The sequence below is a fragment of the Notamacropus eugenii genome, chromosome 2 (assembly GCF_028372415.1).
Source record: "Notamacropus eugenii isolate mMacEug1 chromosome 2, mMacEug1.pri_v2, whole genome shotgun sequence".
Classification (NCBI taxonomy): domain Eukaryota; kingdom Metazoa; phylum Chordata; class Mammalia; order Diprotodontia; family Macropodidae; genus Notamacropus; species Notamacropus eugenii.
In genome coordinates this window covers 518,778,925-518,923,103 of record NC_092873.1, presented here as the reverse complement: position 1 = coordinate 518,923,103, position 144,179 = coordinate 518,778,925, and the positions used below count along the sequence as shown (strand labels likewise).

The window sequence follows — 144,179 nt, the reverse complement described above, 5'->3', positions numbered from 1 at the left end:
TTTCTCCCAAACTATCTCTTTCTCACCTCTACATTCCTTTTTGGGAGATCGTGCCAACATAATCAATTCACCTTCATGGCCTCTGTTTATGCAGACTCCTTCTAACTGTCCTAATAATGATAAAATCTTTAGGAATTACATGTATCATCCTCCCACACAGGAATGTAAACAGTTTAACTTTATTGAGTCTCTTATGGCTACATTTTTTTACCTTTTTATGCTTCTCTTGAGTCTTCTGTATGAATGTCATCTTTTCCAATCAGCTCTGATCTTTTCATCAGGAATGTTCTGTCCTCTATTTCACTGAAAAAATCCATTTTTCCTCTGAAGGATTATACTGAGTAGGTTATTCTTGTTTGTCATCCTAGCTCTTTTGCCTTCCAGAATATCATATTCCAAGCCCTTTTCTTCTTTACAGTGGATGCTGATATTTGAATTGTTTCTTTCTAGCAGTTTGCAATATTTTTTCCTTGACCTGGGACATCTGTAATTTGGCTATAATATTCCTGGGAGCTTTCATTTGGGAATGAGGTGATCAGTGGTTTCTTTCAGTTTTTTATTTTACCCTCTGGATTGAAGATATCAGAGCAATTTTTCTTTATAATTTCTTGGGAAATGATGTCTAGGCTTTTTTGATCATGGTTTTTCAGATAGTCCAATATTTTTTAAATTCTCTCTCCTAGTCCTATTATCCAGGTCAATTATTTTTCTAATGAGATGTTTCACATTTTCATCTTTTTATTCATTCTTCTGACTTTATTTTATTGTTTCTTGAAGTCTCATGGAGTCATTAGATTCTACTTTCCCAATTCTAATTTTTAAGGACTTATTTTCTTCAATGAGCTTTTGTGTCTCTTTTTCCATTTGGGCAATTCTACTTTTAAAGGAGTCATTTTCTTCAGTGAATTTTTGTGCTTCTTTTGCTATTAGATCATTTTTATTTTTAAGGTGTTATTTTCTTCATTATTTTTGTACCTCTTTTACTAAGCTTTTAATTCTCCTTTCATAATTATTTTTGCATCCTTCTTATTTCTTCGCCTAATTTTTCCTCCACCACTCATTTCTTTCTTTAACTTTTCCAGCCTTGGGTACAATTAGCATATTTTTTTTTTTTGTCTTTCACACAGTCTTCTTCTAAGTTTATGTCTTGGTCTTCCCTGTAGTCTACTCTTGCTCAGATCCAAATCCAGGTCAATAAATTGAAGAGTTCAGATGAGAGTGGAGAGCAGTCAGAATTTGCCCTGGAGGAGACCACTTTGGGAGCACTGGAAGTTTGTAGGTCCCCACATTGTCCCTGAGATCCTATAATAACACAGCTCTCAATGTCATAAGAATGCAGCAACAGGACTAGCTCAGAGTCCAGTCCTAACAGCAAGTCTGAGGTCAAAGAAGTAGGCTAGAATAAAAGGGCAAACAAAGAATCCCACCATAATGGCAGGGATACCCAAGACACAGCCAAAAAAAGAAAATTACTCCAAAGTATCTATGAGCAGTGCTTCATAGAAAAACAGAGCATGGTCACACACTCAACTAAAATTCCTGGAAAAGATGAAGCAAGAGATGATTTTTAAATGTTTTGTAAATGAAATGAAAACACTTGAGAAAAAAATGGAAAAGAAATTAGAGCTATGAAAGAAAGAATTGGAACAAGAACAACTTGGCACAAGAAGTACAAATCCCAAACTCTCAGAAAATTAGAATGAGCCAAATAGAGGCCAATGACTCCATGAGACAACAAGAATTGTTAAAAACAAAAGGAAGAGATGATGAGAAAAAAATAGAAGAAAATGGGAGGTATCTTATAGCAAAAGCAATTGACCTGAAAACAGATCAAAGAGAAATAACTTGAGTCATAGGACTATCTGAATGCCATGACCAAAAAGAAAAGAGTCTGCACATCATACATCAAGAAATCTTAAAAGAAAACTGCTCATATATCTTAGAACCAGAGAGCAAAGTCAAAATAAATTCACTGGTCATCCCCTGAAACTCCAAAATGAAAACTCCCAGGAACATAAACAAAATCCAAAGCTTCCAGGTCAAAGAAAAATTACTGTAGGCAGTCAGAAAGAAAGAATTCAAGTACTGAGGACTCACAATCAGGATCACTTAGGGTCTACTAGCTAAAAAGGAATGGAGAGCTCATTATACTATATTCCAGACAGCAAAAGATAAGGGCTTACAGATTAATATCTTACCCAGCAAAACTGAGTATGAAGCTATAAGGGAATAAATGAAATTTTAATGCAGTAGAGGACTTCTAAACATTCTTGATGAAAAACCAGAGTTGTGTAGAAATTTTGAAGTGCAAACACAGGAGTGAAAAGAAATATAAAAATGTAAACATGAATGAATATAAATACTTTATAAGCATGTAAATATTGAATTAAGTAATGTGAATATAAAATATATGAAACTTGAGAATTATGAAAACTCTTCTCAGTACAATGAATGACCCATCACCGTTCCTGAGGACTCATAATGAGACATATTGCTGACTCCTTGACAGAGAGCTAATTGAGACATTTTTTTCTAGATGAGGTTGATGAGAAATTTTGTTTTACTTGACTATATATGCTTGTAACAGAGTTTTGCATTTCTTGCTTTCTAGTGGGTCAGAGGAAGGGTTGTGAGACAGAGAGAAGGCTGATCTTTGTTTGGAAAAAAAGATCAATTTTTTAAAAATGCTAGTTCAGTTACCCCACTATATTTTAGTATTAATATTTAATATTTTAATTGTCAGTCTTCCAGGAGAGTAATAATGTTACTACTTCATGCTAAAGTATTTGCCAGTGAGTTACTTGGATAAGGCATAGGTGATATGCTTGTCAATCATTCAGATAACACAGAGCTGGGACAGAATTATTAAGAGTGGATGATAGGCTAGAAACATGGACTGAGTCTAATAAGATGAAATCCACTGGGGATAGATGGGAAGTCTTACTATGAGTTTTAAAAAGCATCAGCTTCACAAGGTGAGAGAGGCATGGTAGGCAGCAGTGTTTCTCAAAAAGATCAGAGGTGTTAGTGGACAGCAAACTCGTTGAATTCATAGTGAGATGTGGCAGCCAAAAGCAAGCTCACATTTCATTAAGAGGGGTAAGAAATAAGGTGATGACGATTCTTCTGTCCACATCCCTGGTCAGAGCTCAGAAGCACTTGTATTTAGTTCTGGGTCCTACAACTTGAGAAGGACATTGTTGACTGGGAAAGTGTCTAGGGGAGGATGATGAGGATGATGAAGGCTCTTGAATCCATGTCTTAAGAGAATCATTTGAAAGCACTTCATACATTTAGCCTGGAGGAGAGAAGGTTAAGGTATTAGGGAAAGGGCAATGACAGTTGTGTTCAAGTATTTAAAGAACTGTCTTAGGGAAGAGGGATTAGACCCATGCTATTTGGGCCCCAAAGTCAGAACCAGGAGTCATGATTGAGAGCTGCAAAAGAACCAACTGCCTGATATCCAGAAAACTGGTAACAATGAGAGCTGATCAGAAGTGGTTTGGGATGCCTTGGGAAGTTATTGTTTCCCAATAGGACTGGGAAGAGAAGAGAAGAGAACAGATGACCACTTGTGAAATGTACATTATAGGAGTTTCTCTTTCAGGCACATTAGATTTCAGTGGTGGGGAACCTGAAGCCTCAAGTCACATGTGGTCCCTTAGGTCCTCAAGTGCTGCCCTTTGACCAAATCCAAACATCCCAGAACAAATCCCTTTAATAAAAGGATTTGTTTTGTAAAACTTGGACTCGATCCAAAGGTCACACCAGAGGACCTAGCAGGCCATGTGTGGCCTTGAGGCTGCAGATTCCTCCTCCCTGGATTAGACAATGACTGAGGTCATATTCAACTCCAAAAGTTCTGTGCTTCAATTCTCTGTGACCCTATGCCTCAGTTTCCTCATCTATAAAGTGACCATAGTACCATATCTAGGATAAAATATAAATACCTCCATGTGGCTTGAAAAGCCCTTCCAAACCTGACTCTAACCTATCTTTTCAGTCTCATCAGACATGACTTCTCTTCCCACACTCTACATTGAGAATGAAACGACCTTTTTGCTGATTCTTAGTCATGTCTCTCTATTCCTGTCTTAGATGCCCATGCTGGAATACACTCCCCTCCCCCCACCTCATCCCCATCTCTTAGAATCCCTTGTTTCTTTCAAAACTTTGCTGAAACAATATGGTGCTCCATCTCTCATCTCTCTACCTTTATACTGGATGGTACACTTGCCTGGAATGGACTTCCTCACCTTTGCCTCAAAGAATTCTTCACTTTCCAGAAGGCACAGTTCAAGTAAACACCACCTTCTACATGAAGTCTTTCCTAATCCTTTCCATGTCTAGAGCCCTTCCTCTCAAACCACTTTGAATTGATTTTACATATATTCTGTAGATATGTAGATAAAGAAGGTCAGTTCATAGAATGTGATCAGAGTTACCTTTCTGGGTTTTAGGACCCACATGGAATCTTTGACAACTGCTTCTTGTGTGAGTCATTGCTAAAGGCTTGAGCTTCGAGATGAAGAAGCAATTCCCTCATTTTTTGCTGGGCCAGAAGAGCCAAGGATTCATTGGACCTTTTAAAAACAGAGGGTGTCCAGCTCACTCTCTTGTTTCACTTTTTCCATTAATCAATCAATAAACATGTATTAAACACCTACTATGTGCCAGGCACTGTGGTGAGCACTGGGGATACATAAAGAAACAAAAGATAGTCCCTGCCCTCAGGGAGTTTACAATATAATGGAATATAATGGTAATAAAGTGTTCACTTTCTCCGGATAGAGACTAAAGATTAGATATTCTCTTTCCTCTCCACCCTGATACCATACCAACTGCCTAGAATGAGGAGTAAACTAGATAAGATTGTCCTGCTTTGCGTTTCCTTTCCTGAGTAGATGACATAACAGCCTGAAAAAAGACATGTCCCAGGTTGGAGTTGAGCTTGTGAGCTCAAGAAATCCACAAGTCCTGGGTACAGAGAGGGGAGCCTGGCAGGTAGCAGAGGAAAGCTTCTGCATTGAAGTAGACAGATGCAGAAAAGAGGATAAATGCTATCCTGGTCATTTTACTAGTAGACGAGCTAGGAATTGTTCGGACAGTGCAGAGCCAAGGTAACATTAAAATGCCTAATCAGCAATACCACAAACTTCCTTATATACTCAGACGATGTTTAAGTGTCAATCTCCCAGAAGACTCTAACAGGAATTAGAAGTTACTGAATCCCTAAATTTAAATCTGTTTTTGCTAAACTTTGTGAGTGTTCTATGTTTAGCATTCCTTTTGCATGTAGGAAATAAATTTGTCCCTTACCTGATTCATAATATATGAGTACAGTTTCACTTTAACTTTTGAGGAAGTCCTAGGCAAAAGTCTAAACCTAATCTCTAAATAATTTGCCTCCAGTGTTCCAGGATGGGAGTTCAGTGAGCTGGAGAGTAGAAGAAAAGGAATCCTAGCCCTACTTATTAGAGACCTGGCTCCCCCAGAACTGAACCCAGTCCAAATCCGAAGTGTGGATCCGGAGAAGAGGGAAGGGAAGACAGAGTGGCCACAGAACCCTCACCCCAGCAAAAGCTCCTCAGAGTTATATTGAGATTCTATGCATGGTCTTTCCTGATTAAGTTCCTTGACAGAAGGAATGTTTTACCCCCTTTTAATTCCAACACCTAACACAGTGCCGGGCACAAGCTTAATAAATGTTAATTGGTGATTAACTGATACTGACCTCTTTGGACAATGTAAAACCACTCCATAAACTGCAGCTGTTATTCAGAACCTAGTGAATGAAGTGCTTTGTAAACCTTGAAGGACTATCAAACGCTAAATTTCATTCTAAAGATGAGTAAACTGAGGTTCAGAGATCAAAGGACTTCCCTATGGCCACACAGAAAGTAAGTATCGGAGGAAGACTGTGAACCCCTGCCTTCTCACACCCAGCTCACATCTGTCTTGGGCAGATGTTAAAATTATACTCATTTGTGGTAGAGGGCTCCCTTGCAAACTATGGGGTTCCTCAGAGGTGGGGATGGGGGCAGGAGTCAAGGAAGAAACAACGAAATAGGGTAGAAAGCACTTTCTTGGAAATGTTTTTGACATGGAGAGCCCAGATGGAGCAGGCTGGTTTCCTGTCCATAACGTCCCAAACTCCTTTCTCATGAGTCACACACATGACATTCCAGCCCGGGTCTGACATGGTGGCTGCAGAGCATAAGGTTTTTCTTTCAGACCTCCACACACTGCATATGACAAATCGCCACTCACGTGGCCACCCAGCCCCTCACCAAACGTGACTTCTGGGGCTCCCTGCTGGGGGTTCTGGCCAAGGCATCTGCCAGGTTCCTCACCCCAGGGCCTCCCTGGGCTAGAGGTGACTCACAGGAAGCCCTTCCCTCCTGTCTTTTGTTCAGGCCTGGTTGTCAGTGCCAGGAGAGAAGAGGGTTCATAAACCTGGCACGGGCCTACTGTGTAAGGGTGAGTCACGTCCACTGCGTGTAAAGGACTAGCAAGGGGGGAGGCATGGAATCAGCTAAAGCCAGTCTGAGAGGAAGCCACTCCACCACTGTTCTGCAGGTCAGAGGAACAGCTAACAGGACCAGAATTTGTCCAGAATGCAAATGTGCTGTCAGAACTGGGCTGAACTCAGTCACTGGGAACCACAAGTCAGGCTGAGCCCCCGGGGTCTCGAGCTTGAGGGTAACATCTGACCAGCTCAGCACTTAGATGGCTCTGGGCCTCATTAAAGGATTATCTCCTCCTGAAGCTTAAGGCTTCTTTTAACCCTTGGGAGACAGCAGGCAGAGTCCAAGGACAAAGACATGAGAATGCCAGGCAAGCTTTTGCTTTTATTTTTGCATCCGGGGATTTGGGCTTTATCAAGGACAGATCAGAGCATCAAACAATGGGGGCAGGGTGGAGCGTGGGGGGATGCATGGTTCAGAGTGGAAGGCAGAGACTTGGTTCCAATACTGTTTCTGACTCTTACTAGCAGTGTGACTGGCCAAGTCACTAACTCCCTGAGGCTCTGTTTCTTTGTAAAATGAAGATAAGGATGGCACCCACCTCCTGGTATTATTCTGAGGGTTACAAATAGAGGCATTTAATTTTAATTAACTTTTTTTAAATAGAGGCATATTATGAAAGGCAGTGTGGTATAGTGGGCAGAGAGGTGGCCTTGGAGTCACAAAACCTGAGCTCAAGGCATACCTTCGGCACACACTGGCTACAGGTAAAATAGGGTTAAAAACAGTGCCTCCCTGCCAGGTTGTCATGAGGATCAAATGAGAAGACATTTGTAAACTACTTAGCACAATGTCTGGCACATAGGAAGTACTGCGTAAATGCGAGCTATCATCATCATTATAAGACCCCAGGCAACACTAATAGCAATAATTAGCATTCGAGAACTCTCTAAGGCTTGTAGAACACTTTACTCAAGTTCTACTCGCTTCTCACGACCCGGTGAGGTACATGCCCTCATTATCTCTATTTCACAGATGAGAAAGCTTAAGGTTTTTCCGCTAGCAGGGAATAGGTACTAACATGCCTTGGTAGAAGGAGCTGTCCTCATGAGGAATTCCACACATCACTACATTATTACTACAATATACATTATTGTGTATTCCATAAATGACTATGCTATATTACTACATTACAAAATGTGGTGAATGAAGATACTCTCATCTGTACTATACATAACACTGCCATCTGCATCTAGCATTTCATCCTCCTTTCTAAAGTTAACCCTTTTGGCAGTACTTATCTCTTCTTGGGGCAGCTAGGTGATGTGGTAAATAGAATGCCAGGCCTGGAGTCAGGAGGACCTGAGTTCAAATGTGACCTTAGACACTAGCTATGTGACCTGACCCTGTTTGGCTCAGTTTCCTCCTCTTCTCAGCTGGAGAAGGAAGTGGCCAACCACTCCAGTATCTTTGCCAGGAAACCCAGATGAGGTCAGTGTCAGATACAACTAAAAACGACTAACTGACAAAAAGTACAGAAGCCAGCAAATTCAGTAGGTGCCGTACAAATGCTTATGCCCTTCTCCCCAGTAGCTGAGAACACCATGTCCTACAACCAAGGGAGCAAGTTGTCCATTAGCCATGCCACACCCAGAAATGAATTTCCTGGGAAGAATGTTTTGTAGTGACCATTTCGAGACTGAGCTAACTCTTCTCAAGGACCAATTTTTGTGGATTCTTTGAGATGTTTTTTGTTTTCTGTCCTTGCTATCCTTTCTCGGGAAATTTGTTGTTGTTCAGCTGTTTTGCAGTCATATGCAATTCTCCGTGAGCCCATTTGGGGTTTTCTTGGCAAAGACACTGGAATGGTTTGCCATTTCCTCCTCCAAGCTCAGGAAATATATCTTTGTAAAAGCCAATTTGGGTTAATTGGTTAAATGATATTGAAAAGATATTAACTGGCAGTTGAGATGGGATGAAACATACCTGCAAGGGTTTCATGGGTAACATACTTAAAAAGAAAGAAAAAAAAGGTTTTTCAGAGTTACCCTTGAAATCATGAAAGGAGGTGATGTAACTTAACCTGCCAACGGAGTGGGAGTTGGGAAAGCTAGTCTAGACTCTATGCTATATATGTGATATAATCTGACAAAGTGGAAAGAGCCTGGAATTTAGAGTCAAAAGACTCAGGGTCCAGTTCTGTCATAGTCGCTTGATAGCTTTGTGACCACAGGTAGTTATATCACTTAACCACACAGCCTCAGTTTCCTCATTTATAAGATAAAGAGCCTAATTATTGGGATCAGCTCAATTCAACATGTATCTACTATGTGCCTGGAGCTGGAGAGCAATCACTTTCGTATGGAAAAACTAGAGTTAGAGCCTGCGTATGTATAGATAAAGAAATATAAAGTATTCTAAGGGAAATAGTAGTAATTGAAGGAAAGAGAAGAAACAAGGAAAAGTTTCATGTAGGTGGTGGCACTTGACCTGTGTTTGGAGTTGGGGGGAACATAAACAACAAGGGATTCCAAAACATGGAGGAAAGAAGAGAAGTCTGTACAAAGGTGCAGAGACGGAAGAGGGAGGATTATGCTTCCTGAACAGAAAAGACAATTAACTGATTTAACAAATTTTTAGTATCTAAGGACAAGCCACTGTGCTTTTGCTCAGTGGAGATTCTGAGGACACATAAGATATGGGCCCTTCCTCCTAGGAAATGACCTAGGGTTGTTATGAGGAGCAGAGGTGACAATGAACATGGAAACATTCTGCACGATGGAAATCTAAGGAGCTGTCATCAGCACCACCAACTCTGCCATTTTTGTTATTGATGATGAGAACCTGCTTCATGTTCTCTTACCTTCAGTCTTTATTCAGAAGTCACTCCCTACCTGTACCCACACAGGCAACCTCTAGATCTACAATTTGGGCAAAAGGTAGGAATTTTCACTTGCTGAGTGCCTTGAATCACTGCAAACTCTGCATTACTCATGGAAGTGTTTTGATGAGGCATCCAAGTAAGCTTCTTCAGGAGTTTTGATGGTACAGCCTGTCAGTCTATTTTCAGTTTCAGTTCACAGAATGTCAGCTCACTGTAGGCTTTTTAAAGAAAGAGTTCAACTGAAGGTCTGATCTTTTTTTATCTTTTTTTGAATAGTATTTTATTTTTTTCCCCTAGTTATATGTCATTCACCTTCTGAAAATGGTAGGCATTTTGATATAGTTTATACATGTTCTATCAGGTAAAAAATATTTCCATGTTAGTCACAGTTGTGAAAGAAGAAACAGGTCAAAAGGAAGAAAAAAACACAAGAAAGAACAAAGTGGGAAAAACATGCTTCAGTCTGCATTGAGTCTATCAGTTCTTTGTCTGGATACGGAAAGCATTTTCCTTTGTGAGTCCTTTCTACTTGTCTTGGATCATTATGTTGCTGAGAAGAGCTGAGTCATTCAGAACTGATTGTCACACAAAATTGTTGATACTGTGTACAATGTTTTCCTGGTTCTGCTCATTTCACTTTGCATCAGTTTGTAACAGACCTTTCCTGGTTTTTCTGAAATCTGCCTGTTCATTGTTATTGCACAATAGTATTGCAATACATTCATGTATCACAGTTTGTTCAGTCATTCCCCAATTGATGGGCATTCCCTCAATTTCAAATGTTTTGCTACCATGGAAAGAGCTGCTGTAAATATTTTTATTCATATGGGTCCTTTTCCCTTTTTTATGATCTCTTTGGGATACAGACCTAAGAGTGGTATTTCTGGATCAAAGGGTATTCTAAATTACTCTCCAGAATGGTTGGGATCAGTTCAGAACTCCATCAATGGTGAATTAATGTCCCAATTTTCCAACATCCTCTACAACATTTATCATTTTCCTTTCCTTTCATATTAGCCAATCTGAGAGGTGTGAGGTGGTACCTCAGAGTTGTTTTAATTTGCATTTCTCTAATCGAAAGTGATTTAGAACACTTCTTCATATGCCTATAGACAGCTTTGATTTCTTCATCTGAAAACTGTCTATTTATATCCTTTGACCAATTATCAATTGGGTAATGGTTTGTATTCTTTTAAGTTTGACTCAGGTCTCTATATATTTGAGAGATACTTTTTGCAGAGACACTTTATCAGAGACACTTGCTGTAAAGATTGTTTCCCAGCTTTATGCTTTCTTTCTAATCTTTGTTGCATTGGTTTTGTTTGTACAAAAGCTTTTTAATTTAATATAATCAAATTACGTATTTTAAATTTTGTAATGCTATCTCTTGTTTGCTCATGAATTCTTCTCCTCATAAATGTGACAGGTAGACTATTCCTTGCTCTTCTAATTTGCTTATGGTGTCACCCTTTATATCTAAACCATGCACCTATTTTGACTTTATCTTGGTATACGATGTGAGATGCTGGTCTATACCTAGTTTGTCTCCTATTGTTTTTCAGTTTCCCCAGAAGCTTTTGTCAAATAGTGAGTTTTTATCCCCAAAGTTGGGATCTTTGGATTTATCCAACACTAGATTACTATGGTTGTTGACTACTGTGTCTTATATACGTAACCGATTCCATTGATACACCACTCTATTTCTTAGCCAGTCCCAGATAGTGTTGATGATTGCTGCTTTATAATATAGTTTGAGATCTGATATTGCTAGGTCACCTTCCTTTTTATTTTTTTTCATTAATTCCTTTGCTATTCTTGACCTTTTGTTCTTGCGGGTGAATTTTGCTGTTATTTTTTCCTAGCTCTGTAAAATAATTTTTTATTAGTTTGGTTGGGAAGGCACTGAATAGGTAGATTAGTTTAGGCAGAATTTTCATTTTCATTATATTGGCTCAGCCTACCCATTGAGCAACTAATATTTTTTCAATTGTTTATATCTAACATAATTTGTGTGAAAAAGTATTTTTAACAGTGTTCATATAGGGCCTGGGTTTATCTTGGCAGGTAGACTCCTCTGATCTTTAAAAATACATACATACACACATACACACACATATACATGTATAATCTTAATGATGAATGAGCTGGGATTTCAAAGGAACAGTTGTTACCTCCTCTGATACTGATGGCAATCTCCTAAGCCTGTAAAAGAACACTTTCATGAGTTCCAGGGGACAAAATAAATATCTCCCAGTGATCAACCCTAAAACTATGAGTTTCCCCTAATTTATTTTTGAAAGATTCAAACAGCTCCCTGTATTAAGAAGTCATAATTTTTCAGCAGATGCTTGAAATTTGACAATTGTACAAACCAATAGTCTTTTGAGTCATTTACAGAACTGTGGTGTCCAGAGATGGCCATCCTTCCCAGGGTGGTTCATTCACAACCAAGGGAATTGTTTCCCGTGTATTCTTCCGTCATGTAGATAGACATACACATTAGTCCATAGTACTTTGGTGAGGTGAGTTGGAGATAAGATCACTTGATTGGGTAAGGAAAAGTAGGTTTGGGTCTCCTCCTGGCTTGATCACTGTAGCTGAGATATCAGAATGCTAGACCCTAACAGGGTTGGGGAACCTGTGTCCTCAAAACCACATGTGACCCTCTAAGTATTCAAGTGCATTTAGGGTTAAGGTTAGACTAAATCCAAACTTCAGAGAACAGATCCCCTTAATAAAAGGATTTGTTCTGTGAAGTTTGGATTCATTCCAAGGGCTGCACTTGAAGACCTAGAAGGCCATATGTGGCCTCAAGGTTCCAGGTTCCCCACCCCTGACCCAAAACAAAGAATATCAGTTCTTAAAGGATACTTATATTACAGAATGTCATAACTGGGAGGGACCTCAGAACATGGAATGTCAGGGGTGAGAAGGTCTTTAGCACACTGCATACTAGAGTTGGTTCTTAGAATACAGAATGTCAGAAATTGAAGGGACCTTAATATATAGATCTTTAGTTACAAAGGACAGGGACCCTCATTTAACAGCTGAAGAAACTGAACCCTAGAAAAGGGAAGTGACTTGTATGGGGTCACATGATTCGGTGTCCAAGAAGGACTAACCCCTCTGGTGGGAGGGTTGCTTATCCATCTTTGGTGTCCACCTGGCACTCAGCTGTCACCTATGGCTCCAAGAAGCTGTAGCATGTACAGCACCCTGATAGAGTGGATTGGAAGACAGACCAAACCATCCATTGGTGAGGTTGGGGGATGTCTACCTGAAGTGTGTGAAGACTTCTCCAGTGGAATGGGAAGATGAGAACAGTTTGTTTCAGTGGCCACAAAGCAGCTGAAGCAGGTGCTTTGGAGAGCTTAGAGCTTGGTCAGATACCAAGGTCATCCACTGCATCCCTGGCCATCACCAGCCATCCTGACTTTTGTCCTGACACTGGACCTAGATGAATTTGAAGAGAGTAAGGTTGACAACTTTGTGCAATTCTGTCTCACTTAAGTCCAATTCACGAATGGTTTAAGATGTCACCCCATGATGTCACTGGTCCTCTTCCAAAAAAACAAAGGACAAATGACAATGACAAGTTAAGACCAGAGGACTTTTCCTCTCAGTGCAGTGTTTTTTCCACCCTATCACAGTAAGCTTCTCTGTGCCTCAGTTTCCCCAACAATAAAATGAAGGGCTTATACTGGATGATTCCTCAAGGTCTCTTTAGACTCTAACATTCTATAAAGTAACACTTTCCATTCTCCTCTCTTCCAGGTCTAACACTGTGTTATAACATTCCGTAGTCCAATGACCCTTCTTAGTCTGGCATTTAATGTTCTAACAATCTAGCATTTTATGTTCTCATCTTCTCTAGTCTAATGATCTATGAATTAATCTTCCGTGTTCTCACAATCTATGATCTAACCACCTGTGGTGTGATGATCTATGTTCTAATATCCTATGTTCCAAAGCCCCTTTTAGCTTTAACATTTTGTGATTTTGTGAATCATTTCCAAAACATGACGTTTGTTTTCCTTAGTTTTCAGTTTCATTTATTTCTCTCTCTTCATTTTTTGGGGGGATGAATCCCCCACCCCCTCTCTGTAGCTTAGCAACAGCATTTCAAGAGTAGAATGCTCTAAAACAGCTCTCAAGTTGTGTGACCTGGCAGCTGGTAATTATTTTGTGTACTCTAATATGATCATTTCAGCGTCCCTCCTACTCCACTCACTCCTCAGGCCTCCTGCTCAGCATGACATACTGAAATTCCACTCCTAACTCGCAGTTGAAAACACAGCCTAACACCTCCCACTATAACAAGACCAAGTTGACTTTGGGAGGTTGGCTTCGTGATTTTGAGGGGACAACAGCAGATTGAACACAGCAAAAGAAGGAACATGTTTTTATAGAAGCTCATGGCTCCAGGTGAGCTTTAAAGAATGAGTTTGGTCAAATCCTTCACTGTACTCCCACTCGGATGTTTAGAGAGTGGAGGTGATTTTGAACTCTATGAGGCTATACCAGTAGAACACAGTCAATGGAGAGAGCTTGCAAAATGGTGGCCTGAAGATTCTTGGCAATAGCTACTGTCCAAACACGGAATGGCAGCCACCTTGATAGGTAGTGAGCTCCCTGTCACTGGGAGTATGCAAGTGAAGAAGCATTCATTTGTCAGGGATGTTATGGAGATAATTCCTATTGAGTTTATATGGCATAACAAGTAGGTCTGAGATCAGCTCTCTCTGTCGATTATCATTGTACTTGGCGAGACAGGATAGGGATTTATTGATCTTTGGTCAGAGTCATGGGGGTCCCACTTAGCTCACCAGCCACCAGAAGCAGAGACAAAGCAGATTCCTATCTAATATCTCCTTTCCTGTGTTGCACATAGTTGCTCTTTTCAGTCATTTCAGTCATGTGGAATGATTCTTTGTGACCCCATTTTGGGTTTTCTTGGCAGAGATACTGGAGGGATTTGCCATTTCCTTCCTCAGCTCATTTTACAGATGAGGAAACTGAGCCAAAAGGGTGAGGTGACTTGCCCAGGGTCACACAGCTAGTAAGTGTCTGGGGCCAGATTTGGACTCAGGAAGATGAGGCTTCCTGCCTCAAGGCCAGGTTCTATCCAATGCACCTAAGTATCATCCCTTCTCTGATGTATCCCTTCAGTCCAATTTCTTCCCCTTATGCTAACCACAGTCTGGGTTCTGCCCCTTTTCCCCAACACAGACATGTAGTCCACTTTATGGTGATTTCTGTTCCCTCCGAATTCCAAATTCTCTCTCTGTCTCTGTTTCTGTCTCTGTCTCATACTCTGTCTCACTCTCTGTCTTTCTGTCCTTTCCCTGTCACTCTGTCTCTATGTCTCGGTTCCTCTCTTTGCCTTGCCCACACCCCACCCCTGTTTCTGTCTCTCTCTTTAAAGCTACAATTCGTCATCATTATTCCTTTCGGATGTCTTCTTTCCCTTCTGCTACCCCAAAGCCCCAATTAAACAGACATTATAGACCAGGTCTGACTCAGGCTCATGTGGTTGTTCAAGTCCAAGATTGGAAGAAAGTAAGACTCCCTAGACCATTTAGCAGCTAATAAAATGAAGTTTGTTTAGCCATCACAAGGGAAGGATATTTAGCAGAGATATGCATTGATTCAGCTGGGCCACAGTGTTGCCCATGCTGGTTTGCTGGTCAGTCATCTGATGTAAGAGCTGCTAACTCCTTATGTACTGACTTTTTGTAAGGATGGGGGTGGGGCAGCAAGTAAACACCAGAGCCCTGGCTTGGTAATTTCTGTGGTTGACCCCAGTACATCAGATCCCATTAGGGGTGTGTGTGTCTGTATGTGTCTACGTCTGTGTGTCTGTGTGTCTGTGTGTCTGTGTGTGTGTCTGTGTGTGTTGGCAAAAGGTATTTGAGGCTTTAATAAAAATGCTACAAAACTAAATCCCTCCCCCACAGAAAAACATTAAAATACCTACTTGTAGTTTTTAATGATGGTTGGATTCCAATCTTGTATAGGTATTAATTGTGTCTATTTGACTGGTGTTTTTAAGAGAAAAGCTTTATTCAGTGGCTTGGGTCAATAGTACTTCTCCTGAGGGACTATTAGATCCTAGGATTATCAAATCAGAGCATCTCAGACCTGAAAGGGACCTCAGACACCTTCTAGGCAGACCAGGGCCCCCCCATTCATCACCAGTCAATTAACAAGTATGTATGAAATGGTTACCAGGTGTCAGATACTGTGCTGGGCACTGGGGTTACAAAGTCAAAAATAAAACACGCCCTGCCTTCAAGGATCTTACATGCTGTCAACCCCAACAAGTGGTCAAGCAATATTTGCTTGAAGATCTCCAGACAGCCTCCAAATGAAAGTCATTTCGCTTCCAGAGAGCTATCATGGTCAGGAAGTTCAAACTGACATCCAGCTGAAATCTGCCCCTCTGCCCCTTGCCCACCCTCACCCTTTTGTTCCTAGTTCTGAGGCCAAACAGTTCAAGGGTCTTCCACAGAACAGTCCTTTTGAACCCCCCAAGCTGGCCATCTACCTGAGCCCTGTCCTCTCCACACTAAGCATTTTGTAACCATAAAGACTTGGGGCTGGAAGGGGAGGCCATCTCATCTACCCCTCTCATTGTGTAGGTGAGGGAGCCCAGACTGGGAGAAGTGACACTCTATACACACAAAATCCCCCAGGAGTTAGTAACTGACCCACCACAAGAGCTCTTGACTCCTGACTCCCCCACTAGCTTCTGAAATTTAGCCCTCCAGGATCAGAACAGGAAGCAAAAGGATGCAGTAGGGGTGGCAATGAACTTGAGATCAGAGGATCCCCATTCAAAATCCACCCCTGCCACCTACTAGCCTGTGGCCTTGGCCAAGTTATTCCACTTTTCTAAACCTCAGTTTCCTCCTCTGGAAAATGAAGGAGTTGTATGAGAGAGCCTGGAATGCTCTTCCAGTTAAATCTATGATGCTTCATGGCCCTCTAGCCAGGGAATTGATGGGGAGAGGGCAGGGGAGGGGGGAGGGGCATGATGGGGAACAGGAACCATCCTTCTCCTGATGCCCACCATCAGTAACTCTACATCAGATTTATGAAAATGATTTCAGCCCTCCTCTCCAAGACCAAAGAAAACTGTGCAGACTTTAGGCCACCTGCCTGCTGGTGCCTGAAATTCATTTGACAAGTGGGGAGGTCTTTTGTATTTGTAAAGCACTTATAACTGTGCCGAGAATATAATAGGCACTATCTAAGTGCTTGTTATCATCATCTGACATCATCATTACCCTTCAGTTCTTCAAAAATCCATTATTTCATCAGTGCAGGTATTTCCAGTCACCACAGACTGGAGACCGTGACATGCCCCAGTTGATAGCCTTCATGAATAGCTATGGCTGAGAAAAAAAAATATGGTATTTTTCTTAATCCCCTGGTGGAGGCCCCTCTCACCTTTCACCTGGACTGTATTGCAGCAGCTCCTCATTGCTGGCCTCTCTTCTTCTTTCTCTCTATTCCCGCACCCCAACAACCCCCAAGACCATTTCTGTAAAATGTAGGTCTGGGTCTGACCATCCTTTCTGTCCTGTAGACTCTTTAATTCCCTTCACATCTCAACTCAGGGGCCACCTGCTCTGTGCAGTATTTGTAGTTATTTCTCCCCCTGCAAATTATATATTAATTTGTCCATTTAATTGTGCATTCCTTGGGAGAATGAAGCATCTTGAGTTTTTTGTGGTTGCTGAATCGTTTCAGTAGTGTCTGATTCTTTGTGATCCTGTTTGGGGTTTACTTGGCAAAGATACTGGTATAGATTTTCATTTCCTTCTCCAGATCATTTTATAGATGAGGAAACTGAGGCAAACAGGTTAAGTGACTTTCCCAGGGTCACACAGCTAGTCAGTGTCTAAGGCTAGAATTGAACTCAAAAAAATGATTCTTTCCGACCACAGTCCCTGCACTCTATCCACTGGGACATCTAGAAGATTAGAGATTGGCTTTTTTCCGCTTAATTTTGTCTTTGTATCCCTAGCACTCATAATAGCACTTTCTGCTTAACAGGTGCTTTAAAAAAAAGTTTGACTGTACTATAAAGCAGCAATTATCAAAACCACTTGGTATTGGCTAAGAAACAGAGAGGTAGACAAGTGGAATAGACTTGGCACTCAAGATGCAGTAGGCAAGGAATACAGCAACCTTCTGTTTGATAAACCCAAGGACCCCAGCTTCTGGGACAAGAACTCATTGTTTGACAAAAATTGCTGGGAAAACTGGATAACAGTGTGGCGGAAATTAGGCATAGACCCATACCTGACACCGTACACAAGAATAAAGTCCAAATGGGTACATGATTTAGGTATAAAGATTGATACCATGAATAAACTGGAGAAGCAAGGAATAGTGTATTTATCAGATCTATGGAGAAGGGAAGAATTCTTTACTAAAGAAGAGATAGAAAGCATTATGAAATGCAAAATGGTTAACTTTGATTACATTAAACTGAGAAGTTTTTGCACAACCAAACCCAACGCAACCAAAATCTGGAGGGATGTAGTAAATTGGGAAAGAATTTTTACAGCTAAGCTCGGGGATAAAGGCCTCATTTCTAGAATATATAGAGAACTGACTCATATGTATAATCATACAAGTCATTCCCCAATTGATAAATGGTCAAAGGATATGAACAGGCAATTTTCGGAGGAAGAAATTAAAGATATCTATAATCATATGAAAAAATGCTCTAAATCACTATTGATTAGAGAGATGCAAATCAAAACAACTCCAAGGTACCACATCACACCTATAAGATTGGCAAACATGACAGAACAAGAAAATGATAAATGCTGGAGAAGATGTGGGAGAGTTGGAACGCTAATTCATTGTTGGTGGAGCTGCGAGCGCATCCAACCATTCTGGAGAGCAATTTGGAACTATGCCCAAAGGGCTACAAAAATGTGCATACCCTTTGACCCAGCAATATCACTACTAGGACTATATCCCCAAGAGATCATAAAAATGGGAAAGGGTCCCACATGTACAAAAATATTTATAGCAGCACTCTATGTAGTTGCCAAAAACTGGAAGTCAAGGGGATGTCCATCAATTGGGGAATGGCTGAATAAATTATGGTATATGAATGTAATGGAGTACTATTGTGCCATAAGAAATGATGAACAAGAAGACTTCAGAGAGGCCTGGAAGGACTTATATGACCTGATGCTGAGTGAAAGGAGCAGAACCAGGAGAACTTTGTGCACAGCAACGACCACAGTGTGCGAGAGTTTTTTCTGGTAGACTTGGAATTTTGTAATAACGCAAAAACTTCTTATAAAAAAAAAAAATCCCAAAGGTGGTTCTCAAGGCAAAATGCCTTCCACACTCAGAGAAAGAAATATGGAAGTCATTCACAAAATGTAGCAGATCATGTTTGTGTATGTGTATGTGTTTGTGTATCATGTTTTGATTTGTTATATGATTTCTTTCATTTATTTTAGTCTGACTACATAGCATGACTATAGTGAAAATATACTCAATAGGAAAGTATATGTAGAACCTATACAGAATTGTATGCAGTCGTGGGGAGGGAGGGGGGTAGTGGGGGGTAGGTGTGGGGGGGATAAAATCTCAATTGCATGGCAGTGATTGTTAAACATTAAAAAATAATAAAAAAAAGTTTGATACAATGGAAATGAAATGAACTGAAATAAATTTAAATGAAATTAGTTGAATTGAATTAAATTGAACAGAAAGGAACTCAGTGGAATGGAAAGGAGCCAACCTGATCAGAAATCCCATCACCTTCAGCTGGGCTGATCCTCAGATAGAAGATACCCTACCCTTATACTCATACTGGTCACCAAAACCTTTCCAGCTTGGAAGGAGTGGTCAAAGCTTGAGTTTCCCATTCCAGTCCTCAAGATCACAAGAGGCTGGATCTGTCAGGTCTGTCATAGAGGGAATGTTCGTTTGTTTATTTTCCAATTGTGGATTCCACAGGATGGCCTTTGGGGTCCCTTTCAAAACTGAGATTCTAGGAGTTCATTTGATTCTCACAGATAATTCTATATGTAGTTTAACCTTTTTTGACAGATGATGAAACAGGGTTGAAAGGTTAAATCATTTGCCTAAGATAATTCAGAATATATGAGGAAAGCCCTGAATTTGAACCAAAATCTTCCAAATGCAAGTTCAGAGTCTTTTCTTAAGCAAAAAGGATGAAGTCATCAGCTGGACCTCCACACTCTGGAATCCCTATAGCATCTATGTGCACAAGCTGGTGCCTCTTCCTGGCACTTTCAAAGGGTTGCAGTTAACAATATTACTTGAAAGGGACTGGGATATATTGGGTGCTGTACATGGAGTCAGGAAGACCTGAATTCAAATGTCACCTCAAATACTTTCCAGCTGGGAGCCCTAGGTAGATTCCTTCCCACTCTGTGGCTCCCTCCTCTTCTATTAAATGAAAGGTTAGACTAGGTAGCTCCTAAGGTTCCTTCTGGTTCTAATACAACCCTTTTCTCTAGAAAGACCAGGGCTTAGTGGGCCAGTTTTATCCTACTGCATTTGATTTTAAAACTCCTTATCAAGTTCTGCGCAAGACAATGTGAGCCAGGGAAGTATAGAAGCAAGAATGGCCACACCTCTGACAAATGCTGGCTGTCCGACGCTAAAGAGTGACAAACTCAGCTTTTCAAGCAACTCTCTATGACTGATAGAGGAGGTGTGCACCAGCGTTGCTGGATGGAGATCCTCCTCTGGGAGTTCCTCATTCCAATGAACTCATAGTTCTAGATTTTATCCCTTGTCCCTTTGTGCCAGATACTGTGCTACACCTGAGGATATAAAAACAAACCAAAAAAGGCAGCTCTTGCCCTCAGGACCATTACAGTCTACTGGAAAGAAACAACATGTACACATATAAGCACAGGGGTGCTGGAGACAGCTTGTACCAGATCACAAGAGTCACATTAAATTTTCAGTGTGAAAACTTCATACTTCAGAAACTGGACAAAGGTGACTAACAAGGGCTTGATTTATTGTTGTCTAGACATAAGAAAGTGAAGGAGAAAATGCTAATAATGCAGATTCAACTTAAAAGTCTGTCCTGGGTACGTTTTTTTCCCCGAGAACCGATTGTTAAACATGTACTAGCATAGCCTTGACTATTTTGTTGTGGATCGGTCGTTTCAGTCATATCCAATTCTTTCATGACCCCATTTGGGATTTTCTTAGTAAAGATACTGAAGTGGTTTGCCATTTCCTTCTCCAGATCATTTTACGGATGACAAAATTGAAGAAAACAGGTTTAAGTGACTTGCCTAGGGTCACACAGCTAGTCAGGATCTGAGGCTGGATTTGAACCCAGGATGATGAGTCTTACTGACTGCAACCCAAGTACTCTATCCATTGCACCACCCAGCTGCCCAAGACCATTGCCTATAAGTCAATTAAAAATATGTGTAAAATGAATTCAAAGTGATTTTTTAGTGGTTTTAGGGAAAGAGAAGAAAACTAATAGAAGCCTCAGTGAAGACCACATCTGGAAGCTGTTATTAAACTGAGCCTTGAAGGTACCTACCTAAGAGATTCCAAGAGTTAGATCTGACACAAGGGAAGATGGCAGGCAGAAAGGAAGCCTGGGCAAAGGCACTGAGGTGGAAGATGAGATCCCATGACTTCCTAGTCAGTTAGCTCAGGTGGTGAACACCCCCTTTTGGGTGCAATGGGGGAATCTTAGGGGTGATCTAGTCAGAGTCTCATCCTTAGCATCCCAGGGGGGTATTCTAGCCCTCCACAACAACCTCTCAAGAAGGGGAAGGTTTGGGCCATTAGCTCTCCTTGTAAGGGAGTTCTCTTTGAATTCTGTCTTGGGGTAACTACCAGTGGTGGGGAGAGAGCTGGTCTCCAAGTCAAAATGAGCAGGGCTCAAGGCCCACCTGTAGCCTGTTTGGACTCAGTGACCCTGGGCAAGTCAAGTCACTTTCTCAGAATTCCAGGAGGGAAGCACTGACCTTCATTCATCGAGGGGACTTCCTCAATGGAAGTTCTCTACCCTGATGAAATCACAGATCAAGATTAAAATAAAACATACGAGGAGGTCAGGTGGACTCTGGGAACAGAGAGACAAAAGTGAAAAATATTCCCTGTCCTCAAAGTGCTTATATCCTGCTGAGACTAGTTCTTCCTCTGGAGCCAAGCAGAGCTAAATCTAGAACCCACAATCTCTGATCTCTGAGCCTAAATCTAAAAGCTCTTCCACATGGCAGCTCAGCAAATATGACCTGCCTTCCAGGACTGCTAGGAGGAAAGGAATGTGCAAACCTTAGTCAATAGGTGGGAGCGCAGGAAAGCTGTAGGGCAGCTAGGGGGCACTATAGTGCATAGAGGGCCAGGCCTCCAGTTAGGAAGACTCTTCTTTCCAGAGTTCAAATCCAGCCTCAGATACATACTAGTTGTGTGACCCTGGGCAAGTCACCTAACCCTGTTTGCCTCCGTTTCCTCATCTGTCAAATGAGCTGGAAAAGGAAATGGCCAAGCACTCCAGTATCCTTGCCAAGAAAACCCCAAATGGGGTCACAGAGAGTCAGACGTGACTGAAATGACTCAGCACCAATGACATGAAATCTAGTCCTTGAAGGCAGCTGTCATGTGTCCCCCTGAGCCTTCTCTTTTCCACTCTAAACATCCCCAGTTCCAATAAGTAGCATTTATATAATGCTCACTATGTGCCAGACATTGTGCCGAGTGATTGAGTATCATCATCTCGCTGGATCCTCACAACCACCCTGGGAGGCAGGTGCTATGATAATCTCCATTTTACAGATGAGCAGACTGAGGCAAACAGAGGTGAAGTGATTTTCTCAGGGTCAAACAGCGAGTGAGTTTCTGAAGCTGGATTCCAACTCTAGTCTTCCTAACTCCCATCCCAGGGTTTTTCCCCACTCTGTCACCTGGCTTCCTCTCCCTGATCCTCACAGGACAAGAACTCAAGGCTTTTGACCATCCCAGTCATCTGGAGATGTTCTCCATTGTCAAGCTCCTTCCAAAAAAATATGGTGCCCAGAACTGAACACAATACCCAGATGTGCTTCCATCAGCACCCTCCATCGCACTCTATGAGACATGGAGAGAATGTCTCCAGGTAGAAAATGACTGCTTGCATTTAAGTACATGAAAGGAAAATAGGTGAAGTCATCAAAATAAGCCCCAAATAAGCCATGTTCTGGGGCTTATTTCTTTCATTTCAATATGGTACCATTAGATTGTAAACTCCTTACAGGTAAAGGCTTTCTTTTGTCCTATTTTTGGACCCCTACCTCTTAGCACAATGCCTAGCATACAGTAGGCGCTTAGTAAATGTTGATTGATTACCAGGGTATTTGAATGATACTTGGCCCTATCTACTCCGCATTTCCTAAAATGAATCCATACCTTAACCTATGAAAGTCCAACTCTGGACGCCACTGAGGCATTTGACCAAAAAACAGGCTCTTTGTAAGCACAGAGCAGCTCAAGTCTCCCTCCCTGGCTCTCTCCCCTCCCACCCCTTCAAATTTGACACTCTCCCCAGGAAACCAATTTACAGTAAATTGCAAGGGAGTTTTATTTATCCTGTTGGAAGAATGTGGGAGCAGCTGTTTTTCTTAGTGCCACAGCTGGTTCTTCAGTGTTGGAGAAAAACAATTATTGGTCTTCGCACAGCTGAGCAAAGAAAGTCATGGCCCCATTATTGATTCTGGGGAGAAATGGGGTTTTATAATGAGCCCAGAAAAAATGCAAAGAGCTTCCTTCATCAAGGGAGGCAATCGGAGAGTCCAGGAAGAACTTCACCATCACCCGCAGAGTGAGGCTTTGGTTACCTAATGGAGGGAGCCAGCATTCACAGGAGGAGCAAGACGTTCTTTCTCTTTCCAACTTAATCATCTTAATCAAGTCCAAGAAGCTTTGGGCACAGCCTGTCAGACTGGGGCATGAATGGCAAAGAAGAACCAGGATCAGGAATGCAGGGAGACTGGGGGAACTTGGCAGAAGCTTACTCCCTCCTCCCCTCCTCCCCATGGATCCCCAAGTTCCCTTCTGAATTCAGCTGTAATGCCACCTCCCAGTGCTTAGAACTTCCAACCTCCTTCCATGAAAAAAATTAGTTTGTATTTCATCTCAGTGTATTTTGATTTTTGTAAATTTGTATGTATTATATATTGGTGTATAGTTTTTATATATTTATACATTTTTGTGTATTTGTAGTGCATGTTTTGGGTTCATTCGCTATATATGTGCTATTTCTCCCTTAGGGAGAAGGGAAGAAGAGGGAGAAGGGAAGGTAACATCTATGTATTAATATCTATTATGCATCAGGCACTTTACAGAGATCTCATTTTATCTTCACAGCTTTTAGGGGTAGGAACAATTATCCCCATTTTTCACTTGAGGAAACTGAGGCAGACAGAAGAGAGGTAACTTTTCCAAGGTCACACAGCTAGGAATCACCCAAGGTTGGATTTGAACTCAGGTCTTCTTCACTCCACTCCCACTTAGCTGCCTTACAATGCAAGTGATCGTATGACACCCAATGGAAGCTGGGGGGCTTCAAGCGGAGGAGTGATGACTGCTTTGGGCCAAGGGGATTCTTGTTGAGATGTGGATTATACTAACTGGTCTTCAATGCCTTCTCCAAATGTCAGTTGCTGTGATCACGTCCATGTCTCTCCTCTTCGCTAAACCTCCGCAATGATTGGAGGAAGCTTGATACAGAAGAATGGAGGCTCAATTTGGATTCCAGCCACCTGGATTTCTGTGCTACCTGTATGACCTCATCGTCCCTCTGGCCTTAGTTCATCATTTGTAAAATGAGGGACTGGACCAGAGAGCCTCTGAGGACCCTTCAAATTCCAAATCTAGGGTCCTATAGTAAGGGTGGGGGTCAGTCTGGACGATTAACTCATCTCACCAAAAGTAAAGATGCTGTCATTACTATGACAGTCTGAGGCAAACAGATCTTTACTGTTCACAAGGTTTTAACAGGAGCAGTTTGGGGGTGCAGTGGATATAGAGTGCTAGGTCTGGAGTCAGGAAGACCTGAGTTCAAATTCAGCCTCAGAGACTTGCTACTTGTGTGACCCTAGGCAACTCATTTCACCCTGTTGGACTCAGTTTCCTCATCTATAAAATGAGCTGGAGAAGGAAATAACAAAGCACTCTAGTATTTCTGCCAAGAAAGTCTCAAATGGGGTCACAAAGAGTTGAACATGCCTGAAAATGACTGAACATCAACTTCCCCACAGAATTTAGAGCTGAAAAGGACCTTGGAGATCATGGAGACCAAACCTCATATTTTACAGATGAGGAAACTTGAGACCCAAAGAGTGGACTTGATTTGCCCAGAATCACATGGTGAATTAGTGGCCAAGCCTTAAGTGAAACCCATTGCTCTAGACTCTCTGTCTGGTGCTCTTTGCACTGCATCAAACAAAATATTGCTGATTAATAGTCTGCTGGTGAGAGAGTTAGAGGAGGATTGCAAAGGCTTGGATGTGGTCCCAGCATTTCCAGCCTCACTCTGTCACTGTCAACCCTGTTCACCTCTCTACGTCTGTAGTTCCCCACCTGGTGAAATGAAATTAATATGCTTTCTCTCTGTGTGACTAGTGGTCCAAAGATTAATGAATTTTAAATCCACTGGAGATCCTAGGATAAGTGATCATCCATCTGTCCCTCATAGTGGTGTCTTTTCTTAAAAAATTAATTTGATAATTGCCCCATATTGTTTAAATGGAAACAGATCCATCAAAATTGGCTGCTTAGAAATGATAAATGGAAGGTTTGAGAACGCTCTCATTAATTTAATTAGCCATGACAAAATACAACACTCCACCTTCCCAGTCCCAAACGGATTCAAAGAAGATTTGGGGGTGAGGAGAGGGCACTGTCATGGGGAAGAGGAATTAGCTTTGTTCTGCCTTGGCCCCAGAGGGCAGAGCCAAGAACAATGGGGAAAAGTTGCAAAGATGCAAATTTAGGCTTGAGATCAGGAAAAACAACCTCCTCCCAGTTAGTGGTGTCCCAAAGTGGAGTGGACTGCCTCCAAAGGTGGGGGATTACAAATATAGGAAAACCACTTGGCCAAGGGAACTCTTGTTTGGATTGGACTAGAGGGCCTCTTCAAGGCCTCCTGGCTCTGAATTCAAAATGTAAAATTAACCAATAAACAAGGAGAGTCTTTACCATCACTGGGGCTGATGGGATACCTATTATGTGCAAGTTCATCCTTTACCTGTTACCTGGCCACAATGACCAGTGTTGCTCGGGAGGCAACTCCCATGTCAGAACAGGGGAAAGAATAGGGATATTCAGAGGATAGGACAGGGATAGGACCAGATCTGTGCTTTCATGCTTAGGAACTCTCAGGTGGAGAAACTCCCTCTGCCAAAGCAGATTGGCACTGTTTTGCCTGGAGCACTGAAAAGTTGTGTCTTACCCAGGGTTTCACACCAGCATGAGTCAGAGGTAGGACCTGAACCCAGCTCTACTTGGCTTCAAGGGTTTCTTTCTAGTAATTATACCACAAGACTCTAAAGACCTGGGTTCAAATGTGATCTCTAGTGCTGAATACCTTCATGACTTTCCTTAAATAAATTGATCTCCCTAGGCCTCCCATTTCCTTATCTTTAAAATGGGAGTGTGGGCCTCGATTGCCTCAAATCTTCCTTCCAGTTCTAGGTCTATGAGTCTATGTTTCTTTGTGTTTCCATATATGCAGTCACGGAAACTTTCTGAAGCTGCCTAGCACACAGGTGCAGCTAGGTGCTGCAATGTTCTGATGGTCAATGTGTCTCACAGGCCCACAAAAACTAAAAGATATTGTCCTTGTAGCTCTGGTGACTGGTCCTCTCTCCCCTTGGTGTGTGTGTGAGTTGAATAGGACTCATCTAAAGTCTGGTCCTCTATTCACTATCTCAGAATGGGGCTAAATAACACTTAAAAAGAGAGCGTCATCTTGTGGGTCCCAGTAGATTCAAGAGGACCATTGGGGGATCATGAAATTTGGGGTTATGTCCATTCCCAACTGTCCTGGGCTGAAAATGAAGACAGCAAGAAGGAGAGTCCAAGCCTTTTAAGTCTTGTAAATATACCTAAACACTTAGAATAAGAGGCATTGGTCAAAAGGCTAAGACCAAAACTATTCACCCAATAAGCATGGATGCTAAAGGTAAAGACAGAATACAAAGTGTCTTAAAATAAGGTAGGAAACAATGTTTAAATGGATGTAACCAGTAGAACCCTGCATCCTCAAAGTGTGACTCAAAGTGGACTTTTGGTCCAAGTAAGAGGAAGTGATTTCTGACTGACTGAGAGAAGACCAAACCAAGATACTGCAGGAAGGAAGAAGGTTTAGTTGACTGAGAACTCTTTAAGAAGGAAGTTCTAGAGAGGCAAAACATAGGTTTTTGAGTGACAGACTGGAGCGTTGGCATCATAGGCTTTTAGGAGAAGCTGTCCCTCCATCATGTCTTGACTTCCAGTGCCTGTAGCTGCCCTCCACCCCCACCCCCCCAGCCTTCTCTTCTCCCCGTTAAAATGCCCAGGTCCATCCCCTGATCCTCACGTGACCCGGACTCCAGGTCCGTCACCTCTGGAAGCTCTCCAGCTGAAGGACATCCTTCCTAGAATATTCATAACTCAGGGTGTAGATTTTGTGAGTTCTGAAGAATTTTATGACTTTGGAAAATGGAACCAAATGAAATACATGAAAGCATTTGGGGTTGGAAGAGAAGGAAAAGGGGGGAAAAATGGAGGCAAGGGAGGAATGCGGTGTGGTGTGGCTGCTGAAAACCAGACAGCAAACAGGATAAGAAAGTAAACAAAATTTTGGATTCAGAGGCTGAATTTCCGAGTTTCTTGCTTCGCTAATAATAATAACATGGTATTGTAAAGTTTACAATACTTCAAGGATTCGTTATTTCACTTATAACTTCCTCAATCAAGAAGGGCAGTGATATCACAATAGAAAGAGCAGTGCATTTGGAATCCAAAATTGTTGTGGTTGAGTCACTCCAGGCAAATCTGACACTCTGTGACCCCATTTGGATTTTCTTGGCAAAGATACCTGAGTGGTTCGCCTTTTCCTTCTCCAACTCATTTTACAGATGAGGAAACTGAGGCAGAGTTAAGTGACTTGCTCAGATTTGAATTCAGATCATTCTGATAGGCCTAGTGCTCCATCCACTGTGCCACCTAGCAGCTCTTGGAGTCCAAAGATCCCAGTTCAAATTCCAAATCTGTAACATCTTACCTATATAACTTTTAAAGTCACTTTTCTCCTCTTTCCTGAGGTTAGATGAGAGTTCTCCAGTCTCTTTTTTACCACTAAATTCCATGTACCTAAGAGCCCTCTGTGCCTCAAGAAATGCTTCTCTGGGTCTCAGTTTCCCTATCTTTAAAAAGAAGGGATTAGACTGACTTCTGAGATTTATTTCAGTTCAATGATTCTGTGCTGCAACCAAAAAAAAGTTCTCCTAGTTGCCAACCCTCTGGCAGTCAGCCTCTTGACATTCATCAAGGCTGTAACCTACCTTCTCTTTTTAGAGAATTTTAGGCAAAATTGCTAAGAAGATCTTCACTCTGGGTTTGCTAGAAGATGGGAGATCTTTGACTTCACTTGGAGGTACTGTTCATTACCAGTATGGATCAGAGACCCTGGCCTATCACTGACAGAAAATCATTCCTGCCAAAGTAGTACGGTAGTAATTACTTAACACTAGTAGCTCACATTTCTTTAGTGCTTTAAGGTTTGTGGAGCGCTTTACATACATTATCTCAGGGTTCTAAACCTCAGGTCTGGGATTTCAGGGCATCCTGGGCAAAAAAAATTACATCTTCATTTTCAGTAACTTTTACCTGAAATTTAGCTCTTCCTTCAATTATTTCAAAAATGTCTAATTCCCCAGAGAAGGAGTCTGTAGGCTACACTAGACTGACAAAGTGGTCTGAGATACAGAAAAAAGCTGAAGAGCTTCAGTATTATCTCATTTGAGCCCCCCAAAGAAGTAGGTGCTATTACTGTCCCACTTTTTCGATGAGACAATTGAGTTAGAAGGATGAGGGGGCAGGCATGTGGCAATATAATCCATCAGTAAGTGTCAGAGGTAAAAAAAGAACCAGGTCCTTACTGTGTCCCAGTCCCAGGGCTCTTTCTCATCTGGGAAACTCTGGTGAGGGTGCTGCTGGTAAAGGGGAGAGTTGATTTTCAGTCGTTCAAAACCATATCCCTAAAGTTACTAAACTGGGTGTTCCTTTGACACAACAACACCACAGTTAGACTTACCCTCCCAAAGAAATCAAACAAAATGGGAAAGGGACCCATACATACAAAAAGTATTTATTTTATGGTGGCAAAGAACTGGAAACTAGTGAAGATGGGTTTCCATCCTGGGCAGATAGAGTAGGATACTATTCGGCTGAAAAAAGGAAGAAAGGAATGGTTTCAGAGAAACCTGAGAAGATTTGTATAAACTGATGAAGAGGGAAGTGAACAGAAACAGAGGAACAATTTATATAATAACAACAATATTGGAAAAACAATTTTGAAAAGATTTAATGACTCCAATCAATGCAGTGACCAAACATGATTTTAGAAGATCCTTGATGGAACATGCTGCCCACTTCCTGATAGAGAAATGACAGGTTCAGAGTGAAGAGGGAGACATATATTTTTTGGATATAGGAATTTGTTTTCCTTGACTATGCATTTATCTAGAAGATTTTTTATTGTGCTTTTTTTCCAGTGGGGGAAGAAAATAAAATAGATTTTTATTGCATGAAAAATGTTATTTAATTTTTTAAAATTATGCATTGCTCTTAACAATCCTGATCTGTCACGAACCCATGTTTTAAACAAATACATTCTCCCAGGATGCCACATGTTGATAAATTTTAGATTCTTCTCTGAAGAATCAAAACAGTGACTGACCCAGAATGCAAAGAAGAAATGTACGTAGTAAGCTCAAACAGTGTAAGTGAAGTTTCAGTAATGGCCTATGTTCAAGTTGTAACATATATCTTATGAATAAGAACCTGGATGCTGAGGAGGGGGACAGGATGAGACACAGAGGGCTTCACTGGAACCCACAAAATGAAAAAAAAAATGTAAAAATAGATGAAGACCTCCATCCCATTGACTGGATATTCTGAGGAGTATCTGTGGGAGAAGCAAGGCTTAAGTGGCTGAGACAGTGGGGCTGGGCTCCCTTTGATCCTGATGGAGAGAATGTCCATAGAGCATTCCTGTGCGGAAGTCTGCACAGAGCACTAGGAATCCAAAGGTTCTTGTAGCACAGACCCTGCTCTTAAGAGCTTACAATCTTATCTCACCTCTGTATTTGCTCCTGAGCTAGCCCAAGGGTCTGTGCACAGGGCCATTTTACACAAGTTAATTGATTTAGCTGAATGAGAATGAATGGAAAAGTTTAGTTCTGAAGCCTCCTTTGGGAGGCTGTGTAGAGAGACAGTGCCCTCTGCTGGAAATTCTACCTAAAAGAAGTTTTCGGGTGACAATCACAAATTTCAGAGTCAGCTCTATGCTTGAAGAGGAATCAGTACCACAACATCTTCCTACTACAAGTGATCATCCAGCCATTTCTGGAAGAGTGCCAGAGAGAAGGGGAGCTCTGCCAGCTCCCGCCAGGCAGCTCATTCCGCTTTGGGACAGCTCTCTTGCTGTGACATTTTCCTGGACATCCCACTGAAATTTACATCCCCCGCTCCCACTAATTCCTTCTGGTTCCTCCCTCTGAGAATTTGTAAGCTACTTTAGTATTTGCAGAATAAGACTTTGCTTTTCTTTGAAATAGAATTAGTGGAGAAAAATAAATACAATTTAAAGATAAGTGGAGATAGATTAGACAGCAAGACCGATGGATGGATGGATGGAGATACAGATAGATGGATGGATAGATAGAAAAATATATAGAGACAGACAGCCTGATATACACTAGATAGCAACTAGGCTTTCGTGGATCCATTTGGGAGATCCACTCATAATCCTTAAAAAGTATGGAGGATTCAAAAGCACATTTTATTTCTCTTTTTTCCATGACGGAAGCCTAGTGGGCTGCTACTAGCAGTCATGGGGAAAAGATTTATATTTTAAATCTTAAAACTGATTAGGTACTAACTAGTGACTTACTATAAGAGGTCTGTGAACTTGTGTTTGTAGAAAAAAATGTGTATTTCAATATATTTGGTTTCCTTTAAAAGCCAATATGTTTTGTTTTATGCATTTAAAAGTATTACTTTGATGAGGGGTCTGTGGGATTCACCAGATCAACTGTCCAAGAAGGTCCAGGATATAAAAAAGGTTAAGAAAAGATGCGAAAAAGTGGTTAATTTGGTGGCATAATACAAAGAGCCCTAATCAGGAAGTCAGTAAATCAATGTACACTTATTAAGAGTCTATTATGTGCCAGGCGCTGTGCCAAATACTGGATTCTAATCCAAGTTCTTCCACCAAAGCAATCAACTGTTAATAATCATTTATTAAGCACCTACTGTATGCCAGACACTACACTTGGTGCCAGAATACAAAAACACTAATTAAACTGCCCTCAAGGAACTATTTGAGGGAAAATATAGAAATCTACATAAATGCATATATAAGCGCATTATACTCAATTATTTTTGTGAGGAGGCACTAGAAGCTGGGGGAGGCAGGAAAGGCTTCATGTAAAAGGCGACACAAGCTGAACTTTGAAGGAAATCAGGGATTCCAAGAGGCAGATGTGAGGAGGGAGGGCATTTTAGGTGTGGGGCACAGCCTGAGCAAAGGTACAGCAAAGTTCTCTTTCTTATCTGGGCCTCAGTTTCCTCATCTGTAAAACAGAGAGACTGAGTTAGGTGATCTCTAAGGTTCCTGCTTCCAGCTCTGACAACCTATGACCAGTGTTCTAATAGCCTGTTTTCTAAGATCCTTTTCAATTCTGACATTTTATGTTCTATATTCTAAAATTCTTTTTCCTACATTTTACATTCTGTGTTCGATCACAAGACCGTAGTTAAAGAAGTGGGAACAGCACCAGGATACTTATGAAAATCTGAGGGAGAGACAAACAAACAGAGACAGAGTATATGATATTAGATGGGGCTTGAAACTCCTGCTTCAATCAATCAACATGATTAAGTATTTTAAGTGGCTAAAGAAGATACTTTGTCATCTTTTTTCATCAAACTCCAAATCTTCTACAATTGGGTCTAGAAGGAAACTGTGAATAGCTCATAGTTCATGAAACAACCTAACCACACACCTGATGACTTTAAATAATTGGGAGACATTCTGTGGAAGCTCAGTCAAGTGGTGGACAAGGCCAGCAGTGAAGGTCTCTAGGTTGAGACTGATGGGGGTCAAATGAGGAATTCTCTCTCTCTCCTTCTACCCTATCCATTGAAGATGTCACCTGAAAGAAGGAACCAGTGGGAGACAAGATATCCAGCCAATAGCAGAGAGGGACATCCTAAGGACAAACCGAGAAGGATGGAGATGGAAGGGTAGCCAGCCACCCAATGAGGAAACAGCTTCATGGAACAAAAATCTTTGTACTGAAGAGAAATGAACTTAAAGGCAACTGACTGACTGAGCCCAGAAGAGACTACACCTAGGAGGAATTCCATTAAGACTGTACGAAGGGAAGAAAAGTCAAGTAACAGGAGACAGGAGGTAACCCTTTGCCATATCTGCTCTGTATATGTTGGCCTTTGTGCTTTTATTATCAGCCCACTTTTCTCAGAGACCTTGTGTGTTCAAAACATTACTCCTCGATTTGGGGATAATGTGGTTTTTTTTTTTTATAATTACTGTTATTGTTGTATCATCTCAGTAAATGCATTTTTTAAAAGATCATTTTCTGTCCACTGGAAGCACATTGGTGGAGACCCATGAGCAATGGTACTAGAAACCTAGCCCCTCAGGGTTACCCTTAGAACCCTGAGGTTCAGCCACCTTCTAGGGACCTGGCTGTCAAAGCAAGTGGGAACCAAGGGAGTAGCCCTGGATAAGGCACTTGGGTATCATGAAAAGATCATTAACACGGGCACAACCCTAACTCAGGTGTTCATCTCCTTTAACCTGGGTTCTTGAAAGAGCCTCCTAATTAAGTTTTTGGCTTCCAATTTCTTCCCATTCCATTCCATTCCATTCTCCACATAGCTGCCAAAATTTCCTTCTTACAAAACAAAACTGGCCCTGTCATCCCCTTTACTTTCTAAGTCCTTTTGTTGTCTCTCAGGTAAAACATACTCCTGGGTTTGGGATGTAAAGTCTTTCCCAATCTGGCCCTAGTCTATGTACATTATTATTGGCTTTGCCCCAAACTCAGCCCCCCCTCTCCCACCTGTGGGCCTTTGCCAGGTCATGGCCACATCTCGAAGGCACTCCTCTTTATATTTATATTATGTCTTGGAACACCCAGCCTCCTTCAAGACTTGGTTCATGTGCCATCTCCTGTGGGAGAAGTTTAAAACATGGATTCACTCATCTACCCTCTGGGAAAAAACAGAATGATTCTGATCCCTGTGCCACACCACAGCCTTTCAAATCCTAACTGTCAGCTACTATTTAAATTATTATTTACTTGATTTTATCAATAATTATTTGTTTATGAATATTTCATGATTATTATTTTAATTATCCTAATAAGGACTGGAACTAGCTCTGTGATTTCATTGGCATGGGGAACTTCCAGGTAGGGAAAAAACTCCCTCTATTAATGAATATTAGAGGTGGTCGGTGGCATAATAGAGAGAGAAATGGACCTGGAATCTGGAAAAGCTGAGTAAATGTGACCTCAGACACTTACGAGCTGAGTGGCCCTGAGTAAGTCACTTAATCTTCCTTGGCCTGTTTCCTCATCTATAAAATGGAAATAATTATTGCATCTCCCTCCCAGGATCACTGTGGTGATCAAATGAGATAGTATTTATAAAGCACTATGCAAATTGGTGCCGTTGCTATTACTATTAGATCAGATCAGCACATCTGCAGCTTATAGTTTTACAGAATTTCACAGAGAGTTTAAGCAAATTGCTTCAGGTCATAAAGTCAGTAAGTCCAAAGCAGGATTTGAAATAGGTCTTTCTGCCTCTGAGGCCATCTCTGTCAACACTGCTTCTCATATTAATTATTACCTTATTAAAATGGCAACCCTGGACTCCCTCAAAGGGCTATCGTGAAGATCGAATGCACTGCAGTCACCTCTCCCATCAGTTCTGCTTGGCCTCTAGTTCTGCACTTGGACTTTTGGTCCAAGTCTTAATCCTTCTCAGGGGACTACAAAGAAGCAGGAAGTGGAGTGACACCCTGCACTGAATACCATGCATCTTGTTAATAAGTATTTCTTTTCATGCATATAGAGTATTTGGACAAATTAGAGTCCTTTTCCGTATTGGCTAGTTTTCAGAAATTTTCCTAACAAAGATTACTGTTCTTCCAAATCTAAAAGTTTAGAATATATATAACGTTTGGATTCCCTCCCACCCTTATTCCCTTCCCCATTCCATACCATCCCCTCCCACCAAAAAGCTAGCCCAGGTTCTAAATACTTTGTGGGTAAGAATCTTCTCTAAACCATAGCTTGTGAGACCCTGCGCAAGTGTTTACTTTTACTAGTCAGCCAGAGGACACACTTAGCTCAAAGCAAAGGCATTTAATGAATTAGCATAACAGAAAAAAAAAATCCCAACAGAACATTCCTCTCATAAACTTTGGGCTCACTCTTCCACACATACATACCTCCTCAACAGAAAGAATACATATGCACAGGTTATCTCGAGTCAGTCATCCATACTTGGTGTATACTCATTCATTGCCTGGGCACATATGCAGATGAGTGAATTATACCTCCAGTGTAGACGGCTGCTGATATCTTCTGATGGGAATGCTCCCCACCAGGCATCACATGTCTTCTGCTTTTAGCTGGTGTTCAGCAAGTAGCTGTCTTCAGTGTCATTTAACACACCATCCACCATCCACTGGGATGCTGTGGTTAACAAGCCTATCCCATGCTGGAGATGCAGCTACAGGTCTTTCAACCAATAGCTATGAAAATTTTCCTGTCAGCCGGACTCCTCACAGAAGGTAGCAGATGACCAGGTTCAGATCATTTCTGTTCTTTGAACTTCTCTCCTCAGTTCTCTCAGTCCAACTATCTTCTGATTCATGATCAGGAACCTACTTTATTTCTTAGTTCTTAACTTATACTCCCTGGCTGAGGCAAGTATTCCTAGGACTTTCAAAAGGAAAAAAAAAGTTGAGTGAAATTGCTGAGAAACTGATTTTAGCTCCCCTCCCCACTTAGCCTCTTCCCATCATGCTCCTCCGTTCCATACATCATAACAACTTGCAAAAGCCATCATAATGGTTGGGAAAGACTGAAAAGGCTGAGGGTATTTGTTCCACTTTCCTCCAGTAACAGATCCAGTTTTCCCTTCTACCAATGCAAAAACGTCAGAGCATATGTTAGGTTTTTTGTTCGTTGTCTAATTTTTAAATTATTTCAAGTGCTTTGTAACCATAAAACACCATATAAATGTGAGTTGTTCTTTCTCTAGCCCTGAAATCCTGCAGCTCTATGACAGAGAAGCATTCACTCAAAACCCATATTCCTTTCTTGCCAACGCTCAGGAACAAATGTTATTTTTCAGGGCTGGGCCCTTTGGGGGGCAGCTGGAGGTGATTGACACAGTTTCCCTCTATTTCATTCATGGCTAACAGGTGAAGTTTCAGCTCTTGATGAGAGACAGCTTTGCCATTTTAAATGCATTGTGGAGATCACATCATGCTCACCAGCAGACAGGGCAACAGATGTACCAATTAATTTCTCTTCTGGCCCCTCCTATCCTCTTTTGACAGGAGCTCAGAAAAGATGTTGACAAAGGGATGAAGGCTTTCACTTCCCCCAGATGTCGGGGGTGTGGGAGGAATGTAGGCTGGGCACTAGTCAGAGCCAGAGACTAGAAACAGAGAAGTTGCTAGGACTGATCCTGCTTCTGTGGAGGGGTGTAATCTGAATTACAAACGAAACAAAGCCTATGGCAGGGCTAGCTAGCCCTTGGTGTGTGGAGAGCCCTAAGGTCATCCTGGGGAGTGCAAGGCTATCCCAAGGGGACCTAGGATGACAACTTGGTAGGGAGAGATTCAGGATCCAAAGATACCTTTGGAAATGAGTGGAAATTGTAATACTTGTGTCTCTAAGGGGTGTGGGAGCCAGGGCTCTTTCTAAGAATTGTGTGGCCTGGAGGGAGCTGTAAATAAAGCAGAGGAGCAGGAAGAATGCACTTCCTTCCTTCTCTCCCTCCCTCTCTCCCTCCCTTCCTTCACTCCTTCCTTCCTTTCTTCCTTTCTTCCTTCCTTCCACCCCTTCTCCTGTGCCTTATGGTCCAAGAGCCTGCATTCTTCATGGGGTGGGAGAGAAGGCCAACCCAAAAAGAAAGTGAGGGAAGTGGGGCCATGACCTGGCTGAAGACAGGGGAAGAGGTCAGGGTCCTTCCCATATGTGCTTACAACCACTAGAGTATGGCCCTTGACACCACAGTCATCAAGCTCCTTCCCAACTGTTTTTATTAATCAATTAATCAATCCATCTGCATTGTCCCAATTTAAAAATAACATAATCCCAGTTTTAAAAATTTCTAATTATCCTTTCTGGGTCAAGATTGTCCCTAAAAAGTTTAAAAATGCCCCTAAGGCATGTGGGGTCCCAGAATAAAACAATCTTCTGTAGACTCCACTTCAACATTTCTATGCAGGTAAAATAAGGTTAAAATATGTTTCAATAAAAGCTTTAAAGGGGGAAGCTGTGGCACCCCCAGATTTGGAGCTAGAAGATATGGCTCTGCTACTTGTGTGACCTGGGATAAGTCATATGACTTCTTGGTGACTCAGTTTCCCTAACTGTAAAATGAAGGGATTGGATGACTTTTGAGGGCCCTTCCAGGCTGAGTTCACATCTTAAGATGCTACAAAGACAGGAAAGAAGTCACCAAGGATGAGCCTAAGGAAATATCTAGAAGTTCGTCATGGAATCTTAGGATCTCTGAGTTTGAAGGGACCTCAAAGATCATCTTTTCCAATCTGTATGTGAATAGCATTCCTTGACGATGATCATCCACCATCTGCTCAGAAACATCACTTCCTCCCCCACCTCACACCCCCTGCAACAATATGTGCACATATATGCACATGCCCCTTACTCACAGAGTCCATGATAAAAATTAAAAATACAAAGGATTAAAGGGTACCCTAGATCCTACCAAATGACCAGCAAACTGGAAACTGATAAACAGATCAAAGAGAAGAACTCTACTTTCCAAGCCCTCCCTTTACCATTGGCCATCCTCAGGGCTTTGGGATTGGAACAATGTTCTGTTAGCTTAATGTTTCAAGTCAATAGATGGCCACAATAGAATCAATGAAATTTGAAGGCAGAAAAGACATAAAAGAAACATTAAGTCCAGCCCCCTCATTTTATAGATGAGCAAAGTGAGACCCAGAAAGACATATCCCCTCATATCACCCAGAAAACCCACAGTAAAGCCAGGACTCTGTGGAATTCTTGACTTTTGTCCAGTGTTCTTTCCACCACCCCGTGCCCCTTCCTTTGGAACATGAAGAGACCTTAGAATGTAGAACATCTAAGATGAAATAGGAACAAAAGGGCCATATGGAGCCAGGAGAGCTGGGGACATCCAGCCCCTACCCCCATCCATTGTTCTGTATTTCTAACTTTGCTGTGTGCTCTTCCCAGTAACAAAGACACTAGTCTCCCTATAAATACTTTAAAAACAATCTGAAGAGAACGCTAGGTCTATTTGATATTTTTTAAGTTGTTATCTTTATCCACAGGACATCTGGACTAGTATTCTATATTTAAGTGTGTGGAAATACCAGATTACATGTCTAAAAGCTCATGGCTTCAGTCCTATGACGCTATCACTCAGGGATTGAGACAGTGCCTTCACGGGCACTGGGAACTCCCAGGGTATGGAAACTCCATCTTCCAATGCAGGCCAGCACTTTTTCTGAAACTTATGGTTTTACAGAATGGCCTTAAAAGATGTCAAATATGCAGTCCATTGACATTCTGTAGCCTACAACACTCTTGAGCACAACCTGAACTAGACCACTATGGCCCAGTGAGAGGAGGTGGCAACCATGTGAATGGAGAGAAGGGGATGGAGGTGAGAAATGTCATGGACAGCGTTTTGGCATGACTGAATTTGGGGAGGTCAGTGAATAGTTGAATCCATCCCATAGCTTGTGAACCTGAGTGATTGAAAGAATGGTGGTACCTTCATCAGGAATAAGGAAGTCTGGAGAAAGGGGAGTTTAAGGGGGAAAGCGAATGAGTTCTGTTTTGGACATGTAGAGTTTGAGATAACTACAAGGCACCCACATGGGGATGATCACCAGGAAGTTGGGAATGTAAGTTTAGAGGCTAAGTCTATAGATATAGAGATGCCATTACATGTGCATAGAGTTGATCATTAGATGCAAAAGAGATGCCAAGAGGAGCTGAATTCTATCTGGAAAACAATAGTATCCTAGAAATTATTTTAGAAATAAGACCCCTCTAGAATATTCACCTGTCAAAATCTGGTTACATCAGTACTTCCTTGTCTGGCCTCTGTATTTCACAAGAGCATCTATAAAAGGTCTTAAGGGTTGCAAAGCACTTTATTCATATTATTCTCATATGATTCTCACACCAACCCTAGGAGGCAGGTGTTATTATTATCAACTCCATTTTACAGATAATGACACTGAAGCAGACAGAGGTGAAGTGATTTGCCCAAAGTCATGCATTAGGAAGTGTCTAAGTCTTGAACTTGGGTCTGGTGTTCTAGGCGCTGCCATCTGTCTGCTTCACCTAGGTAAAAATTGTTAAAGTGCATTGAAAGAATATAAGGTGCAGTGAGATAATATCTGTCAAGTACTTTGGAAACCTCAAAGTGCCATGTTTACCTAATATTATTAGTCTAAGGAACTCCCAGAGTCAAGTCAGTTGGTCTTGAATTGATGAGTGGATGAGTTAGATGCTCAGATTTGTGCAGCTTGAGTTACACCTAAGTTGAACTGTTCAACTGTTCACCAACTGTGTGACCCTAGGCAAATCACTCTCTCTCTCTCGACCTGTTTCCTCAAGTATAAAATGTCATGGGGCTGGACTAGATGATCTCATAAAGGTTCCTTCCAGTCCTAAGTCTATGATCCATAGTCCCATGATACTCTATAAAATGAGGGCATTGGACCATATGGTTTCTAAGATCTATCAGTTATTGCCTCTCCAAGGAAACCATTTCAGGAAAGTCCAAATCATGCTCCACTTCATTCTCTCTTCTCTATGTAGCTCCTCAGCAACCTCTTCTCTGGGGCATGGGCACCCTTTCCTCTTCTCTAACCCCAAAGTTCTAGAATCATGAATTGCAATCAAATTCACTTTGCTATAGTTCATGGATGGGTTGTGTCAATCTATTCCCCAAGGGCTCCCACTTACCATCCACCCTACCCTTACTATCACTCTCCAAGGTTTATTTCTACTTTTAGAATATAAACCCTTGTGGTCAAGGACTATCTTTGCTTTTATATTTGTATCCCTAGTGCTTATCATGGTGCTTGGAAAAAAGTAAGCACTTAGTAAATATTCTTTCATTCATTCTCATTTCCTTTTATGAATCTAAGAGAAAATAGGCCAACACAGCAGAATCTAGATTCACCAAATGGTGAATGACGGTGAATGTTTGGGGCTGCTATGGGAGGTCCTATTCATCAAGAGCACTAAGGTAAACAGGTTGGTCATATCCCTTGACGTCTCATTTTGTCAATGACCAAACTTTGATGTTCCTGGACATTTTCATTGTGACCTTGACCAGTCTGCTTTCCTCTCCTTGCTTTCCTTTCACTTGTCCCACTCACTTCAGTTATATCCCAAAGGCATCATGGCTACATTTTGACCTGACTCACACTTTCAAATTTGGCTACAAGCTTGTCTGTTCCTCAGGCCTGAGGCCTCATTTCCTGCTGAGGTCTTCTCTACAGCCTTCTCCTACTGAAATTCCCAGACCTGTTAATGAAACATCCAATGAACTTAGTTTCTCCAAACTTTAGGGAGTACAAACCCCAGGCTCTCAAATTAGGCAATTCCAAACAGCTGAGCCTGAACTACCAAGTGAATTAATCAATCAATCAACAAGCATTTATTAAGTACCACTTTAATCCAAGCACTATGCTAGGCACTGAAGATGCAAAGAAAAGAATGAAACCATGTTTTTTTAGAACAAATTTTGATAACTGGGCCTCAATCCAATTGGTTTCCTTTTTAATCGTCTATATTTTACATAATTCCCTCAAGGAGCTTATAGTCTATTGGGAAAGATAACAAATACATATGTAAGTATATTAAATAAATATATATGTACATATATTTATGTATTTGTAAATTCATTCACATGTAATATATATATATATACATATAATTTAAAAATGAAACAATTTATTGAGAATCTCTGAGATCAGTAAAGGTTTCATATGGAAGGTGATGCTTGAGCTGATGGTTTTGAAGGAAACTAGTCATTCCAAAAGGTGGAGATAAAGAGGAAGGTTTCAGTCAGAGATGACAGATAATGACGTGGAGGTATGTCTTTTGTGAGAATCAGTAAGAAAGCTAATTTGCCTAGATTGTAGAGAGCATGAAGGGGAGCAATACGGAATCATGGAAATGTAGGTTGGAACCAGTTTATGAAGGTATTTAAATGCTGAACCAATAAAGAATTTTATTTCATCCTGTTTGAATATGAATGAGATCATATTTCATCCTAGAGATAACAGGGAGCCATTGGAGTTTACTGAGTATGGTCATACCTGTGCTCTAGGAAAATCACTTAGGCAACTATGTAGAAGATGGATTGGAAGGAAGAGAGATTTGAGATTGGGTGGGTCAATTAGGAGGCTATTGAAGTCACCCAGGGTGGTGGATATGGGGGTAAGAGCTGTTGTGAAATCAACAAGATGGGGCCAATGATCAGAATGTTAGATTCCTGTAGTGTTCCATTCAGGCTCTGAAAGCACTTACAAGGGTGGTGATCAGAGAGCCTTTGAGCCAGTTGATGTCTCCCTATTAACTCAGTGGATAGAATGCTAGGCTGGGAGTCAGGAGGACCTGCAATCAACCCCTGCCTCAATTTCATGCCAGCTGTATTGCCTAATTTATTCTTCCTGACTCAGTTTCCTCATCTGCAAAATGAGGGGGTTAGAATTTGTGATTTCCAAGGTCTCTTCCAGTTCTGATCTTATGATCGTAGGATGCAAGCCTTTCTCTTTCTCCTAGAGGTGGATTAGTGCTATAGTGACTTTTTGAGATTTGCCCTAGAAGACCTTCCTTACCTTTTGAGGCAGCCCATTCCCCTTTGGGATAGCTCTGATTGGTAGGAAGGCTTTCCTTCAACAGAACCTATATATTCCTTTCTACATCTTTCACCCTATGCAACTGGTTCTGCCCTCCTGGGCCAAGCAGAACAAAACTAACCCTTCTTCCATATTGTTGCAAAAACTGTCTCTTTTGTTGTTGTTGTTCTGATCTTGGATCCAAGATCCTAGAAGACAGATTCAGACACTTTAAGACAGCTCACATGTACCCCTTCTCCCAAGACTGGCAGGCAGAATTGCCAGAGATTTCTTAGGATCCATTAACATCGCTTTCTAGAATTCAAGGTCACGTTCACACCCCAATACAACATTGATGGAGGAAGCTAGTCAAGTGATCAATCAATGAACATCTGTTAAATACTTACTATGTACCAGGCACTATACTAAGTGCAGGGGATACAAAAAGAAGCAAAAACAGGTGCTGTCCTCAAGGAACTCACAAGGGAAGATGGATTGAACACTTTCTGAAGTTGAATCAGAGAGTGTATGATGGGTTGATGCACTGATAGGTGCACTAGGTGGCTCATTGGAGAGACTGCCAAAGTTGGAGTCAGGAAGACCCAAGTTCAAATCTTGTCTCACCAGACACTTATTGTGTAACCCTCCCTAAACAAGTCACTTACCCTCTCCACCTCACTTTTCTCAACTATAAAATGGGGATAATAATAGCACCTTCCTCCCAGGAGTTGTAGCAAGATCAAATGAATATTTGTGAAATGCTTTGTAAACTTGAAAACTCTACATAAATGTTGGTTATTTTTAGACATGCTCTCATCAGTTCTTCAAATATGAATAAAACCCTTCACTGTTGCCCTATCGGTACAAGGATAAAATGCAAAATCCTTGGTGCAGCATTCAAATCTCTCTACCATTTGGCTCCCACCAACCTTTCAAATTCTATTTCTTCTTAACCTTCCCTCCTTCCCTATTTCACACACTCCATTGTAGCCTGACTGGCGTCCAAGTCGTTCCTCATACATAACACTCCATTTCCCATCTCCGTGCCTTTGCATAGGCTGTCCCTCATGCCTAGAATGAGATCCCTTCTCACCTCTGCCTCTTGAAATATGTAGTGTTCTTCAAAGCACAATTCAGGTGTCACTCAAGACCTTTCCTGATCCCCTCAGGTGTCCTCTCCCTCTTAAATTACCTTGGGTTAGAGGATGCACATTAGGTGTCTCCTTACCCGCACATGTGTTGTATCCTCCTCACCCCCAGGAGAAGAAACTCCTTGGCTCTTGCATGAAAGGACCTCCGAGGACATTTAATCCAGCTTCATCATTTTACAGATGAGTAAACACTGCCCATAGAATTTAATCCCAGGTAATCAAGAACAGGTGGAATTCAAACACAAATTCTCTTGGCTCCAAATGCAAAGCTTTTCTCATTGTACTGCACTGCCTTCTGGGACTGTTCCATTCTCCTCTTAGTGCCCCTGGCATCTAACCCAGCTCCGGGCATGGAATAGATGTCCAATAAATGTTTGTGGAATTGAATTGGATTGGATTGAATTCATTTGAATGCAATTGACCTGAATAGAATCAGACTGAATTAAGGGGAATTGCCTACATGGACTTCTCGCCTCTGGGGCTCCTAGTATCTTCCATTTTCTTCAGTGTTTCATGAAAGGAAAGCCTGCATAGCAACAGTCGCTAAGGGCTTTTGTTGTCATCATGAAAGGCTGCTTACATTACTACCTACAAAAAGGGTACCTGAGACTTCCCACCAAAGGGAAGCTGCCACAGAAGAATGGGGAGACTTTCCTCCTAAGTGGCCAGACCACCCCCAGAAAGCTGTCTCCTTGCTTCCCAAATTACTGAGGATCAAACAAAATACATTTGCCAAATTGATTCCTGACCTGGCTTTTTTTTCCTTTAATTTCCTTGTCCTTCTTTTCTAGTCATTATTCTTTCTATTTGGTTTTGTCCTGAACTGCCAAAGATCCAGAGTGAAATATGGCAGCTCTGACAAAGGAGAGCAGATCTGTATTTCTTTCCCCCCATCTCTGATAATTCCTTTTTGAAATTTGACTCTCTGGGATACAGTTGTTCTTTAGACAAGAATCTGTGAAATATCATCATTCCTTTGATCTTTCCGTCTCAAGCCCCAGCTTGGACCAGCCCTTCCATCAGCCTGCAGATGACTTAACCTTCTCACCATGTGTTCTTCAACCCATGGGCGGAGCAGCCCTTATGCCACAGAAGTAATGAAGATGAAAAAGTGGGAGCTGGCAGCAGGCATTAAGGATTCAGACGTTCTCATCAAGAGACTTGTGGACTATGGGATTTTGACACCTGAACAAAAGTTGGCTGTGTCCTACTACAAGACAAACCTTGAAAAAGTGACCCGGGTCTTGGACATACTGATTTCCCAAGGGGAGCATGCTTGCCGGATGTTTTTTTACCCATGTCTGAAACAACTAGAGCCTGACTTGTATTATGTCATAAGGAAATATACCATGGGCACAGAAGAGATCATCCAAGGGGCTGAAGGACAGTTAATGGGTCACTTGCTGGATAGGGACAAAGATAATCTGGGAAAATCTGCTGAGGAAGTCTACAAAAAGCAGAGTATAGGGGTCCAGGAAGCTTCAGTCAAGCCAAAGACAGCTTCTAATGTGGCCGCTAAAATTAGACAATACCTACCAACTCAGACTCCTGGCAATAGTCCCGCTCCTCCTCCCTATCTCCTGACTGCATCAGGTAAAGGAGATGTAGCTGATATGGAGAATGTTCTAGAAAACAAGCATATCAATGAAGTAATGTTCCCCAGAGAAAGCCCATTGGGTATGGCAATGACAGATGACCTGGTTGAAATTGATTACCCAATGACCAAAGGCTCTAGGGCAGAAGCAAAGGATTGGAAAGAGAAGTCCCTTTTGCAAAGAGCTGCTGAAAGGGCCCGTGGGGATGCGGTGAAAGTTATCCAAGGAGGGGTGAGCACCACCAGCATGCCCCTGAGTTTCAGTTTACAAGGTGGCCAATGCTCCCTTATGAGACCAATGCTGGAAGAAAACATGGGGAACCCTTACCATTTCCAATGCAGGTCAACTCTCCAAGAAGAAAGCGGAGGGATACAGGTGTTCCCAGAAAATGATGATCTCTTGGATGCCAGGGATCACAAGGAAGACCCAGCTTCAGATTCCTCTGAGATGAATAGTTTGGATGAAGCCATAAAGATTTTGTTAACAGCTGGGGTTAACGCAGATTCTGGCATTCTCCATAATGCTTTCCACCATGATGACCAAGATGTCATCCAGCTGTTGCTAAAATATTCAGCAACTCTACCCTATGAAACCAGGGAGCAAGCTCTTTTTGAAGGTGTGCGGAAGAATCTCCCTGAGGTTGTAGCAGCCTTAGCAGATGGAAGCATTGACCTGAATGTGCAGAATGATAACCACTACACACCCTTACTCTTGGCGGCTGAGATGGATAGGACCTCATGTGCTGAAGTACTTATCCGAAAGGGAGCCAACATGGAGGCCAAGACAGCCTGTTTGGAGTCCGCTCTGCACCTGGCAGTTAAAGTGGGTGCCATTTATACTGCAGAGCTCCTGTTGGATAGTGGCATGAATCCTAACATCGCAGGGTGGAATGGCCAGACCCCCCTCCATGTTGCTGCCTGGCACAATAAGCACGAGATGATTGGTTTGCTGATCCATGCAGGGGCCCAGATCAACACCCTCACCACCGAGCAGACTGCCCCACTGCACATTGCCTGTGAAAGGGGGAACCTGGACACTGCTGTCCAGCTGATCCAACACGAAGCAGATGCAAATGTGAAAAATAAGCTATCCATGACCCCTTTACACTTGGCTGCCCGGGCAGGTGACAAGACTATGGTGGAGCTACTGCTCCATTCTAGTGCAGACCCCAACGTGCCTGACAAAGAAAAGAAGACCCCGCTTCACTGGGCAACATCTGGGGGTTATCTTGATGTGGTGAAATCTATGCTGATCCACAAGGTCAGGTTTGGAGCTAGAGACATGGACGGCTTTTCTCCCCTACATTACGCAGCCCTCAAGGGCAACATGGAGATGGTAAAAATCTTCCTTGAGGCAGGGAAATACAAAAATATCAACGATCGAAACATCTACCGAAAGACCCCCCTGCATCTGGCTGCTGAGCAGGGCCACAGGGACTTGATCAAACTGCTGATAAGTTGCGGGGCTGCCGTGAATGCCTTAGACAACAACAGAGACACTCCATTACACTGTGCTTGCAAAACTGGGCACTGGAGCTCTGTCTCTTCCCTGATAAGCTGTGCTCAGAGGGAGAAACCTGACCTCCAGGCTGCCAACAGCCTTGGGAAGACGCCTCTGCAGGTGGCCGAGGGCTTAGTGATGGAGAGCCAAGAGCAGATTGTGGCCCTGTTGAAGAAAAAAATGTTCTTAAGATAGATGCCTGAGGAAAATGGAAGCGGTTCATTTAGTTATTCTGGAAGCATATCTATAATTCTAATAAAAAGGATACTTCCATATTTCAAAAATGTGTGGTTCCACTCTTTCAGGAATCACCCCCACCAGTGACCATCCTAATAACTGTAATAGTCAATATCAATATTGGGTACTTTGTGTACCCAACAACTTATGAAGATCCTTTACTAAAACCTGAGAGTAGAAGGCAATGTGGCTAATTAGGTAAAGTATCAGACTTAAAATCAGAAGAGATGGGTTCAAATCCCACTTCTGGCACATCCTAGCTTAGAGGTCCCTGAAGGAAAATGCTTCTAAAAACCAAATGAGGAAGGCCATTGGTAAGAGGGAAAGCGTCCAGAAGAGGACAACCAAGATAGTGAAGGAAGGACCATATTATCTGAGGATTAGTTAAAAGACGTTAAGTCTGTTTAGACAGAAGATGACTGGACGGGAAGGGGGAGGCAGGGGAGATCTGATAGCTGTCTTGAAGTATTTGAAGGTTTATCATATGAAGGGGAGACCAGACTTTTCCTGCTTGGCCCCAGATAGTAGAACCAGAAGCAATCAGTGGAAATTGCAAAGAAGCAAATTTAGACTTGTTGTCAGGAGAAAACAATTTCCCGATCATTAGGACTATCCCTAAGTGGAATGGACTGCCTCAAGGTGTGGGAGGTGTAGTAGAGGCCTTCAAGAAGAGGCCAGATGGCCACTTGTTAGATATTATAATGGGGGATTCATTTTCAGATAGAGGTTGGACTACACAGTCACTGAGGTTCCTTCTAAAATTCTGGGATTCTGTAACTTTAATATCTACCAGGAAAGTAACACCCTGGGAATTATTTTTGAAGTCATATGGAGGCTATTGATAGTGACCTCATTGGTAAAGGGAATCAACATACAGGGAGTACCCCACCTGCACCATAGCACTTACCTTGCAGGTGTTGCTAAACCCATTTTACAGCTAAGGAAACAGAGGTTCCAAGAAATAAAGTGACTTGTTCAAGGTGAGATGAAATTGAAATCCACTTCTCTCTTGACTCCAAGTCAAGCTTTCTCCCATACCATGTTACTTATCAATCTTCCTAAACTTTAATTTGGGGTCTTCATGAACTGCTATGAATAAAAAGTTTGAGCCCTGGAGATTCTGTGCACTTATCATAGAAATATAGCCCTGAAACTAGAAGGGACCTTTTAAATACCATTTAGTTCAGCTGTCTCATTTTCCAGCTGAGGAAACTGAGACACAGGGAGATGAAGGGATTTGCCCAAGGTCATACAGCTAGTAAATGGAAGGGGTAGAATGTGAACCTGGGTCCTTTTGTGTTGTAAACAGATAAGTCGTTCCACAGTGGCTCACTACCACTGTCCTAGCTAGGTTGGCCTCAGATGACGAACATACACCTTCAATAGGCCTGTCCTCCAAACCTTTCCAACCTGAGATGCTTCTGATACTGCCTTTGGGAACATTCTCATCTGTTCCACATTAAAGCAATCAGAAGAGGAGGCTAGAGGAGGAATAAAGAGAATGAAGCCACAAATTAGATTTTTCAAAAGCCACAGGTGCCCTGAAACTATGAGCATTTGAAGGAACATTTAAGCTAATGCTGAGCCGAAGGAAAGACAGACAGATGCCATGAAGTTGCTGGTTTCCTCTAGGGAGCATGGCATAAATTTATTCACTGGTTCATGAATTATTTGGGAAAAATTAAAGGTTATTCATATGCAATTAGGGACACACACCTACATATTCAAAAAACCTTCATTGGCTCCCCATTACCTCAAGGATAAATTATAAATTCCTCCACCTAGCATTTGAGTCCCTTCCACAATCTGGTTGCAGCCTGTTTTTCCAGATTCATTTCCCATTATATCTCTTCATGTTCTAGCCACACTGTTCAATTTGCTGCTGTTCTCCCTATAGAACACCCAGCTCCCATCCCCATGCCTTTGCACAGGCTGTCCCCGGTGCCTAGCATATCTTTCCCCTTCACCTTTACTTCTTAGAATTTTTAGCATTCTTCAAGGCTTGTCTTAGGAGAGACACCTTCTGAACGAGACCTTTGCTGGTTCCTTTAACTCTTGGAGCTTTCGTTTGTCTCCGGTGCGCCTGCACATTGTTTGTATTTACACTGGACATAGTTTGTGTTGACTTGATCTGCACCATTGTGTCCTCCCAGTAGGATGGAAGCATCTTAAGGGCAGAAATTGTTTTGGGGAGGTTTTTTGTGTCTCCATTATATCCACAATGCTGGAATATAGGTGCTTAATAATAAAATGCTTTTTGAGTTGCTGAATTAAATTGAATTGCCATTGTATAGAAGAGAAAACACACTCTGGTGAAGAGAATTATCCAAGTTCCAATGCTAGTGACTGACAGATCAAGAACTGACTGAAAGTCCACTCCTGTACAAGAAAGGCTTTCCTGGGCACCTGAGTTGTGACCTTGTTCTCCCTCTCTCTCTGTCTCCTCCTCCTCCTCCTCTCTCTCTTTCCCCTCCCCTGTCTTCTCTCTCTCTGTCTCTCTCTCTCTGTCTGTCTCTCTTTCTCTCTGTCTGTCTCTCTCTGTCTGTCTCTCTCTCTGTTTGTCTCTCTCTCTGTCTCAGTCTGTCTGTGTGTGTGTCTCGTCTCTCTATCTCTGTTTGTCTGTCTGTCTCTCTCCTCCTCTCCCTTGTCTCTTGTCTCTGTCTATCTCTTTCTCCTCTAATAATCTTGAATTTACTGGGGTGGAGGGATCAAGGAAGATGTTGATCAAATTAAGGAATTCTCCACCCCCACCCCTACAGTAAATTTTATGAAATTGAAGTACATAGGACATTATCTATCTCAATCCAATTAGACATGGAGAATTCTAGTGAATGTACCATTTTCCATAGCCGATTTAAAAAAAAAAAATAAACTAAATGAGAGTCTCTTCAGAGCTCTTATCTCTTGAGGATTTGTTCTTCCTTTTTCTTTACACTTTCTTCCAGAACACAGAAGGGAGGAAATGGGATAAAATGAATGGAATGCAATAGAATTTGGATGGGACCATATGGGATGGAGTGAGACAGGTCAGGAAGGGAGGAGATTGGATAGAATTGGGTGAGACAGGACAGGATGGGATAGGATGGAAGAAGATGGAATGGATGTTTGGAGATGGGATAGGAGGGGATGGGATGAGATTTCATACCTCATCTGCACCTCAGGGCAACAAGTGCTATTTACAGCAGAGATACAGGAGAGGGGTGGGAATGGGGAACATATGCACATAGCCTGAGGAGAGAAATATCTAAATTCTAACCTCCAGGGTAGAGAAAATGTGTGTTGAATTTCTCAGATAACTTGATCTCAGAATCTAGCCATATATCAAAGAAGGGAAATTTCCTGGATATCAAGAGTTTTGAGAATTGCCTCTTAGATAACTATTTGGTTCAAAAATCAGTGAAATTAGACATTCAGATATTGAACTTTCTAGAGAGAAGGAAGAAGGCAGTCCATCTCATTCTTGAGGAGTGTTCTACTTGGAGTACAAAGCCAGTGAGAGATGAACAATATGAGTGTCTCAAGAAAGGGTTGGCTTGTTTAACACCTAGTCATAAAGCATGTTTACCTTTTGGGGGGAGTCAGCCACAGGCTTAGAACTGTGAGTCCTGGGAAGAATGTATAGGACTCTCTGGGAAAAGGAAGACAGACATGTATGCCAATGGTAATCCCAAGTTCAGTTTCTTTCTGGGGAGGAGTGAAGCTCATATACTTGCTGAGTACTTTATGTTTTTGTATTTGCTCATGGGCTCCCATGAGTTCTTATATCTTGAGTATCTTTGGTGGGAAGAAACAATGGCTGTACCATACCCAGTACTCATATTGTGTGTTGAGTATTTTTTTGGTCGGGGACCCTGTCATCCACATTTTGGGGAGATCTTAGGCACAAGCTATACCCAAGCTTTATTTTGGAGATAAACCTGGGGTTTGTTATTCTGGGGTTCAAACAGAGACAAAAAAATCTGACTTTCTTTGAGGCCAGGTTCCCAAGACTATATGCAGGCCTGTGTGATCCAAGTCTCTTTGTTGGTGCTCCCTGGCTATGGGGTATATTACTAATCAGGGCATAGGTTGTATCCCTTAGTAATAATTATGATATTAATGATAGCTGGCAGTTATTTAGTGTCATAAAGTTTACAAAGCGCTCTCTCTCAGTGAGCTCATTTGGACCTCATCACACTACAGTTACTGCCATTTTTACAGATGAACAAAGTGAGGTTTGATGAAGTACCCATGGTCATATAGCTAATAAGCAAGATATGAACCCAGGTCTCCCTCACACTCCATTAACTTTGTCATGTAAATCTCTTGAGGAAGAAATGCAAACTAATGTAAACTCAAGGGTCCACCTCACACCTATCAAATTGACAAAGATGACAAGAAAAGGAAAATTATAAATGTTGGAGGAGGTATGGGAAAACAGACAAATGAATGATGGGGCTGGAGCTGTAAATTGGTCTGGCCATTCTGGAAAACAATTTGTAATCATGCCCCAACATTCACTAAGATGAGTATACCCTTCGACCCAGCTATTTGACACTCAGAGGTAGAGAACCTGTAGCCTTCTAGGTCCTCAGGTGCAGCCTTTTGACTGAGTCCAAGCTTTACAGAACAAATCCTTTTATTAAGGGGATTTGTCCTGTGAACTTTGTATTCAGTCAAAGAGCTGCACTTGAGGACCTAGAGGGCCATATGTGGCCTCGAAGGGGAGGTTCTCCATCTCTGCATCTAGGCCTATACTTCAAAGAGATAAAAGAAGGGGGAAAAAAACACAGAGGCACAAAAATATTTACAGCATTCCTTTTTGTAGTGGCAAAGAACTGGCAATTAAAGGGGTATCCGTTGATGGGGAACAGTTAGACAAATCATTGTTTATGTGTTATGCTGCTGCTGTGCCATAAAGAATGACAGAAGGGATGGTTTCAGAGAAGACTGAACAAACTGATGAAGAGGGAGTAAATAGAACCAGGAAAAGAATGCAGATGACGGCAACCACAGCGTAAGGACAAACAACTTTAAAAGATTTAAGAATTCTAACCAATCCAATGACCAACCATGATTTTAGAGGATCGACGAGGAAGCAGACGAGGAAACAGACTATCAGACCTCCTGATAGAGAGCTGATGGGCTCAAGGTGGAGACAAATGAAAGACAATGTGAGAATTTATTTTGTTGATTATTCATATTTGTTACAAAGGTTGGTGTTTTTTCTTTTTTCTTTTTCAAGTAGGGAAGTTCAGAAGGAGAGAAAATAAATAATTTAAGGAAATAAATAATAATAACTTAAGAATAAGTTTTTAAAGTTTTAAAAACTTGAGGTTTTTCATTTATGGAATCATCCATTCCATCAGTCAGTTGGAAGTCTAGCAAACACCAGGTGCTTAGAAAAAATGTTAATTGAATTAAATTGAAATAATTTTAATTAAAAAGAGATGGGATGACCGCATAAGAAAAGTTCAGCTTTCTTTTGTAATAGTATAAAACAAACAAACCAACCAGGAAATTATAACTGACATTTGTATAGCATTCTAAAATCTGAATGAATGAATAAACCTTTTTTAAGTGCTTTTTTTATGCCAGGCACTATGCTAAGTACTGAGGATGCAAAGACAAAAGGGAGATAGTGAAAACCATGTATATCTGCATGTGGGGGCTGAGGAAGGGGATTTTAGTTCAGGGAGTCAAAAGGATGGAGAGTGGGAACATAGGACAGTCTACCGACACACACTTTCCAGAAGCAATGGCAAAATTGATTTGATTGCTGTTTTCAGAACAAGAGATGGAAAGCAGATGGGGTTTGCCTGTTGTGGCAGTGTGGCTATAGAATGCTCCAAGATGCCCAGCGTGGATGGGGAGGAAGTCAGTCTGAGGCTAACTGCATCGAGTCAGCTCTATTATCTCATTTCAGCATCACTATAAATCAGGGTGGGACAATTTTGTCCTACTTTATAGATGGAGAAAGAGAGTCTCGGAAAGGTCACTAAGCTTCCTCGGTGTTTAACAGTCTCCATAGATGATGACTGAAGACAGGTTGAATGAAAGATGGCATCTTAATGTCATGGAACATGGTCTGTCCTGTCAACTGATAAGTGAGAAGAATGTGAGAAAATGTGGAAAAACCCATAGGAAGTAACAAGACCAACAGACCAGAGCAGTATACAGTGGTTATGTTGAATCAGGGCTTGGGTGGGTTGGTTAGTTGTTTTTAAGAAGAAAGAGAACAAAACCCAAGATAATGGCTTCAGGTGGACCTAGAAAGGGAAACAGAGCTCTCTCTCTATGGGGGCTCTCTCTTCTTTTCCTGCTCTCATCCTCTCTCTCTCTTTCTCTCTCTCTTTTTCTCTCTCCCTCTTTCTCTTCCTCTCTTCCTTTATCTGTGTTGGTTTTTCATTGTTAAGTGCAAATACAATATGTCACCCCTGTCAATGTTTACTGGAGTACTTGTCTTTACTGATAGTTATTAACTATATACATTTTTTGTAAGTACTATGTGCGGTCCAGGGAGGGAAAGATCAGGGAAACTGTAAAGAAGAGGTGGCCTCTGAACCAGGATTTACAGAAAGGAGAGAAGCAGATCCTCCTTCTCTAAATTTACACTGTTTCTACCTGTGGAAACAATCTGAAGTCTGAAGCTGGGACAAGGAATAGACAGCCAAAGTGTTAATAACCATAATAACTAATGAGAGGGACTAGTTCTGAGACTTTAATGGTGAAGGGGACTCCAGGAGAGGAAGCTCCCTCTACCAGTGCAGGTCTGCACATTCTCTAAAGCTTAGACTGTTAGAGTTTCCAGGAGCATTGAGAAGTTAAGTGAATTTCCAGAGTCACACAGTCATTGTGTGTCAGAGACAAGACTTGAATCTAGGTCTTTCTGGATCCAAGGCTGGCTCTCTATCCACTTATGCCATGCTGCCTCTTTGAAAAGAATAATAATTGTTATAATAAATAGTGATGATAATGATAAAAAATCTCACAGGCCCAAGGGTGGTTGTGTGAGGAGACAGAAAGAAGAGAAGGAGAGGGAAGGGGGAAAGAGAGAGAGGAACAAAAAAAGAAAAGAGAGAGAGAGAGAAAGGAAGAAAAAGAAAGGAAAAGAGAGGGAGAGACACAGAGAAAGGAACAGAAGGAAGGAGAGAAAGAGAGCAGATTATTACATATCTTGACCTTACATAATGCCTTTAATGTTTCTTCTAGGGCAAAGTCCAAAGTTGGAAGGGGGATCGAGTAAGTGGTGGGGAAAGCTGGGCCCCAGTGAAAGGCTGAGCAGTAATCCCTGCTCTGGCTTGAAATGAATTGGACCCACAACAGCACAGATGCTAAAGCCCTTCAAGGTCTCCATTCCCTTTCAAGATAGACCCAGGCAAAGGCTGAAGGACCCTCCCGGTCCTCTGGTATTTTCAGTGGCTTAGCTGGGATCAGTTAGAAAAATGTCCTGTGATTTCCATCAAGGAGGCCGAGTCTGTTTCCAAGGCAAAGGCTTAAAAGCCTAAAGCCCAAAGCCCTTTCAGAAGCCCAGCAGGGCTACACAGCCGACTAAAGTCAAGACAAGTTCAAGGTGTCGGGGCTGGGATGGAAACAAGCCTCAGTGAGCATGAAATTAAATCAAATAAAACCATGGAAAACCTTGGAAATCTCTTCCTGTCTTAAATGAAAACCACAGAAAATGTATGAAGGACTCCAGAATGTCCAAGATTCCCTTCCAAAGTAAATCTCTTTAAAGACTTAAAGGAGTTAAAAGTGCATGTGTTCATCCACATACAACCCCTCACATGTAAACAATTCATGTGGCACCTATACTGGAAAAGGGATTTTTTTCTTCCACAAGTTGTGAAACAATGATTTTTTTAAAGGGAACAGATCAAAAGGCCTTTTGCTTTCTCTGTGAGTGGGATATGATATAATTCATGGGGTGAAGAAAAACATATGTAAACCACTTGGTAACAACTGACTTTAAAGGTCTTTCTATGACAATTAAGTCTTTGAGTTGTTCTGGACTATAACAAGATAAAACACAAAGATTCAGTGGGGAGATGATACGTTGTCAGCTGGATGTTCATTTGTCTATTTCATCCTATTTTTGCCACCTGTATTTTCTGGTCTCATTGGCTACCCTTCACCCTCATGCGTTCTGGGCTCCAGCCAGAGTAGACTCTTTACTGGTTGTTCCCCCAAACACATTCCACAATTTCCCACCGTGGCATCTTTGCTTAATTCTGTCCCTATGCCCAGCAGGTCTGCCCCCAACCCTGGCCCCTCTATATCTGCCAGATAAAGTCATACCCAGTTCTATTCCTCCGTGTAGACTTCTCTGACCCCCTCCCTCCCACAAACACACACCATGCCTGCAGAATACTTTGGCTCTCTCGTGCATAGAACACACAACTTTGTATTATTTTGATTTGCCTTATCTCTCCTCTCAAGTCCTAAGGTCTTTTGAAGGCATTGATCACATCATGGCACCTGGAACTGAACACAATATTCCACATGAGATCTGACAATTGACTGTACAGTGGGATTATCACCTCCCCATTTTGGGGAGCCATTCCGCTCTTAATGCAGACAAAAATTGAATTCACATTTTTTTTGGCTGCTATATCACACTGCAGATTTTATTGAGTTTGCAGTCCACCAAAGCCCCCATTTTTTTTTTCCCAGAATTACTATCCATTACAGTGTGACTTGATTAAAATCACACAACCAATTGATCATCAGTGGTGGCTTGAGCCCAGTTCTGTGTGACTGAGGCCAGATTTCTATGGACCATTACCAGTCCCCCTTCCCTTTCTGGCAATGCCTCCTTCTATCCTCCTTCTTCAGTCCCCTAAACCTCTCCATGTCTACACCTATCATCCATAGAACAAAGGAGCCCAAGGAGTACCTAACACAGTAAGGTTAAGAACCCCTGTACTTGACAAAAAGTCTGTTCTCTGAGGAACCTCCTACTTCTAGATCTACATCCTGGTACTTTACTAGATAGCAGGGACACAAAATTTGGCAGACACACTCTGAGCTCACTGTCCCAAAGGCAGGATGCTTCATCTCAGGGTTCTAAGGGCATCTTTCCTAATGCTACTACCCTGAGCCTCCATTCTTGGGGTATGTTCACCTCAGTATTTACTTCCAGTGAGTGACTAACACTCCATTTCCATTTAACCACTTAACCCAATTAACTTCTAAAAGTTGATATTTACTTCAAAGATGGAGCAAGAACAGAACTGCAAACATTTTCCCCATCCCACCTCCAGTGCTACAGGGGCCTGTCTTCCTCTATACTATCTCAATCTTTGGGAAGAGTGAGCTCAGACAGCACAATTCCCATTTAGCATTGGTCCCACCAAGTTCACTTTCAAATGTAGCATGGATGCTGGATTAGTCTGTATCTCGGCTCCTTCCGGGCTATATCACTAAAGTCTCTGATTCTCAGGGCATCAGTGCTGGTCTGGCTGAAACATGAGGCATGGACTTACCTCCCAGACTCCTTAGATGCCCAGACATTTGGACTCTTGACCTCCTCAAAGTTCACTCTCTTGGTTTTTTGAAACTCCCAAGTTTGGAGAGTCTAGATTGATCTTTTTTCACTTAAAAAGGAAAGAATGAAGTCTAAGGCAAGGACAGAACTGAGGTCAGCATTCGAGGCCATGTGTGAGCCTTGGAGGGAAAGGCCCAAAGGAGTCAAACCCATTATTAAAGGTGGCTATTGCTATTAAGCTCAGAAAGAAAAGACAAGTTTTTGAAGGAGTCCCCAGTTCAGGAAGAATGAAATGTAGCTTGAAGGAAAGAAACAGGTTTCCATGTGGTAAAAAGAGGAAGAAGGAGAAGCATCTGAAAACTCAGCAGGGGAAATCCAATGCCCTCATGACCTGAAAGGCTTTGCCCCAGAGCTGGACATGTAAAAGGAAGGAAGGTGGTGGGCTCAGAGCCTGGAGGTTAGCTAGAGCAGATGATGAGTTGGTGAAAGGGCCAACCAATTGCACTCCTGCTTCAGCTGGGGAGCAGTCAATGACTTTCCTTGGACAATGGGGAAGTGAAGACAGAGGTGGCAGAACCAGACCTCTGACCTAGCCTGGGGATGGGTAGGGAGGCTCCGTGAATAGGTCCCCTCTATGTCTGCAGAAGCAGCAGAGACCTTTCATGGCCCACCTGCCTCTCAGACCATTCTGGGAGAGGAGGTTTGGCATGACTGCAGGGTGGACTAATTAGTAGTGGCATGTAAGTGGCTTCCTAAGAGCTGAAACTTTTTTCTTTGTAAGGGGGAACTGGAAGAAGCTGGGGAATAAGCTCCTGGGAGAGTCACAATGACATGCATGAAATAGAAGTCCCTTGGAGAGATTTTTGGGGCATGTATAAAATGGTAATTTGTCTTGGTCTGCTAGCCATGTGTGGAATGGAAGCGTGTTTGATTGGCTACAGAGGCATGATTAGACAGTAAAGTGTCTGAAAAAGATCTGGGGTTTTTAATGGGTTGCAAGCTCAACATGAGTTAGCAGTGGGTGAAAGAAGCCCCCAAATTAATGTGATCTTGGGTTGCATTAAGATGGACAGAACTTGCATGAATAGAAAATATAGGGAAAGTAAAGGTCCCTGTGTACTCTGCCTTTGTCACACCTCATTTGGAGCACTGTGTTATCTTCTGGACACCAAGACTTACGAAAGACATTGATAATCCAGTAGGGAACCTAGCAAGGCAAAGATCTTGCTATAGAAGGACTCAAGAGTTCGGTGATCTGAACTCCACTGTACTCTGAAAGACCTCTTCCAAATAAAACTCTCCACTCCCATAAGCTTCTAATATTCTCACTAGTGGCTCTGATCTTTTTGTATTTATAGCAAAATTTTTAAAATGAACACTTCAGATCCATCAGACTCCAAACAAAAATATGCAATGTAGAACTGAGTTTGTCAATAAGATTTTGAAACTTGTGGAACAATTAGCCAAAATCTGCCACATCTTGGAGTTTAAGTGTGTGTTATTCATTTTCCAAAGAAAAGCACTGAAATCCCACAGGATCATATTTTTAAATTCATCCTTGCTCAAGTATTTATTCATTTTCACACCATCTTTTTTTTATATTCAAAAATCTTTTTTTAACCACTCAGTTTACATGAAACCAAACTATTTCAGAAAATATAGGAGAGGATGCTTTATGGGGGAGCCAATTTTCCCACCCCCACCCCTCCATGATTGTTATTCATAGAATCTTGGGATCTCAGAGTTGGGAGCGTGCCAAGAAATTGACTAGTTCTACTGAGACCTGAAGCAAGTCCTTCCTTGACAACATAGAAGATCTTCAGTATGGAGAAATCCCAGCCTCCCAAGCAGCCATTCCATCTCAGGACAGCTTTGGCCATTAGAAAATGTTTTCTTTGCCTGGAATCTCTTTGTGGCTTCTTTGTGGTTCACAAAGTAATGTCCAGAATCCAGAAGGGCTGAGCCCAAGATGGACTCATGAAGTATAAGACCTGTCTTACTCTCCCAGAGCCAGTCTCTGTCTTCCTCTCGGGGTCCTATGGGTGCCTTGATGGGCCTGGTGTAGCTAATTCTGGATGCTTTTCCCTCAAGCCCCCCACCAATTGTGTTAGGTGCCAGTGACTCTCTTTATCCCCTTTCCCCCCCAAAACTATTATTTATATAATGACTGAAGGTTCCAAAGGGCTTTACATGTCTATATCTCTTTACAACAATTCTATGAGGTAGGTGCTATTATTATCCCCATTTCACAGGCTAGAGGTTAAGGGACTTGCTCAGGATCATACAGCTAGTTAATATCTAAGAGGTGGAGGGAGATCTCTAGTTATTCTGATCTATATCTTGCCTCTGGACCCGGATGACTCCAGAGGAGAAAGTGAGGCTGGTGACATTGCATAGTCCTTTCTCACTTAAATCCAATTCACTTTCAAGTCATAGCATCATCTTTCTGATGTCGTGGTCCTCTTTGGAGGATTTGAACTCAGATTGTTCTAACTCCAAATCTGGCATGCTATCCACTGAACCACCTTGCTACAGTACAAAGGGGATGTAGCCCACTGACTTTGTAATGCTAGGAAAGAGACTACTACTGGGGAGCATACAGAGTACAGCCACAACTAAGGAGATGCTACAGAGAGGAGCAGGAGAGCATTGGTAAGCAGAGGAGGTTGGATCAGAAGTATGCGATGCCTTGCTGTATGACTCAGATCAGCATCTAGATCTCTCTGACCTGAACCAGAATCAACCAAATTCTTAAATAAAGCTACCAACCAATATAAAAAAAGAGCATCAAGGAAGCACGCTGCTAACTCTTTGATGGACAGGGGATGAGCTCAATATGCAGAAGACACACATTTTTGGACACGGCAAATATGGGAACCTATTTTGCTGGACTATGCAAATTTGTTACAAGGTGTTTTTTTTCCCTCTTTCCCTCTCTCCCCTCAGGGGAGAATGGGGAAAGCTGGGAGGGAGAGAAAATAAATTATTGTTAATTGAAAATAATAAAATTTAATTTTAAATAAAGATAGGATCAGGATTTCATCAGAGAGGAATCTAGTAAAGGGCCATGTTGGCAATTCTTACATCGCTGTAAGGCATTTAGGCCAATCATTATGGATCTTATCTGTACCTGTCACTTTCTGGTTTCACAGACAAGCTAGAGTTTCAGTCACCTCCCTTGATATAACCATTCTCTTAGCCATGAGATTAATGCTACACAAGCTTTTTATGATTTTATTATGGTGCCTTCTTTTGACCATAAAGATTCCCCCCAAAATTTCTACCTCTTTCTCCTTAAGGAATTTCCCCCTCCAATTTCTTTACTTCTCAGGCTTCTATTATATGGCTTTGAATTGGTCTAATTATGTATTTTGTTTATTGTGGCTTTTTGACTCCTTGAATAAATTTAATTCTTTGGCTTCATTTTCAATTATTGGCAAAGCAGATCAAGAATTTGGGATATGCTTTTGTTTTCCAGGTTCCATTCTACATAGTTGTTTGGGTTGTTTCATTGTTTTTAATTATGTGACATGGAATTCACTTTCTACTGTGTGTACAGGCTAGATGGTGACAATGGCCTTCTCAAGCTAGTCTGCCATGGCAATTGGACACTTGTTCTGACAAACATCTCCAAGTAGTTTCACCTTTCCCCCACGGTCCTTACGATGGCAACGATCACCATATATACCTCTGTCTGTAGGTTCTGGAATGTTTTTTACACTGGCAAATATTGTAGGAAAATTCATTCATTCATGATGGCTATAACAGACACCAGCTTTTTCAATTTACTCTGTTTTAATATAGTTAGCCAACCAGTTGAATTTGCGCCATTAAACTCAAGGACTTTGAAATTCTATTCTGAGTGGGCCTATCACTCTTTCAAATTCTAATGAGCCTTGATTTTTCCCATCTGTTTACTTTATTATTAGGTAGCACTTGTGGAATTTGTGTGTATGTCATCAGATTCTTTAGCTTTCCCCTCTTCAAATCTAAGTAACACCTCAACTTCTGCTCAAATTTCCTCTAATATGAGTTTAAGAGTGAAATTATTCCTTATAAGTGTACTGAATTGATTGTAATATATTGTAGTGCAACTCGGAATGGAAGCTATCCTTGACAGAAAGCAGAATGAAAAAGCAATATAAAGTCCTGGCCTATATCACATAGTGCCTAGCACATAGTAGGTGTTTAATACGTGTCTTTTGATCAATTGGTAACTGCTCAGATTTGTTTTCCGGTTTTGTTATGGCATGGTACAGGCACATAATGAAAGCATTTGTATCTTTAGTATATTTTGTGTATTCTAAAGGTTTAGGGGCTTTAGGTTGTCAGTGCCATCTTCACTGAAGAATTTTGAATAAGTGGGGGCTTGATATTTCTGATTTATCCTGATGTATCTCACCTTCTTAAGATGAAACTCACTTCACTGTCTTTCTCGTCAAGCTGATCATCACAACAGTTTCAAGTGGGGCCAGCCTGTGACCCTATGCTGACTCTTCTTAGATTTCTGGGAGTATGCCCCCAAAGAAATAAGAAAAAGAAGAAGGAAGGGTCCTGTATGGATAAAAAGATTTACAGCAGCCCTTTTTTGTGGTGGCAAAGGACTAGAAACTAAGGGAATGGTTGTTAATTGGGGAATGGTTTAACACATTATGGCATTTGGGTGTTGCATAAAATGATGAAAGAAATGCTTTCCGAGAAACCTAGAAGTCTTATATGAACTGATCGATGTAAAGTGAAGTGAATAAAACCAGGCGAACAATTTGTACAATAAAACATTGCAAAAATTAAGAGTTTGGAAAGATTTAAGAATTCTGAGTGATGTAATGACCAATCACAGGCCAGAGGACTGATGAAGAAGCGTTCCCATCTCCTGACGCTAAGACTAACACACAAAATGAGAACCTGGTCTTTGGACTTGGCCAATGTGGGAATTTGTATTGTTTGACCATACGTCTTTGTTACAAGGGTTTTGTTTTTCTTTCCCTGGTGGTGGGGAGCAAAGGGGTGGGAGAGAGAAAAATGAATGCTTAGTAATTGGAAAAAACCATTTAATTTTAAAAAAGAGATTCATATGAATAGCTATTCCATACTGGCTGCTATGCTAATGCAGTTATTAGAATTCCACAAATCTAATTTGCGAATGTTTCAGAGTCCCTGCTAGGTCTTTACAGCTACCATTGTGGGTCCTTTGTGGATACACAGACACCCTTATGGATTTCCATCCCCCGGCTGGCATTTCTTTACTTTGCTATTGTCCCCTACTCACTAAATAATGGACAAAGAGCTGGGTCTTCAAGGGGATGATGGTGGTGGTGGTGGTGGTGGTGAGGAGATAATAACAGGTCTTATATAGCACTTTAACATTTACTTAAATTATTTCATTTGGTCTTCACAACATCCTTGAAGTAGATGCTACTATCATCCCCATTTATTTGCTGTGTGATCTAGAGAAAAATCACTTAGCCTTTCTCAACCCCAGCTCCCTAAAAGGAAGGAGTCAAGCTATGTCAAGGTACCTTCTAACTCTAAATTGTGGTTCTGTCCATCACAGAGAACACTTCATCACAAGCGTGAGAGTGATCCCGAATCAGGAAGAAAAGGTCACAAGAATGGGAAGTGCAGAAAGGTTAGAAAGCAGTCACTGTCCAACGTGGTTAAAATGTAAGAAGTGTGGGTGCTTAAAGGGGTCAAATGTCAGTGGGTTGGAAAATTCGACATCAGAAGCTTTCATTGTCCAATGAAACGAGGTTTCTAAGGAGGTTGCCTGATGTCATAAAACAAGGACTGGGTCAGAAGTCAGGAGTATTCAAATCCTGCTCTGAACACTTAATACCTGTGCAACCACAGGCAAGTCAATTCACCTCATGAAATCTCATTTTTCTAATCTGTGACATGGGGCCAATAATAATAGAGAGTGGCCTGCTGGGAGGTTTAAAAGAGAAAACGTGGGTAAAATGTTTTGCAAACCAGAACTGCTGGCTATTATCTTCATTAAGATAAGATTGTTGGCAGAATTTCCTTTGAAGGCACTTTCTGGAAAGGGTGCCTTGTGAGTTTCAGGGAAGAGAAATACACATACACACACATATACACATACACATACACACATATACACACATATATACACACTCACACACACATATACATATACACACATAAATACATGCATACACACTCATATACATAGACACATATACACATACACACACATATATACACATATTCACACACATATATACACCTATAAATGCACACACACATAAACATACATGTATATGCATGCATATGCACACATACATATGCACATACATACACATACACTCACATATACACACATGCACATATACTCACACATACATATATACACACACAAACACAAACACACACACACACCCCATGACATTGCATTTTGCCTCTCCTGGAAAATCCAAGCCTTTTCAAACATCTTGCCAAGCATAACTGCATACATCTATGACTTTCTCTCCCCCAAACAGATAAATTCTATCCCTGTCTTTCCCTCCCCCCCAAAAAAACCTAGCTATTTTATTTTTCAGATGTAAACTATTTAGCATGCAAAACAATAATTTTACTGACAGCTAATAATAACAAGCTTTAAGATGCAGAGTTCCAACTTCTGGGCTCCAAAGCACTTTGCAAATATCACCTAATTAACATGGACGCTAACGTGCCAACTTTCTCAGTATTGATACTGTAATTATGTTTTGCTACTCTCAGGAGAAAAAAAAGCCTCAAGATCTGGTTGGCACAAGGAAGGAAAGAAAAGGGAGCTGAAAAAAGCATGTCCCCAGATGCTCACAGTCTTCACAGTGATGAACTATGGGCAGACCCTTTGCTGACTTAGTTTCTTCCAACACTGTCCCTGAAGCAGTGGACGTTGCTGGTTCGATTGTCTGCTGCTCATTTGAATTCAGTGAAAGTGCTCCAGACAGAAGAATTTATGAAGTTGGTTTAACCAGAGGTCCCTGGTATCTGATGCTGTAAGGCTGACAAAATACTTGCTTAATAGAGGTGATCTTATCTGAGCCCTAAACAACCCTGAGATGTAGGTGTTGCGATTATCCCTACTTCACAGATAAGAAAGAGTGGCTTGGAATGGGGAGTGGTGTCATTTAAAACTCACCAGACTACAAATTGCTGAGGAAAATGCTGACCTCTATTAGCAGATGGGGTTTCCTAAGAGAATTTCCTATACCAATAAAAAGAGACCCAGTCCCTATCCACAGAGAACTGAGACTCATACAGGTCCTACAGCTAGGATATGTGTGAAATGGAATTATTTGTGGTACAGTGAAAAGAACTCTAGCTGGGAACTCAGAAGACGTAGGTTTGAATCCCAGCTTTACCAATTACTGCCTGTATAATCTTGGACAAGCATCTAATCTAGGCAGACCCCGTTTTCATATATGTGAAATTGTTGTTCAATTGTTTTCAGTCTTGTCCAACTCTTTGTCTCTACATTTGGGATTTTCTTGGCAAGGATACTGGAATAGTTTGTCATTTCCTCCTCCAGCTCATTTTACAGATGAGGAAATTGAGGCAAACAGGGTTAAGCAACTTACTCAGGGTTATACAGTTAACATCTGAGGAAAGATTTGAACTCATGAAGGTAAGCCTTCCTGCTCCAAGCCCAGTGATCTATACAATGCTTCCATCATCTGCGAAATCGGGGTATTAATTAACAGTCCCTACCTCATGAAGTTTCAAGGTTTAAATAAAATAGTAACTCTAAAGAACTTTGTAAACCTTACAACACTATGTAAAGGTGAACCACCTTTAATCCGAGTTCATAAATTCTTTTTTTCCCATTATTCTAAAGAGTGCCTTTACCGAATCAAAATTAGTAACAGATTCTAACCCATAAATTCCCCTCCGTGGTATCAGAAAAATGCTGTCAGTAAAGCACCTGCCTTATATTTGATATTTGAAATGAGAGCTTTGTATTAGATGGCCTCTAATGTCCTTCCTAGCTCTAAATCTCTGACCCCCAAGTCCAGTGTTCTGGAAACTTCCCCAGTGACCATCGAGGGAGTAGGGGTAGGAAATACAGTTCATTTACATTAATCAATTAGCATTTATTAAGTACTTACTATGGTCCATGCGCTGTGCTAAGCAACAAGGCTACAAAAAGAGGCAAAAGACAAGGGAGTACTTTTTTGTCTTTAAAAAAAATATTATTATTTGTTTAACTTTTTTAAAATTTTGAGTTCCAGATTCTCTTCCTCCCTCCCCTACCCACTGGAAAAGCAAACAATATGTTATCAATTATACATATGAAGTCATGCAAAATAGATTCCCATGTTAGCCATATTGCAAAAAAAAAAAAATAGACAGTGAGAAAGTTATGCTTTAATTTGCATTCAGAGCTCATCAGTTGTCTCTCTGGAAGTGTCCTTTGGAACTGTCTTGGATCACAGTATTGATCAGAGTAGCCAAGTCTTTCACAGTTGATCATCACTCTAACGTTGCTGCTACTGTGCACATCAATCACCCAGTTCTTCTCATTTCTTTTTGCATTAGTTCATGTAGGTCTTGCCATGTTGTTGTTTTTTTCTGAAGCCACCCCCTTCTCCATGTCCCACAGCACAATAGTATTCCATCTCAGTCATATACCACAACTTATTCAGTCATTCCCCAATTCAATTTCCATTTCTTTGCCACCACAAAAAGAGCTGCCATCATTATTTTTGTATATATAGGACCTTTTCCTTTGATCCCTGTGGGGCCCAGAGCTGCAGTAGTACCTCGAGTAGTTTACAATCCGTATTGAGATGAGATAATAGAGGGGACCACCTTGCAGCCTGCAGAGGGCACCACCACCCTCTCAGACTCTTTCCCTTCCTAAGATACCAAATCTTGTCCATTCAACCTTCACGATGCTTCTCTGTTCCTTTCACTACCAACGTAATCCTGTAACCCAAGCTGTCCTTGCCTAAGACTCCCAAACAGTCAATTCAACAACAAACAAGATTCAACCAATATCTAGACAGCACCTGTGTTGTGCTGGGCTCTGGGGACACAAAACCACAAAGCCATACAAGAAAGAACTCCCTCGTAATTAGAGCTCTCCTATTGAGCTTTGAAGCAGGAAAGATTCCAACTCACCGTCTGTTCCTTATTAGCTGAGTGACTCTGGGAAATTCATCTCATTTACCCAGATCTTTCTCTTCTATAAAATGAGAGCAATGATCCACAGTCTATCTGCCTTTTAATTCTGTTGTGAGGAAAGTGCTTTGGGAACCTTACAGGGCTATAAAAACGGGAGTTACTATTATTTCATAATCTGTTGCCTCTCAGAACCTTTTCTACCACTTCAGGTCTTTAAGCGGAGGCTGGATGCTTTTATGGAAGGCTAGGTGGCACAGTGGATAGAGCACTGGGCATGGAGTCAGGAAGACCTGAGTTCAAATCTGCCCTCAGACACTTATTAGCTGTGTGACCCTGGTCTGTTATCTCAGTTTCTTCACTTGTGAAATGTGCTAGAGAAGGGTATGGCAAACCACTTCAGTATCTTTGCCAAGAAAAACCCAAATGGGGTCCCAAAGAGTTGGACACAATTCAACCACAAAAGGATGCCTTTACCTTATGGAGATTGTAGGGATCACTGATGCTTTAGGTAAGACTTGGCTTCAACAAACTCCTCTTAAACTCCATGAATCTATAATCCTATTTTTGTGTCGGGGGGAAATATTTTCTTTAAACAACCACCACAATATCAAACCAATTTTTCTACACCAGAGATTGAGATTTGTTATTTAAAGGGCACCTGGGAAGTTGGACAAATTGAATTTCTTTTACCCCTTGGACTGAATTGATGAAAAAAGGCCTAGGGGGGAAAAAGGCTCATTTCTACAGGGAAAGTCTAAACAGGCTGTTGCCAGTAGTTTACATGGTGGGAAAATTCACAGGTCTCAAGTTCAAGGTCATTTATTTTGCACACGGTAACGTTTATTTTACAAATGCCAAAGCTGGGCTGGCAAATATGTATTTGACTTTCTCAATATTCATCACATTGTAATTGTAACTTTTGAAAATTAAAAAGCCAAGAATGCAAGAAAAAAAAGTTTTATAAGGCTGGAAAGAGCTAATATTTTTGTAGGTGTGTTTGCACATGGAGCCAGGTTATAGAACACAGAGTTCTCCCTCCCCAACCCCTTCATATTTGCTCTCTCCTGGACTTTGGAACATGACTGACATCATAACGAAAAACCACCTTTGTGAAACTGATGAATTTCCAATAAACTCATAGCTTGCTAGTACTAAGTTTTTGTAGGAGAAACTTTCAGCTGGCTCACCTTGTGGGTTTAGGAGCATTTTCCCCAAATTTCTGGCAGTTGGGACTAAGCTTTGGGAATCCCACACTACTTTTGGACAATGGACTGTTACTTTCAGTCTGTTCTGATGGGAATTCAAGATTCAAAGTTCCTAATGGGGAATTTTGGAAGAAGAAGGGTTGAAAAATGCCCTGATTAATCCTGAGTGACTTTGGTCATCCTAAACTGTTTTATACTCACCAGAAGGTGTTTGAGAGACCTACATTCAATTTCCTTCTCTGTCTTCTTCTAATTGTATGATTCTGGGAAAATCGTTGTATATCCTTGCGTTTTAGTTTCTTCATCTGTCAAAATGGAATAATTATATTTATAGTGATAGTTGGCATTTGTAGGGTGCTTTACCGTGGTCTGGATGTCATCTCATTTGATCCTCACAACAGTCCCATGAGGGATGAATTACTCTCATTTTACAGATGAGGATACTGAGGCACAGAGAGGTCACATGATTTGCCAAGGATTACACCACTAAGTAAGACTATGAGGCAAGATCGAACCCAATACTATCTGTCCACTTTAATAGCTAGCTGTCTCTGCAATACTGATATTTATACTGGGTTGTAAAAAGAACTGGTAACTGGGAATTTTGTCACCTGGGATAAATTCAGTTGGAGGTACAGAAGTCTAAGGTGTGTGGTCACAGGAAAAGAGGAGATTGAGGCAGCAGGTCAGTATTTGAAGGGGCAGGGGTTGAAAAGGAGAAGACTGTAAGCCCCACTTGGGAAGGAAGAAGATTGAGCTGGAGGTCAGAAGGGACAGTCACGAGGCTTTGCATAGGAAGGAGGAGAGACATGCTGAGTGATGGTGATAGGAGTGTCTGAAAGTGGCAAATGGGGAGGAAGGGATCTGCTCCCATCACCTACCAACCCTGCATGTGAGAAGGTCTGGGAGAAGCTGTCAGAGTTGGAGAAGATGCTGAGAGAGAGATGGAGAGAGTGAGGCATCAGTGAATACCAGCAAACAGAAGTCCCCCTGCTCTGGGCCCCTCTCCTAAGGGGCCTTCTTCACCTCCAGCCCTCGTCGGGGCGCAGCTTGGCAGGGGTCCTCCACATAGGAGGCTGGGGGGATAGCTGTCTTGGAATGCTGTGAGGAAAAAGTCACCCCTTCTCTAAATATTCGGGAAAGCCCTAGGTTTGGTTATGAGGCTCAGAGAGAGATGGAGAGAAAGAGAGACAGAGAGACAGAGACAGAGAAGGAGAGACAAAGAGGGAGAACTAGAGAGAGAGAGAGAGAGAGAGAGAGAGAGAGAGAGAGAGTTAAAGAGAGAGCAAGGGAAAGGGAGAGAGAGACAGAGACAGTGTTAGGGAGTTTTATATATATATGTATATGCATGTGTATGTACATATGTATTTATATCTGCATACATATATGTATGTGTTATGTGTGCATGTGCCTATACACATGTATATGTGTACTTACTTGTATTGTTACTTTAATCACTATGATACAAAAAAGTCAGATGGACAGATCATTTACTTAGTATTTACAAATGTATTAGGTAGTTCTCTTATAAAAATATAAGAGAACAAGAGATCCCTACTCTCAAGGAATTTCCATCCTAATTGGGGAAAAACAAATACAAAGGGGAGCTCTGGGGGCGGGAGCCAGGCTGATGACCAGGTGCAGCAGCCTGGAGAAGAGGCTCAGGGTGGGGTCACCCCCAAGTGGGAGCTGGAAGATACAGGCCAGAGGTGAGAAGAGAGGAGACAGGGGGAGAGGAGCTGGAAATGTTAGTATAGAGCCTAGGAAGCTCTGTCTCCCCCATAGACAGCCAAGAAAAGTCACCCCGTGTTAAAGGTGGTCTTTGGGTCTGTATTGACTCAAAACCAAAGCTTACGAGTGGCTCCCCACCTCCATATGTTTACTTTAATTATTTGGCCAGAGGACCTGACAGGTCCAAACAAAGAGTTTTATTGGAGTATTATAATAAAAAAGTACCAACAGTAGAGCCCCCCACCCCACCCTAAACCTGGGGCTCCCTCTCCTCCATGTGTGGGATGGCTCAGGTCCCTACATAAATCAATTACTCAGAGGCCTCTCAAAGTGATGACAGAAAAGAGATTTATTCGATTCTCGAGAATCTGGACAATCCTACAGCAGTTCACCTGGAGTAGGAAAGCCGAAGACAAAGAAAGGGCAGTGATTTATATAGACTCTAACGCAAGTCCCTCCTCCCCCACTGACCATTATTCTCATTAGCTGAGAATATGATCTTACATTCTAGACACGAAATCTAACCAATCCCTTTTGAAATGAAGACATTGAAGAATTAGGTAAACTTTATCCAATCATTGAGACCCTAATGTACTACATAGTTTTATATCCTTATATGGAATTATTCTGTTCTAAAAATATAGTAACCTTGAGCCTCTCAGTCTTACCTCACCCCTGGGAGAAGAATTACAATCTGAGAAGTCTTCACTAAACCTATCCCACTCACCCATTGCAGGAAGGAAGACCACATATTAGCATCCCCTGTGAGAAATGCACGTTTGACCAAGAGACATGGCAGTGACCCACGTAAGGAACATGTGTGGCCACCTAACACAAGTAGAGGTATGACGCCTGCTTCCCACGCTGTTTTCAGGTGATATCATTACACTGCTCTAAAAGGGCTTGTTCCAAGCTCATTTTGCTCTCCTTAGAATCGAAGGACCAGGGATCACATCCTAACCCTTTCATTTACTGGACTCCACACCTGAGAGGCTCCTTCTCCCCTCTGAGGGGAAGAGTGGGCTCTGCTGTCCCACTCTGGTAGAACCGGACCCTCATGTGGTTGGTCATAGGATCCAAGTCGATACAAGTCTGTCTGCTCTTGGAATCTAAGCTCTCAGTGGCAAAGCTCTTTTGAAACCCAGAACAGTGAGCCAGGTCACTAGAACCCAATCAGCCTCTTTTGAACTCCCTTCCTCCTCCTAGGTAGATTCAACACCTCTGTCCCAAGCCTTATAATTCCCATTTAACCATTTAGATAGGTTTTGTGCCCCATAAAATCTATTCCACAATGCTCTGCTATAAAAAACAAGAAGAAACCTACAGGAGCTGTGTGTCTGGGAGATGCCTCAGTTTCTCTCCACCCACAAGGTCTAGCAAATGATCTGGAAGTGGAAAGGCAAAAAACTAAAAATTCAGAAGCACTTAGGTGTAGCCGCTGCCTGCCTATCAGTCTCTGCTTCCAATTCCTGCCGTTCACTTACTAATTTCCCCAGCCCCAACTGTCCCCCCTCTGCTCCCCACAGCTCTGAGCTACTCTGCGTAAGAAAAGAGAATATAAACTTGTGGAGGTCAAATAAGAGAGACATTCGATTTAGATCAAATTAACAAACCTTTCCTAAGCTCCTGGATGATGCGGCCAAAGTCAGTCCACCATCACCACCACCGTGACAACCACCAAGCCTTAGACCCCCATGCAGACAGCCCAGGATCCCTTAGCAAAGCCCCCAGTTTGTAGGCTCTCCTTCCAGCGAAGACCTTTGTTGAAATGATTCAGCATAAGAAATGGATATGAATTTATCAAAAGAAACACCATTTAAAATATGTATTATGTTCTTTGCCACCATCCCCAAAGGATAGGAGGGGGATGGCTTCCCACCTGACCTGCAGATGAAGCTTCCTTATACCTGTGAGCTCCTTTTTGGTTTTAGAGTGTGAAAGCCTTGAAAAAGGACTGTTTTGCTTCTCTGTTTATACAACCAGTCCTAGCAGAGCTTAGCTCATAGTAATCTTTATAAGTTCATTCAATCCTTAATTCATCTATCATGTAAGGTCTAGGCCAGGGTCGGGGAACCTGGGGATCTGTTCTGTGAAGTTTGGATTCAAAAGGCCTCACTTAAAGACTTAAAGGGCCATATGTGGCCCCAAGGCTGCAAGTTCTCCACCCTAGCCTAGGCTAATGCCTTGCCCAACCTCTCGCAGTTCAGTGGTAGCTGGTTTGTGTCTTGCCCTCCAAATTTACTGTCCCTCACTGCAGAGAAATGTACAGGTGAATTGGCTGAAGAGTGAGAAGGAACTTAGAGTTCCAGAGGATGTATACAAAGATCTAAAGGAAATAGTTCTTGCATTTTACTGGAAAACACTACAGATGTCTACAGGTTATTTGAGAAAGGAGGCATTGACAAGTGGAGGGGTGGAGGGAGGGGAGATAAGTAAAGACATCTTCATCATTATCAGGCAGAGCCAGGATTCACACCCAATACTTTATATCTTAAGGCAGCTAGATGGCTCAGTAAATAGAATGCTGCACCTGGAGTCATGAAGACTTGAGATCAAATTTGACCTCAGAAACTTAATAGTTGTGGGACTCTGGGCAAGTCACTTCACCCTGTTTGCCTCAGTTTCCTCATCTATAAAATGAGCTGGAGTATCTTTTACCAAAAAAAAAAAAACAACCCAAATGGGGTCACAAAGAATCAGAAGTGAGTGAACAACAACTGTACATCTCCCTATCTCTGCCCTGTTGGGATAGCTAGGGGGCACAGTGGATAGTCCTAGATCTGGAGTCAGAAAAGCTCTGAATTCAAATCTTATTACTGAGTAATTGAGTGACCCTGGATAAGGTACATGAGTCTCTAGCAGCGTCAGTTCCCTTATCTATAAAATGAGTATAGTAACACCCATCTCCCAACTGTCTCCTACAGTGAGGATCAAATAAGATGACATTTGTCAAGTGCTTTGCATACCTTAATATACTGCACAAATGCTACCTATCATTATCATTGCATATTAAATCTAAATTCCTCAGTCTGGCATTCAAGGCTCTGCTGCTTTCCTTTCACTCTCCAAGCTCATGTCTTAATATTCACTAACACAGATCCTCTGCTCCAGGGAAGCCTCATTACCATCCTCCTCATAGATTTTCCTCTCCTAGAATCTCCTTTCCCCCTCCTCCTCCATCAATCGTACACTTTGTCATTTGAAGGAGGTGATGGATGACTTCTACTGGAGCAGTACCAAATGGCTCATCTAGCCAACCAGACTAGAAAAGCCTTGTGGGAAGGGACAGAAAAGTGATATAATATATTGGCAAGGAGCGTCAAAACTTGAGTTAAGAGACCTGGATTCAAAGCTTGCAATAGACGCTTACTACCTGGATAAGAATCCCTGGAAGCTTCGGTTTCCCCATCTATTATAATGGCAAGAACCATGACAATTGGTTGGTGACGGTGACAATGATAGTTAGCTTTTGTATAGGGCCTTCCACTTATCGCATCTGACCTTTACAATTATTTTCTCCATTTTACACTTGGGGAACCTGAGGCTGCAAAAATTTGAAGTGACTTGCCTTGGAAGGTGAAGTGCCTAAGGCAGGATTCAAACTCAGGGCTTCTGACTCAAATCCAGAACTCATCCACTAACCTGACTAATTTATAGATGCAACTCACAGATCTAAGAGCTAGGCTAACCCACTCATTTTGTATATAGGGGACCATAAATGCCAGACTAAAGAGTTTAGATCTCATTTCACCAGTAAAGGTGGGGCCATGAGAGGTGATTTGTTGGGAAGAAATGTCTTTTTATACCTTGAAGGGCTACTGAAATGTTAGTGCAAAGGATCAGCGGATTTGGAGTTCCAACTCCCTTCTTTGGCAGATGAGGAAACTGAGGCCAAGACAAGATCAAAGTTACAAACAGGTAAAGATCACATAGCAAAGCTTGGATTTAAACCCAAAAGCAGTGAATAATTCATTTATTCCTTCTGGTTCCTCACAAACTTATTGGAAATTTTAGTCTACCTTGGCCTGTCTTCCCTTGCTAATGGAACCAAATACCATGGACTCTCTGGCCCTTGTTGTAGCACCTTCATTTTCATACCATCACATTCCAGCCAAACTAAGCTCCTGGCTTTTCCCTCATTTCATTCTCCACACTGGGCATTTCTTCTGTGCTTTGAATGCATTCTTTCCACATCTCTACTATTTGAAATTCTTTTCTTTCAGGATTCATTTCAGATGTCATGTCTCCCCAGCTGAAAGTGATTTCCCTCTCCCCAAATTTTCTTGAGCCTTAAGGTAGTGTGGGACCTTCCTCCACCTGGAGGCTACCCCAGGTTCAAGCTGATCTTTGAGTCAATATCTGTGTAAAGCCACAGTCCAAGAGCCCCCACCCATGATCTCCTTTTAACAGACCAAACCAGATTACACATTAACCAAAGCGAAATGAATTTAAATAAAACAGAAAAGCAAAGCAAATAAGAAGGAAAAGGCCTCATACATTCAGGTCTGTGACCTCACTAAAAGACCTCTTGCCTCTAAAACTGCTACTTGCTGCTTTCTCCTACGGCTGCTGATAGCATCCTCCAGGCTGCTTTATCAAATTCTGTGATATTATCTGCTGGTTTTCTGCTGAGCTCCGCCTGCCATCTACTGTATTTTCCCTGAATTGCAGAGGCAGGAGAGTGGTCTCAGCTTTTTAATGAAATAATCCAGTGCCTAAAAGAACAGGCTTTTCTCCTGGTGGGGTACACAGATACTTCCCTTAGGTGTTCGTTTCAGGATTTCAGGGGGTCCATGAACTTAGAAAGTAAAATAATTACATGCTTATTTTCACCAGCTTTTGGTTTCATTTAGAATCTTGTTTTACTTTATGCATTCACCAATATGATTTTTCTCAGAAAAACCATGGTGGGTTATGCTAAATTGCCAAAGAGGTCCATGATATTAAAAAAAAGATGGAGATCCTCTGCCTCAGAGCTATTTTAGCATTTCTGTGAGTGAGATCGCTACATAGTGGACAGGCAGCTCAGCAAAATTTCCCTCGGATAAAATTTATCTTCTTGAATGACTCTACTTCCCCCTCAGGGGCAGCTTCCCCAGGCCTACCTGACATGTGTGCACTGGGGTGAGTGAATTCTTTCCAACTTCTGGCACAGATGACACCCTGGAATTTTACTTAGTAAGACGGAGAAGAGGGGGTTGAAGAGGAGCTGGCCCTCCAACAAAGCTGGAGTTTCAGCTAAGCCAACCACTGAAACTTATCCCACCCAACCATTTCCAAGGCTTTAGAGTCCTTAACAACTAGATCAGGTTCAACCCTCTCATTTTACAGAGAAGGAAACTAAACCCCAGAGAGGTTAAATCATAGCTAGGTGGCACAGGACCTGGAATCAGGAAGACTTGAGTTGAAATCCTACCTGAGACACTCCCTAGCTATGAGACAGTGGGCATAGGACTTAATCTCCATCTGCCTTAGTTTCCTCCTCTGTAAAATGGGAGTGATAACAGCATCTGCCTCCCCAAGTTATTGTGAGGATCAAATGAGTTAATTAATATATGTAGAGTGTTTTGCAAACGTTAAAGTGATACATAAATGCTGGCTATTATTGCTCAGATCATTCTGATCATCATTGCCCAGGGTCACATTTACAGAGTCTGTAAAGTCCGTTTATGGTCATAGGTTCACGTTATTATTCTATATTATGTTATGTGTTGTATAATAATATCAAATATCCTATGTTATAAATATGTATTGCCTGATTGATTAACAGCTCCTCTGTTCCTGATCTGTGAAATGAGGGGGTTGTCACAATCTGCAAGTCTCCTTTTAGTTCTAGATATGAAAAACACTCTGACTGGAGTCAGCTTTGTGACCCTATGCAAGACTCTCTGGGCCTCAGTTTCCCCACCGGAAAAAGATGGGAGTTTGATGAGATCTGTTCCAGCTTGGGATTTATGACTATGTAAACTTTAAGGCACTATATAAAATCTCAGCTATGACTATTACTCCCCCCCCACCTTGGTCAAATCACTCCCCCTCTCAAGGACTCAGTTTCTCCATCTGTAAAATGACCAGATGGCCTCTGAAATCCTTCCTCCAAATCTATGATTTTAATTCACTTTCAGTTTCCTGGGAATTGGTTCTTTCATCTTTCCATTAGAGGACCACCTTCCAGCTCTGATTTGAAGTCAGTCTTTCTGGGCTTGAGTTTTCCCAACGGTAAAATGAGGCAGCTGGACTGACCCCTCCTCCAGCTCCCCTGGACCTTGGATGGTCCAAGGTGAGCCCCTGGGACCACAGGACAAAACTGATGCTTGGATGCAGACGTGGGGAGCTGGTTTGCCTGACCAGGCAGATTTGTTACGAATTTTGTTTTTGTTTCTCTTTTTCTATAGTGAGGGTGGGAAATAAAAATAATTGCGGGTTTTGGGTGGAAAAAACAAAATCTAAATGAAATGATTGATTACCAATCAGAAATACAGTTAATGGCAAACACACTAAAACGAGTGAGCTCCAAATCTACAAGCTCTCAAGGCAGCACCGTGGCACAGTTTACAGCATCACCAGTCGGGGAGTGGGGGGACATCAGAGACCACCTGCGGTCCTCGGCTTCCAGACCCCAGAGCTTTCCAGCCTCCACGTGGCCTCGCCTTCTGGGTCCGCCCCTGAGCTCCAGCCCTGCCCATAGCCCCGCCCCCGAGCTATAGCCCCGCCCCTGGCCGCTCCCCCGACCCGTTGTGGCCACGCCCCCAACCGCAAACACGCTACGCACGCGCCTCCTCTCTGGTGACGTTCCCTCCCTCCGTCATCGCGTCTCTCAAGTCTCGCGGGATCTCGAGCCAGGTCACGCGAGGCCGCGGCGGGGTCGGGAGTCACAATCATGGCGGCCGAGGAGGCGGATGTGGATATCGAGGGGGACCCAGGGGCGGCGGCTCCTCCTCCATGCGGGTGAGGCCGGGGCTGGGGCCGAGCGGGCCGGCGGGGGGTCACGGTCCCGGGGCGGGCGGCGCCGGGGCGCGCGGGCCGAGCGGGCCTCCCCTTCTCCGCCAGTGAAATGGGAAGATCCCACTGGTGTGCCCGTCACGCGTGCCCTCGGGCCGGCCCCCTCCCCTATCCTACACTGATGGGGGGGCCCCGCTCACCCCAGAGAGGGCCCATTTTACAGATGAGGAAACTGAGGCAGGCCCCTTCCGCTCTCCTAGCCCTTCTCGTGACCCTTGGGAGCGAGGCGCCCTTGGGGTCCCCCCTCTCCACCTGGCCACCCCTCGGCATACAGCAGGTGCCTAATGAAGGGATGGCTCTGTCCTGGGTCCTCCTGGTGACGTCAGTGTGGGCGTGGCTGAGGGGGCCGCCCTGGGGTGGGGGTGGGGGGGGTGAAGCGGGGCCAGACCAGGGGGCGGGGCAAGCCCAGGGGGTGTGGCCAGCGCGGAGGGGCGGGGCCTGGTGTCCTCTCTCCTCCCCTGCTCTCTGAAGCCTGCCTCGCAGACGCCCTCATCAGTCCTGCCTCCGCGCGGGGCTGCTCCCGGGCCCGTCCCGGTGGGGCCCGTCAGGCCGCTCCTCTGGAGTATTCCTGAGGCCCTCGGTAATGTGACTTGTGGCTCCTCTCTGCGCCCCTCTGGGGGTTTTCTGCTGCCAGGATGAGTGTCCTGGGGGTCCGAGGAGCGCTTCCACGACTTCTGCTGCGGACGCTGAGCCCCCTTAGTGTCCGGTGCTTCTCTCGGGGCTGGTGACCCACAGCCAGGAACGTAGCAGAGCCGCCCTCAGGGGTGTTGCGTTCAGTTCTGCCGAGGAGCCAGGAAGGACGACCCTAGAGAATCTGGAGGCTTGCCCTCCAAGTGGTCCTGGGTTACAAGGTGTCAGCGCAGGGAATGGGCCTGAGAGCGATCTAGTTCTGTCTAGTCCAGTGTTGTCCTTTAGCAGGTGAGGGTCCCTTTGGTCCTGTCCATGATCTGCTGCGGCATCTGGGTGGCGGTGGACAGAGCTGCAGGCTTGGAGACCCTTCACCCCAGCCCTGAATGCCTCAGTTTCCTCACCTGTCAAAATGAGCTGGAAAAGGAAATGGCAGTTACTCTGCCAGGTGGAGTCACAGAGAGTCCGGCATGACTGAAACAGCTGAACAGCAGCTCTGTGCTAGAACTCAAGTCAAAGCCCCCAGATTCTGAGATCCTCATTACATCCATTCCAGCTCCTACCCTCAGGCCCTTTGTCCTGGCCCTGGAGAAGGGCACTCAAATCTCAGTGGTCCGTTGGAATCCCAGGTCACAGTTTGAGGGAAGGCTGGCCTGGCCCCAGCCATGGCAGCATGCAAAGCTGTCCCAGCTAACAGGGGGTTTGGGTGCCAAAGGTTTGGAAGATATGGGTTCTAATCTTAGAATCAGGGGATTTACAGCTGGAAGGTATAAGCTAACACACTCACCTCCCCCCCATAGAAGTTTGCCTGAAGTCACACAGTAGATGATCCAGAACTAACACTCAGACTAACCTTTTCATTTCACAGATGAAACAGTCGGTGCCATTTGGATTAAGCAGTTTGCCCAGGGCCACACACAGCTCTCCTTGTTAGGAAGCCTTTGTTGACATCCAGCCTCAATGGGCCCCTTTGCCAACTTGTCTCCTAGCTCTGGGTTCTGCTTCTGGGGAAAACAGAGCCATCTAATTGCGCTTTCAGATGGCCAGCCTTCAAATGCTTACAGACTGCTCTCATGTCCTGCTTGAGCCTCCTCCTTTCCAGGCTAACTATACCTCCTTCCTTCATCCTCTCCTCTCACATGGCTTGGACTCAAGGATCTTTGCCCTCTTCTGGACAACTCTAACTTCCCAGTGTCCTCCTTTACTGTGCTTCTCAGAACTGAACGCTGTACTCCAGATGTTGTCTGACTAGGGCCAAGTATGGTGGGACTCTGCAGGCATCAGATCCCGGTGGCCTTTTTGGCTGACACGTCACACTTCTGACATTTCTGGTTTTCGTCATGCTTGAAGATGACCTGTTGGTAATGGGTCTGTGTTCTTGATGCTTTAAAAACACTCAAATTGTCATCAGCAGCCTTTGCTGTGTGCTCATCTTCTAATACCATCGTATAAGTCATGATGGAACAGCAAGGGGAGCAGCCCTTGAGTCTGGGCTCCAGCACTTAACTGACTGCATTTTCCTCTCTGAAATGGGGATGGGTGGACTTCTAATAGCCACCTCTTGTGGTTGTCTTTGTGAGAAAAGCCCTTCATCTGTGTGAATAGAGTTCCCTTTGGGAGGCCCCAGCGTGTGTGGAGGGCTGGCTTCTGGCTGTGGAGGCTGGTCCAAAGCCCACAGACCAGATCAGCTGCTACATCACAAGCAGTGAGAGGAAGCTGTCAGGCATGGTGCAGCCCAAGAGAGTCCCCAAGCAAGCTCCCTTTTGTAAGCATCTTTGTGCCCATTTTCTTATCTATTACAGAAGCCATGAAAATACAGCCTCTGGTTTACAGCAAGATCATTACCTTGATTCCACCTGGAGAACTGATAATGGCCTCATTGTAAGTGCTTTATAAGAAGATTGTGTCATTTGCTTTTCACAGTATGCACATGAGAGATGCTTTGTATCTTGGAATACCATGTTTTTCTGCGTTTGTCCTTGTTCTCAGCCATTGTAGATAACACCCTTAGGAGATTTTCCTTGGTTTAAATTCTATAAGAAACCTTATGTCTTTTGATGTTGAAGAAGGTCATGCTGGGATGTTTCACTTAGACATCACACTTTTATATCTGATATATCATGGAAGATATTCTCAAATCAATTAGTGTAAAAAAATTTCTTTTCTCTTTTAATAGCCTTGGACTCTGGATAATACCATCAGTGCTGAAAACAGGGCTGTCATCGAGAAAATGTTACTGGAAGAAGAGTATCCTTTGATGCTTATGAGGAAAAAATCCATCAAAATGGATTTGAAAAGCTAGAAATAAAAAATTTGGACCAGCTGTCGCTACTGGTCATTCTGCAGGGTTTTTCACCTGAAAGTCACCAGGATTTTTGGTTCTCTGAATGTCATTAGGGTGTTCCATAGTATACACTTTTGACAAAAAGTAATCTTTCACCTCAAAAGACCAGAATTATTTTAAAGTCTGCAATAAGTCTCAGAAATCATGGCACCTCTTGGATATTTTAAGCATTCTCTGCCTAATATTGTTTGTTAATGCTGTGGAAACATTGATTTCAAAAGCATGGTTACAGTCAGGACAGGGAGGTACATAGGAATGATGTTCTTAATAAGGGATCATCCGAAGGCTAATTGCAATGGAATTTCCTGACACTACAGCTGTAACGTGCTCATGTTAGAGTGGAACGTGTTTGACTCGGGGCCTGTATTAGTGCTCGTGGGCCCAACCATTTTTAGCTGAGCCAGATACTTGGGCAAGGCTGGCATTTGTGCCAGGCCTCTTGTTCCCTAGTTGCTTACATGAATATGTGTTTTCTTGTTTGATATTTGACTGTTCCTCCTGCAGTTCATCTTCAGGGACTTAGGTGAAACACTGAAACAGACACCACTGAGTGAAAGAAACAGGGCTTTCTATTTCTGAAGAGAATAAAGAAACTTGTGAAAATTAAGTGAGTGGAGCAAGAGGTGGCGAGGCTGGCTCAGCGGAAAGAGCCCTAGACTGGGAGCAGGGAGACCTCTGGTCAAGTCTGACCTGCTGTTGGCCAGCTGTGTGCAGCGTTGTTCAGATCCCATGATCGTACTGCCCCCGCTAGGACTCATTTCACTGGTAGCATTCTGGTCTAAATATTCACAGTCAGATCACGTGAGAGCATCTCTGTTAGCCATCCACCATGCTATCCTTAGGTGGGATTTTTGCTTGTCCCTGTCTGAGTCCAGGAGTGAGCCGTCTTCAATTTGCCTAGGAAAAGGCTAGCATGTTTTCATTAGGTTCTCTTACCCCCTCTCCACCAAGCTGTCTTAGTGGCCATCTGAAGAGTCGCTGGGCCCTTGAATTTGGGAGGCAGAATAAGGGTATGGAATCCATTTGTCTGGTTATCTTGGCCTGCAAATGCTGGGGCTGGCTAATTTTACAAACTTGTGGAAGATCCCCAGCGTGTTAAAGAAGTAGCCCAAACCTCTGTGCTATCTAGAGAGCAGAGATCCTTAACCTGGTGTCCAGAGACCAGATTTCAGATCTCTGAACTTGAATGGGGGAAAAAAATTACATTTCAAATTTCATCAACTTTTGACTCCTTTGTAATTCTGTATGTTTTCTTGTATTCGTTTAAAAATGTTATTCTGAGAAGTGGTCCTAGGCTGTGCCAGAATGTCCAGGGTATTGATGCCACACAAATAAAGGTTAATACCTCTTGCTGTAGAGGAAGAAGGTTTGTATGTCTTGGGTTGATGTGAGGGAAGTATATTCTAGCCCAAAGCTCATGCAGCCAACTGGACCATCTTACCCAGCCAGCACTTTTATCCTATATGCCTCATCAGACCAGAATGGGGGAGAAGGAGAAGCGAGGAGCATAGGGCTGCTTGTTTCTCTTCTCATTACTTCCCAGGCATTCAGGTGTGGCCCAGGTCAGGCCTTACTAGGATTCTCTCTTGTCTTTTCTGCTATTCAGAATTTAGGTATCAGTTCATTTGAGGTAGGAATGGGCTCTGTAATACGCTATATCAGTAGTATATGACTTTAGAAAAAGTAGTTTAACTCGTTTTCAGTTATGTTAGATAGATAGATGTAACTCACTGTATGTTAAACTTAATCTGTGGTGATGGTCATTTGGCAGATAATAGCGTCCATTGTGTATATGGAAGACATCATTTTTTACTTGTTTAGTTTACAGAAAGTTTCCTTAGTACCTCACAGATATTATATGTCTAATAAATCACTTCCAGACAATTTCTGGCTTGATCATAAGGAAAAGAATAAAAAGTGTGTGAAAAGGTAAAAAAAGAAAAATCAGTTGGACAATACCTTGGGGGGATGTAGTGAATTTGAAAAAGTTAAATACAAAAACCTTAATTTTCTTCTTTTTATCTTTTACAGTTCACAAAAATCAGGAAAACTCACGTAAGTACATTTTATATTTTTAAAGCCTTTTTCTACTTTATGAATTATTTTACATTATCCTCAAAGCAATTTGTAAATCTGTATGACAAAACTCTCTTGATCATGTGTTAGGTAAAAATGTGAAAGACATTGGGAAAGTTGAATTTATTTTGGAAATGTAAGAAGCAGCTAATTTCAGCCAACCCAACACGTTGTGCCTTTTGTATGCAAGTCATCGTAGGTCAGTCAGAAAAACTGGACTCAAAATGACATTTGCAAGTGGAAAGTGCTCATGGGTAAGAAAGTTCGCCAAATCTAAATAGAGCAACTTGAGGTGGTCCTTGTTTAATTCTGTGGCATGTTCCATTGCAGTGAATTTCCAGGATAACCAAAATAGTCTCTTGAGTAAGCAAGAGGAATTAAGTAAAGATCACAGAATTGGGGAGTTAGATTTTAACGATTTCCACTAGCAAGTTCCTTCTTCTGCACTTTGGGGTCAAACGAGATTCTAACTTCTTTACGGTCATCCTTTCAAATGCTTGAAAAGAGTTGTTGGGTCCCCCTTAGTCTTTTCCAAACCCAGTACCATCCACCAGTTTATTAAAAGATACGGACTGCAGGCCCTTAACTATTCTGGCTTTTCTCCTCTGGACCCTCCAGCTTATCAGTGGTGCCCAGAACTGGACACAGTGCTTCAAAGGAGAGCAGAATACAGTGAGATGGTCACCTCTTTTCTGGACCCCCTCTCACTGCTGCCCAGTGTCCCACTACTGGTTTGTCTGAGCCCACAGGCCCCTAAAATTCCCAGGTCTTTTTCACTACTGCTTTCTATCCCTAAATTCTCCTTATACTTGTGAAACTCTTTTTTCTACCCAGGTAGAAGGGAGGAAAGGAAATAAGCATTTATTTCACTTCACTTTATCATGGTGATGTCATTTTGGTCCTCTTTGAGAATAAAGGACAATAACCAACCAACCATGTGCCAGGGATTGTGCTAAGCATTTGTTTGACTTATCTCATTTGACAAGACTTTTCTTTGATTCCAACTGAGTTTCATCTTACTAGATTTAGCCTAGGGCTCTTTTGCCTGAAAAGGTTCATTTAGATCCTGATTATCTTCCAGCATGAGCTCTCCCTCCCAGTTTGGTACCATTGGATCGAGCATACCATCTATCCCTTTGTCTGTGTCTTTGATAAAATGGTGTCCAGCACCCATCCTTAGGATGGGCCACCGGAGACCTGACAGAGCTAACGTTCAGCCATTTATAGCTAATGTACTCTTGAGTCTTGTTGTTCAATTGGTTATGCAGCTCTCTGGTAGTGTTACGGTCTTACCCATGTCTGTCTGTCCTCTCTACAAGAGTAGTGCAAGATAGTTTAAGAAAAGTTTTGCTAAAACCCAGCTAAACTATCTCTGTGCCATCCTCTTCATCCACTAATTTAATAATTGTCTCAGAAAACGAAAGGAAATTAGTCTGACCTGCCTCTTGTTGCTGAAGCCAGTGCTGGTTCTTTGTAATCACCACTTCCTTTCTAAACATTCTCCAGTCATCTCTTTAATGAGCCATTCTAGAATTGTTGTAGGAATCAGTTGGGTTCATTGGCCTATATGCAGGCTCTGTTCTCTTTCCTTTTTGGAAAATCAGGGTAGCATTGACTTCTTCAGTGTCTGATCTCTCCCATCTCCCTGGATCTTTCACTGACAGGCTTATTTTAAAACATCTGCCAGTTCTCTCAGGACCCAAGCATGCAGTTTGTCTGGACTGAGGCCTCCTCTCTCCGTATGTCAGGGATCACCTCCCTGTCGACCATTCTCATTTTGTTGTTTCCAGTCTAATGGTTTTTCTCCTTTACAGAGGAAGCAGAAATGAATTGAACATTGAGTGTATTCTTATTGAAGATAATTTCTTCTTAAGATATTTTGATGTGCATTTGTATTTCGAAAAAGGCCTCTGCAGGTTTCCTCTCTGTCCATCTTAAGGTGTTGATGGGATGACATTTGTTTCTCTATCAGGCATAGACTGGTAAAGGTAGTCCTGTAATTACCAGGTATTTGAACACTGGACTATCTCTTTGAGTATTTTTAAATGTTTTTTAAAATGTTATTTGAGGTGGAGAGGTTGGGTTACCTCCCTAAGGTCATATAGGGAACATTGTTGACTAGCCCACCGACTATATACATTCATCTAGGTAGATAGATGGCATGCAGATATTACTAAGTTCTAAAAAAAGTAAAAGCAGTATGTAGATGTGTCTAACTCTTTTATCTCATTTTCTTTTTCTTTCCATTAATTACATGGAGCAGTCAAAAAGCTGAGATTCTGAAGAGTCAGGGGAGAAAAGGGATTGGAGGAAGGCAGGATTCTAGAAAGGGAGGGAAGGAAAAAGAACTTGATTTCCGAGGAACTTGGAAACCAGGTCCAAAGGCTTCCTGTTTCTCTTATGACCTGAAGGTTCTGCAAGTATTGGCTGATCTTGCGTCTTGCCTGAAGTCACTCTTTGGTCCCTTCATGGTTTTTTCCCTGGTGTTAACCCCGTTTCCCCCTAAAACAATGTGCCTCCCAAGTGCCCCTGAATTTGTGTCTTCACTGATCTGGGCCTCAGAATTTGAGTGCAACCTATAACCATATGATTTCTGGTTGTATCGGATATGAGTTGTTTATTGGTGATCTTTTTTTCATATATTATCTCTTTTTCCCCTCTTTCTTAGGATTCAGTCACCGACAAAACCAGCCAGTCACTCAGTCAAATGGACGGTTGGAGAAAAAGAGCTATTTGAGCAAGGCCTGGTAATGAAGAGCCTTTTTATCATTTCAGATAAAATTATTCTAGCAGCTCTGGCTGTTCCTAGGTCCAGATAGGTGTGATAGCTGGTAGTGAAGAAATTGTTACATATTTCCCATTCAAATTTTTTATAATTGCATCTTTCACATTTTTTCTAGAGGTGAATGAAATAGTGAACTGGATCCAAAGTACGATGCCTGACGTAGTAAGCCATTAAAATCACGGTGATTTATTTTAAGCAGCCTTAACCCACAAAAGAAATTTTTTCTGACCTAGAACAAATTTAGAGAAATTAGACCGTGTGATGCCAAGTATGAAGACAAAAAGTGAAAAGTCCTCCTAGCCCTCAGATGCTTCTTTACCTAATGCCTGCCCATCTGGGTCATTAACAGTGTCTTGTCCGTTGCCTGAAGTTATCATTTTAATCCAGGCGTTTGGAATTCTGTAAGCAATCAGAATGGCTTTATTTTGATTAGAAACCAGAAACGACCTATTTGCATAAATGGTTCATAAAGATCAATTTTAGGGAATCAGTGTGGAAACATAACAGTACAATTGTAAAGTACTCTCCCTTTGTAAAAAGAAAAAAAAATACATAGAGAACATATTTACTACTACTAAATGCTGCTGAATGTCCAAAATACAGTTTTTCATGCCTTTGGAAATTTGTTTATACATTTCAGAAATTATTAAATGAAATTAATATGGTTGAATCTTAAATATGAACTTTTTTATAATGTTATCTTCACTGTGATAGCATGGTAATATTTGAATGCAGATAGAACCACATCTCGTCCTCCACCTTTTTTCTGAGCAGCGCAGGGGCAAAGGCAGCCATTTGTTGGTATTTTAATTGGGCAGAGACTACCAGTAGAGTTAACTAAAACGTGAGGATTCAGTGTAAATACATGTCATCAGAGGTTTGGGGAATAGGTCTCAAGAGTTAACCACCACTGTCTTTGAAAGGCCTATCTTAGGGAGTAATAGTAATATTTGATTGGTCTTAAAGATGACAAAAGAACCATGTTACCCTTTTCTCATGAGTAGTTTTTGTCTGACTTGTGTCCTTGGACTCTGCAAGAGCTTTGTTCTATTTACGTAAGCTGTTCATCAGTATGACTAGGTCCAGAGTTTATAGATTGTTTATTTTTTTTAAATCTGCATAACTGGGAAAGTCTTGTACTGCTTAGGGTAGAGGGACCATGAGCTTTTTTATTTTTGTTTTTAATATATGTTATCCAACAGTAACCCTGTGTGGTAGGGGCTAATGTCATCCCTATTTTACAAATGAGGGAACTGCTGAAAGATAAGTGGCCTGCCCACAGGCACACAGTGAGTTAAATGTCTTGGACAGGATCTAGCCTCCTCTCTTCTGACTTCAGGTCCTGCCACTTATTTACCTGATCAGGGTCATCAGTTTTCACAGTTCAGCAATAATTATGACTTGATTAACTATGGGCTCACTTGTTTAGCTTTCAAAGGAAAGTGGAAATGATTTTGTGATGAGTGTTCCTTTTTTTTTAGTTGTAATTTTTTAGAAGACTTACCTATTCAGGCTCAATTTCTAAACTAACAAAAACATTTTAAAACTTCTCTTTTTGCTATGGCAGGCCACGTTTGGTCGGAGGTGGACCAAAATTGCAAAACTAATAGAAAGCCGCAGTGTTTTACAAGTCAGGAATTATGCCAGACAGTACTTAAAGAAGAAGGTAAGTAGGACCCAGGTCGTGTAGTTAATGGTAAATTGTGATGTTTAGAAAAGCAGAAAAAAGAAAACACCTCCCATTGAATTTAGTAAATAGAAAACACAAGGCTTTCAGTTCAGGCCCAGATGTCTTACTATAAATGCCATGTTTTAAGTCATTCAGGATCTACTGATGCAAATTGTTTGGTGATCAATGATGTACATCCTCGAAGTATACTAAGCTAGACAAGTAGGTAAAGTCTAGGAAATGTCAGTGTCATTCCCCGAGTCACAACTTTAGCCTTTCAGTTAGTACCAAGCCTTAGCTCAAACACTGGCAATCATAAGCCAACCTTTCCTCTGAAATTCTAGTAGAATGTGAGTTCCATGTTTGTATACCCAGCACGTGCCTTGGCACACCACAGGCATTAATAAATGACTATTGGATTATTTGTTCAATTGAATGATTTCCTTAACTTTAAAATGTGGTTTTTAACCTACAGTCTTGAATTAACAAAAACAAAACCCCCCAGGATTAATTAACAGAAACTGAAGATTATCCATCTTCTCTGCTTCCAAATCGAGCATTCTTTTAACTCTTATGTTACTGTACGTTGAACCCACCTAAATTTGAAAATTTGTCCTTGTCACCCACCCAAGTTATCATCATTTGGATGCTCTGTCACAAAATAAATGCTGTGAAGCATGGACAGTGTGGTATATTCATTTATTAAGTGTCCCTCTCTGTGGTGCCCTTGGTGGTCACCTGCTCTTCCCATTCCTTGTCATCCCCCTGATGAGGCTGGTATGGTCTGACAGGTACATCAGGGAGGGCACTGAGTCCCTTTGCCAGAGTTTGCTGGCACACCCCAGGGGAGGTATTGATTGGATTTGAATCGGTCACCTGGCTTTAGCCATCTTTTCTGTTAGTCCTTCGCCTTACATCGAGCCTAGGTTGTTGGAGATTGTTCGTCTGCAGCTTCCACCCATTACTCCTGGGTGATAGGATCGTAGATTTGGAGCTTGGAGGCCTCTAAGACCCCACCCTTCATTTTACAGATGATTGAAACTGTCCTGGAAGGGAGATGACCAGCCCAACAGGTTGTTGGGCTTCAGGGTCAATGACAAGGCATCATTACTCCTCCTTACCCCAGACCATTAAATGTTTAGAGATCCCTCTGACTTCCCCCCTGCCCTGCATTCTCTTTGCTCTTTTCTGGACACTTCCAGATTTCTGATGTTTTAAACACAGCCCCCAAAGCTGCAGACCAGATCCCACATGGGAGAGTGTCCAATACTCATCTTCCAGAGAGAGAAACGGGGCCACGCGCTTGTTCTTGGTGATTACAGCAGGGTCTTAATTACTTGGTGAATAGGAATGACCAGAGCCTGAATGACTGAGGCATATGAATAAATTTGAAACTTGAAGAGGTCAGAGAGGGAGAGAGAGAGAGAGAGTGTGTGTGCATGTCCATGTATGTGCACATGTGTGTGCGTGTGTATGTGTGTGCGCATGCACAGAAAAATGAATTATCAAGGAGACTCAGGTTAGCAGTGCTGTCTTCGTTTTCTGCCTCTCATTTAAGTTGTAAAAGCTTCGTTTTGTTTTTTTTTTTCTATTTTTTAAATCAATAAGACAAAATTAGATGGTCTGGGAAAAGGCCTGCCCAAGCTGAAGTGCAGCAGCCAGCCTGAGGCCTCAGAAGCCCTTGCCGGGGAGAAATCTTGGGCTCCCTTAGGCTTACGGGGGCACACTGCCCCTGACCTGAATGCTGTGAAGGTGGAGGCGTTATCTGATGACGAAGAAGTGGACATCACAGATGAAGCCGATGAGGTTTTTCACATCCCACTTCGGAGTCCCAGTAGTGCTCTTCTCCAAGACACAGACCACAGAACACACCCCCAGGGTGTCGTTTCTCCTGAGGGACAAGACCAAGCCATTTCTGCAGCTCCCTGGAAGAACCTTCATGGTGCCCCCCAAGGGCAAAGGGAAGCTCTCTCTACCTCGGAAATAGCTTCCTGGTTGCAGAAGTCCAGCTGCAATGGTGGGAGATGTGACCAGGCACATGACAATCAAACGTCTAGTCCCAGTGAGGGTGGGGAAGGGGGTGCCTTCTTGGAGGACAGCCAGCAGGTAGCTGGCCGAGAACTGAAGGATGTTCTCAATCACGAGGTGCCTTTTCATCCCTCCTGCCCAGTGGATGAGGAGAGCCCAGAGGACAGAGAGCCTCTCAGAGCACCTGAGCAGGAGGTACAAGTCAACAGAGACACCATTCAGGAGGAAGAGAAGCAGGCCATCCCAGAGTTTTTTGAGGGCCGCCAGGCCAAGACTCCAGAACGCTATTTGAAGATTAGGAATTACATTTTGGATCAGTGGTAAGAAACAAAACCATATCTGAATGAAATATTGAGACTCCAGCTCCCTTTAGTGTGTCTTTGGGAGCATGTTAATTAGGCTCCTAACTAGAATGACTCAGTCTTCGGAATTCCCAGTTTTTGGCTGCTTTTCCTGAAGCTCCATCCATTGAGCCTTCTCCATCCCAGGATCAGCATCTCTTTATTAGAGGGGGTGGATTGGGGTGGGGGGAGGAGAATAAAAGTAGGCAGAACATTTCTGCCTCATAGAACAGCATGTACTCACCACCTTTTCTCCTCTTTGGAAAGATCCAAGAAAGAGATAGGCTCAGGGAAAGCTTTATAGAGAACACTGTAAGGGGGAGAGAGCAAGCTGGGACTTGTTGGAAGGACTTGGAATGCCTGGAATGTTAGGGGGTGTGGTCAGAGCAGCAGGACCACTGAGGGGGACCATGCTGAGAAGGAGCTTCTGCTTTTTTTCCCAGTTGGTGATGGGGAGCCAGCTGACTAGCTAGGTAGCATGTGTCTTGAGGGCTTCCAGGATCACCACATCCCCATTGGGCAGATGAGGAAACTAAGGTTCACACAGCTCCTAGGGGTCCGAGGCCAGATTATATGCTAGCCACCAGCTGCCAACAAGGAAGATGGCAAAGAGAGGAGGAGGCTGGACCAATCGTGGTGGTGCAGGCTGGTTACAGTCAGCAAGAACATTCTTGGCTTCTCATCTGTGCCAGACCCCACCCCCGAACACAGGTGGTCTAAGCAACCTAAGGACAGCAGGAGGAGGGGAGCAGGAGTGGTCTCATGGAGGTGCTGTCTGGGCTGGGGGAGGGGGCCAGCCCAGACCTACAGGGTGGGTCCTGGAGGAGAGGGGGGCCAGGCAGAAGAGACGGTAGGAAGCCAGAGGGGAATGACAAGGTCCTAGCGCAGCTTAAGGAGAATTCTTTTGGCAGCAGTGTGAGGAATGGGCTGCAGTGGAACAAGAGGTGAGTGCCTGGTCCCTGGCAGGGGAGAGGAGCAGGGGGCAAGATGGGAGGGGTAAAAATAGTGAGGAAAGGGTAAGAAGTGGAGGAGGGTGCTGAGGAAGCCTTGAGGAGTTCTGCATTAGCAGTCAGTCCTCCTCTGCTAGGGCAGGGGGCGACAGTTGGGGAGGCAGGAAGGAAGAGGAGTGAGACCTGGATGTGCAGTCACGAGGACTCAGGAGGGCCCTGTGCCATGGCCACAGCATGTCACGCAGAGACTCTTGTAACTTTTGTGAGCCTCCTGTAAGATGGGGCTAGTCCTGTTGGTAGTGAGGCACTCCTTGGGTCCCCAGAAGCGGGGACCATGTTCATGTTTGTTCCTGTGTTTAAGACCTCACCAAGGGAAGCATCTCAGGGATAAAGAAAAGAATGCAGCTGTCCTCCTTTTCTTCTTTTTGGACTCCACGAGACCCTGTATTGGCCATCTATCTTCTGGCCAAAGATGGAGGCCTAGAAGATGGTCTGTAGTGGCACCAGAGTCCTGGTGCTGATTGGTCCTTGTGGACGCCCTCCTGGCTGGGCTTGAGGGTCCTGCACTGATCTCAGTAGAGCAGGGGCAGAGTGGGACTCCTTTGACAGGAGCTGGGCATTTTCTCCACTGATGCTGAGGGGAAAGGGAATGACAAGGAAAATGGGGGATGTCTTGGAAGAGAATGGGAGGCTTCAGCCCCCGAAAGGCCACATGGATTCCATTTGGCACCTCAAGTTCTGGCCTTGAAGTCAGGGAGACCTGCATCTGAATGTGGGCAGCTCATGTGACTGTTCTCAACCACAGTTTCCTCCTCTGTGAGATGGGTTCATAAGACCCAGAGCACCTAAAATGGTGTTGCATGTGAAAAGCGCCGTATAATACTGACTGCCTCATGTGTAGGACATCGTGTGAGAAATGGCATTTTCTTGTAATAGTGTAGTGTTGATGTTCTCAATAAAGCCTAATTCTAGGCTTTAGAAATAGTCTGAGCAGAGGCCCGAAGGGCAGAGGTGTATTGTAGACGTTGAGCCTCAATCCTTCACTTTATGGAGAAGGCAAAGATGATAGGCCCAAGATCCCATTGTCACTAAGCAGCCTAGGCAAAAGTCAAACCCCAGGCCTGGGGTTCCAGAACCAGTCTTCTTTCCAGTAAGTGTGTAGCACTGCCTGCATTTTAAACATCAAAATTCACTCTGCTTCAGAATAGGAACAGATACTCCCCAATAATGAACTTTGAATGTAATGAAAAATAATATGAAACATCTAAAATTCGGTTACGTTACCTTATTTCCAAAAAGCACCAGTTCTGCATTTGCATGTTTATAATTTCCAGCCTCTTTGTAACTAAAATGTGGTGAATTTAATGTTGGAGAAAAACCTATTTGCTATGGGAAAATTGGAATACTTCTGCATTGTTGGTGGAGTTGTGAATTGTTCCAACCATTCTGGAGAGCAATTTGGAACTATGCCCAAAAGGCTATAAAACTGTTTACCCTTTGACCCAGCAATACTACTTCTAGGTCTGTATTCCAAAGAGAGCAAAAAATGGGAAAATACATACAGTAGTTCTTTTTTGTGGTGGCAAAGAATTGGAAATTGAGGGGGTGTCCATCACTTGGGGATGACTGAACAAGTTGTGGTATTTCCATGAATGTAATGGAATATTATTGATCCATAAAAATGATGAGCAGACAGACTTCAGAAAAACCTAGAAAGACATGAACTGATGCTGAGTGAAGTGAGCAGAACCAGGAGGACGTTGTAACAGTAACAGCAACTTTGTGCCATGACTGACTTTAACAGACTCATGATGGAAAATGCATCCACGTCCATTGAAGGAGCGATGGAATCCGAATGCGGATCGAAGCACTGTTTTCTTTTTCTTTTTTGCTTCTTGTGGTTTTTTCTTTGGTTCTAATTCTTTACAAGATGACTAATATGGAAATATGTGTAATATGATTGTACATGTGCGGCCTGTGTCAGGTTGCCCAAGGTACCTTCTTGGGGGGAGGGGAAGGAGAAAATTTAGAACTCATCTTATAAAAGTGCATGTCAACACCAAAAATTAATATTTAAAAAGAAAAAAACTCATCTGCAAAAATGATGCTGCTGTGCCTTGTTACTGCATAATTTTGCAAATGAATGGATCTATTTTAACTGTCACAGAAATCTTTCCCTATGGGACCGACCTTAGTTTGCAAGGATAGCTTCATTTAAAATAGTTATATGAAAGAATTGGGAAGTTTGACTACGTATTGAGAGAGAAAATGTTAAGAAATTACAAGTATTAGAATATTTTTGTAGAAGTGAAGGTTTTATTTTTCTATTTCCAATATATTAGGGAAAAATGCAAACCAAAATATTTGAATAAGACCTCAGTGCGTCCAGGCCTGAAGAACTGTGGCGATGTTAACTGCATTGGACGGATACACACATACCTGGAATTAATTGGAGCAATCAATTTTGGATGTGGTAAGAAAGAAAAAATTATTTGCATTTTTATCTTTGCAGCACATGCTAATGCCTTTGATCACTTCAAAGAAGAGACACTTTCTTGAAAAGTTATCTAGGAAGCCTTTCTTTTGATTGGCTTGTTAACATTTTCCTCCTGACCTGCCTTTGAAAATTTCTCATAGAAGACAATCTAGCCTCATGTTTGATAGTGCTGCCCTTTAAAAATCACATAAAGGAAAAGGAATTTAAAGCAGTTATGACAGTACTCAGTTAACTCACAAAATGCAGGTGATATGTTAATAGCCCCAATACCAAAACCCCCTTTTAAAAATTGCTTGAATATTAGTGACCACATTCATATCCCAGGAAACAATGGTTGTTCAGTTTTCTGAAAAATGCCCTATCATTTTTTTTCCAAGGTTTCTGTCCAGCTGCTAGTGTCTTTTAAAACTGCATTTATATCTTTTGTTATTGAGTTAGCATTGCAGTATATAATTGGAGATTAGGAAGTAATTGGACCAAACCTCCCCAGAACAGAAGCCTGTAAAAAGTGGTTGTCCCTTTGTATTATGAGGATGCATGTGTCCAACAAAGGGACAAATTTCTAGGGTGTTTTCAGGCAGAGACACCTGCAGGCATCACTCACCTGCTTCTGATTAACAAACCCATCCTCAACAGTTAAGCTGGAGCATCATCCCTGGTCATCAAACACCCAGGAAGGGTGGTTACCGTGTTATTTTGCTTCCAGGCAGGAAATCCCCTTCCCCCCTAGAACTAGACTGGAGACACATTTCTGACCAGTTTTGAAAACAAAGTGAGGCTGCTTCCTTACCTCTCAGTTAAACTGAAAGTGCCCTGAGGGTAAAGGATATTTTATTGAGTACAAAATGTATTATTCTAGAGACTCGTGTTGTTGCACGAGACCCATCAAGCCACCCATGTGACCCTTATTGTTGGTCACTTCTGAGTCGGCATTGTGAGCAGGCCATTTCCTACTTCCAGCACCCCATTCTTCCTCATGTCTGCTGAGTGCTGATCAGGCTTCTCTGAAATTGTTTCATAAAACAGTATAAGTTGACACATTCTCTGGCTTCCCATAGAGCAGGCCGTGTATAACAGACCCCAGCCCGCTGACAAAACTCGAGTCAGAGATGGAAGAGATGCCCAGGAAGCCTACCAGCTAGCGCAGAGGCTGCAGTCGATGGTAAGCCATCCTCGAGGAGCCTCCTGGCTAAGGGCCATTTCCCTTATTCCCTCCCTCTTTTCCCTTTGGTCTCTGTCTCCCTCTCCTTTCCTCTTCTCTCCTCTCTCTGTCTTCCTACATCATTGAGAGTTCATGTCATGGGGTCATTCTTTGGGTTGGAAGGGAGAGTGTCTTTTTGTTTTTACCAGCATCTCACTTAGCCTTTTACTTGTCTAGCTTCCACTCAATGCTGAATTCTTGTATCATTTTCTTAAAGCCAAAAAAAAAAAAAAAACCCCAAAAAAACAGTTACCTCAGATTCACATATAAACCTACTCCCAAACCAATCTGTTCTGCCAGAATGGTGTTAAACCAATTATTTTTAATTTCTGCATTGCTGCTAGGATTCTTTTAGAATTGGATAACTGCATTGACTGGAGGGTTCATCATTTTAAACTCCATCATTGTCAACAATTTGATTTGAATAGATTGGTAACATTTAATTTAATCTTATTACAGCGTACTCGCAGGCGACGAGTACGAGACCCATGGGGGAACTGGTGCGATGCCCGGGACTTGGAAGGCCAGACATTTGAGGTAATATCCCCATGTTTTAAAAACCTGACCTCTTCCCCCTTCCCTACAGTCATTTGTCCTTATCTGAATTAGGAGAGATCGTGATGGTGAGTGAGGGCAAACTAGAAGTGGGGTAAAAGAAAGGCTGGCAGTTAGGAAACATGGAGCTTCAGACATTTAAAAGTCACAACATTTGGGAAGGCCCTTAGAGACCTCATACTCCAAACAGTGGAGGTTTCCTATCTGAGAAAAGGCTGTTTTCTCGTTAGCTGTATCCTTGAGTTCCTGAATACAACATCTGCTCTGCCCTGGTCACTGCCGCATTCACTTCTGGGCTGAGGTTGGCTCTCCAGCCATCACCTCACTGCTTTCTCCCCAGATCAAGGCCCTGGGAGGGTGGGAGATAGGAGATAGAAAGTCCTGCCTGCAGGGAGCCCCACTTCTCTGTGGCTTCTGTGGAATTGGAACCCTCTTCTGTCATTGGGCATAAAGGGTTAAGGCAAGGCCCTGGCTTTGAGGAGCTCCCCATCCCCAAAATGAGGAGGCCTGAGCTTAGACAGGAAGGTGCCTTCCCCTGTCCCAGCATGGCTAGGCCACGTTGGCAGCTTGTCTTTTGTCTCAAAGGGATTCCCTTCAGCTCAGCCGCTGACCATGTGGTTCCCTGCTCAGTTATTTGTGGGCTTCTATCATCTGAAAAGAAATTCCTGTCCAGCTGTGGACACTTTTCAGAGTCTGGCCCCAACTGGCCTTTCTCTGTCCCTTCAGTTCCCTGTATTAGCACATTCCCTCCAATACCCTAACACATGTTATGTGGATGGCCTGCTAGCACAGGTTCTGCTTTATAAAGGTAAGACAGCTTCAAAGGGGTTACCATCCTTCTTTAATTAAACATGTAAGTCATTCACTTGTTCAGGGTAAAGGTCAACAGAGGAAAGGTGGAGAAAATACAAGCAGAGTTCAACAGACAGGGCTCTAAATATTTGAACAAAGTCATACAACCACCTACGTACACCACTGGATGGGAGAGCACAAACCTCTGAGTAGTTGGGGGGTGAATTCTTAATAAATGGCTACCCAAGAGTCCTGTCCAGGGAATCAAAAGGGCCTTATAAGCGAACCCCTCAAAGCAAAATACCAACCTCGCAGCATATGTAACAAATGCTTGGCCCCTGATTGGCTCATGCCCTCAGTAGGCATGAAACCTCTGTGACTCAGGAAAGCTGTAAATTATCAGGGTTCAAAAGAGATCGATCCTTCAGATGTTTTCAGTGAGCTTGGGAAACTGAATCAGAAAGAAAACAACAAAAAATCCCACTTTGCTTGGGCTTACACTCGCACCTCTGTGCTTTTGTCCTGGGCCTGGAATGCCCTCTGTCCTTCTCTCTACTTAGGGGCTTTCCTCCCTCCCTGCAGCCTTTCCTGAGCTCTGGCACGAGTGTGAGTGCTCACTTACTTGGCCTCCAGTCAGCTTTGTGTCTATTGTCTCTAATGATAATCTGTGTAGGGGTGTGTGTGTGTGTGTGTGTGTGTGTGTGTGTGTGTGTGTGTGTGTGTGTGTGTGTGTGTGTGTGTGTGTGTGTGTGTGTGTGTGTGCGTGTGTATGCGTGTGTGTGTATGCGTGTGTGTGTATGTGTGTGTGTGATGGTCTCCCCATTGAGGGTCTCAGTCTCTTGTGAGCAGCTGTTCCATTCTTTGCATTTGGATCCTTAGAACTGAGTACACCATTAGTGCTTAATAAGGGCTTGGGGCTTGGTTGTAATTTGTCTGTTCCCCTTTGCCCAGGGCCATGGACTGTCACTTCAGGCTAAGCCTTGGATTCTTTTTCACAAGGTGGTCACTTCCCTGGCAGTCACTGGCTTTAGGATTCCCAGTAGTCTTTCTAGGATGGGGGAGCAGGGTTATGACAGCCATCTGTGTGCAGGGTCCATGTAGATATTGCACTCACATCCTTGGCCTCACTATTACCAAGGTGTGACCCCCACCAGAAGGAGACATCTGAGTAAACTGTGTACAGAGGCTTTTCTTGAGTTAGCCTGCGTAGAAGCTGAAGGGGCCTTTTGGATTTTTTAATGGTTGCTTTACTCAGTAAGTGACAGAGACTTACTCACACAGGACTTCTTACACTGGCACCTCGTGTCCCCTGTCCTTCATCTTGACCAGGCTTCTGTGTGGATGTCAGCTTGAGTGGGAGGGGGCCATTTCTCAACTGTTCAGGGTAAAGTGTGTTCTTGTGAACAGCAGCAGATGCAGGAACTGTCGTGGCGGGAAGGAGTATCTTCAGATAGATTCAGTTTTGGCACAGTGGGTTTGCCTTGTCCTTGCCACTGTTTGATCAAGTGGTTTTGTTGTTTGTAGCATCTCTCGGCTGAAGAGTTAGCCAGAAGGAGAGAAGAGGAGAAAAACAAACCCACCAGAACTCCCAAGCTCCCCAGAAGGTAACCCGTTGGCTTTTTGATAAGACTTATTTGGTATAAATATAAATGGTTGAAAGAATGATAGGAAACCATGTCCCCCAAAAACAGCCAGATCATGTAGACTCCTTTAAGGTTTAGTGTTTGGCAAGACCTTTGCCAGAGGGTCGTCCCTTGTGCGGTTGGTGTGGGCCCTCAGCTGGCATGGATGCCCAGGCCATAGTCTCTCCTACTGTGTGCTGTCTTCACCACTCTAGCATCTTTGGACTTTGGCCTTGAGGGGTATGCCATCAATGGCCCTGGGAGAGTAGGTAGTCTGAGGTCTCATTGATGAGGGCACCCCCTCCCCAGCTGTGTCTATAGTCTGTCCGGGGCATCGTGTCTGGGCCTGGCGGTGGGGCTCCTGCCCTTGCCCTTCCCACATGTCCCTTGACCATTGCTTCAGTGAGCACAGCATCTACCCATTTGTGCCTTGGGATCCACACCATAGAGTAATCTGCAGCCAAAGTTTACTTTTCTCATGTGATATTTCTATTGATGTTGGTACTTTAAAATATTTAATGGAGTGACCTTTCTGGTCTCTTTTCCTGTTAGTTGTAGTAAAGGGGAAAATGTTTCCTTTTGCAGCTCCTTCGATCCCTTCCAGCTAATTCCCTGCCATCTGTTCAGTGAAGCAAAGCAGGTACCCACTGCCCCTTGGTGTGTGACTGGGAGGTGCTGAGCAGTGGCGCTCCCTCTCACAGAGAGCTGCCGGGCTACGTAAGGCAGAGACACCTGACGTCATGTGTCTGAGCAGACAGGCCAGGGGCCAGGGCTCCTTCCTCTCCCCTGTCTGATGAAGCCCTCAGGCCCTTCTGAGTGCAATCAGTAAAATACGTAGGATTACAGAGGAGCTGAAGGTCAGTGACAGTGAAGTTGTCATTCTTTTCCATCCAAGTTTGTGGATCCCTTGGAGCTCTATGAACTGCAGGGCCGGAGCCCTGCCTGCCATAGGCCTTTAGAATGATGCCTGGGGTCGCATTCCAGGGCCACTCCCTGGGCCATCGCTTTCCACACTCCTCCTCAGTGCATTGTCCAGGCACTTCACTCCCTTTCCTGTGCTGTTACCCTTGGTGGCCCACGGCGACCTCCTCCCACCACCTGGGCACGCGGCACCCCAACACCCTTGGTTGGCCTCCACCTTGTGGTTCTTTGAGGTCTTTGGAAGGCTCGAGGAGCTGGGCTTGCGGGGGCAGGCAGATCATCAGTACAATTGGTGTGAGTGAATGAGTTTAGAGGGGCCAAGGCGAAGTTCGTGGGGAGGGCCAGCTCTCAGTGCAGTCACTGGGTGAGCCAATCCAGGGGGCCAAAGCAAGGTGTTGCCTTTGATCAGGGCCAGGGGAGCAGGTGGGGGCCACTGGCTGCACTGCCCCCATCTTTATTCCGTTTTTCCCTTGTATTTCAGGAGCCATTTCAGGTGCAAGTGGCTTCAGAAGCGCTTTTAATAATGGATTTGGTAAGAACACCAGGCTGCCCAGGACAACTGATCTGTGCTCTTGTGTATTTTTGTTGCGGGCATAAGGGACAGTTGGAAGACCTGTATTTTGGAACTTAACTGTGCTTTATAAAGAATCTAAAAATAAGATTTTTCTTTTGGAGAAAAGCCAAACAGTTGCATGTACCCATATTTTAGGGAGAATAAATTAATGTGAGTTTTGCAGACTGTTTATCATCATTGTTATCCTGTTAAGTTTCATTTATATTCGAATATCCCTTGACTGCTGCCTTGAGAATAACTGCACCCAAACCTGTAATTTGGGAGTTTCTTGTTTCTGAAGCATCGCAGGGACTGCTTTGCTTGCCTCACTCCTCCAGAGGCTGCCAATTCAGGCTGTTTCTCCTGAATGTTCTTCTACAGAAGATCTTTCATTAGTCTGACTCCACCTATCCCTCTACCAGCCAGGCATGGGTGGGAGGCCAGTGGTGGTGGGCACCCCTCAGGCCTTCCCTTCAGGCCACGCTGCTTCTCAGCAAGTACCCTCCCCAGGTTACTGAGCTTGACTGCTCATCCACCCTATTGGTATATGCTGTGTGTGAATGTATTCTCTGTTACTTATAGCACGCTCACGTTTCCATGGCAGAAGTGATTGGTCTCTTAGGGGGAAGATACTTGGAAGCTGAGAAGGTGATTGAGGTAAGTTAGCTTTTCATCCTTGAACTCTCCCCACCATTTTGTATCCCACCTTTCTTTCCATGAAATTCAGGGAATAGTAAGGTGGAGGACAGCTTAGTAACCCCCTTTTTATAGACAGACTTACTGTGGAGGAGGCCACCGAGGGCACTTCCCGTAGGTGGGTGCTTCGGGCCTTGTCTCCTTAATTCAGAAAGGTGGAGTTATCCTCCTGTTGAGAACCTAGGTCCATGAGAACCTTGGAAGATGGGGGAGCCCCTGGAGGATGGAGCAGTACGAGTGTACCCATCCCTAGTTGGAACATGGAGTGTCTGTGCCTGAGAAGACACTTCCTATATCTCAGCCCTCATGGCCTGCCTTCTTTCTTGGGAGCTAACCAGGGAACGCCCTGTGGCCCGGGTGGTGTGATTTATGCCTAATCAGCGAAAGGCATGTGAAGCTAGGATCATTTGATGTCATATGTGTAGGGGAGAGAAGGCATGAACTTAAACGTGCTTAATATTCCACTGTAATCGTAGAGGATTGTCATCGGTAGGTCTGTGCAGCTGAGCCTTGTAACAGTCTGAGTACGGGACTGCAGTGCGAGATGGACCCTGTATCCCAAACCCAAGCATCAGAGAACCTGGCCAATCGCGGGTACAGCATCATTGGCTGGTACCACTCTCATCCTGCCTTTGATCCGAACCCTTCACTTCGCGATATTGACACCCAGGCCAAATACCAGGTGTGGGTGTGGGTGTGGGTGGCTGTGGGTGTGGGTGTGTGTGTGAGAGAGAGAGAGAGTCAGTTAAGAAACATGTATGAAACACCTACAATGTGGCAAGCACTGTGTTGAGCTCTGGAGGGAGATAAATAGAAAAGGCAATGCCTGGTGCTGGGCGGGGCAGCAGCAGAATGGGAGATGATGCACATTAGTCCTGGGTTCCCTCCTTTCAATGGAGCATGTGACAAAGGTCCTTATAGTGAGGGAACACCCTCTAGTGACACTGCCTGGTGTAAGGCCACAGCTCCGAGGATTCCCACAACGCCCCGAAGGTGGGGTCACACATCCAGGGTCCTTCTGGCCTTCTCTGCCCATTACGCCTTGCTGCCTCTCCTATGTACAAAGTCATTTAGGTACTTTTAATTTCAGCTCCACAGCTTAGATTCAGTCCAGCAAATCCTTCCAGATGCCTTCCCTTCTTCCTGCCCTGCCTGTGATGCCACTTCCAGATAACCAGCCCCCCCACACACACCCCCACTGTCCCCTTACTCTGAGCAGTTCTAAGGCCAGCCTTCATTCACCTTCAGCTCCCAAGGGTGAAGGGGGGCAACACAAGAGAGCATCTCACCCGAGACCAAGCAGACTCCTGCCTCCACCTTGGCCTCACACCCTGCCCCAGGCTCCTGAAGGCTGAGATTTCTTCTTATTTATAGCAACACCCAGAATAAGGAGGTGCTTATTTGTTTCTGATGCTTAGAGCAAATTAAGGTGGTTTTTTCCTGCTTTTCCGTGGATGTTAATTATATTTACTGATGGGATAAACACTTGCTTCTTAAGTTACATAGTTTTAACTCAGCATTTTCCTGGGTTTTTTTTCCTTTGTTTTAGAGTTATTTCTCCAGAGGTGGAGCAGTGTTCATTGGGATGATCATTAGCCCATATAATCGAAACAATCCTTTACCATATTCCCAAATTACCTGCCTGGTTATAAGTGATGAAATTAGTTCAGATGGTTCTTACCGTAAGTATCAGATGAAAACTCCCTCTTATTTCCTGTCCTCAGTACTTGGAATTTTAAATCAGAGGAATTAATTGATAAGAAATTTTCGCCACCAAGGGAGTTGGGTGGTGTAGACAGAGGTTCCTCAACTCACAGACAGCCCAGACAGAGCCCCTCCCCCATACTCCTGTGGGAGGCATGGGAAGAGCCTTCAGTGCTCTAAGGGGTCCCTGAATTCGGGAAGGAGAGAAGTGACAAGCAGGGATCCCCCAGAGCAAGCAAGGCACCAGGCAGAAAGATCTGGTTGATTGCCACCTGAAATTCTTCCCAGGCAAGGTTATTGATTGACATGGTTTGCCAGCATTCTCATCTTTAAAATGCAGATCCCTATAGGAGGCTGTTTGCCCCCTAAGGCCTGGAACAAAGTAGGCATCTAAACACATCTCTTTAACCTGGTGTCTACAGCTGTTGCTGCTGCTGAAGGAGGGATTGTCACAGGGGACGGTCACAGAACGCCTTGTCGGGGGGGACTGTCTGTGGGTGGGGGGTCCTGTCTACTCAGGAAGGAAGGGGCATCAGAAATGACAGGGAATGGTTCATTTGAGTTCGGAAGTTTGGTGCAGATCCCAACTCTGTTACTGCTTCCAGAGAGCCACTGGGCAAGTCTGCTGACAGCAGGCCTCATACTCCTCATTCGTAATAGGCCTTCAGGTGTTAAATATTCTAATAGAATACTAGTTCTTTCCCCTATGAAGCTCAAAATTGGGTGCAAGCCTGAAGACATGTACATAAATACTGTAGCGTATGACAGCTTAGGATGGTAGGGGAGAGAGTAAACCTTGGTGGCAGGAAGATGTGGGCCTGGGTCCTGCCTCTGACCCCCTCTCAAGTCCAGAATCTGGCAGCCAGTCACTCCTCCTTTCATGCCTCAGACCAGGTTCCCTGGCAGAGGGTTCATCTTCACAACGGTACTACCCGTGGTCCCATCCAAAACCCCCAAAACAACCTGTGACATTTCACTGGAGATGACTGATTGGCTAAATTGGGCTGCCTTTAGTCACTGATCATTGATTCAATTAAACCAGCTTAATTAAGTCCCATCTCTTCTGGCTGCAAGGGCCCTTAACTTTGTTTGCATGTCTCTACAAAGGAGACTCTCACCCTGGTCTTGCTGGCTCATGAGGGGTCATGGGCAGCCTCGCCACGGGCCTTGGAGGAGGGAGCCAGCCTTGGAAAAAACAGTGTCCTCTGTCTTCACTTTTAGTTCTCCTCTTGGCTTCTCTAGTCTGTTGTGCTTAATGAAGCACTTTAATCGTTACTAATCAGCAAAGTACGAGCCCAAGGGCTTGTTTTTTCTGAATACGTTAGTTAGGTCTGGAAGGCAGTTTTCTCAGGTTTCCATGAAATACTCCACATCAGAAAAATGTTTGTAATGATGTGCTTTGGTGCTTTGGGGAGCTGTTGATGTTACTTGTAGTTATGTTGTCACTCAGTTCTACGGGCCGTAAATAGAGCTCATTCCTTCCTTTTCTTTCTCCTTCCTGGTTTAGTTAAACTTGAGATTCACCCAGGAGAATTTCCATCATCTAAATGGGTTTCTCAGAGTATCCTTGGCATATTATGGTGTCCTCTTTCTTCCTGACTTCCCCCCTTTCCCTTTTATAGGCATTTGACTAATGAAGCAATTGTTTTTTGCCCTATGGAGCACACTAATTTTGTTTATTAGGCTTTCAGGAAAAGACCTTTGAATGTAACTTCCATTTTGGGGATTTTTCACTTGCATTCCTCACCTGGAAAACCAAAAAATAAAGAGAAAGATTGCCTGGGACTGTACTGGGCAGATTGAAGTAATAAATAAAACATTAGTTTAAGACTATTTGATGAATCCTCCTTGGAGAGGCCTTCCCTTATTCTCTCAGTCATTCCTCCAGTGCTCCCCCTCCTACCTACCCACCTCCAGTCTGTTTTGTGTACATCCTCCATCGCATCTCTGATAATGGACAGAATCTAAGCTTCTTCAGGGCAGGATGCATCTTACTCTGTCTCCAGTATCCAACACAGTGCCTGCCATCTATAGGCACTGAATAGATCCTTGCTAATTGGTTAGCTAAAAAGGCAGAATTTTTAAAATAATCAGATTTAATTGTATTTGGGTTTTATTTATAATTGTGTTTTACATATAAATCTATACATAATTTATCCCATATGTATATGTACATATATTTACGTATGCATGCCCACTACAGAGGTAAGGGCAGAGAAGGGGTTATCTGTCTCTTCGAGCTCCCTCTAGACCAGGACCTTTTATGCCTCATCCTTCCCCATTCCTCCTCTTCTAGTACGTGTCCGGACCGTTATTCTCCAGGGCCGTGCAGGGCAGCCTCTTCTTGAGCCTGTCTCCCTCCATTCTGAGCCTCTAAGAGGAACCAGGAAAGTAGATTGCGAATCCCAGGTGGGACGCTCACTGTGCTCCTCTGGAGCAAATCTCTTTACTTCTCTAAGACTGAATTTCCTCATCTGTAAACTGAGTTTTTGGTAGGGAAGGCCCTTGGTAAACTTTAAGAACCACATAATGGTAGCCTATTGTTAGTTACTTTATATTTTGGTGAAATAGAATTTTTCAATCTTGACCTAACTGTGTAACAGGGCCCAGTCAGGTCCTGGGAAGTTGGTCAGGCTAGAGGTGTAAGAATCCTCGTCTCACTCATTGTAAGAAATACAGAACAGTGGCTGATGGAAGTTCTACTGCTGCACTTTTTCCTAGGTGTGCCTTACAAATTCGAAGTACAGCAGATGTCAGAAGTGCCTCGATGGGAATTGGTGTTTGAGAAAACAAGATGGATGATTGAGAAATCCCGGCTGTCCCCGAGGTATGACCACCTAGAGAGCTGTCATGTAGCCTCCTGATGTCATGCTTTAAAGAATGTCCAAGTTAAACGTAAACTGACCCCCAGTCCAGCCCAGAGCTGACCAGTAACTGCATTTGTTTCCTTTTTCTCTTTTCCTATTCTTCCTACAGCAGTGTCCCTATGGATAAACTCTTTCACCGGGATTCTGACCTGACTTGTTTGCAGAAAGTAAGCTGCCTTTTCAAAGGTTCCATTGTTCATAGTCTCTGAAGCTGTCCCTCTCTGTGTGTTCCCTTTATTACTTCTCCCTTTCTAAAACTAGTTTCCAAGAGATAATTAGGAATGTGTTTTGGTGCCCAGGCTTACATGTGAAATGATGATGCCTTAGAATACACTTGTTAGCTTGGAGGGATAAACTTCTAACAGATATTACCACATACAGTGGGTAACATTTTTCTCGTTTCCTTAAGTATAAAAGGCATTGTGGTTAAATCTCAGCTTTGCATTTGATCACTTTAGGACAGGTAGCCTAAACCTCACAACTGAATTGTAACTTGGCTCTTTTCTGGTAAGCATTGTTATCAAGAACTTCCATACCACCCATGAGTTTTCACAGAACTGGAAGAACTGTAACACGATGAAATGACTGTCAGGACACCAAACTCTAGTGATGAGTCACCGGGCTCATCAGGTGACAGTCAGTAGGTGTAAGATACAGCCTAAGATCCTGTATGTGGGTTTCAGAGGCTAACTCTCTGTACCCGAGCAGGATGATGGACCAGTGAGTAGAAGCCAGTTTAGATAGATGATGGTGATGCTAGAATAAGTGTCTGCGTACACTCTGAAGTATGCGGAACTCTGTACCTGTGTTCTCACATTGGAAAAAGCCATGTTTTTTTGGACTGGATGAGTTTGGGATCAATCAACAGAGGCAGCCAGGAAAGCCCATGTCACCTGGGGCCACATGAGTAGATGCCCACAGAAAGGACGGTGCTGGGCCTGTCGTCCTTCACCCTGGGCAGACCCCTTGTGGGTCATCAGGTCTGGTATTGGGCTGAACCAGCCCTGGGGAAGGGCAAGCAGTATTCAGACTGCCAGGTGAGACCTGACAACAAACATGGGGGTTAATCCTCAAGAAGTATCTTTGAAGTGATCCTGTTTGAGGGTCTAGCCTGCGTCAAACTTAGCTGTAGCCTGGTGAGCCTCTGAAAAGAAAGCAGCTAACAAGGAGCACTGCTCAGAATCGGAAGAGGGGGCTGCAAGGGCTGGCCCCATGTGCAGGTAAGTGCTTCTGGTGGTAGAAGGTGGCCGAGGGGAGCCTGGCCAAATCTGTGCTCCCGTCAGTTCGTACTTCCTGACCTGGATGCTTGAGTTAACTCAGAGGGGAAACAACAGCTGTTTGGTTTTCCATCCCCTGCAAGTCTTTGTTCTTGTCTGATGAGTTGAGACCAGTCAAGGCACGTGGATGTTTTTTAAAGCTTCATTTGGATTGGGGCATTTGAAGTGTATTCTGAATATTGTGCACAAAGTATCTTGTTTGGTGTAGAGCTCAGTGTTGTATGTCACATAGTCACCGGATCACAAAGAGGGGCGGGGTCACAGTTGTAGACCTGACGAGGACCCTGATGCCATCTTGTCCAACCTGTACCTGACAAGCACCCAACATCTTCCAAGCACTCCTCTAGCCTCAGAGACCTGGGAGGGCAGGGAGCCCCCTCCCCAACATGGGAGTGCTTCAGATGCTTGAAGATGACCCATGTTCACTTCTATAAAGATAAGAGTCAAACTGAGAAGCATCTGCTGTCCAACAACAAGTCACATACCAAGAGTTGGTGGATCGGCATAAGTATAATCTGAAAAGTTGTGTAACCTCCTTCTGCCTCCATGGAAGGAATGTCCGTGTCTCTTCTTGTCTAGACATGAAGCACAAAGGGGTTTTCCACTCCGCAAGGAAAATGGTTCTTATGTGATGTGTCTCATCAGGGGCTTTTGGTAGAGGGCACTAAGGGGGCAAAACGAAGAAACAAGATTTTCGTCAGTGACCAGATTCCCTTTCATTGGCAGTGATAGGGCATCCATAAAAAGAAAAAACACCTGAAGGAGTTGGAGCTCAGTTTGCTCAGCTGTAGGTCGAGGATAATGTTGCCTGCCCTGCCTCATGCAGTGCTTGTTCTTGGAAGACTTAGAAACAGTGACATCCTCTTCAAATGATCTTACTTGTAGCAGTGCTCCTTCCCATGATCACCCCTTGGTCACAGGAATTTTCTACCTTTGCATGTGTTCTTAGCCAGTGAGAAGGATTCCATAAAACTAGCTTCCATCCCCTCCCCTGAAAACCTGTGAAGTGTTGCGTCTGCCAGGCATCGAATGCATCCATTCTGTATTGCACTAACAGTGAGCATTCTCTTTTAAACCAGCTCTTGGTGTGTCTAAGGAAGACTCTGGGCAAAGTGACTGACAGCCACGTTGTGGAGGAATTCTTGATCCAAGTAGAGAATTTGTTCCTTTGCCATTACAGAAGCAAACCAGAGAAGGGCACGGCTGTAGAGGGCTGCCCTGTGTGCCCATCACAGCTATCACAGTGATGGTTCTAGAAGTGGACGTTTTCATTTTAAAGGTAAAAGGGCATTTGTGAAAATCTGCCTGCACAGTTTTCCAATTGCCCAGTATGCCATTCTGGCAGCAGTGGCAGCAGTGGTAGCTGTGGTACCAATGTTTCATCTAGTAAAGAAATCCAGACTGGAGCTTACAAATCAATCATGTAAACCTACACGCAGTCAGAGAACTTCGGGCTCTCCCCTCAGGGCTCCTGCCAGAAGGTGGCTGAAAGGGGCGTCCATGCAGCAGTGAGGGGGCTCTTGCTTCTGCCCTGTTTCCGTTTACCTGCGAATTTCTTCATTGTTTTCCCCCAACTACCATTGTCGTTTCCATTCCATCTCATAGAGTATTTCTTTTGTTAACAGTAAGGAAGAGGGGAGCAGGTCATGGGGGGATGGAAGACAGGTGGGCACCAGATAAAAGTCCTGCATAAGGTGTGTGTGTGTGTGTGTGTGTATGTATTGAGAGCCAAATGTTTAGTGCATGTGTAGCCACTTGCTATTGTAATAAAGGGAAGACTTAGGAGTGTTGAGTCAAGCTGGTCCCTTAGCTGCAGAAGAATCTTCAAACTCAGAATTTCACCTTTATTAAAAATACTTTCCCTGTGGGCTGTGTCCTTTGGCAACCTTAAAAACTTTTTCCTGCTAGTTCTGAGAAGCAAAAGACAATTGAAAGTGCCAAGGTCTGGAATTGTGTGATTTCTTTTTGTGGTTTTATCTGGATTCAGAGCCCCTTCTGGGTCAGTCTGGGTTTGGGACAGTCCCTTAGACTTTCCTCATCTGTGCTGGGGATTCATCATCCACCCAAGAAAAATCCCTGTCGGCACTCAGTCGTACAAACCAGTTATGTTGCCTGCATAATATTTACTAAGACATCAATTCTGATTAGTTAATTGATTAAAATTAGGGCATTTTGCTTAATCCTCAGTTACTAAGAGAATTTGATTAATTCCTCTCCTCTCTTCTTCCCACCAGCATCCTAACTGATAATCAATCAGCAAGTATTTACCAGGTGCCATGCTAAGTCCTCAGGCTTCACATATGAGTGTGAGACAGTAACTGCCCCATATTTACTAGGGGACCGTGGGATGTTGAATGATCACATATGAGAAGTGAACAAGTAAGCCTGGGAGATTGGAATGTAGAATGTGTGAGTGGTAGTGATGTGCAGTCAGCCTTGGAGGGTGGACTGGATCACATGGTGAAGGCTGTAATGCCCAGTAAAGGCATTTGTTTTGTCCTGAAGTTAGTGGGATACCCCCAAAGCTTCTTGATCAGGAGAGTGACCTAGTCATATCCCTGCTTCTGGAATATGATGTTGGCAGCAATATGGAAACTTCGTGTGTGAGTGAGGGGAGAGATTGGATGTATATAGGGAGATCCTGGAGGAGAAGATTGTACTGCCCAGGCAAGAGGCCATGAGGGCCTGGGCTGGGCATGAAGAGACTGCAGAATTGAGTGTTTCTCCCTAAGCCAGATTCTGGTAACATGGAATCAAGCTTCTTCTTAGACACTGCAGTGTGCAGACCTGCCCTGAGGCAGCATGTCTCCCTGAATGGGGCAAACCATAGCCTCCCTGGGCCTCAGTCTCTTCCCCTGTACAATGAGCAGGTTTGGATTAGATCTCTTAGGGCCTAAAGCATTAGCTTCTACTTCTCCAAATGACCTGGATGTTGTGAATTAGGGCCAGGATAGTTTTCAAATGGAATGTGTCCTGTCTCCCATCTTCCCCTCCCATCCCCACCAAAATCACTGCAGGACCATAAGGTGTTCCACCAGCTGAACCAGCGAGCCAGTGAAACTTGTGGACTGCCGTGGGACTGACCTAGACCATCCCCTGTCTGAGATGGGATAGCTGTCAGGAAAGGTTCTTCTCAGGGATGTGACCCATCCAGTTGTGTTTCAGACAACAGAGAAAGGCCTGACGGGACGTTCTGAGGCAGCCACTCTCTCAGACTCCCTTGCCTATTGAAGCTCTTATTTCATAAATAATAACTCCAGGCCTGCTGGGGGAGAATATGTTTCAACCAGGCAATTAACCAAAATGACTTCGCCTGTTTTCAAATCTGCAGCATTCTGCGCCCCTGAATTGTGCATGATATAAAAGCTTGCTTTGTCATCCATTCTAAATGGATTATATAACTTGGTTCTCCTGCTGCTCCTTCCCCAAAGGCCCTCAGCCTCCTCAGAAAAGCAGACCTCTCCTCAGGCGGTGTTATACACAAAGAGCAAAACCATGCTATATGTAGATAGCATCTATTTGTACAAACATGCAGCATCTTTATCAGGATAAGCAGACCTTGTGTCCTTTGTAACCTGCTGTAGAATACTAAAAGGCCCAGTGACCTCTCTGGGCTGTGGCCTTGTTCAAGAAATGAAAGGAAAATGCCCCCAAAGTGGAAGATAAATAAAAAGATGGAAAACTAAACTTGACTTTTTTTCTTTCATTCAGCAAGCATTTATTAAACACCTGCTGTGTGCCAGGCACTTGTACCAGGAGCTAAGAGTAAAGAAATTCCTGATGCCCAAGGGAAAAGCACATGCACCAACCATCGGCACAATGTTATTTTGTGGGAACAGGAGGCACTTGTAAGGGTGTCTGAACATACCTTCTTTTAGAGGCCAGAAATGGAATGTTGTGTGCTCGGTAGAACAAGTAGGCCCAGAAGGCTAGACCACACCTCGGCTGAATAGAGAACCCATTGATAATGAAGCAAGAGACTTTCTAAAGGACCCACTATAGTCAAGTCTGAATTCACCCTGCTTGGCCGCAGTGTACTCTTCTAGGCTTATTCCCCATCGATCCCACTTGAGGAAAGGAAAATGACCCTCATGCCCTCCATGCTTTCTTTACCTATCCATCTGCTTTCATTCTTCCCTATGTTTAGGAGACTGCCTTGTACCCGCCTCCTCCTTGAGATTCTACCCATCCTTGGAGGTCTTCAAGCAAAGGTTGGCTGGGTGGCCACCTGTCTAGTATATTATAGTAAGTTTTGTCTTGGGGCGTCTGGATTGAACGAGATGTCCATAGAACACCCATCCAACTCCAGGTCTGACTGAAATGATGCTTCCAATAAGAGCTCCCTGATCATTTCCCTGCCCTCTCCCTCCTAGTAACTCATATAATTCCCATTCTCTTTTTTTTTTTTTTTTATGGATCTCTCTCTTTCTTCACCATACAATTTCTGAGCATCCCCTTTATGGTGGCATTCCCATCATACCTAGCATGAGGCCAAGCACATCATGAGCATGTTATCGTTGAATGGAAACAACAGCACAAAATCTTTCAATAATCATTTCAAGGCCTACCTTCCACATTGATGAATCCAGGAGTTGAGTTCATTTTCTCTCCAATTTCTTACTGGCTTCTGTCTGCCCCAAGGTGGGGATTTTTGCTTTAGAATCTCTCATACGTGAGGGGAACAAGATTTCTGAGCTGGATGTTAAAAATCCATGCTGTGGAGTCACACCTGTACCCCTCTCTGTTCAATAAAGCTGGAGGACTCTTACCAAAAATTTCAGTCACTTCAAGAGTTTTCCAAAACAATGTAGTATTTGCAATTCTGAGTTCAGGGGATAGTCATGGATTAGAAATTGGAGCCTCATCTTAGAGGGAAAACCAGCAGTTTGTCCCTTTAAGTGAAACTAGCAACTTAGACCTATTCCTTTTTTTTGGCTAAGTACTTCTGACTTCCATCCAACAAGAAATATTTCCTAAAGAGCTGAAATTTGCCAGGTACTGTGCAGGGACAGTGTGGAGGCAGGAGCATTGTTTATGGAAAACAACTGGGCAGCTGGACTGGAGAGTGAGCAAAGGAGGAAATTAGTCCTGAAAGACATGCTGTGTAGAACTTTGAATGGTAGGCTGAGGGTTTTGTATTTTTATGTGGGAGATAGATTTTCCATTTGACTTGGTGATATTCAGGTCTAGAGCGGCCACAGTGTGATGAAAAGACCATTGGACTTTGTCACTGGCTTTGTGACCTTGGGCAAGACGTTGAACTACAGTTTCCTCAGCTGTAAAATGAGACATAGACCTAGTGTGGTAAGAGGAGATGAATGCTTAGCCAGTCATATCCCTTCTCCGGGCCTCAGTTTCCTCTGTAGTCAAATGAAAGCATTAGACTAGATAATCTAAAAACCCCTTCTTGCTCTAGACAGGTGGTGCTGGATGCCATGTTATCTATGTATTTCAGCCTGAAACATAATTTTGTCTTTCTCATGGAATTCCTTGACCTATGAAGGTTGTTACTTAAGGAAACATTGAGTAGATTAGGAACGCACATTAATATAATTGATGCAGCAGAGGCCAAAATTGCCTTCGCCCATGATGAATGAATCACACGACCTTCTCTGTGAAAGGGCAGAGAGGGATGTAATGGGAAGATTCCCAAGTCAGCAGAACTGGGTTTGGATTTCATCTCTAGGACTGAGTACTTGTGTGAATTTGGGCACATCACTTACTCCTGGGGCCTCAGTTTCCTGCTCTCTAACATGGAATCAGACTAAATCATCTCTAAAGTCCCTTCCCATACTAATATCCCATGTTCTAAGGTCTCTTCAAATTCTAATATCGTGTCTGGTAAGGCCTTTTCCAGATCTAAATCTTATATGAGTTTAAATGCCAAATGTATTCTAGGATTTTAATGAAAATAGTAAGGCCCACCTGGAGATCCAGTGAAAACCACTAGAGGGCACTCTGTTACAGTGAGTTATTTAAGAGACCATTCCCAGTACATGAACTTGGGAGCTGGTGTAAATGAACCCAGGTGGGACAGCGCATGTTGCTGAAAGCTAACCTCTCATGGCAAGCATTCACCGGAGCACATGATTGACCCTCAGATTAGCTAGTCTAGCTTTGGCAAAGGAATTCAGTAACCCTTGGAAATAGCCAACAAGATCCGCCTTGGGTTCAGTTTGGTTCAACAAGGATTTGTTAAGCTCCTGTGACCTAGAGGGCATCTCTCCCAGTTGAAATTGAGTTTACTTGCCCCAGAATTCACATAGAACTTTGTGCTTCTCATATATTAGTTACAGTGAACCTTATGGACCAGACCCAACTTTTCATCTGCATGGATGTTTCAGTCTCTCAGTGAGGAGCTCCTTCCACCACCTTTGCCTGTCTCCTGACCTACAGATTTAGAGCTGCCTTTGGCAACAAGGAATCAGTTGACTTGCCCATGGTCACCTAGCCAGTATGTGTCAGAGATGGGACTTGAACCAGGTCTTCCTGTCTCCTAGGCCAGCTCTCTACCCATGATACCACACCATCTCTTCTTACAATTATGGGATAAGGGACCGCCCTTGTGATTTCCGTAGTATAGGACCTACTACAATGAGGGAATTCCTTCTAACAGTGCAGGTCAGCCCTTCTCAGAAGAAAAGATCTCAAATCCAGTATGAGTCAGAGGAAGGGCTTGATCCCAGCTCTTGCTGGCCTTGGTCAGCTCTCTCAGTGCTATGTCGTGATGCATTTCACTTATAATTATGCAGCCCCAATTTTATAGATAAGGGAAAGTGAGTCCCAGGGCAGTGGAGGAACTTGCTCAAGGTCACACAGCCTCCTAATCCAACTCTTCCCATGATACCTTGTTGCCTATATGTTATGGTTATTTGTGAATGGCTGGACTCTAGGAAACAGTCACACCCCTCAGAGCAGGGCCCTGTTGTCACATCTTCTGTCATTTTACAATTCCTCCCAGCACCTGGAACTTCATCTGCTTGAGAAGCTTCTGTTCAGCTGAATCTTAAACGTGAAGGCTGGTTGTGAGGCAGGCCAGCGCTGCTCACTCAGATGCAGAGAGAGACCAAACACAGAAGCCCGTTTTTGGGTCGCACTGTGAGGTTCTTAAGAAGTGCTTTCACTGTGTGTATGTAACGTACTTCATAAGCTTAAAAAGAGATCGATGTGAGGCTTGTTACCTCAGAGTCAGCCTGGCACAGGGGAAAGAACGCCTGACTTGGAGTCCAAGGACACCCGTTCAGACCGTGACACTGAATGACCTCGAGGCCAGTCACAGCTGCTCTGAAACTGTTTCCTTATTGAGAAAAAAAATCTAAACTAACAACAAAAAAGTCGGGCTTTTCCTGCGTCCTTAGCGCTGTGCTAAGTACTTCTGTAAATCATATTTCATCCTTAACCCTGTGAGGTAAGTGCTGTTATTATCCATATCGTACAGCACTTAGCACAGTCCTGGTATACAATAGGTGCTTCATAAATGTTTATTGATTGAATATTAATAGATGAAAAAACTGAGGCAGACAGAGGTAAAGTGACTTTCCCAGGGTCACATAGTTATTAAGTACTTGAACTCGGGTCTTCCTGACTCCAAGTCCACAGCCTTATCCACTGGACAACCCAGCTACTTCTGTATAATAGTGGCTTAGAGGAGAGGGCAGAGAGGGCAGTGGACAAGATCACCTTTAAGGCCCTTTCCAGGTCCTATCATCCTTCATCCCACAATGCTTACAATAATCCTTCTTGGCAAGTATGTAAGAGATGGGAGGCTGAATCTAAGTGGGTTACTTCTTTCCCATGATCCCATAGCTGCTAGTGGCCAGAACTTCCCCTCTGTACCAGATGTGCATCAGAGAGAGCCAAATGGAGGTAGCTGGAACCATGGCTTCTATACCCAATTCTGATACTGATGTAATGCACCTGATCTTTGAGGACCGTCACCCCAGGTCCTCTGTTCAGATGAGCCTGGTCCCTAAACCTCAGCTCCATCTTGTTCTTAGGATTCAGAGGTTCCCCTGAGGAGCCAGAAGAATTCCCCTAAGGCTTTTGACTAGGTAGCTTTCCTACCAAGAGTCCCAGACAAGAAACATTTAATCAACCAGCCCGAAGTCATTGGGTGTCTTTTTGTTTGTTTGTTTTTAATGAGTATCCATTAATACTTAACCTCTGCCACCCTTGCTAGATGACCTTGGGGAAGTTCTTCCTCTCTGGTCAACACTTTCTCCACTATTAAATGCAGATGGGCTCCATGTGCTCTGAGAGCCCTTCCAGATCAAACATGCTATGGTTTCATAGGATAAATTTTAGGTCATTTCATAATTCCAAGGTCCCTTTTAGCTGAAGCTCAGAATGGGGTGTAAATACACAGGACTCAGCCAGTACTGCTCAGAAGACCAGTTTGGTTGTAACTCCCTCCAAAAGATGCTGCTTTTCTAAAGTGTGACAGAACTGAAGCCCACTGAATTTAATTTTCTAATCAGAGGGAATTCATACAGGGATCTGGACCAAAAAGCCATTTGGGAAAGTCGGAGGCCCTTCTTCCTCCCTGACTGAAGTCAAACAGTCTCCTAAGTTCTGCTTGATCTTGGCTTGTTCTGTGCATCTGAAGGTGAAATTAGACTCGTAAATGTATCCACTTCCCAAATTGTATTCCATCCTGATCGTATCTTGGATAACTAGAGAGTCTTAAATTTAGAGCCAGCCGGGACCTTACAGGTCAAACAGTTCAATCATCTTGTTTTCCAGGTAAAGAAACCAAGGTCCAGAGGGATTGTGTCTTGCCCATAGACCCACTGCCTCTATTCAGTTCCAGAAATGTTAACCATCTGCTATCACAAATCCCTATGATAGAGATATAAAGACGGGAAAGCAACACAGTTTCTACCTTGCTTTGAAGCAGCTGGTGAGATAGAGGGCTGGACCTGGAGTCAGGAAGACCTAAACTCAAATCCTGCCTCAGACATTTATTAGCTGTGTGACCCTGAGCAAGTCACTTAACCTCTGTTTGCCTCGGTTTCCTCACCTGTGGAATAATAATAGTACCTACCTCCCAAGATTACTGTGGGATTAAATGTGCATAGTACCTGGCACATAGTAGGTGCTTAATAAATACATGTTTCCTTCCTTCCTTGCTTGAGACATTTACAATCTGCGAGTGCATTGCAGTGAGAAGAGCCCTGACTTTTGGAGTCAGGAGCCCTGGGTTTGAGTCCAGGCCTTGATACGTGCCAGCTATGTGACTTTGTGACTCGGTTCACATTTTAGGGTCCAGGTTTCCTTGTCATCCGATGGGGATAGGGATATAAGATGTCTCCTAGCTCGCCTACAGCATGAAAATCCTACGGTCACAGAAGAGATAAGCATTTCCTATCCCTGCCTTTTGATGACAAAGTGAGGGGATATGGGTGTGGAGTACTGCCTCCACTGTCAGATGTCATCAAGGCATAAATTAGTTTTGGTTAACAATTTTTTTTCCTTTGTTACAAGGAAAGATTACAAAGGACAAGAAATATCTGAAAATTACTGCGATGTGAAAGAAAGAGGTATTAATAAAAAAAAAAACCCTGTAAATCTTTGGTCTGAACTTATGTTTTCATCAATGTGGGAAACTCCCCTGGTAGACACTCCCTTCACTGATACAGATCATCAGTATGGCTATAACTTAGAGTTTTAGGTAGTAGACTGGCACACAGAGAGGTTCTAAGGGATTTACCCCTGTCCAGTCATCCAGGACAGATTTGAACCCAGGTTTTCCTGACGTCAAAGGCAGCCTTCTCTCTAACATGCTGCCTCAGCCAGCGTTCCTTTGATGTGATAATAAGGTAGAAAGTCATGATGGTTAAAAAAAAGATGGGGATAAAATTCTCTAGAAAAATTTTAGGAATAAGCCATCATACATGTAGCTAAAGTGGGAGAAAGGAGAGGTAGCCAGCTCTATTTGTCCAAACCAAATCCCTTTTCCCCACTTGGAAAATCCCTAAGTGATGACAGTAACTTTTCCCTCACTAGCTAAACACAGCCTAGGTTTCCCATCCCAAGCAGAGGATGGGAAAATAAACCACACCCTGGCCAGACCTGTTCCTCCAGCAAGAACAGGTGGCCAGCATACTCCTCCTCCTGCAGTTATGGTGGGAGGAGATCAGACCTTCGTCTTCCTGAAAGGGCAGATCTGAGAAGGAAGGGGGCCATGCTCCAACTTCCATGAGCCCATCAAACCAGATAGTATGAGTATTGCCTCCATTTTACAGATGAGGAAACACATCTCAGTTCCTGCATTGACCCTATGAGAAAGGCAGTGCCGAGATGTGGGAGAGGATATACCATTTGTGCAGGGATTCCATGTTCCCTCAATACTTGAGAGGACATCATTGATTAGGGAAAATGCTTTGCCATCTAGATTAAGAAAGCTGTATATGAGCCCCACAACATGGCCATGTTAGGATGCCCATGGTGTCTGATTGAGTAGGGACACTTTCCATGAGCCAAATTTAAAATGAAGAAGGGAGTTGTTCATGAGGTGGTGAGATGTAGGATTATGATACTGGAGGGGAGGTAGCAGAAAATGCAGTCATATTCTGAGTGCCAGCATCCTTCCTGGAGTTTGCTAATGATGACAAGAGCTAAGGCTCCAGGTTTTGGAGTTCTTTCTGTAGCTGTACAGAGAAGCTAGAGTCACTGAGACTACCAAGGTACAAGGGAAATGATTAAGCAGAGGCTGCTTTGTTTCTAAAAGCCTTTTGTAAATGAACTCATGGGTTCCTCTCAAGCTGTGTGAAGAAACCAAGAGGCTGACTGGGACATCAAACCAGTTTTCTGAGGCTGGTTACTATTTGGGAATGGGTGCCTGGGATGTTTTATACCTGATCTAATCTCGTGTGATTTACTTAGCTAAATGTCTACTCCTATTTCATGAGCCATTGGACTCTGTCCACTGTGTCACCAACCCGCCCCACGTTAGGTAGCTTTGTCCTTGGGGGGAGGGGAGGAACAAGAGGAGAGGGAGATGGGGCGGTGTCCTGGCCAGACCAAACTGGTCTCCTGGCTCCAAGACTTGAGGATTTTTTTTTTACTTTATTTTTATTATTATCATTATTTAGTTTTTTACTTATATATTTTTTGTTTTCAACATTCACTTTTACAAGATTTTGAAATCTAAATTTTCCCCCTCCCTTCCCTCCTCTCACCCTCTCCCCAAAATGGCATGCAATTTGATATAGGCAATACATGTACAATCATATTAAGCGTATTTCCACATTAGTCACGTTGTGAAAGAAAAATCAGAGCAAAAGGGAAAAGCCATGAAAAAGAAAGAAAGAAAATAGTATACTTCGATCTCCATTGAGATGCCATAGTTCTTTCTCTGGATGCAGACAGCATTTTCCATCATGAGTCTTTTGGAATTGTGAGTTCTTTCCCCTGTAACATACTTCCTGAGTTTGGATTTGTAGCTGTCCCAGTTCATGATCAGAGAACTGAACTCTTTTTCTTGACAGAATTTTAGTGTTGGGAGGAACCTTGGAGTTCACATAATTCAACCTTCTGATTTGATGACAATAATGTTTTCTTACAGATGAGAATACTGAGAATTTAAAGGGATTTTGCCCTTAGGGTCAGTCATACATCCTTAGGATGAGAGCTGGGACCTGAAACCAAATTTTTCCTGTTCTCATCACTGGGCCACAGTGCTTCACCTTTTAATGGTAGTAAAATTTCCAGTGTAGATTTTGGTAAGCTTGTTTTTTAAGATTAATTCTTTGAGTCAAGAGCTGGTCATTTGGTGATGTGCCAGCCCAAAATGCTTGAGGGGGCTGCAGCAAGATGGAGCTTCCCAGGAGCCAGGAGATTGTGTGCCTTTCTCCATCTTTTGCCTCCATCAGATCTCACGTGAAGAATCCCATGTGAAAGCAGTGGGCTTTCCATTGGAGGGCACCCAGCAGGTAGAGACAAGGATGGCCCTTATCAGTTAGAAGGCTATCCTGACTCAAATCACGAGATTCCAAGGCCCTCACATGAGCCTAGCTGGGCTGAGTGAGCCCCGCCCTGTCTTGTCCCTAAAGATCTAATTCTGTTTGCCTGCTTGGACTCAGCCAAGGGGCCCAGCTCTGTGCTTTGGTTTCCAGCCTGACAAATAGAGTTTATAAGCCTGAAGTCCCTCTGGAGAGTGATGGATGGAAGGAGACAGTCTGAGGGTGAGAGGTCATCCCCATGCACAGAGCAGGTTTGAATTCTTGTGCCTGTTTTCTAGATGAGAAGTTTAGCAATTTGCCTGTAGGTCTTATAAGGGCAAAACTGATATTAAAATAAATATATCCAAGTGACTAAACTGGTCTCACCCTTTTGACCCAGAAATCTCAGTGCTTGGCTCCATACTCCAAGGAGGTCGGAGAAGAAAAGGCCAGTGCATACCGAAAATCTTCAGGGCTCATCTTTAGTTGGGGATCACAATTGGGTTCTGAGTACAGGACACTGCCAGCACCCTCTGGGGGTGTGCCCCACCCAGCCAAGCCCTGGCACCCTGCACCTGAGGCCTACTTCCTTCTCTTTAAGGTCGGGAAATGATTAGAGTCGTGGATTTCCTCAAGCTGAAAGTAGTTCTAGGGCTTATCTGTCCTAGTCCTTCATTTTACTGAGAAGGAAATGGCCGTCCCAAGGGTGATGTCATTTTCCCAAGGTTACACCAGGAGTTAACAGTAGATTCCAATCTCAGAAGAGTTGGGCTATTAGAAGAACCAAAGCTAGGATTCAGGTCCTGTGGGGGAAGGAAGTGGAGATTCTGGATGGAGAGTACAGAGAGTACTAGGTATGGAGTCAAAGACCCTAGCCATTAAGCAGAAGATGCAGGATTCAAACCCAGGATTTTGGACTTTATATCCAGCTCTCTATCTATGATTTACTAGCCCTATTCAGCCCTCCCTCACTCAAATCAAAGTCAACTGCAAGTCATCATCTGATGTCATGGTCCTCTTCAGCAACAAAGGACAAACACAACAACAAGGCCTCTTACTTTGAGTAGGTCACTGTCCTCTTTCTAGGCCTCAGTTTCCTCATCTCAAGTCAAATCATTCGATTTTGCACATATACCAGGGCTGCTCCATGCCCGGTGCCATGTGGAATGCTGGAAATAAAGAGGGAGCCAGCTTCTTACTGCAATGTCTAAGGTCCCTTCCATTTCTAACCCCTGTAACAACATGTGAGTCCAGGGGCTGTGATAATGTATGATGAATGACATACAAGGCACATGGAACAAGCACCCCTACGTGCCAAGCTTGAGCTGAGTGCTTAGAGATAGCAAGAAAAGCGAAAGCTGTCCCTGCCCTCAGGGAACTTATAGTCAAATGGGAGAAACAACATGCCAGCAACTATGTACATGTAAGATGTATGTTAACACGTACAGACTCATATTAATGCAAGATTTATAAAGTATTTCTCTACAAAGTGGTGACATGGAGTCAGGAGATCCAGATTGGAATTTTGGCTCTGACTCTTAGCTGTAATGTACAGTCATAATTAGCCATAACTATTGTCGTAGGACACTAGAACAAGAAGGGACCTAGAAATCACTGAGTCCAACCCCCTCATTTTACCGATGAGGAGACTAAGGCCCACAGAGATAAAATGACTCCCTCCGAGTCACACAGCTGGTGAACCTGAATTTGATATTCAGGACCCCCGATACCAAATCTGGCACTGCCTTTCTGAGGGCCAAGGTCATTGCCAAGGAAATCAGGGAAGGCTTTCTGGAAGAGGTGGTGTTTTAATCAGGCAGGCACACCTAGCTGCCTGCCTGGAACATAGTAGGTACTTAATAATTGTTTGCTGATGGATCGAGTTGTAGGTAAATGTCCTGGCTCCCATACCAGGGCTCATCCACTTCCTTTTGGCCTTTGCATCTCTCCAGGCATACTTGGCCTAGCTTTTCACCTAAGCACAGTCAAGAGCCCCAAATGGAGGGGCTTTGAAATCTTATTTTAATTGATGTATGTTAGTGTTCTACTACCTTCATTTCCAAGTACACCTCTCGCCTCACCCAGTGACATAAACAATGTTATAGCAGCATCCCTCGTAACAAAGGTCTTCAAGGAAAGGGACAGAAAGCAATTCAGAAAAACCAAGCTCCACGCATCCATTTCTGACAATATCTGGGATATTCCACATCTGTCGTCTCCCACCTCTTCGAGGAAAAGAGGGAGATGCATTTTCTCAACTCTTCTTCAACACCAAGCTTGGCCATTATAATTTCCAGGGAAGAATATTTTTTAAAAATAAATTTTGATTGCTACATTTTGTTTTTATACTGCCCATGTTTCCCCATGTATCCATCCTTTGCCTCCCCTCCTCCCAGACACAACCCCTTATACTACCAAATAAATATCAGCAAAAATCACCAGTGCATGTGGGAAAATCTGACATGATATTTAGGCTGTGGTGCACCTCCCTGGCAAAGAGCAGAATGAAGCCTTGCTCTTTGTAGCCAAGCTTGGCCTTTTTATTTAGCGTGTTTTACGTGGCTGTTTTCCTGGCTCTGCTCACTTTGTGTCAAGTCACCGGAGTCTTCCCATGCTCCTCCATAATTGTCATATTCACCATTTCTTACAGTGCTGGATCCTTTCGTTCATGTATCACCACTCAGTTTATCCATTTTCCAATTCGCAGACATCAACTTTGATTCCCATTCTTTGTTATCCCAAAAGAAAAAAGAGCCCATGTGACTGTTGGTACATAGGGGCCTTTTCTGTTTGTGACCTCTTTGTGACATATGCCTGGCAGTGGAATTTCTGGGCCAGAGAGTCCAGACATTAGTCACTTGGAAGAATTGACTTTTAAGGGAAGATTTGTCCACGTGTGACCAGAGAGAAATTGTGATTAAGCTTCTTCAGTTTCCTCATCTGGGAAATGGGAACAAGAATTTGAATCTGCTGTGCTCAAATCTCAGTCTCCTGCCTTCCAGGCCTGGGCAGCCTACCAGGGCAGGCTGACCTCTCTCTCTGCTGTTAGACTAGGGCCAAACCTGAACCGAAGGAGGTCTTTTGGACCCCAGAGGGTCTGCCCCTGTTGCCTACGGGCAAATGACCTCAGAAACCAGGTGTCGTTTATTGAGAAGAGTGAGAATCAAACAAGCTGTTTCTACTCAAAAATAGACCCATGACTTCATATTGCACCTTTTACGAGGACTGGCAGGCTCTGGGCACAAATTAGCTTAACTGCTTCCAGCAGTAATATTGATGAGTCCCATCTCAGTCCCTTCCTTCCCCATCAGATGGGGTGAGATCATCTGGAAGGCCTGGTCAGACAGTTTTGTGCTAGGCATTCAGATATGAATTTCTCACTATTCAGAGAAAAAAGGAAGAAGTAAAGGCAGCCCGGGAGTTGACTCAAATTGTTACAAATTCAATTCATTCTCCCTCTTAATGTCTCTCTCTGTCTTGCCCTTAATGTTTTGACCAGGACCATCCTCCCCATCGCATGCCCGCCCCACCCCTTCTTACCTCTTACCTGCATTATTTCAACAGCTTCCAAATTGTCTTCCCACTGACCACCATCCTGCCTTAGGTCCTTGTTACTTCTTGCCTCTTTCCAGGGCCACCCATTCAAATCCACCCTGCACATAGTTGCCCCAAATGAGGCATGTCCTATGGCATTATTCCCTGTTAAATTCTTTAGGGGCCCCCAGTACTCAATTCCTTGGTACACTATTCAAAGCCTTTCCCATACACTGGCCTCAGACAACATCCCCATCCAGCTACTCTCTCTCCTTTTTGCTGTCCTCAGGGGAGACCCTCTCCAGTTGCCTTGATCTATATCTGGTCACTGGACTCAGATGGCTCAGGAGGAGAAAGTGAGGGCCTCCCTCACTTAAATCCAGCTGCCTTGCAAGTCATGGCATCACCTCCCTGATGTCATAGTCCTCTTGGAGAACAAAAGCCAAACAACATGCCAGCCTCAGACAGATCCTGTGCTGTCCCACCTCTCTGTGTTTGTTTCCACTCTGCAGTACTCACTTGACATCCTTCTTGTCCTTGGAGACGTGGGAAAGGGATCCCCCCCATCTGGGTATCCACTTCCTTCTCTGTTAAGTGAGGTTACAGGCCAGCTGACCTCTAAAGTTGCTTCTAACAAGTCAATGAGTCCATCATGTCCCAGCCACAAGGAATACAAGTGGGACCTGACAGAATCAGAGAATCTCAGAGGTGGAATGGAGCCCAAAGGACACCCTGTGCTGCTCCACCCTGTGCTGCTCCACCCTGAGCCTTGCTGCATCACCACGGAGAAGGGGCCAGCCTCGTGGCCAGCCTGGGCATGGAGACCCCTGACAGAGCTCAGGGCAGGTGTGGGCTGTCCTCAGGGACTTCTTCCTCATGTCAAGCTTACCTTGCCTGTGTTCCTCTTACCCATCATCCTCAGCTCTGCCCTACATGGCCAAGGAGAAGTGTAGGCCTCCCCACACAATAGTCCTTCAATGACTTAAGAGTCATCAGCTCCTATGTCCTGAAGCCCTCTCTTCTGTCAGAGTCCTTATGGGGGAAGTCTTGAGGTCCTTCACTGTTCTCACTGGCTCTCCCAGTCACTCCCTGTGGGACCCTGGATCTCTCTGAACTTATTTCCTCACTGGAAAGAGAAACCCATGAGATGAAGGAGATAAGTGCTAGACTCAGAGTTAGGAAGACCTAGATAGATTCAAATCCTGCCTCAGACACTTACCAGCTGTGTAAGCCAAGGAAAGTGGTAATCTCTGAGTACCTCAGTTTCCTCATCTGTAAAATGGAGATAATAAGAGTTTTTGGTGGGAGGAACAAATGTGATGATGAATGTAAAGCAGTTGGGAACTCTCCAAATGCCATATAAATACATATTGTTTTAAGGTAAATTAATATTATCATCACTAGAAGACTTTTTATGTCCCAGCCAGCTCTACATCCAGGGTCCCATGGACTCTCCAGCTTACCCAGCAAAGAGCTGCATATGCCTCAAGAGAACTTCATGAGGAGAGAAGGTCTTCCATCTACTGAGGGACTGTGGGTTTTCCTTTTGCTATATGTGATCTTGTGGCTTGAGCTTATTTTCACTGCACTCTTGTCAGTCCTTATGGGAGAGGATGCCCTGGAGGGGTGGGGAACCTGTGGGCCTTAAGACCACATGTGGCCCTCTAGGTTCTTGGGTATGGTCTTTCAGCTGACTCTAAGTTTTATAGAATAAATCCTTTTATTAAGAGGAGTTGTTCTGTTAAGTTTGGATTCCGTCAAAGGGCCACACTTGAGGACTTAGAGGCTACAGGTTCCCCAACTCTGCTCTTGGCAGGGATGTTTTTTGTGTCAAACACCCTTACTAGACCATCTCAGTAAATAAGCCTTTTTAAAAACTAATCAACCCTGACTGGCTAATTTATAATCAGTGAGAACCACACTATGTGGGGGCTTGTGAATATCATCCCTAGGACCCCAAGGAGACTCAGCTGTGTTCTGAGGACCCAACCTACAGAAGCACTCAGGAGATGGAAAGTAATCCAAGGGGGAATGCTCAGCACAGATGAGGAAAACAAGTTTCAGAAAGGTCAAGTCATTTGCCCCAAGTCACACAGGAGCATTGCTAAGATCTGAACCCAGGCCCTCTGACTCCAAATCCATTTACTTTCCTCTTCCTGGTATTATTTCCATTAGGAAGATTCTTCCCCCAGGACTGTGGCACTTCTGACTTGCCTTCAAAAGCAATCATTACATTTGCAATCAGATCATCCCTTCAATCCAGGTTACCTAACTGTGGGAGGTGTGGTTCAAGCAGAAAAGTAATGGGGCTGGGCACACAGGAATTTGCTGAGGGGACCATGAGGGTGGATAACAGAGCCTGAAATAAAATACAGTTGGCTGGTTTGGGGTCTTTGATCCATGAAGCACCAGCTTTCCAACAGAGAGCTTGATGAAACAGCCTTCCTGTCAGTATTTGCTGGGACTCCCAGCTCTAATCTGGTTCCAGCCTATTTTGCCATGCCAGTCACACATTCCTCACCCTAAGGACTTGCAGGTGAAACCTCCTCCTCCTGTGCTGTCTCCCTCTGCCCTCTTTAAGAAAGACGGATTGCATTTTCTGTTCCTATCTCTAGTGCTTAATGCTGGGCTTGGCACACAGTAAGTGTTCAATAATTGCTCCATTCATTCATGACAGTCCAGTAGTGCCTTAAATTAATTTCTTTATTTAGTGCCATGCCAATCAAACTACCAAAGAATTGAAGCTTAAATCACTAATAACAAAATATCTGAAGGAACAAAAAGGAATCTTAAGGGGAATAATGAAGAAGAAAGTGGGAGGGAATGAAGACTAGCCAGACTCGAACTCAGATTATACTGGAAAGGAGCAATGATCCAAACACTTTGGGCCTGGGTAAGAAACAGGGAGAGCAATGGGATGGATTAGCCACAATATACAGAAGCAGATGAACCCTGAAGGTGGCAGCTCACTATCAGACAGGTGGAAAGCCTGGCAGAAACTGGATCTAGACCCAGATAAGCTCCACATGAGAACTGTCCAAGACATCACTAACAAATTAGAAGGGGATGGAAGAAATTACTTGTCAAATCTATGGAAGGTGGGGTGTCTATGTTTGGTTCATTACCAACCAAAAAGAGAGACAGACCACCAGTGGAAAAAAAAGGGTATCAAGGAAGGCAAAAGGGATAATTTTGATTACATAAAAAGTTTTTGCCCAAACAAAACCAATGCAGCTAAAATTAGAAGAGAAACAAGTAAACAGGAAAAAAAAATTCTTTGTTGCACATTTCTGTGACAAAGGTCTCATTTCTGAGCTATGCAGGGAATTGATTCAAATTTATAAAACTAAGAACCATTCTCCAGTTAATAAATGGATATTCACAGGATATGAATAGGCAATTTTTAGAGAAAAAAAAATCCAAGTTATCAATAGCCATATAAAAAAATTACTAATAATTAGGGAATTACAATTTAAAATAACTCTCAGATTCCATCTCACACTCCTCAGATTGGCAAAATTGACAAAAAAAGGAAAATGATAAATGCTAAAGGGGCTTCAGGGTGAAAAATACATTAATGCATTGTTGGTAGAGCTGGGAACCGGTCCAGTCATTCTGGAAAGTAATTTGGAACTGTGCCCCAAAAGCTATTAAATTGTATGTATCCTTTGATACCACTACTATGTCTGTATTCCAAAGAGACCAAAGAAAGAAGAAAAGGACCTATGTGTTCAAAATATTTAAAGCAGTTCTGTTTGTGATGACAAATAATTGGAAATTGAGGAGATGCCCATTAATTGGGGAATGACTGAACAAATTAAGGTATATTAAGGTGATTGAATACTATTATAAGGAAGTGAATAGTTTCAGAAAAACCTGGGAAGATTGGTATGAATCAATACAGAGAGAAGTAGGCAGATCCAGAACAGTTTCTACAATAACAGCAATGTGGTAAAAACAAACAAACAAACAACATGGTAAAGACAAGGCAACTTTGAAAGACTTAGGAACTTTGAGCAACTCAATGACTAAACACAATCCAGAGGGCTCATCATGTAACGTGCTGCCTAACCCCTGAGCATAGTGATGGCCTCAACATACAGACTGAGACATGATCTTTTTAGATGTGGTCAATGGGGAAATTTGTTTTCCTTGGCTGCAGTTGTCTGTAGGAGATGTTTTGTTTTTCTTGATTTCTCAATTGAGAAAGTGGATCTTTGTTTGAAAAAAATTAATATTAAAAAAATTATGTTGACAAAATACATTTTATCCTCCCAAGTAGAATGTAAACACTTTGAGAGCAGAGACTAATTTCTGTTTTGTCTTAGTATTCTCAGCATGCTGTGAAGGAATTTGTACACAGTTGGTGCTGAATAAATGAATAAATGTTTGTTGGACTAGATTGAATTAGACTGGATTGATTTAGATTGGTGTCCTAGGGAAGGGGTGGGAAACCTGAGAGGCCCTGCCCTCATGGTTTAGCAGTATTGTTACCCAGCTGCTTACAGAGAGATGACAGACTCAGTAAATAGGATGAGATGTGTGTGCATTTTTGTACATGAGAAGGTGGGAATTTGTTTTGCTTGGCTCTAATATTACCTGTCAATAAAGTTGTAGCTATACTTGAGTGTTTTGTTTTGTTTTCCAGTGGGGACAGGGAGAAAAAATAAATGATTAATTGATAAAAATTGATAAAATTGATAAAAATTAAATTTTTCCAAAAGTTTAGCAGCCAACGAATCCAAGCTGCTCATTTTCTATATGCAAAAATGGAGACTCCGAGAGGAAAAAGTATCCAAAGGCTTGACATGTGGAAGAAGGATTCCTTTTATTTTGCTTGGTCTCTAGGGCAAGACTACAAGTAGTGGAGGGAGGTGGGCACTCCCTGGAGGCAGGATTCATTCAGTATGAAGACAACTCCCTAGGCAATGATTGATCCCATCGAGAAGCCTCCCAAGCCAAGGAACAGACAGGTGTTGGGCTCCAGGAACAATATGGCCCCATGTATTTACCTGGCATGCTGTCTGGAGTGACCTCTGAGGTCCCATTAGATCCTAGTATTTGGGTGCCCAGCAAGTCCCCAAGAGCATCTTCCAGGGAACCCTACATTCTGTGATCCAGGCCCCAGCCATGCGGGGTTCCGTGTACAAATAAATGAACCTGAGGTGAGTCATACCTTTCTTGGGGGAGGTGACCAAACCCACCAGACCTCCTCTTCTGCATGTAGTCACTGGGCTATGCGTAACAGGATCTCCGAGAGGTAACTAGGCAAAAGAGAAAGAACGCAGTCTTCCCCACTCCATGCTCCCTGGGCTTGTCTGAGCATGTAAAATGTTCAGAAAAAAAGAAGCCACTTCCTGGCTGCTCCCTGCTCCTTCCCTCCTCCCCCAAGCTCCCCATCTTAAGTCTGAAGCCCTTTGGGGCTCCTTGACTGTTGTTCCCTGACTTCACACAAGCATATGACTTAAGGAAAGGCCCAGGGGGAGAAAACTGTCCTGGATACAGGATGATTGCAATAAAAAAGCACAGAATTTCAGAGCTGAAAGGAGCCTGGGTATCCCACCCTCAAACAACTGGTTCAACCCCTCGTCAACAGCAGTCCCCTCCCCAAGCCTTTATCTGAAGACCTAGGAAGGGGGAGCCTATGCACTGTCAAGGCAGCATATTTCAGGGTACAAAGAGCCCTGAACCCTATTAATCAATCATTAACTCTTAACTGTTACTTTAATTAATACTTAATTAATTTGATTGATTCTTATTTCTTTTCACAGACACAATTCATGAAGTTACTGAGCAGCAAGTGCAAATCAGTTTGAAAACTGTGTCTCAAGTGATGGTAGAAATGTTGATGGTTTAAAACCCCCAGACTGATATGAAACTTTCAAATGTCAGAGTTTATGTGCCATGCAGTGTGTGCTGCCCCTGTAACATCTCAAGTTGCACAAGGATTTGATGATCGCCCCATCATCTCACTGGAGCCTCATCACAATGCTGGGAGGCAGGTGATATTGTCAGCCTCATTTTACAGATGGGAAAACTGAGGCTGAGAAAGTGAGTGAGTTGCCCAGGGTTGTGCTGCTGAGAAGTGTCTGAGACAAGATTGGAACTCAGGTCTTGACTCCACATCTAGAACTTTATCCTTTGGTCCCTGCTGCTTCTGGATAACCTTGAACATGATTTTTCCTCTCTGGGCCTGTTTCCTCATTTTTAAAATGAAGGGAATGGGACTAGAAGATCCTTCAGGACTCCTCTGGCTCTAACAGGATGAACTGGTGAGTCCTTGCCTTCTTGGGCCCTGAAGTCTAGTCCACATCTAGATGAAGAAGGTGAGAGAAAGTTCCTGGGGGGCCCCATGTTCAGGGCCTTCAGTGCCAGGATCAGGAGCAGAGGGGAGATATTGGAGTACCGGGTCCAAAGCAAGGGCTCCTTCTCCTTGGGGCTCAGGTAGAAGCTGTAAACCCCCTTGCCTGGCCCATTCATTCCCCTGGGGATTCCTTCTCAGATGCTGTGTCTTCCCCCTCCTCCCCGCTCCAGTGTCCCCTGCCCTTCTCTTTCCGTGTCACCTCCCCTGTTTCATTGTAAGGTTCCCAACGTCCAGGACAGATTCGCTTTTGTATTTGTGACCCAGCTTCCACAGGGCCGGAGAGTCAAAGTGGGGGCTGGGTCACAAATGCCAGCAGTCAAAAAGGTTCCTCCCTGCGGGATCTTTCATTCTACGGTGGGAAGACAGCACGTATGGGGGGATACGCTACTGCATCCCCTCCATCCACCAGATGGCATGCAAGCTTACATGGGTTCTACACATACATTCTTATTAAACACATTTTCACATTAGTCATGTTGCACAGAAGAACTAAAGTGAATGGGAGGAAACCCAAATCAAACAAAAACATGACACAAGAGAAAATAGTCTGCTTTATTTCACTTATGATTCCATAGTTTTTTCTCTGGATGAGGATGGCATTTGGCACTTGATAGCTATTTTAATATCATTTTAAAAGTTTTGAATAGGATTTTATTTTTCCCCCAATTACATGTAAAGAAAATATTAAACATTCATACTTTATAAAATTTTGAGTTCCAAATTTTCCTCCCCTTACCTTCCCTAAAACGGTAAGCAATTTGATATAGGTTTTATATATATACATATATATGTATGTGTATATATATATATACATACACACACACATATATACATATATATACATACATACACACACATATACATATATATACATACATACACACACATATATACATATATATACATACATACATATATATACATATATATATGCAATCATGTAAAACACATTTCCCTATTAGTCTTGTTGTGACAGAAGATACAAACCAAAAGAAAAAAACAGAAAAAATAACAAAGTGAAAATAGTTTGCTTCAATCTGCATTTAGACTCCAGCAGTCCTTTCTCTAGATGTGGACGGCATTTGGAAGGAAAGCATTTATTCAACATTGACTGTGACAAGAAACACTGTGCGTGTGCTGGGCTTACAGAGGCAAAAGTATGATAGTCTTGAACCTCAAGGAGATTACATTCTGGGGGGGGGGGTAACATGCAGAAGACAGTGGTAGACTGTGAAGGCTGTTTTGGTTTTGGAAACCACGGTGATGGTGACTAGAACCTTAAAGGACTTGACATACCCTTTCTTTTCTTTTTTTTTTTTGTAAATAATATTTTTTCCAATTACATGTAAAGATAGTTTTCAACATTCACTTTTATAAGATTTTGAGTTTCAAATTTTTTCTCTCCCTCCCTCCTTCCTTCCCATCCCCCCTGCCCCAGAGTGGCAAGCATTCTGGCATAGGTTATACATGTGCAGTCATGTAAACTCATTTCTGCATTAGTCACGTTATAAAAGAAGCAGAACAGCAGAGAAAAGACACAAAAACCAAAAAGAAACAAAAAGAGTCAGCTTCTCCTGCGTTCTGACTCCCTAGTTCTTTCTCTGTACGTGGATGGCATTTTCTATCATGGGTCTTTTGAAATTGTTCTGGATCATTGAATTGCTGAGAAGACCTAAGTCACAACATTGGCTTTAATCCCTGGTTTCCAATGTAATCACATTATCTTATACATTTAAGAACATGATTCTGGGAAGAGGTTCACGAGGTCCACCAGAGAGGTCCAAGACACCACAGACATGAAGAAGTCCTGCTCTAAGTCTTGGTTCCAAAGACAATATTTTAAAACATAATTCTTTCCTCTCAGAGGAGATGGGGAGGGCCTGTGGGTGTGGAATGCTGCCTTTGCTGTCAGAAGTCACAATATTTTAATTTAGCTTAATTCTTCTTCTTTCCCAAAAAAGTAAGCTCCCTGAAGGCAAGAATCATTCCATTTTTTTCTTTGTACTCCTAGCATCTAGCGCATAGTGTGAGGTATATGGTAGTCACTTAATAAATGCTTATCGATTGTGATATACTGTAGGCATCTAATAAATGCTTATTGATTGTGGTATGCAGTAGGTGCTTAACAAATACTTTGTTGATTGTGGTATAAGTGGTATAGATTGTGGTATAGATTATGTATATAGATGCCTAATGTGAAGCTAATTTTGATACCCCCTACTCCATTTCATCAGCATTTACTCAGGTCATTGTGGTTTGATGGGAATCAGTGATTATATTAGTGAATTCAGCAGACTAGGTTTAAATGTATGATAATTATGTTAACTGTTGCTGTTAGGATAAGATTATAAGTGATTAATCCACCATGTATCGATGATTATTTCAGTTGTATTTGATTTATCAGATAGATTCATGTGATTAGAACTGTTATGAGAACGTAATTACTGTGCTGTAGCCCACCCTCACCCCTGCACCCCAGGTGCCTACAATAAGGATCACGTACCTGTCCACCCACGTGAATCATTCATTACCACCCATAGTGACTTTTGCTTCAGATCCACAACTTCCTTGGATCTCAGGATACTGTTGGTTCAACAGTAGGGTCTTAGGACCTGTGGAAGGCTCCTGCTAAAGATGGCCTGCAGTTGGTGGCCTGCAGTTGGTGGCCTGTAGTTGGTGACCTGTAACTAATGACCTGTAAAAGACCTGTTGACAAACTGGTGATGATTGATGGACATTGCCCTTAGCCAGTCATGGGAGCTCCCCACCCCCTTCTGAAGATTAGCCAATCATAGGAGTTTTCACACTTCTGAAGGAACTTCGCAAGGACTAGGGGATCTTCCTGGGACTCTCCATGATCTATAAAACCCTTTAACCTCTTAGCATCATGGACCCTGACCATGAGGAAGACCTTGGATCTAATTGATTAGGGACCACCAGTATCCCTAATAAATTGATTGATCATGCTTGGAGCTCTGTCTGAGTGACTTTTGTCACAGATTGGAATTTTGTGGTACACACCAATGAATGCTTGTTGTGTTATACAGTAAGTGATAAATAAATGCTCATTGATTGCTTCGTTGGTTTTTACAATGTTAGACTCTCTGGTTGTTAAGGAGACAAGGCGATTATCCCTAAATGACAGTGATGTAAAAGCAAAAGGCATCAAAAAAAAATTTCTAAATGAAGAGCTTAGTCTCAACACCTCCAATGTGGCATTAAAAGGGACATTGGAAATTAGCTCCTGAACCCCGGTTCCAGATCTGCTTCATCATTGCCGGGTACTCGCAAGGGTGTCTGTGTTCCCACAATGGGCCGTGCTTTTTCCAGCTGTTGCAAGGGATAATGATGTTTATAGAGAGCTCTCTGATTAGAGGCTTCAAGCCTGGCATGGGCAGAGGAGTCATTTGGAAGGAGTTTCGATGCCCAGTGCCTTGCGTTGCTGCCACAGTTAATGAGGGGCCTGGTTATAATTAGGGAGGCTGAACAAGTAGGCAGCTGGTCAGATCTCTGGCTGTTTGGATCTGCTTGTTCCTGATACTTTGGCTTCAGGTGCCTGGGGTGGGGTTGGATCTTAGGGTACTCCTTAATTCCTTTTTCTGGAATTTGTTTCAAAAACAAGTTGCCTCCCCCGCCCCCCAACTGGGATGATAGAAAGACTGAGTTCAGGTCCTGACTCTGATTTATGGCCAAATTTTTTAACTGTTTTGTGCATTATGGACAGTGAGGCATTGCAGTGGATAGAGGTTTAGACCTGTAGTCAGAAAGACCTAAATTCAAGCCTGAGGCACTTGCTAGCTTATGTGACTTTGGGCAAGTCACTTAACCACTGCCTGCCTCAGTTTCCTCATCTGTGAAAATGTGAATAATAATGTCCACCTCACAGGGCTGGTTTAGGAACTAAATGAGATAGTAATTTGTAAACCACTTAAATATCTCAGTTTCCTTTTCTATAAGACAGGGTGATAGTACCAGGACTCTCTACCTATGAGGAAAGTACTTAGTCATCCTTAACATGTTATAGAAATATGTGCTGTTGTTTCTCTGCCCTTGTAAGTCCCAAATAATGTAATTTGGGGTTGGTCTCAAATTTAGAGATTTAGAGACTTTTCTTGTCATTTTACAGATGAGGAAACTGAGGTCTAGAGAGGGCAAGAGATTTGCCCAGGGTCACATAAGTAGGAAATAGGTCCTGGGACTCCAAACCCAGCCCTCTTTCCGTTGGATCTCAAACTTCCCAGTCCTTTCCTAAAGGACCAGGAGAGCTGTCCTCGAGCTGAGGCAGAGCCTCGGAGGCTAGGCAGTTAAGTAGCGTCCCTTCTTCCACTTCTGCTGGCTGCAGACTTCCTTCTTCCATGGAGGCTCAGCTCAACTGTGGCCTACTCTGTGAAGCCTCCTGTGATTTTCTCAGCTGAACATTCTCTCCCCCGTGTCTGGATGTCTCCTTCTGCCCCTTGCCACATTCTACTTGGCAGGGTGCTGACTTGTGGACAGGCCTATTCCCCCCAGGAGACTGTAAGCTGCCTGGCATCTCTTATCTCTGAATCTCCCTCAGGGCCCAGCACAGTAGTGTGTAGTAGTAGAGCATATGAACATGTTGATTAAAGGTTTATTGAATTGGAGGGATGAGACAGAGACACCGATAAAGATATAGCGGACATGGTGACCAGAGAAGAACTCTCCGTGTCCCAGGCAGCTGGAACCTATGGTGCATTGTAGAGGGGCCTGTGTTTGCATCTTGCATGTGCATCTTTATACAGAGGAGGAAAGGCGTTAGCACTTACTAGCTGTGTGACCCTGGGCAAGTCCCTTAACCCTTGCCTGCCTCAGTTTCTTCATCCATCAAATGGGGATAATGATAGCCTCTGTCTCCCAGAACTATATATGAGAACACGTTGGTCATGGTTAGTAGATTTTAAAGCACTATAAAAGCACTAGCGATTATCATTACGTATTGTATCCCCATTAGAATCAATGCTTCCGTAGGGCAGGAACCATGTCTGGGTTTTGCATCTTAGAAGGATGCTGGTACACAGCCATTAGTCAGTCAGTTGACAAGCCAGATAGAAGAGTTGATATTTGGTCCTGGGGGTGTTAGGGAGCCACTGGAGTTTACTGGGGGAGGGAGGGTGACATGGTCAGAGTGGTGCTTTAGGAAAGAGTCACTCTGGGAACTGAGTGAGAGATGGACTCAGATGGGGAGAAACTGAGGCCGGATGACCCCTCCCTGCAGCTCTGAGCCCTTCCCAAGCATTTTCTGAGGCCCTGCTAGGTGCTGGGTAAGGGGACACAACCACAAGGAGACAACCCCAGTCTCATAGGGGTTCCTGGAGGAACTTAGGTTCCTGGAGGAAATACCACAGGTACACATCCGCTGAGAGTAAATGCAGGAGGGATATAAAAATGAAAGTCCTGTTAGGGTTTTGGTAGGGGTGTTATGGGGGAGAAGTGCTACCCTCAACGGAGGAGCAGGGAGAAGGCCTGTGGTAGGACGTGGCCTTGAGCAGAGCCTTGGAGAAGCTTAGGATGTCCCGACGACGACGATGAGACAAAGGTGAGGAAAGATGACATGCCAGGCAGGGGATGATGAGCAAGTGGTCAAGAGGGGAAATGCCTGCTAGGGAAGAGTAGCCAGTCAGCCAGGGAGGGAGGGTCAGGTGTAAGAGGGTTGAACCACCTTACAAAGGGCTGGAAGCTTCGAACAGATGTTTGTGTTTTTATCCTAGAGGCAATAGAGGGCTATTGATGATTCTTGAGCATGAAGGGAATACAGCCAAGTCCCAATGAATGCAAACAATGGCATTTCTACCTGACTGACACCAGTCACTCTGTTTTACATAGTTATCACTTTGAACAGATTGAATTTGAGTGCATGTGACCACCTTGTAGGATTCCCTGCTCACAGTGATTCAGACTTAGCAGTATTATTTGGCTAGAGCGTGTAGAGCGTGGATTGGAAAAGGGAAAGACTGGCACAGGGAAAGAAGGATCTTAAGTCATGTGAGTGGAAAGGGAAATAAATGTGGAAGATGTTCAGTAATCATTTAAGGAGCACCTACTGTGTGCCAGGCACTGTGTTCAGAAGGTAGAACGCACAATACTTGAATAGGAGGGGTGAGTAAAAATGAACAGTCACCTCTTGAGTTGAGGATCCTAGGAAGGGAAGTGAGGAGAACCTTGGAGTGAGCAAGGGGAGGGTGGTGGAAAATAATGAGGACAGTTTTGGACATGTTGATTTCCCAGAGGTCTCTAGGCCATCCAGGACAATGCCAGTAGGAAGTCTGCAGAGAGAGCTGGGATCTGGACCTGGAGGTCTAAGGCACATCTACTTGAGAATGAAGGCTAATGAGGTCACGACAGAGAGCATCAAAGAAAAGAAAAGGAGAGGGCCCTGGGCCATAGTCCGATGGTCCCCATCCCAGGGCCTCCCCTTTCCCAAGCTTCCTCATCTCTGCTGAGGTTCCATCATCCTGCCAGTCACCCAGCCTCACAACTACAGATTAATCCTTGACTCTCCTCCCTCCTGAGCCTCCATCATAAGAGGGACTTAGGATCTTGGGCTGGAAAGGACCTCAGACATCATCTAGTCAAAACCCCCCACCCCTCCTCCTCGCTGCCCCATTCTCCTGCTGAGAAAACTGAGGTCCAAGGAAGTTAATGGAGCTGGCCAAAGTCACACATATAGTTAAGTTGCCAGTCTTTCCCCTTCTGTCCACTCATGTAGCTTCTTCCCTAAATCAGTCCTTTACCATGTTTTTCCTGGAGTATGACAATAGCCTCTTAATTGGTCTTCCTGCTTCCAGCCTCTTTCCTCTGTTATCTGTTCTCTACATAGATGTCAAAGTGATATTTCCTGAGGCACCTAGGTGGCGGAGTGGATAGATTGAGAACCAGCTCTGGAATCAGGAGGACTTGAGTTCAAATCCATATTCAGACATTTACTAGCTATGTGATCCTGGAAAAGTCATTTAACCCTGATTGCAAAAGAAAAGGAAGGAAGGAAGGAAGGAAGGAAGGAAGGAAGGAAGGAAGGAAGGAAGGAAGGAAGAAAGAAAGAAAGAAAGAAAGAAAGAAAGAAAGAAAGAAAGAAAGAAAGAAAGAAAGAAAGAAAGAAAGAAAGATTCCCCAAAATAGTCAATGGCTCCCCATTGCCTCCAGGATGAAACAGAATCCTCAGTCTGCCACTTCATAATCTGGCTCCCTCCTGCCTCTATGACTTTATTTAATAATTTTCCCCTTCCCCTACCCTCCATTACAGTTAAACTGGCCCCTGGATGATTCCAATACATGACAATACGTCTCCTGGGTCTGTCCCAAGTGATCCTCCACACCTGGAATGTACCCACCCACTCATCCCCTTGGAATTCCCAGTTTCCTCACCTCCTACAGAAGAGTTTTTGGATTCTGCGCCCCCCCCCCCCCCCCCAGTACTGCTCTCTGCCTCCTGGAACTAGATTATACATATTTTATAGTCACTTACTTGTAGGCGCTTCCAGAATGTAAATTCTTGGGGGCAATCTGCTTTGTTTTTTATCTTTATAACCCTGGTCTCTAAAATGGTGGCTGATAATTAATAGATGCCTTAATAAACATTTGTTGAATTGCATTTGTATACTCCAAAGCTTCGTATGACATTTGAATTCTTAGAGATACCTGTGTAGAGAACCAGACAGAAACCTCTGTCTTGCAGAAGTGTACTACTGATTATTTGGGAGAACCAAAGGGCGTGAATCTCAGCATGGCAGTTTCTTCCCCAGTGGCAACGGGATGGGCTTTCTGTGATGTCTATCTCATTAATAACAACCAAATGCTTGGAAAAGTACCACCCCTCATAGATTATCATTATGATGGGTACTTCAAAAGGATAAAGGGAAGGGACTCCTGGCTCCAGAAAAGCATGGGAAGAAGCCACTAGACTGGAAGAAAAGCTAGATCAGTCCTTGACACCCTGGGTCAACAAGGAACAGGTAATTTTCATGCAAATTTTGCCTGTACTACTTACTACCTATGAAACCTTGGGAAAATAACTCTCTGGGTCTCAGTTTCCTCATCTGGAAGATGGGGGGGAGCAGGGTTAGCTAGGTAGTTACTATGACTCCTTCCTGTGTTAACTGTTCTGTCAACAAATGACACTTCTTTTTCCCACCCTGAGCCTATGTCCATCCCACTGTGCTCCCAAAGGCAATGACCAATCCTTAGAACTAAGTGTGTTTTAAGTAATGTTCATTCATGCTCATGGGACTTGCAGAATGTAAGAATCAAAGAAAGAGCTTTACAGGGCATTGAGTCCACCCTCTCATTTGGCAGATCAAGAAACTGAGGCCCAGAGAATAGAAGTGACTCCCCCAGGGCACATAATAAATGAGCTCTAGAACTGGAAGCAGAATCCAAATGCCTTGCTTTTCCTAGAATCCTATGATGCAAGTGAGGCAGCAGGACTGATGAGTGAGAGGCTTAGCCTGATAAATCCTGGGAGAAACCTGAAGCTAGAAGTCAATTATATCTCCTCCAAGACACCTTCTCTGACTCTTCTGGTCCACACTGATGTCTCCTTTCTCTCTTAACTTCTACTCAACCTCCAGCCAATCAGAACCCAGAGCATCATCACTGTACTGTTGTCCAGTAATTAATAATAACAATACTTTACCTACAGGCAGGTTTGTAAAGCCTTCTGCATCCATTCTCTCAGATGGTGGAGAACCCATCAGAGAATGGCTGACAAATTGTGATGCCTGTATATACTGGGCTAGTGCTAGAACTCAAGAAATGATGAATGCAAAGAAATTAGAGAAGGATCAGGTTTATGTGAATTAATGCTAAGTGAAGACTTAGCATGGGAAAACATTGTGTATCAGAACTACAACAACATAAATGGAAAGAATGTCAAAAAGAAACTATGCGCAGTATCGTTATTACAGCCAAGCTTGGTCCCAGTGAAAAATGGGAATTTGTTCCTCCCTTCACTTTTTTTTTTTTTTTTTTTTTGCAGAGGGAGGAGGACCATGAGGAAACATGCTCAGAGAGATTGAGACTTACCCAAGGTTCCACAAGTAGCAGGGATCAGAGGCAGGATTTACACCCGGTTCCTCCAGCTCTAAATCCAAAGGTCTTCCCTTCTTCCTGTGAGGAATAAAGCACTTTGGAACAAGGGTGGGGAACTGTCAGATGTGGTTGATGTGCTGGTTAGTTTTGTTCAACTGCTTTCTCTCCTCTCTCCTCTTCTCTCTGTCTCTGTCTCTCTGTCTCTGTCTCTCTGTCTCTCTCTCTCTGTCTCTCTGTCTCTGTCTCTCTGTCTCTCTCTCTCTGTCTCTCTGTCTCTGTCTCTCTGTCTCTCTGTCTCTCTGTCTCTCTGTCTCTCTCTCTCTCTCTCTCTGTCTCTGATTAAGTTGGAAGAGGGAGGATCTATTTGGAAATGAAAGTGATATAAAAACATAAGGTCCCAATAAAAAAAATGCTTAAAAAAAAAAGAAAAGTTGTAGAAAACAGGAGAACCAAAGGATTGCAGATGGGCCGATATCATGGGGTTTTGTTTTAATTGGGAAGATGTTACATTTTCAAATCTAACAAACAGAAATGGCACTATGTCCAGGATGCTGGGTCTTCAGATCAGGGTTGTGTCTTCCCCATCTCCACTAAGGGACCCCTCTGCTCTGGACTGAGGAACCAGACTGGGTTTGGGGATGGGTGGGGTGGGAAGGATACCTAGCTTCTAGTCTTGTGTCTGCCACTAACTTGCTGTGTGACTTTGCATAGCTTACTTTAACTGTCAGTACCTCAGTGAAATGAAAGGGTTGGTCTGTTGGTGGGTATGATGGATGAGCCATCATCAGTGATCTCTGAAAGATCAAGGCAGGGGTGGGGAGGAGAATGGGAGAAGAACCACAGGATTGAAGAAGGGTAAATTCTGTGAATGCCTCCTGTAAGCAGAGGGCAGCAGCTGTAATACAGAGTAGAACATGGTGATAGTACCAGGTGATATTTACATTCATTTGCCCTTTTCATCCATTATCTCATTTAATCCTTACAAGCACATGCCATAGGCATGCTTGCCTTCATTTTAGAGATAGAGAGACTCAGAAGTTGATTGACTTGTCCATGGTCATCCATGTATCAAGTGTCACAGGCAGGATCTGAATCCAGACCTCTCCTGACTACAAATATCCTATTGCCTATGACCTTTCTCCAAAAGGAAAAAAAGTTATTGGTATTTTGTGTATATCACCTATTTGTAAATATGTTCTTTCCCCATACCCAGCCAACGCTTGTAGCAAGGAACAGAAAAGAAAAAAGGAAAAAACCATTTAGCAAAACTAAACCTCACAACATGTGCATTGTTCCGTGCCCATCACCCCCCACATCTGAAAAGAAGGGAGGAGGTTCATATGTTTATCTCTTCACTGGGGTGAGTCTTGGTTATGACTCAATCACATTATGCTGCCTTTTTTTTTCAAGATTCATAAAGACTTTATTCAAAGGAATTTCCTGGTACATTAAGAATTTGCAAGTTTGTGAGGTTAAAAAAAGACAGATTCAGCTGCTGTGTGTGGCTGTGTATTCACCACTGACTAGTGCCAAATAAGATCATCCATTTGTGCAGTAAAAGCCACATAAGACACAGTAAAAACAGAACATCTGACACCAACTAAGACCAATGGCCGTCCATCCATCCAGAGCTCCTGGCAACTAAGTTCTTTGGTGGAAAGAGGCAGATGACACTCAAGCACTGATAGATGTAGCAAGTGGGAACAGTGGTCGCACAAGATCTTAGACAGGAATGTTAGACTCCCAGTGAGGCACTTGGGTCAAAAGCTGAGAGATTTAATATCTCGCCCTGCATTGCCACAGTTTGGAATTGAGTCCCATGCCCTAAAACCAGCTTCCTAGATGTCTCAAAACAGCCATCCCTGAGGTTAGCCTCCTCTTGGGACCTCCCCATGCCAACTACAGAGAATGCTGACAACAGTCCACACTTGCCCTCTCTGGGCTCACGTGGTGTAACTGCACAGTTCTTGATCTTGCAGTGAGTGGGGTCTGGATGTATAGAGCAGCCCACTGGAAATTCTCTTCTTCTTATGGCACTGACCTTGTTTCCCAATAACCCAACTTCTCCACTCTTACCCCCTTCTCATCCCGAGACATACGTCAGTGAAGTGCAGCTCCTCAGCTTACACAGTTTCTATTGGGATCTTCCAGCAGAACAGAAAAGTTGACTTGTCATCCCAAAACTTCCACTCTACCACCAGCTTCATATTGGGGTATTCACTCTACATCAGTAGTTTGTTCAAGTAGTTACAAGTCTTGTCTTTTTCAGTGGGACAGTTAATGGTGCACTTAGTGCACTCAGCATCAGGCTGAGGGATAGAAAAAGGTAGTGGGAGCCCTCATTTAATGCTATGCACTGAAGCTGTGGTATTCTGAGACCAGACATCACTGATGAAGCAACATTGACACTGTAGGATTCTCTTCTATGCAAGTTGCAGGGCTGAATGGAGCAGGGGATCACTTCCACCACCTGAACTTTTCCAGCTGCAGAGCCACAATCCAAAAAGTGAATGGGCTTGGCCAGAGCAATGACCCCAAGGGTCAGGAGCATCAGCCCTGAGGTGGAGGAGGAGAAGGCCATCGCAGCTTGTGGGAAGAGCAAGGAACTGGAGGAAGCAGCTCTGCCTTTCTTTTAAAAAAATAAAATAAATTTCCCCAATTACACATAAAAACCATTTTTAACATTTTATTGAAGTTTTGAGTGTCAGATTCTCTCCCTCCCTGAGATGGTAAGCAATTTGGTACAGGTTATTCTTATGCAGTCATGCAATGCATATATTCATATTAGTCATGTTGTGAAAAAAAACACAAACACCTGAAAAAGTAAAAATGGTGGGCTTCAGTCTGCATTCAGACCACTCCAGTGGGGATCACAAGTTTCCCCTTTCAGAACTAGATAAATCTAACCAAAAAATAAACAAGAAAGAAATGAATGAGGTGAATGGAATTTTAAAAAAGCTAGAGATGATAGACCTCTGGAGAAAACTGAATGGGCATAGCAAGGAATATACCTTTTTATTGCCAGTAGGCACATGACAGCTGCACAAAAACCGACTATGTATTAGGTCGTAAAAACCTCACAACCAAATGCAGAAAAGCAGAAATATGATATGTGTCCTTTTCAGATCATAGTGCAATAAAAATCACATTCAATAACGGCCATAGAAAGGCAGATTAAAAATTAATTGGAAGCTAAATAATCCAATCCTAAAGAATGAAAGGGTCAAAGAACAAATCATTGGAACAATCAATAATTCATTAAAGAGAATGGCAACAATGATACACCATGGACCACAATTTATGGGATGCAGCCAAAGCAGTACTTAGGGGAAATTTTATGTCTCAAAGTGCTTACATCAATAAAACAGAAAACGAGCAAATCAATAAACTGGGCATACAACTAAAAAAAAACCTAGAAAAAGAACAAATTAAAAATCCCCAATTAAACATCAAATTGGAAATCCTAAAAATCAAAGAAGAGATTAATAAAATTGAAAGTAAGAAAACCATTAAACTAGTAAATAAAACTAGGAGCTGATTTTATGGGGGAAAAAAACCCAATAAAATAAACCATTAGTTACTTTGATTTAGAAAAAAAGAAAATAAAACTAAATAATAGTATCAAAAAAAGGGAAAGGGTGAATTATTAAGCCCAATTAAATGCAAATAAATCTGATAATCTAAGTAAAGTGAATGAGTATCTACAAAAACATCTATAAATTGCCCAGATTAGCAGATGAGAAAATAGAATCCTTAAATAGCTCCATCTTAGAAAAATAAATTGAACAAGCCATCAATGAACTCCGTAAGTAAAAGTCCCCAGAACCAGATGGATTCACAAATGAATTCTACCAAACATTTAAATAATAATTAAATTCAGTACTATATGAACTATTTGGAAAACTAGGCAAAGGAGTCCCACCAATTTCCTTTTACAGCATAAATATGGTGCTGATACCTAAACCAGGAAGAGCAAAAACAGAAAAAGAAAACTATAGACCAATTTCCCTAATGATTATTGATGTGAATATTTTAAATAAAATACTAGCAAGAAGATTGCAGCAATATATTCCAAGAATCATAGACTATGATCAGGTGGGATTTTTATTCATATGCAGGGTTGATTTAATATTAGGAAAATTACACTGCCTTTCTAAAAATAGTAAACATGTAAGAAAGACACCAAATTATCTGAGGAGACGGAAGTCATCTTTGGCTGGAGAAATCAGAGAAGACTTCAGAGAAGAAGGGAAAACCTAGAAAACCTCTGCCTAGTGATTTGGCATCCTCTGGACTTGTCTGGCCTCTTTCTGGGGCTGTCAATTGTCAGTGAGGCTCAGAGTCATGGGAGCTTAGATTTAGAAATGAAAAGGATCCTGCAGGACAACTCATTTTATCAGTGTAGAACATGAAACCAGGAGGGCTTTGGTGATTTGAACAGGGGCACCCAGGTAGTAGATGGCAGAGCTGGGGTTTGAACCTGGGTAATAGGATCATAGGTATAAACCTGAAAGGGATCTTAAAGGCCATCTAATCCAACTCCCTCATTTTATAGATGAGAAAACTGAGGCACAGAGAAGGGATTTCCTGAGGTCACATAGGCCATGGGTGTCTGCCCTAGGACTTGACCTAGGTTTATTTGACTCCAAATCTTTCCACACCTGCCTGCTTCCTTGAGGCTACAGCCTTTCTTCTAATCCCACTGAAGTCTGTTTTATGCAGCTGATCCCTGATTTTGCAAGAGCAGCCAACCATGGCAGCTCAGTCCCCAACACTCTGACCCTGTGGAATGTGGTCACCCTCCTACCTGATATTCACACACCACCAACCAATTAGGGTGGATCTTTCAGCCCCTCCCATAAAAATGCTGCCTGTTGAATATTAACCTGAGAGTGTGACCTCCCTGGGAGAGGCCTATGGACAGAAACCCAAGAAGGCTCATACCCAGGTGATTTCAAGGGCTTGGCTCTGGCCTTATCAGGTACAGTATACTGGGAATGGGAGGTTCCCCTGTCCCAGGGTTGGCCCATTCCCCAGGCGTGAGCCACCCAAGCACTACAAACACAGGCTTTCCAGGTCTGGTTCAAACCTGCCTTTTGGTCACATTCTTCCCCTTCATCTTGTCTATACCTGCAGTCAAGCTCCCCCCATCTTGACTTGCATCCTTCCTCTGTGATTTTAGCAAACAGTATAAGTTAACTATTATTATTTTTATTATTGCCCTGCTGGGAACTGACTCCTAGGATTATAGCTCTAAAGCTAGAAGGGGCTCAAGGGTCATTTTTCTTTTGGGGAAATTGAGGTCTAGGAAAGTCAAGTGACGTGCCCAAAGTCACCTAGGTTCTCTGCTCTTTCCTCGACATCATACAGACTCTCTGCCTTGTTCATTCACTGGTACATCCTTGTTCAAGTCCCACTGCAGAAGCTACCACCTCTGTGAAGCCTCCTCTGAACACTTCAGCTAGAAGTGAATCCTTCCCCACAGGAAGCTAGATGTAGAGTAGATAAAAGGGTGGACCAGAGTTAGGAAGCCCTGGGTTCAAATCCTGCCTCAGATAGTTACTGACTCTACGATCCTGGCTAAGTCACTTACCCTCTTTCCACCTCAGTTTCCTCCCTGGTTGTTGTGAAGATCAAATTAAATAGTTCATGTAAAATGCTTTGAATGCTAAGTATTATTCTCACCTCAAATTACTCAGGTCCCTCTGCTCTTACGTACTTCCCTGTCTTCTATCTCCTATTCCAAGGATCTTGGGGGTGTGTATATCTCATCTTCTACCAGACTGTGAGAGCCTTAAAGCCAGAGGCTGTGATGTATAATTTTTATATCCTGACAGCCAGTGCAGCACATAGTAGGCATTTAATAAATATTTGTTGAATTAGAATACACACACACACACACACACACACACACACACACACCTCATTTCTACCACCTTGAGATCCACAAGTGAGCCTTATCTTCTTAGCAAAACAGATAAAGCCTGGGACCCACAGTTGGAGGAAAAAAGGTTCAAATTCTGTCTCTGATCCCTGCTATTTGTGGTGCTTAGGGAAAGTTATTTGTCCTCCCTGGACCTCAGTCTCCTCATCAGTGAAGTGAGAGGGATGAATTAAAGGGCTTCAGAAGTTCCTTCTAGCTCCAATCCCACAATCTGGATTCAAATTCCAAACCTGCTGTTGACCATTTGGGTGACCTTTGGGTAAATCATCAAGTTTTGTCATGCATCACTCTAGAAACACATCTATAAACTGATGCCTTTGGCCTAGGTGATCTCTCAGGTCTCTTCCAACTCCAAGTCTATGCTCCCATGATCCTAGCGACAGCCCTATGAGATAGGGGTTGAATATAGAATTATTCCCATTTTGTAGATGAGAAAACTGAGGCTCATAGTAGTCATAGGATTTGTCCAGGGTGACTTGGCTAGCGTGTGGCAGAGCCTGTATTAGAACCTAAACCTGGCTTTGTCACTAGCTTGCAATGAAAACTCATGATCATTTTCCTTGGGAAGAACAAAAACAAGTATGTTAAATGCCTACTGTGTGCCAGGCATTGTGCTAAAGCACTTTACAAATATAATCTCATTTGATCCTCACATCCACCTTGACAAGTAAATGTCGTTATTATTATCTCCTTGTGACAGACAAGGAAACTGAGGCAGACAGAAGTTTAGTGAGTCACCAAAGGTCACACAGTGAGCATCTGAGGAGAAATTTGAACTTAGATCTTCCTGACTCTCCACCCAGTGGCACCCCCTACCTGCTGACTCCCTATCTCAGCTCTCCAAGTATAAGTAAGAGATGGATCCTATGGTCTCTACAGTCTCTTTCTGGCTTTGACATTCCAAGTTCTAGGTACATATTCTAAAACCCTTCCCAACTCTTACATATTATGTTCTAACATTCAACCTCTCAAGGTTCCTCCCAGATTTGACAGTTTATGTTCTAAGTTCCATCCTACCTCTGGCATTCTAATTTCTAGGTATATGTTTTAAAGTCATATATTATGATCTATGTTCCCTTCCATTGCTGACATTCTGTGTTCTTGCACTCTCTTGTCCTGCACTCTCTTCCAGCTCCAAAATCTGGCTATACCCATGTGTTACTTCACTACAGACTGATCATGGTTGCTGTGAGCCAGGATGGGGGTGAAAGCCAACCTCCCACAGGTACCCGGAGTCAGAAACATGAGATACGGTAGCTATGTTTCCCTCCTACCTTTCCCTCCCCACCTAGACTGGGAAGCCTTGATAGGTCATGCTTCTTCCAACATGTTCTTCCTGTGGTAAACCTGATACTAGTTTCACCTGGAGAAGCCCAGAGACTCACCTTCCTGGGACAGGATGTAGGAGGGTGGTGATGGACACAAAAAGGAGTGACTCACCAGAGAGAGACAGGAAGACTCTGTGTGTGAGTATGTGTGTGTATGTGTGCATGTGTATGTATGTGTCTATGTGAGTGTGTGTGTATGTGTGTATATATGTGCCTGTGTCTGTGTGTGTATGTGTCTGTGTATATGTGTGTGTGTGTGTGTATGTGTGTATCACAGTAACCCTAGCTGATTTTGAAAGAACCTGACTGGTTAAGCCTGCCACTCAAGAACATTTGTTGTTTATTTTAGGTCTTTTGTAGTCAGAAGACTTTACCCAAGGTTAGGGAGAGTTATGAAAGAAAGAGAAGACCCAAGGAATACTGCTTTTAAGGAGTTTCCCATTCAGTCTGGTTAATCTCATCAAAATGAACTTTAGAACATAGGAAGTTAGAATTAGAACCTACATAGAACATAGAAAATAAGGCCTATATAGATCCCATAGAATATAGGTCAAAAATAACACAGGATGTTACAGCTGTGAGCAACCTTATAATCTCGCTTAATTCTCTGTTTTTATAGCTACAGATATGAAGACTGAGAGAAGGAGAGTGATTTGCCCAAGCCTACCCACACAGTGGTTTATTTAGTGCCATATTGGGTCTAGATTCTGAATTTCCTGACTGCTGTACACTGAATAAAGTTGCCACTTTGAACCTGATTTGGGAAATTTGGGAAGAGGTTGGCTTTCCATTATTGGATGTATGAAAGAGAAAGAGAAGAAAATGGATTTAATCTTGACAAGCTCACTAGAAGGCTGGATGAACCCTTGTGGAGTGTATGAAGATAGAGTTGGTCTCAGTAGCTGCTGAGATATTTTCCATAGATCCAAATTCAGCAGTTCTCTATTCTGGGAGAACAGGTGTCAGAGGGTTCAGATAGGTAAAACCCTATGGCTCAGGAGGGATGGAAATCTCTCTAGAATGAAGATTTCTGAAGTCACAAATTAAACATTCTCATGGAAAAAACAAAGGGGAATGATCTAAAGAGAATAATGTGGATAGTGAGGAGCTTGTCAACCAACTCATGTTTTTAAAAGATTATGCAGAATATGGTGGGTGTGAACAGGTTTCCACATACAATGAGGATCATAGATTCGGAACTGGGATGAATGGAAGAGGAATGGCCTTGTGCGAATCTGTCATTTGGCACATGAGGAAACTGAAGCCCAGAGAGTTTAAATAACTTACCTCCAACCATACAGGTACTAGATTAAAGAAGTCGGATTTAAACTCGAGCCCAGTGACTCCAAATCTATTGCTTTTTCCATCTACATCTTCCCTCCTCCCCACCCCCCACAACCACCCTAAGAATTGCCTGGAATATTAAAGATCCATCTCTGGAAAATGAGAGCCTTGGGATGCTGCCATGTGGGGTGGCCTGGTCACTGCCGTGATATTTGAAATATTGAAGACAGTGGGAGAGGCCCCAAAGTACTAGAAAAGAACAAATACTGTCCAAATGATCAGAATGGAGTCTGCATACTCTAGGCCTCATCCCTGATTCCCTTGGCCCTAGAATGCCTTCTCTCTTTCCCTGTACCTCTTAAAATCCCTGGCTCCTTCAAGACTCAGTTCAAGGGCCACTTATAGGAGGAGACCTTTCCTCCTCCCCCCAGACGCTGGTAGTTTCCTCTCTAAGGTCTGTTGTTGTCTGACCCCATCTAGGGTTTTATATACCTGTGTAAGAGTGGGATTCCAACCCCCTCCCCCATCAGTCAACCAAAGAATAGATTCGGGATTAAGAAATTTTCCTGTAAACTCATCTCAATGCATGGGTAAGCCCTTAGTCAATTTGAAAGGATCATGGGACTTTGAACATTGAACAAAAGGTAGATGATGCTTCATAAGAAACATCTTGTGGTTGGTTAAGAATATCCAATCACATCTCTTGTGCTACCTACAAAAAGAACAATTGGTCCATCGATGCGTTCCTTCCAGCTATGAGCCATTCAGGTGGTGGAGGACTCCAGACCTAGGGTGTCCTGAGAAGGCAGAGGAGGAGGACAACGTATATAATAACAACACTACAGAGACAAAGACAACTTTGAAAATTATAATTATGAGTAGTACAATGGCCATCCCCGATTCCAGAGGACCAATGAGGAAGAAACATGACCCACCTCCGAACAGAGAGTTGATGGATTCAGGGTGCAGAATGAGACGTTTCTGAGACCAAGTCAATGAGGGGATTTATTTTGCTTGAGTAGGAATATTTTTTTGAAAGGATTGGGTTTTTTTTCTTCTTTTTTTCTATTCTAACGGTTTGAGGAGTGAGAGAGAAAGAAAATCGATTTTCTTAAATAACTTCTTTAAAAAGTCATTGAAAAATGTTTTTAACTGATAGGTTGATCCTTTCTAGTTCTGACATTCCATGATCACAGATACTTGAGAAATAGCTTACACATTTTATAGGAATATAGAAGTATTACAGATACTTGAAAAGTGAAATTTCTCCAGGGAAATGTCAGGACTGTGGGGGCAACCTTATCCTTTTGAGGGCAATGGGATGGTAGCGGAAGGGCTTGGTTTTTGCTGATTTCAAAGTCTTTTGAAATAGAGATTCCAAATGCTGAGACTTCATTATACCGGTCATGATTTAAAATAACAGTTTCAATCCAGCAGAGTAATGTCTCAATCTTCCTACCTACCATTTGTATTCCAAGGAAATGAATCCAATTTCTCCATCTCACCTTGGTCAGAGAAACAAAAAAATGCCTTCTTCCCTTTCCTAATATCCTGAAAGTGATGGGGAACAATAGTGCCTTGTCCCTTCTTCCAAGGTTGAAGCTTTTCCCCTTCTCCCTCTCCCTCATCCACCTTCGGCTCTTCCTCCTTCCCTATCGTTCCCCAAATTCTGGCTAGGAACACAGGTGACTCACAGATACTATTCATTTGGGTCGGGAGAAATGGAGGGAAATTCTCATCAGAGCCAGACAAGTAGCAGTAACATTCTTCCCCATCTCAGAGGGCCAGCTCTGGACAGAGGAGGGACTTTTCCAAATGTGTAGCAGTGAGTACTGTGGCCTCTCTCTGCAAAAAAATCCCTGTGGAAGACAGAGCATATTCTTGATCTACTCAGTCCTAGAAGACACAATTAAGAAAGAACAGAAGTTAAAGAAGGAAGGAAACTTTCAGTTTAATATGAGAGAAAACTAAGTTGCAGGAAAATGTTAAGGTGTTACACACACTAGGTCCATTTTTCCATTTTATTATTTTTTATCCTGAACTTGACAAATATCAGATAAAAAGAACAAATGGAAGACAGAATAGTATTACAAATGAAATTGTGAATCTCTATTAAATAGAGAACTTGCTTTTGTTTTCAAGTAGACCCTAAATTCAACTTGTTCCTTTCAAAGCTTTCTTGTTTGTCTGGGCTTCCTTCTGTTCTCTCCTTATTGGGTGAGGGTGGGGGGCACCCTATCACTCACCTGCCTTTGACTCCACTTACATTTCAGTGACCTCTAACTTTGTTTGTGGGTCCCCTCTCCACTGATGCAAGACACAAACCAATCCCTTTAGAATGTAGTTGCTGTGGTATAACATTTGTCTCTCTGAATGTAATGATATCAGGACTTGGATGACAGCCTGGATCACAAAAGAGCCTTTTCTTGCTTGGTAGAACTTGCCAGAGTTTGTAGTTTGCTGGTTTAGCCTTTAAGAGCCCCCATCTCCCTACCCTTGACTCCAGAACTCCGCTGCTTTTCCACTTAGAACAAAACTGAGGTCCCCCTGAGCGCTTTCTTCTCCCCTGGTCCTCACCTCACAACATTTGGACTCATCCATCACCATCTCTTCCCTCATTCTAGTCTTTATTGATGAAGTAGTTCTCCAGCTTGGCAAGGTCAACCCAAGCTCTCTCCACACATTCTTGATGCCATCCCTTCACATCTCCACAAGAGTGCCTCCTGTCATCACCCTATTTTTTCTCTAATCTTCCACCTCTGGCACATAGTAGACCCTCAGTAAAGACTTTCGTTCTCTCACTAGCTACTAATTCCTTCCCTGTGATCTACAAAAATGCCAAGTGTTCTCCATCCTAAAATACGTCTCACTAGTTTCTTCCATGACCATTGACTTCCATCCTCTGTGTCTATTCCCCTTCTCAGCCAAACTCCTTGATTAAGCTCTCTCTGTCCTTGGTGTCTCTATTTCCTCTTCTCTTGCTCTTTCCCAAACCCTCGCTTCCTACATCACCATTTAACTGAACTACTGTCTTTCCAAAGTCACCAGTGATCTCTTCATCCAACGATCTTTTCTCAGTCCTCACCCTTCTTGCTACCCTTGTCCCCTGAATGTTCTCTTCTTTCTGAGTTGCATTGACTCAGCTCTCTCTTTGATTCTTTTCTTACCCACCTGATTACTCAGACTCACTACTCTCCTTTGCTTGTGTCCCCCAAGTTTTTCTGGACCCTCTTTTCTCTCTCTATTCTCTCATTGGTGGGATCATTTGCTTCCATGGTATCAATTATCATCTCTAAGCAGATGATCCTAAATCTATATTTTCTAGTCCTCTTCTTTCTCCTGAGCTCCACACCCCACTTACCAACTGTCTCTTGGATAACTCAAAACTAAATATTCTGTAGACCCTTCAAATTGAACTGTAATACAACTCATTGATCTTCCCCCCC

General features: G+C 43.2%; 2 protein-coding genes, 1 long non-coding RNA gene and 1 pseudogene across 15 annotated transcripts; 3 read left to right on the top strand and 1 right to left on the bottom strand.

Annotated features, from left to right (window-relative positions):
• The first annotated feature begins 31,336 nt into the window (after window positions 1–31,336).
• Window positions 31,337–65,081, top strand: LOC140530224 (uncharacterized). Its single transcript, XR_011975864.1, has 3 exons — window positions 31,337–32,056; window positions 60,278–60,387; window positions 61,462–65,081. It is a non-coding gene; the product is annotated as an uncharacterized lncRNA (long non-coding RNA).
• Window positions 42,537–45,304, top strand: LOC140530223 (CARD- and ANK-domain containing inflammasome adapter protein-like). Its single transcript, XM_072649640.1, has one exon. The coding sequence runs from the start codon at window positions 42,975–42,977 to the stop codon at window positions 45,213–45,215; it is 2,241 nt and encodes a 746-aa protein (XP_072505741.1). The 5' UTR covers window positions 42,537–42,974; the 3' UTR covers window positions 45,216–45,304.
• Window positions 65,082–73,627: 8,546 nt separating the features above from the next.
• On the top strand, window positions 73,628–142,166 carry MYSM1 (Myb like, SWIRM and MPN domains 1). 13 transcript variants are annotated; one of them, XR_011975859.1, is made up of 23 exons: window positions 73,628–73,736; window positions 76,220–76,298; window positions 76,594–76,664; window positions 78,613–78,690; window positions 78,793–78,816; window positions 81,506–81,584; window positions 83,190–83,288; window positions 84,900–85,639; window positions 88,953–89,083; window positions 90,166–90,269; window positions 90,768–90,845; window positions 93,180–93,259; window positions 93,863–93,917; window positions 94,680–94,730; window positions 95,334–95,408; window positions 95,941–96,129; window positions 96,997–97,129; window positions 99,873–99,978; window positions 100,128–100,185; window positions 122,543–123,043; window positions 132,125–132,285; window positions 139,254–139,346; window positions 140,069–142,166. XR_011975859.1 is itself a non-coding variant. In XM_072649633.1 (21 exons), the coding sequence occupies exons 1-20, from the start codon at window positions 73,669–73,671 to the stop codon at window positions 102,540–102,542; spliced, it is 2,466 nt and encodes an 821-aa protein (XP_072505734.1). In that variant the 5' UTR covers window positions 73,628–73,668; the 3' UTR covers window positions 102,543–102,574; window positions 104,313–104,982. The 13 variants fall into 13 exon arrangements, 7 of the variants coding, with proteins under 7 accessions (XP_072505734.1, XP_072505736.1, XP_072505739.1 ...); XR_011975858.1 differs by having other exon boundaries at window positions 139,254–139,587; XR_011975860.1 differs by lacking the exons at window positions 139,254–139,346; window positions 140,069–142,166 and adding an exon at window positions 134,616–134,799.
• LOC140530222 (NPC intracellular cholesterol transporter 2 pseudogene) lies at window positions 134,263–134,860 on the bottom strand (annotated as a pseudogene).
• Window positions 142,167–144,179: the final 2,013 nt, after the last annotated feature.

Bases quoted from the DNA above. Each gene is read 5' to 3' on its own strand.
- LOC140530223 (XM_072649640.1), top strand. From the start codon at position 42,975: ATGTGTTCTTCAACCCATGGGCGGAGCAGCCCTTATGCCACAGAAGTA.
- MYSM1 (XM_072649633.1), top strand. From the start codon at position 73,669: ATGGCGGCCGAGGAGGCGGATGTGGATATCGAGGGGGACCCAGGGGCG. The intron at 73,737-76,219 runs GTGAGGCCGGGG...TATCTATTACAG, and splicing joins GCGGCTCCTCCTCCATGCGG to AAGCCATGAAAATACAGCCT. The intron at 99,979-100,127 runs GTATGACCACCT...TTCTTCCTACAG, and splicing joins AAATCCCGGCTGTCCCCGAG to CAGTGTCCCTATGGATAAAC.